The 144,179-nt window shown below is 37.4% G+C and overlaps 1 protein-coding gene across 1 annotated transcript; it reads left to right on the forward strand.

Moving 5' to 3' along the window:
* The first annotated feature begins 961 nt into the window (after nt 1–961).
* COG6 (component of oligomeric golgi complex 6) lies at nt 962–88,989 on the forward strand. The gene is made up of 19 exons (XM_045978229.1): nt 962–1,159; nt 4,176–4,319; nt 8,527–8,598; nt 12,569–12,627; nt 17,681–17,792; nt 18,686–18,768; nt 19,136–19,206; nt 22,293–22,386; nt 27,745–27,873; nt 27,954–28,045; nt 29,564–29,628; nt 34,141–34,232; nt 39,252–39,369; nt 64,438–64,569; nt 64,911–65,078; nt 67,762–67,869; nt 68,975–69,028; nt 71,859–71,938; nt 83,953–88,989. The coding sequence occupies exons 1-19, from the start codon at nt 1,007–1,009 to the stop codon at nt 84,098–84,100; spliced, it is 1,974 nt and encodes a 657-aa protein (XP_045834185.1). The 5' UTR covers nt 962–1,006; the 3' UTR covers nt 84,101–88,989.
* Nucleotides 88,990–144,179: the final 55,190 nt, after the last annotated feature.

Below are 144,179 nucleotides of genomic sequence, written 5' to 3' on the forward strand. Positions count from 1 at the left end.
ATCTATATATCTCTATCTATATTTACACATACACATATGGCAAAAGGTAAATTAAGGACAAAAGCTAAATGGTTAGTGTTTCAGAAAAATACTAAACAAGAAGTTCGGAAATTTTACTCTGATCCAGATTTTTAAAAGTAAGAAAAGAAATTTTAAAAATCATGATATTTGTTATCTAGACTCTCCCGAGATTTCATTTTTCATCTTACTATTCACTTCGTCCTCCGTTACTCTACAACTACAGTGGCTTTGGCCAATTCTTGGAAAACCCAAGTTTCTTCTTGTCTTTTCAGACCTTTGCATTTACACTTTCTCCTACCTCAGAATAATTTCACCCCCATGTTTCAGATTTTCCTTCAAATCTCAGTTTAAATGTCAACTCCTTACCAGACTTTCCTGGGTAAAGGAGGACCCTCCCTCCACTACTCTCTTTGACTGCATTTCATCACCTTCAGAGTGCTCATCACAGTCTTTTAACATTTAACTCCTTTGTCTCAGACGTATATTGTAGATCCCCCAATACCCACCTAAGTACCTAGCATGTAATATGCTTCAATAAATACTTGAAAAAAAAAGAATTCAGGTAAAGTGAATTTAATTACTGTAGGATTAACTTTTACTGAATTTATTTGCCAGGAACAGGTGTCAGTGTTCGTTACTCATGCTTAGCTTAGACTTTCATAGATTCAGGATTACGAAATCCTTTCAATCCCATAAATCTTAATCCCCAAACTTTAAATATAATTTAAAATTTCAGACCATTTCGCGAAATCTTCCACCAGTCTCCCCTTCCCACTATAAGGATCCACCCGCTTACCCCTCACTTCTACAGTTCCCCGCCCCTCCCAGCAACCTGGCTGAGCTGGGCTGTCCCGGCAGAGCCTTCCGGGACCCGGGGCGCATGTGCGGCACGCTGCGCACATGCGCAGTATTCGCGCAGCTGGCGTGGGTCCCAGCCTAAGGCTGAGGTGGTCGCCACGGAGCTGGGGGCGGGGCCTGCGACACTATGGCCGAGGGCAGCGGGGAAGTGGTGGCGGTACCCGCGTCCGGGGCTGCCAACGGCCTCAGCAATGGGGCAGGCGGGGTCCCGGCGCAGACCAGCAACCCTCTGTCGCGGAAGCTGAATAAGATTCTGGAGACGCGGCTGGACAACGACAAGGTAACCGGAACTGGCAGGACCTGGGGTCCCGCGTTGCCCGCGGGCTGAGCCTGGCCGGGGGCGGTGTCCGTTCGGCACCCACTCCCTCATCTCTCTGTCTCTCTGTCCCTCCGTCCTTCCGTGGAGGGGACTGCAAACCCGCGGGATTCGAAGTGGGACGGGTAAGAAGGGGGAGGCCGAGGAGCCCCTGGAAAAGCGAAGAGGTGTCTTGGGTGTCACCCCCTATCTGGAAAACCTGTTCCTGGAAGGCTCTGGCTCTGGGAGGCAAACGGTGGAGTCTCCTACCCGGGAGCTGTTCGTGGGTCCGAACAGGGGTAGAGGAGAGCCTAGGGCAGGATTAGAAACCATGCAAGAGTAAATTACAAGACTGGGTAACGTGAATCGGGGTTAGGAGGAGCTGGAGTACCGGGGTAGGCATAATTGAGTATTTCCACCGACGGGGAGAACAACTGAAATAATTTGCAGCGGGGAAGAACTGCTTGCTCGGGGCTCAGATGAAATACTGGGTGCTACTAGGTTTTGTTGTTGTTAGCTAAGCTCCGCCTGTGACATGTGGGCTCATGCTGTATTTCTTTACACGATAAAACCGTCCACATCCTCACCGAAGTACCTCCCGAAACGCATCCTTCCAGCTTCTGTTGTAGCTGTAGCTGGTTATCTCTTCTGTATCATTGAGTCTTTGGGTAAATTGGTCATGCCGTAAAGAAAAAATATAAGTAGAAGTGAGAGAACTTTACGGATAAATCTGTAGGTAACTGAAAATAAGCTGTCAGCAAGAATTTGTGTGTAAGAAATCAGTAAGAAAGACGGGGCTCTGGGGCCACCACTTACCGGATACAACATCAAACTGAAGCATTATGATTTGAGTAAGCCCCTTAATTTCTCTAAGCTTATTTTTCATCATTTCTAAGTGGAGAATACTGCTGTAACTTTTATCTCAGGGTGTTGTGAGGATTCAAAAAGAGAATCTGAAGTGCTCGGCACAGTGCCCTACACTTACCATTTCTTATTACATGTTAATTTTATCATACAGCTTATTGTTTAATGTCACTAATACTGACATTTATTATCTCATTTAATACAGCTGTGATATAGATAATATTAAATCCTTTTTACCCAAGAGAAAAGTAAGGTATCGAGAGAGTGTAACAAGGTTAAATCATATAACCGATAACTGCTGGAGCTGTAATTTGCACCTGTCTATGTGATTTTGTTCATTCGTCCTTTAGGGATTACTTCTTTGAGCCAGGCCTAGGACATTTCAAGGTTATAGTCAAAAGAAATGGCTTCATTTTTTGGTTTTTCTTTTTCTTTCTTTCTTTCCTTTTTTTTTTGGTACATAAATCTTTGTAGTGTTTTCTTAAATATTAAATTGAATTTAAATAGCTTTACTATTTTTGTCAATCCAGCCAATATCGCAAAATAACATTTTAACTGAAACAGAAGGGTAGAAGGGTAAGGCTTTTAGAATATATGTTAGTTCAGGTGTAGGAATTTGTATTTGTAGTTAGATATCCTGGGCTTGGTCTTCTCCCTTCTCTCCTCTAATGCATATTTTCTCTGTAGGAAAAAACTCTCCACTTTCATGGTTTTAAGTAACAAAAAGGGTGATGATTCTCAAATTTATAACCCTGTTCTTGACATCTCTACTGAGCTCCAGATGCGTCTAGTCCATTGCTTATATGACACTTCCAATGTCAATACCTGATCAACATCATAAAAACTTAACATAGCCAGACTCTTGTTTTTCTCCAAACTGGTTCTGCTTTCCCCTGTTAGGAAAGAACATCACTTACCCAGACAAGCAAAAAAATACATATAAATAATTTTTGATTCTTGTCCCTTTTTTCACCTCATGCATTCAATTCATTAACAAATCCTATAGGCTTTACCTTGAAAAAAATAGTTTTGGAATATCTCCTTTTCATCTGCACTGCTGCTTGTTCTAAGTCACTATCAAATCTTTGCTTGGATTATTTTAGTTTCTTCCTTTCTTGCCCTGCCCCTCATCTGCTTTCCTCACAAAGTTAGAATAAACTTTTGAACCTACAGAACACATTACATTACTCCTTTCCCTAAAGCCTTTAGTAGTGTCCCACCACTTTAGTCATACGGCGTTTCTGCTGCTTTCAGGTCTTTGTACTCACGGCTTTTTTTTTGTCTGTGAACGGCTTTATCTCCATGGATGCCTTTCCTATTACTTAGGCCTCATTTCAGAAGTCACCTCAGAGAGGCCTTCCTCTAAGTTCTGCTCCCAGTTACTCAGTTCCTAGCCTGGAGGCTACAGGTGGTACTTACTTCTTCTTTTTTTTTTTTTTTAAAGGACTTTGGTTTCTTTTTTTTTTTTTTTTAATTTATTTATTTGACACACAGAGAGATCACAAGTAGGCAGAGAGGCAGGCAGAAAGAGAGAGGAGGAAGCAGGCTTCCTGCTGAGCAGAGAGCCCAATGCAGGGCTCAATCCCAGGACCCTGAGATCATGACCTGAGCCGAAGGCAGTGGCTTAACCCACTGAGCCACCCAGGCACCCCGATACTTACTTCTTATATATATCCTTCCAGAGATAGTTTATACATTCACCAGTAAGTATGTATGTATATAGTCCTCTTTCTTTTTTAACAGTTGGTATTATAACTGTTTCTATACTTTGCTATTTCACTTGCTGTGTCTTGAAGTTTGTATTATGGAAGTACTTAAAGAATTTTCATCTTTGTTAAAATGGTTATGTCATAATTTCTTTAACCAGTCTGCTTTAGGTGGACATTAAGGGCATTTCTAACTTTACAATTCCAAACTATTCTGCAGTGAGTGGTCTTGTATACATGCTGCAGTGTACAAGTAAGTAGCTTATAATATTTTGGAAATACGTTTAATATTCAGTAATGTGAAGCTGGCCTGGTATTTTTTGATTATTTAATGGAAACATTCAAAAATGATTTCATTAAAATTTGACTTAAGAATAGGAAAACGTATGAAAATCGGTCCCAGTAATTGTCTTTTATTATCAATTATGTAGGAGATGTTGGAAGCGCTCAAGGCACTTTCAACCTTTTTTGTTGAAAACAGTTTGCGGACTCGAAGAAATTTACGTGGAGATATTGAACGCAGAAGTTTAGCCATCAATGAAGAATTTGTCAGCATTTTCAAGGAGGTGAAGGAAGTACGTAAATTCTTTTCCTTTAACATTTACTGAGGACTTACTGTCTGTGTCCTAAGTATTTTTATGAATTAGGTTGATATGTTTGCAGTTCACATGTCATGTTCAAATAGAAAACTTAACTACTTATGCCAGAAGCATCCAGATCCTTCAGTTAGTGGGATTTCTAAATCTGTGACCTCCACTAATGCTGCTTCTTAGAACGTTCAAACATTTTTCCAGGATATTCTCATAGAAATTTTTATTTTTTTTAACAATAAGAAAAAACAATTCTTTAAATGTTTTCCAGTAGAAATTTTTCCTTACTGAATAAACCTCCTTTGGATAACTACTTCTCCATTGAAGATTAATTAGAATTGAGTTACTTTAGTGCACCATAAATTATGAAATTTTCAGATTAATTAAGATCAGTTACTTTCAACATAAGTAATATTTTTATCATACTTGAGTGAGCAGACTATTCTCCATAGGGTAAAAATGAATTTTATTTATTATGTTGTTATATTTTACTTATGCAATATTTTGTTAATTTTATTAATATCACATATTCTGTATGTGTTGTATGAAAGTGTATATAGAGTTTCAGTGACTAATAAACGGGATGTTTAAATGTTTAGAAAGATTTCATTGACTGAGGCTAAAAATCTGGAAGGTTGGAAGGACAGTTTGGTAGTGTTCATAAGAATAGAAAGGGTCTCCAAGAGCACATGCAGATTGTGGTCTCTGAATACTGTTTCCCTCTGAAAGGAACAATCTTACAAATATCAGAAAGCAGGGAAGCTACCTGAGACCTTTGGGAAAGTGGCAGAAGAACTCTAGAGCTAATTTGATGAGCTTCTGTTGGCCAGGGGTAGAATGATTAGAGCCTCAATAAGAATAACTCAGGGGACAAAACTCATTAAACATATTTAAACCCACAAATTCATATGGATCTAAGAACCAAACAGAACCCTCATTGGTTATATTTGATGGATATAAAGGAACCAGCTTCTTTTGAAAAGTGCTAAATAAAAGGAAGGAGTCAAGCATTTATCCTGTCTTTTGTGCCAACTACATAATGGTTGTCGAGGGGAGGCTTCTCTTTATAGCTTTATTCTAGTAAATGAAGGAAGAGTGATAGAAGATGAGAAGATTTTTGCCACTACTGTTAAATTTATGGATCTAGCTCAAGACTTCTCAGCTTGGCAGTATTTTACATTTTGGAGCAGACAAGTGGGGACTGCCCTCTGCTGTTTGGGTTGTTGAGCAGCATCCCTGGCTTCCATCCGCTAAATGCCAGTAGTACCACTTTTCCTTCAGTCGTTCCTCCCAAAAATGTCTACAAACACTGCCGAATGCCCCATCGGGGGACAGAATTGCCTAGTTGATCACCATCGATGTAGCCATTGGTCGTCACTAGCAGCTAACCTCACAAAAAGCAGTTAACCTTGTATCTGTCACTCCTACTAAAGGTATACAACACCACCTGTGAAAAATTCTTGCCGGAAAACTGAACCAGAATATAATCAAGCTTCTAGATCTAACTGCCTGTTTATAGGAATTACTGGGGTCAGAGGACTATGTTAACACTACAAATATGCAGTCAGCAAATACAGATTGTGGGAACTGTAGAGACAAATGGGTTAGTTTCTCTCTCTCTCTTTTTTTTTTTTTTAAAGATTTTACTTATTTATTTGACAGTGATCACAAGTAGGCAGAGAGGCAGGCAGAGAGGAGGAAACAGGCTGCTTGCGGAGCAGAGAGCCCGATGCGGGGCTCAATCCCAGGACCCCGGGATCATGACCTGAGCCGAAGTCAGAGGCTTTAACCCACTGAGCCACCCAGGTGCCCCTGAGCTGGTTTCTTCAACAAATAAATTGTAAGAAAAAAAAAAAGAAAAATAGGGAGAAGTGAGACTGTATAGCTTTAAAAAAAAAAGGAGAAATAGCAACCAGTTGCTATTTGTGAATCTTAGTTGGTTCCTGACTTGCAGTAATTATTTAAAGATTGGAACAGCTGGGGAGATTGGAACGATACTTGATATTGAGAGATTATTGTTAAATATTTAGATGTGAAAATGGCATTATGTTTTTTGAGTCTTCTTAGAAGCATATACTGATGTTTATGAATGAAATAAAATATCATGAATATAAAATAATTCAGTTTGTGGAGGAGGGAGAAAGGGATGGAGGAGAGGTAGAAAGTGGGTAGAGAAATAGATGAAACGAGTGGTCGAAGCTGGGTGATAGGTACGTGGGCATTCATATTCTTGTAACTTTAGGATGTTTTTGAAAATATTCCATAATAAAAAGTTTTAAAGAAGTTTATCATACACTAGTTGTACTTCCCAGCCTATAATTTTATTTGGGGGGCGGGGAGAGATACTTTGTCCTAAGTTCAAATAAAGACTTTTTAAGTAACATACAGGCCATTGAATTACAGTCATCAAAACTCTGCATTGAAGTCATATATTCAGAGATGTAGTTTTTATTATTTGACAAATCAGGTCCATTTGGTGTATTATGGTGGCTAAAGTATTAGGAGTAGTTATTCTTGACCTAGCTGGCTGATAATATCATAGTGCTATTCATATTAGGTTACACAATGAGATTTAAGGGAATAGTGAGATTAGTTTACTCAGGCTTCTGCTATTGCTAATATTAATTGATGTTTTGAAATCGTGCTTTTTTTTTTTTTTTTTTACTGTTCACCTGAAAGCAATTTAGCACTTTCTTTAATGATTTGGTGTATATGCTATTTGTAATGAAGTATAGAAAGTAATATTTGAAAATACTGGGTGCTATGATACTTATAATTCAAAGTACTTTATAGAAAGAAGGGATAAAAATCTTGCATCTAGAACTTAGATTTATGTTCATATTCTGATAAGTGATTTTCCATCTGGTTTATCCTCACATTTTGTTTATAGCCTCACTGGGCAGCTTTTTTATCTCTTACCCTCTGATTGGCCCATCCCTTCATAAGACTGTCATGTTTCTATTTGAAGGTCTGGGTGTTGTGTTGAAAGGGATTGTCCATTTTCTACCACTGAAACTTCTTTGTGTATCATTCTGTTGTGTGACACCAAATTGTGTGACACCAAATTGAAATTAAATTGGGAAAAAGAAGACAGTAGTGCAGTACGAAGCTAGATGTGATTTTATGATATCATTTTCTCATATAATATTTTTCATTGCTTCAATAAGGACTAGAGAATGGTTTCATGAAAAGTATAGAGCCTGGGAGACCTGTTGGAAAACTTTTTTTTTTTAAATCACTTCACATAAGAAATACTAATTGATGTGAACTGAAGTAGTAGTTATTAGAGTAGTAGAAAAGAAATGGATAAGATACATACAGTAACAGTATAAATGATAGATCTTAAGGACCAGTTACATTCCCATGTACCTGGAGGAAGCTAGAGGAGGAAGTACACGGGGAGAGAATGTTACTGAGAAAATTGCAAGCTTTCTGGCATGATGTACTATGTGATAAGCTTCCACAAGGTAGAGGAGGCACGATTTTTAGTTTATTGGGTTTTCATATTTGCTTATTTTTATTAATTAAAAGTTAAAAAATAATTCATTACAGAAGAGTTAGATAAAATCAGAAGTCAAAACAATTGCTTATAATCCTATCACCCAGAAATAACTTTTGCCAGTATTGTCTGGCTTTTCCTGTGTACTTCCCTGTGTGTGTGTGTGTGTATACACATACATATATATATAGTTTCATAATGCTTTTTTAAAAATCTTGCCTAGACATCTTTCTATCCATGTATACACACACACATGCATGCGCATGCGCACGCATACACACATATATAGTCATTGTTGATATACACACAGAGTTCCATTGTATAGAAAATGTTTCACATTTTCCTTTTGTTTTGGGCAACTCTGTGTTGATCATCTTCTTACATATATTGTTGCACACTTATCTGATTAATTCTGTAGGATAAATCTCTGTGTTAGTACACCTGAATGAAGAGGTATTAATATTAACCATTTGCCATTTCCTATTGTCACCCCTTTTAAAAAGCTTATACTAATTTCTTTACATCTTTTCTAACACTAGATGTTATTCTTTTAAATTATTTCCAATTTTAAATATAATATCTTTTGTCATGCTTTGACAAAAATATTCATGAGATGAAAATAGTATTTGGCTAAGAGAAGAGAATTTCTTTAACAACGTAGGTAATGTTTGCTGGTACTTTTTTCCTTTTCAGGAACTTGAAAGCATAAATGAAGATGTTCAAGCAATGAGCAGTTGTTGTCAAGACATGACAAGTCGCCTACAGGTACTGTGTAATAGCTGGATTTTACTGTAGTTCCTGGTTCAAAGTAAGCTTTCAAAAATTGTGAGCTAGATCTACAAGATGTATGGATATCTGAAATATCATGTCTTATAGGACGTTCCAATGTAAATATTATGCTTGTTTTTTTTTAACTAAAAATGAGTATTTTGGGGTGATGGTTTACTGATATTGTTCAGTTAACTCCATATGCCTTTATATTTTGATCTTGTCAGTGTAGAGCTAACTGCATAGAATTTTGATAAACCTTTCAATCCCATAATATCCCCCAAATCCAGCAGAAATGATTGCCTTAGTAGAAGGTCTTAGGAATAAGTCCAGGCTAAAGCTATGCCTAATACAGACCAACCTTAATTATGTTTTGTGCTCAGCCTCCCCACAAAAGAAAAGAAAAAAATCTCAGGAAAATATCTGTAATTCTACATTGGTTTATTAAAGCAGTTTGAAATTCTAGTTTGATTGCAGAGTTAAGATTTAGCCTAGTTATCCTCATTTATGTAATTTTGGAATAGTGAAGAGAATAGGATTCCTCCTAAGAGTCAGTCATGATTATGTTTACCACCTTCACATTTATTTCAAACTTACACCTTTAAGATTCTCCTGGAACTATAGAGTTACAGTGATTCTAGGAAGAATCCTTAATCTTTGCATATTCCACAGATCAGTCCTAAGCTACTTCCATGACCTATCTCTAGAACCAGTTTCCCGTTTCTCTAAAATTTTAGCTCTCCTAGTCTTAACTAAATTTCAGTACTCTTACTAATGTATCAGATATTATTGGCATATCTGTTGTTCAACCTTAGGTCTCTATGAATTACATAATACTTAAATAGCCATGAAATCTTTGCTTATTATTGTCATTTTATATTTATTGCAATATTACTTTTGTTGCTTAGTAATTTTGTTTGACTGTTCTGTTCCTTTTTTTCTTTACTTCCTTTTCTCATTTTCTGGCTTCCATGATTTTTAATACCTTTTCTCAAATTATACTCTATAAGGTTTTCTGTATTATATACTCCTGCATTTATTTTGTAGTATTATTTTTATAATTTGGTTTATGGGATTACTCAAGTTCTTCTTTTGGGGGACAGTATCTCTTGTTTTCAAATTTTTATCTTTAATTGTATTTTTATCCTTTTATCATATCCATTTGTAGATGTCAAAAGATCAAAGTATTTTTATTCTTCATGCTGTTTTCAAAACAGATTATAAGTATTTTAAATCACAAAGTATCCTTTTTAGTTTTGTCCTTTGTATTTTCTTTGCACCCCCCAATCCTATTTTTTCCATATAATGGCATGAGCCCTTCTTTCTTTTTTTAATCAATTTTATTGGGGGAAAATGATGTACAATAATAAACTGCATCCACTTGATGTATACAAAACAATGCATTTTGACAATTCTATACCCATGAAACAGCTACCATAATGAAGATGCATATTTTCATCACTTGCAAAAGATTGTTTCATAGCTTTTTAAACTGAATATTTAAAAATATTTTATATTACTTGTTTACATTCAATTTTGAATCTCAGGTTAGTAGGGATTAGATCTGTGATTTTGAAAGTTTTGTTCATCCATTGGCACTGATTTATTGCATATAGTGTTTTTGGAATCTTGGTAGTATCCACTCAGACTGTCAACTCTAGAATAAAAGATTTTTAATTTATTCATTTATAGAAAAAAGTATTATTTTTCATTTTAGGATGTTATACACAGGACTAATTAAATTAGCTCATATTTTTCAAAGTACTTTAGATTTAGGACATTTTAAAAATTATTATTACAAGATACTTTTAGAAATGCAATCAATAATTATTTATATGCCATGGTTTATCCCTTTGTGGACTTGCTTGGATAAATAACATTTAGAGGCATAGGTTTATTATTTAATGAGAAACAATGATTCTTAACATTTAAGATAAATTGGAAATTGCTTTAGGATAATGTTCTTCACTGCTATTACTAAACTGAATTTTTGAATCATTACTGCAATTTATAAATGAAAAGTCAGGAAATATGCGTAATTCTTATTGTATACCATTGTAAGCAAGTATCATAGCTAAGTGATTAATAGATGGTGTTTTTTTAAGATCTACCTTCAATTTAATAATGACTCAGACTAAACAAAGAAGCTAGTAAGCATATTTGATATAATTGATTTTATGAAGCATTCTTTTTTCACAAATACTAAAATGTAAATATATTTTAGAATTGAGAGAATACTACATTTTAAACAATTATATTAGTCAAGAATAAGGTGACAGTGATCTTGAAAGCAAAGCAACATTAGGAAAGATAAAGAAGAATTTGAATAAATTAGTAGGTTTAAAGAGTAATAATTTTGGAATAGTACCATGGGAGCCATTGTGTTTAACTCCATTCCTTAAAAGTTATTGATCTGCTGAATTACGTAGGTTCAAATCTATTTTTTTTTTTTTAAATTACTATTTGCTAGGTACATAGTTTGGTTGCAAGGAACACAGACTCAACTGGAGTTGGGGGTGGAACTGGATGCCCATTTGAAGCAATGAGGCAGAAAATTTCATTGACAATTGGAAGGACTATAGGAGGATTAGGCCTCTAAGAACCCAGAAGTTACCATAGTGTAGGGATTTCTTTGTAGATCTAATGCAGCTCTAGAAACATTAGCAGCAGAAGCTTTGCTCTTTATGGTAGTGTTCCAGCAGGAAAATGAACTATATATTCACATATTTGCTCTGGTATCCTATCTTTAACGACTGATCCTCCACAGTATGTGTGGTCTACTTTATACCATTGACCCTTGAACAATGCCAGAGGTTAGGGGCATTGACCCACACACAGGCAAAAATCTGCATATAACTTTTTCTCCCCAATATTTAACTACTAGCCTGCTCTTGTCTAGAAGCTGTTAACATGAATAGCCAGTTAACACATATTTTATATGTTATTTGTGTTATATACTGTATTCTAACAATAAAGTAAGCTAGAGACAAGAAAATGTTATTAAGAAAATCATTAAGGAAAAGAGATTTATAGAACTGTAGTTCTTGTGTAGGTAGACCACATAGTTAAAATATTTCAACTGTAATTTCCACTTACTAATAATGGCTTTATTTGTACATAATTCTGGCTCACTCCGTGTCCCTTCAGGACATGGACCCCATGTCTCTAGCTGCCGTACACCCATTTGTTTCTCTTCTCTTTTCTAACTGCCTTATGTTTAGTTCTTTGAGAATCTGAGTAGCTACATTTGTCTTTTGTTTCAATCCATTTTAAAATACTTGCCTTATCGTAGGATAGAATAGCTTTTCATCAGGTTTGATTCCTGATCCTTTTAGCTGTGGCTTGGGGGAGGAAAGATTACTTAATAGAAAACTTTGTCAGGAACTTGACCTTTAGTTAGGGCTGTCTCTGATCTTCCCCAAACCCTGTATAAGGGGTAATTTGTATATTCTGACTCTCAAATGCTTATCTCCATCTTGGCCATTTCTGTTGAGTTCCACACTAGCATTTTAGTGACTTACCTTACAACTCCATTTAGAGGTCTCATGGTATCTCAAGTCACATGTGCATAACAGAAGTCACGTTTTTCATTCTTAGGCTGCATTTCCAGTACTTCTGCTTCGCTAAAAACATCACAGACGGTTAAATCCCTTAGCGCCGTGATACCTTTTTCCTTGTAAGCCTTAGCATTATGTGTGTATTGAGAACTCTGCATGGGTTCCTCTTAGTAAAGGTAATATATGAGCCTTGAAACATCTGTGTCAATTACTTGGCCTTTTAAATTTTTATTTATTTATTTATATTTTATTTATTTTTGGCCTTTTTTACACTTCTGAGTTCTGGATCTCTCACGCTGTGAGCTTGAACTTCAGTAAGTGGTACTATTAATTTTCTGAAGTATAAAAATATTAAAGATATATTTATTGAAGTTATAAAATACTGAATTTAGATGTATTTATAATTTTAGGCAGCAAAAGAACAGACGCAAGATTTAATAGTAAAAACCACTAAGCTTCAAGCTGAAAGGTAAGTTTTACTTTAACTACCTCTTCATTAACTTGGAGATTAAGTAGAAAGAAAATTATAGGTAACTCTAAATCAGACTTAAAATAATAAAAAACGTAACTCAAAATTCATATAACATATAAGATTCTGAGCTATTATCCAAGAGGAAAATAAACATAAAATGATAATTTAAGAGTATCAAACTTATGTTGGGGTTGAGGGATTATTCATTCTCAGAGGTGACAGTGTGTTGTTTATTGTTTGCTGTGGAATTAAAAGAGATTGCTTTTTAAAATGGAGATGATTTTGGAGTTTTAATAATTTTATCTTTTTCAACACTCATTATCTCTTATTTTTTTAGCTATGATTAATCCTCTCTGATACAATTAAGAGTTCACCATATACATTTTTCTTGTGGTAGTTTACAGATAGGTATGTTAATATTTGTTCACGGAATAAATGGGTAAATGAAAGTGAGTAGAATATGGATTCAGGTATTTTAGTGTGTATTACAATCTTTCGTAATTAGTTTTTGGTTCGATTGTCTCTTTTCCTATGAAACTGTGGGCTCATTGAGAACGATGACAATTTCTTACCCTCTTTTTGTGTCTCCAGTGCCTAATACATTGTAGATTCAATAATTTTTGAGTAAATAAAAATAAAAACTGAAAAAGAAGCATTATATTGGAGCTTGTAGCATATATGGGATCCTGAATAATGTCTACAGGAGGCAACATGAGAACCTTGTGTTTTTATCTGTATATTCTCAAAACTAAGGATTATTCATGTTTATTATTTTAGTAAATTAATGGAAGTGTTTGGCCTCGTATGCTTTTGGGAGTGAAAATTTCTGACATTCTAGTATCCCAGGAGCTGTAGATATGATGTGCCAAGTGAACATTTGCAGAAGGTATTTTAGGAAAATTACATAGCAGAAATTATAACAGATTCCTGGGAGCGGGCCGAGAGTTGTTTTTCCATTTTTAAATATTACCTTTTCTTTTAGCAAGAAACCTTGTTAAGTGATTAGCTTTAGAAATAGAAATTCTGTAGGCTTATTTGGATAATGTGACATTCTTATTGAGACAGATACATAAAGGATATGAATATTTTCCCAACTGGGTTAGAAGAAGTTCAGTCATTGTGACAGGTGATGCTCTAATAAAGCTGCATGTAAAATTGTCTTCATAGAACTGCGACTAACATTTCTTTATGATATTTAGTTGATGGAAGGTGGATTTCAGTGATAGTCAGGAAATGATATCCACATAAATATACTTCTGGTTTTTTTTTTAATGCTATTGAAGTCACTATTTATTATACATTTTATTGTCTCTTGTGAAGGCCCAGCGGCCAGATTTCTTTTTGGACTCAGAAAAATAATCTTTGGTGAATATATATTTCTTTTTGAGGTATAGTTTGTTAAAGTGGAAAGAATGTAACCTTTGAAGACAAAACACTGAATTTTAATCTGAATCTTGGGTAAGAGTTCATTAGATTTTTGATTTTGTAGAAGTTACTTCTTAACCTTCAGCCTCAGTTTTCACATCTGAAAAAAGGGACTAGCATCTGTGTCACAGGGTTGTCGCGCTGATTCAATGATATACACAGGTGCCGAACACACTACCTGACGGCCATCAAGGAACATTACCCTCCCATCCTCCTCCAAAGCCTTTATTAGATAAACCTGTCAGCACATCTTCTTTCTGCATTGGCTTTCCTCAGCTGTTACTTACTTTTTTATCCTTTCTTACTATTTTAATGTTTAATAGTTGTAATTTTGTTATTTGTTATGAACTAATTCAGGTTTTGAAGTTTGTAAAAAAATATAAAGCTGTTTTGCACAAACATACATTAAAAATATATTCCAGAAGCATATATGTTCAGGCAAGAGAGTGTAGACTTTATCTTCTTCCTCTCATTTATATATGTAAAATTTAAAGGAAGAAAATTAAAGTCAGCTGTAACTTCACTACACAGACATAACTACTAGTAACATTTTGGTATATTTCTTCCTAGTATGAATATATGTGTGTAGTTCATTTTACTTTGTTACCTAATATTTTATGTTTCATTTTTCTGTCTTTTATTTAGAAAAAAATGTATTTTAATGGTGACATTTTATTTCGTCTTGTGAATGAACCAACATGTATTTAAGCATTCTTAAATTATTGGATATTATTTCCATTACTAAAAATGATGACTGGACAAATGTTTTTAAATCATTATGGGCATTTTAGATTATTTCCTTGGGAAATATTCTTAGAATTGTAATTCATGAATCAAATGGTAGAAACTTTTTATTTTATTTTAATTTTTTTAAAGATTTATGTATTTATTTGAGAGAGAGAGTGCTCATGAGCGTGCAAAAGGGAGGGGCAGAGGGAGAGGGAGAGAGAGAATCCCAAGCAGACTGCCCGGGAGCTCTGAGCCTCATCTTGTGGGGCTCAATCCCAGGACCCTGAGATCATGACTTGAGCAGAAATCAGGAGTCAGATGCTTAATCAAGTGAGCCACCCAGGTGCCCAAATGGTAGAAACTTCTTAAAATATCCTGTATATCGCCTAAAATTCCTCTCTTAAAAGGTTATACTGATTTACACTTCTATCAGCAATCTATGAGAATGTCTCCTTTGTCAGTACTAGGTATTGTCATTAAAAATTTTGCCAATTTTATAGATGAACAATAGCATCATAATTCTAATTTACATTTTATAGAATGTTGATGAATCAATATTTTTTTCATTTTGTCATGCCACTTATATTTCCTAATCTTTTTTGTTTTCTTTTATATATTTTGCCCAATTTTAAATTCTTTTTCTTATTATTTTGAAATTATTTGGTAGAGGGGAGTCTAAAAGGTGGAGTTAAAAGACGACAGAGGCATATTTTCAGGGAAAAAAAGAAGCACCATAAGATTTGTAAATCATGTTCTGGGAATGCTTGAAAGAATCATTATAAGGATTAATTAGACAGTTTATTTTAAATACTTAATATATGAATACATGTTCTGAAAATTAATTTATGGGTGTATTATATGTATTTTAAAAAAGTTCGTTTATATATTTTTGGGGACTTGCTTTTTGTATCTATAAAATGTCTTGTAGATCATTTTATGTTAATACATACAGTTCTTTATCATATTTATCTGCTGCATATTTTTTCACAGTATGTATTTGCTATATTTGTTTATATATTATATATAATATGCAGTGATTGCATGAACACATCAAAGAAGTTCTAATTTATAATAGCCATTTGTATGCTTTATATGAACATTAATTTCATATGATTTTATTTAGATACTTAAAACTCTCCAAAATATACTGTGTTTCAGTTATGATATAAGTTGAGAGAGAAGTCTGTATCATATATATCTTTTGTCACACCAGACTCTGACTTAGGGCTCTTACGCAGCCCTACATTAATGTTATTAGATTGCACAGAAGCTACCAAACCAAATGATTGGGTTATCTTACAGTAGCTTTCTGTCAGAATGATTGTGCACTAAAGAGTAATATGATTTAAAAAATATATTAGAATTTATTTCATCACTACTTTAAAAAAAGTTCTCATCTTGAGATACCAAATCCTTGTTTTAGCAGTATGGCAATTGTTCAACATATTTTTGGACCAGTCTTTTGTAGATATAGATCAGGCTCTGGTTCAAAATCTTTATTTCATGAAATTTTTTTTTTTTTTTAAGAATAGTCAACAATATTATTTGCAGTGAAATTTAATGATTAAGAAGTAATATCAAGATGGGTAATACTAGCTTTGATTTTTAAAAAAGTAAATTATAAACTAAAGAAATTTATTTCCTTTGTGTATGATAAATTGACTCAAAACATACATCCAAAAGAAGCATCAAAAACCCTTTAGTCAAATTGATCTGTATAATCTCCAGGAATTTTATGAATTCTTATAATTACCTTAATCCTGTATGATAATGGTTGGAGCTTTAAGAGTATAAAACAAAACCTGTTGAGATAACTTTTTGATATCCATAATAAGATGATTAAGGACATAGGTCATTTATCTAATGTAGATTTCATTGGGTGATTTACATTATTATTTGAGATAAACAGAATGTTACTGCCACCTAGAGGACTTTTACTTTCTAACTTGCTGTACTATTGCAGAGCATTTGAGTGAATTTAATACCTCACAACCCGACCATACTACAAAACAAAGATGGCAGATGCAGTGTACTCTCTAAACATAAAATGTTCATGTTTATTTTGTTCACTCTCATTTGAATATTATTAAATTGTGGAATATTACTGCCTTGTGAATACTGCTAGTGAAAGACAATTTTATTACTCTTTAAATCTAAGATAGAGAAGCCAGGAATGTTGAAATTCATTCAGGAAGTTTGTACTCTCAACTTGCTTTTAGATGGTGACTCGACTCAGTCCTTCAGGTCCTTGCAGACAAGATTCCAGATGAGAGCATGCCTTTTCTTAATTATCAACCTAGTCTAGACATGTTGCCTCCAGATAATGTAATTTAAAAGGCTTGTTATCACCGTATCATGCAGAAAAAGTGGGGAAGACAAAAGTGAAGTGCTTTTATGAATTTATGAAGAATTGGTAAATAAGTTCTTGTTTCTAATCTAAAGTTAAAAAATAATAGACCTGATTTTTTGGTTGCTATGTACTTCATGTGCGAACCTCAGAAGCAAAGGACTTTTCACTGAGAAGAAAATCAGTTGCAGATTGGCGTATTTCTCTTCTGTAGGATAACCTTGTTTATTACAAGATGAATAATTCAAGTACATGTCAGTGACTGAGAATTTGCTGTGCAGGGATCATTTGTGAACTTATTTCTTCTCTTTTGCATAATGATTAATTCCTTTTATTGTCTTCAGGTATCTGAGGTAGAACAAGTTCAGCTCATTTTATTACCTACATGCCTACTGAGCTTCCAATGTTTGAGGCAGAAATGAGGCTTTCAAAGATGTTGAGCATCTTTCACACTTGTTTTAAGAAGTTATGTCAGAGGTGTAACTTGTTTTAGGTGACACAAATTCACAGCATGCTTGATTTTTTTTTATTGCTTTTTTAAAATTATAGTCAAAGATTAGAAATAAGAGCGCAAGTCGCAGATGCCTTCTTATCCAAGTTCCAGCTGACTTCTGATGAAATGGGTCTCCTCCGGGGTACTAGAGAAGGACCTATTACTGAGGTATCTCGCTCTCTGTTACAATGATTTAAAGCATAGCAGATATTGATTTATAGAGAAATCACTTTTTTTAAGGCTTTATTTTATCATCTTAAAAGTTTGATTTAAAAATTTTTTTAAGTTTAGAAACTAAGATGCATTTTAAATTACCTTAATTTGGCTTTTTTTGTTTGTTGTTTATTCAAAGCAGTATCTAAGCTTTTTTTTTTTTAAAGAAATCAAAGAGTATCAAGTTTATAAAGAAAACTCCTCCTCATCTCTAAGTCCTTTTCAACCATTTTCAGTCTTGTTAATTGCTTCTTTTCTAAATTCTGTATCCTGGATCTGTTGATTTAAAAAAAAAAAAAAGGCTTTGGTTATCTATGTTACCTTTTTCTAAACGAAAAAAAAAAAATCTTGGAGTTCACAATCAGTCAGTTCCTATATATTTATGAGCGACCTCTATGCCTCCAACTTTACATTCTACTCTGGATTAGGGGGCAAGAACAGGTATGTAAAGATACCTAAAACATCATCTTCAATGATAAAGCTATGGTTAAGTCATAAGGTGTGTAATACATGGCATGTTTTTCTTTATATAGTAATTTTTAGGTTTGTATTCTCTCTCACTAGACTATATATTTCTTGAGGGCAGAGATTTTTGTCTTTATAAATTTTGTGTTCCCAGCAACTAGCATACTACTTGGTGCTAGCAGACGTTGAATTAATGTATGTTTTAAAATTTAAATAAATATGTTAAATTTTGTATAAAAATTTAGAGAAAGTCGAGGTCAGTTACAGGAAGGTTTCTTTAGAGTAAGTGAAAGGTTTTTTTCCCCCTTGTAGAGATATTTCAATTTAGAGTAATGTAATTTCACCTGGAAATATGGACATTTTAAAGTTGCATTCTTTTAAAGGATTTTTTCAAGGCATTGGGAAGAGTAAAACGGATTCATAATGATGTCAAAGTTCTCTTACGTACAAACCAGCAAACGGCAGGGTGAGTAGTAACCTTTTCAATTCGTAATTGCATTACTAACCTTATATTTGTAAAAATTTTTAAAGTGTCCTAGGTTCTTTTTAAAATATGACATTTTGTGAATAGGAATTTAATCTTTATGTGTCTTTGGATAAGGAGGGAGTTGGTTATACCCTGATATTTACAGAGCGAAACAATACTTGACTATCTAAGTGATAGTATTAAAATTTGACAGCATTTATTTAGTCATAAAAATGTTATTGCGAAATCATTCCATAAATGATAAAACGTTAATATGCTATAACCAGATCACTCTGTAATTAAACAAAACAGATTCTTTGGTGTGGCTATTGTCTAAAACTTTAATATAAATCTTTAATTTTCTTAGGTTAGAAATTATGGAACAGATGGCCTTGCTTCAAGAAACAGCTTATGAAAGGCTTTATCGGTGGGCTCAAAGTAAGTGATTTCTTTCATACAATCTAGATTCATGAATATTAGTTTTCAATTTGGTTATTTTACCTGACCTTTAATACCATATTTTGATCTTAGTAACCAAAAAGTATTCTTAAAAAGAAAAACGAACTTTACTTTTGAACATACTGTGTATCATGAGCATCTTCTATCATTGAAGCTCTATGTATGATTAAGAATGAGAATAAAAAAATAAAGTCAATATTTCTGCCCTACTTTATCTTAGAGTTGATTAGGCATTTTTTATTATTTAAGTAACTGTTTTACACATGGCGAATTGGTTTCTCTCTTGCTGCTGTAACAAATCACCACAAACTTAATGACCTTAAACACACAAATTTGTTATCCCATGGTTCTGTAGGTCAGAAATCAGACAGGGTGTCACCATACTAACAGTGTTGGCAGGGCTGCATTCATTTCTGGAGGCTCTAAGAAGAATCTGTTTTCTTGCTCATTGAGTTTGTTGGCATAATTTAATAACTTGAGTCTGTCGGGTGGACTGAGGTGTGAGTTTCTTGCTGGCTGTCACTCAGAGCTTTTCCCAGTTCTAGAGGCTTCCAACATTCTTTGGCTTATGGCCTCTTCCTCTGTCTTTAGAGCCAGCAATAATGGATTGAGTCGCTCACTTTGAATCTCTCCTGCCTCTTCATCCATATCGTATCTCTGATTGACTCTTTTGCCAGCCTCTTCTATTTTTAAGACCTGCGTCATTGAATTTTCTTGGATAATCCAGGATCGTGTCCCTATTTTAAGATCTGTTACCGTAATTTTGTCTGTAAAGTCCCTTTTGCTATGTATTATAACATATTCACATGTTCCAGGAATTAGTGATCCTTGGAGGGCCATTATTTTGCTGCCACAAGTGGTTTATTTATTTTAGTTTTAAAATGTTTCAGTAATCTGTTCACAAAATTGCCTGTCAAAACCAAGAAGACAGTTAAGACAGAAGGATAGGATAGAAGTACCTGACATTTTAATAGGTGTTACCAACTGACTGTTGGAAGGAGTTAGGCATACAAGCAGTAAACTAATAATATCTGTATTAGACTGTGGAAAACTTAATTATTGCTTGATCATTTTACTCTTTATGTCCAAAACCCATTTCTTTTTCTACCTCTCTTGTTTGCACTGTTTACTCCTATTTGGAGTGTTTTCTGGCTTTCTGTCTTTCAATTCAATTCCTACTTCAGTATTCAAAGCTGAACTTAGGTTCTGCATCTTTCCGGAACTCTCCATGCCTACATTAAATCACCGTGACTTTTCGCATCTCTAAACACTAATTGTTGGAAATATTTGACATTCGGTACATTGCTACTTAATTTTTAATATATGTATATGTTAGCCTCTCCAGTTAGATTTCTACTTTCTCAAAGACAAGGACATTGCCTCACTTTTCTTTTTGTGCTTCCACAACACCTAACGTAGTGGTTCTAAACTATGGCCTTCTGACTCCTAAGGACTTTGGAGTCATCTTAAGATACCTAATTCCTGTAAAGGAGACCATCAACAAAACAAAAGACAGCCTGCTGCATAGGATAAGATATTTGCAAATGATATATCTGATAAGGGATTGATATCCAAAATATATGAAGAATTCATGCAACTCAACATCAGAAAAACAATTTGATTAAAAAGTGGACAGAGGAACTAAACAGACATTTTTCCAAAGAAAATCTATAGATGACCAACAAGCACATGAAAAGATACTCAACATTACTAATCATCAGAGAAATGCAAATCAACATCACAGTGAGATATCATCACATCACTCAGAATGACTAGTATCATAAAGACAAGAAATAGCAGATGTTGGTGAGGATGTGGAGCAAAAGAAGCCCTCGTACAGTATGTATGGGAATGTAAATTGGTGCAACCATTGTGGAAAACAGTATAAAGGTTCCTCAGAAAATTACAATCAAATATCATATAATCCAGTGATTCCACTACTACATACTTACCCAAAGAAAATGAAAACAGTAATTCAGGAAGATATATACACCCTTATGTTTATTGCAGTATTATTTACAATAGACAAGATATGGAACCAACTCAAGGTCAGCTGAATGGATAAAGAAGATGTGTACATAGATATAATCAGCTATTACTCAGCCATAAAAGCAACTGAAAGTTACCAGTTTTTACAATACTGATAGACCTAGAGGGAATTATTATGCTAAGTGAAGTAAGTCAGAAAGAGAAAGACAAAAATTATATGATTTCATTTATATGGGAATCTAAAAACAAACAAACAGACAAATACAGAGAACAAACTGCCAGAGGAGAGGTAGATGGTGGTGGGAGAGGGGTGGGCAAACTAGGTGTAGGGGATTAAGAGATACAAACTTCCAGTCATAAAATAAGTCATGCAGGTGAAAAGTACAGCATAGGGAATATAGTCAACAGTATTCTTAAAAAAAAAAAAAAAAAAGATTTCATTTTTTTCATTTCTAAAACACGCATTCTTAGTGCTTGCTAGAAAATATAATGCTAGTGTGAGGTCCACAGATACCAGATATTTGGGAATTTCTGAACAAGTTCTGAGTTTTTTGAACATAGTAGACATTTAGTTAGCATTTTATGGGTAAAATGAAGATGTTGGTGTAGAGATTTTTAAAAGTTTAGGATCTAAACTACTTTGAAATTATTATCTTATTACCATATATTATTTATAGAACATTTTTAGCAAACTGCTTAAATTTGCTCCCAAGGGAAGGGATTGGTAATATATTTTTTATATTCTTCTTCTTCCCTCTTGAACATTGCCATGTGTGTAGCAGTGACTCAGTGAATATTTGTTCATTGATTGGTTTCTTTGGAACTGTAGTCTCTAAATAATAATAAAATTGAGGTTTGGGGTGTACTGGATAGCATGTGTGGTCATATAAAGTTACACAAATACTTAAGCTTACATTTTTAGTGTGGTTGACAGCATAAAATAGTTTTTGATTGGCATATTCTCTAAGTTCTTCTGAGCATTTTTTCATGTAATATTTCTTAAGACCTTAGACTCTAGGTGTACGACCTAATTTTAATTTAACAAGGGCTATAATTATATGTTAACTGTTTTTCAGGTGAATGCAGAACATTGACCCAAGAATCATGTGACATATCTCCAGTATTAACTCAGGCTATGGAAGCCCTGCAGGATAGACCTGTCTTATATAAGTTGGTGACTTTTTCCTAATTAAAAAAAAAAAAATCTACTTTTTCTTTGATGAGTTATGAGGGCTTTCAGTATTATTAAATTTATATACAGTAGTTTGAGTAATATAATTTACAGTGATATTTTCATATGTGTACAATTGGAGCATCAGCTTATTTGCTCTTTGTGTATTATAGAATGCCATATGGAGGAGAAAAGCAGGATGTCCCTATATCTAGACTACCCTTTATTTATGTAGAGGTTAAGGGGCTTTTCCTCAGTCTGTCATCTCATTAACTACCTTAGAATTGCATGAAACTAAAACTCCTTTGTCAACCCTTCCCTAGAGAGGAGGAGGTCAGATAGGGAACTGAGATGTATAATTTCCCAGAAATGAAAAAAAGAAAATTTAAAGTCAGGATTCCATTAATAAGATTCAAGAAAAGAAGGAGTTCAGGTGTTTGATTCAGTAATTTATGCCGGCCAAGAGATGTATGATGGTGATTTGTATAAGAACTCCATGCATTATTAATTGTTCACATATTTTTATTCTATATTTTAATTTTTTTCTTTATATAAAATAGAAGTAAATTTTAATTTTTAATCTCTGCAGTAATATGGAAATAGGGAGATCAAGTGGGGAGTTACAATACGGGAAACAGAAAACTAGGAGACTCCACATAGGCATTCAGTCTTACTCCGATTCATGTCTTTCAGAGGCTTGTAGTAGTTTTAGAGTATCTCCCCATTATTCTTTCTGATTGGAACATTGCTTAGCCTATAAGTTTTCAGAACACAAATGCTGGGACAGCTGTGTAAAATAATAACATTTCAGGAGTACTTACTGAGTACTTACTGTATGTTAAGCACAGTTCTATGTGCTAGAGACATAACATCAATAAAACTCTGCGCTCAGCTTGCTTTATTTTATGGGAGCAGGTACAAACACATCCATTTTAATGACTACAGTGATTGCTGTTTTAGAGTCCCTGTGTCTGGTGCTGTGTGGCTCAAGTGTTCTGTGCTGGGGAAAAGGAATGAACATTAGGGAAGGTTTCCTCTGGGAAACAGGTTTCACGTGAGTTCTCAAGGTTGGATAGGCATTTGTCAGGAAGATAAGGGAATTGACAACATCCCAAGTTGAGGGAACAGCAGGTGCAGAGATGTAGATTGAGAAACAACATGTATTTTTGTGAAATTGATTGTAAAAACTTGCATTGGCTGCTGGGTTGGCAGCAGGAACTGCATCGCTATAGCCCTGATCGTGTTGCATGGATATGTGATAAACCTTGTTCACGGTGGCTCACCAGCTCAGCAGATTTTATCTACCTTGGAATTTTTTTCCCAGCCTTTTTACTTTAAGGTGTTGGTGTTTAATTATAAGAGTCTTTTAGTGTTGAAAATATTTGGTGTTTGATTTTAGTCAAGTGTTACATTGTCCACAAATTCATATTTGTTCACAAGGTTAGTCTTTGTTTAAAAAAATGCCTTTCTGTGTTTTGGTCAACTGACTCCTACCATATAAACATATTTTTACTAAATTTTGATTCTCGATAAACACTTGGAAAGGAGCAATATTGCATAATAGTTTAGAAGGTGAGCTCTGAATTCGATTTTTTGGCAAGCCCCTCTACTTTCATAAACCCCAGTTTCCTTAAATGAGGATAAAAATAGTGCCTATCTTACAGGGTCTTTGCGAATATTAAATTAAATTGTTCACATCAGATATTTAGCATAATGCTTTGCTCACCACTAAATATTAGCTATTATTTTTATTTTGGAAGGAGATAAACTGGAAAGTTGTCAACCACAGAGGGGTATTTAGAGTCTGTTATGACTGCCAGGAAAAGCTTGAAAGACATGGAATAGAACTATAATGGGCAAAAAAGATTTATATTGAAGGGACACATGCCAGGGAATAAGGAAGGCAGCGGTGCAGTTGGGAAGATTGTAAGAGGCATTTGAAAGTTAACTTGGAAAGAAGGAGGATTTTTAAGACCAATTGATTCCCATAAGATGGATGTTAAAAAAGAAAATTGACCTTTCATTAAGTAATCATTTATCTCCAAAGTGGTAGTGTCTTTAAATTTAGGAAAAATTTAACAATGTATCATGTTAACCACCAGATGGCACTATATTAACTTTATTTAAGAAACGTGTAAAAGCTTCGCTGACCTTAGTCTTTCTCAAAAGGGAAGGTATCCTGTGCAAGAAAAATGGTAATTATTGAAGTCCTTGAGAGGAGTTTCCACCCGTTTTTATTAGGCAATATGTAGCTGTGGAGTGCTAATGCATTATTAATTTTTAATAAGTCAAGTATAGAAATTTCTTCATAGGAGTGCCTGGGTGGCTCAGATGGTTAAGTGGCTGCCTTCAGCTCAGGTCAGGTCATGATCTCTGGGTCCTGGGATCGCTGGGTCCTGGGATTGAGCCCGCCTCAGGCTCCTAACTCACTGGGGATTCTGCTTCTTCCTCTCACTCTGCCTCTCCCTGCTGCCCGTGTTCTCTCTCTCAAGTGAATAAATTTTTTAAAAAAATTTCAAAAGAAGAAAAAATCTTTTTTAAATAAATAAATTTATTATAAGTAGATTGATGTCTTCCTTCCTTTGGTCCACCTTCAGAATATAAAGTGTTAAAGAATGTAGTAATTTGCTGATTTCTTCATTCTTTATATTTTTGTTACATTTCTTGGAGGTTTTTACACTATTCTTTAATTTGGTTTTGACCAATATTTTTCATATTTTAATTGCTTTTTGACCAGGTTTTTTCTTTTTTTGCTATAGACACTAAAAATTAGGAGTTTAATTTTTAATTTTAGCTAGAGACATTTTAAAATTTTTATATAACTGTAACACTCACCTTTGTAAAACTCATTTTGAATTTTTGACCTTTGTTGGGAAATAATCTCTTTTTAGTCAAAGTATTCTTTCTCTGGGAAAAAGTATTTCACATATATGGATGTCATTGAAGATTCATTGTAGTGCGTGCTGGTTTTGCTTCGAATTATATCTATTGTTGCAGGGAGATTAACATTCATATTAATGTATATGTGTATTTCATATAATTATACAGATCAGAGTCCAGCGTTTGTCAGGCTTGATAATTCAGCCCTACCCCGATTTAAAATGCCAGTGAATTCACCAGTTTCTAACACAGCTTGTGGTCAATCAGAGTAAATAGACCTAGAAACAGAATTTACATTGCTTCTATTTGTTGTGGGTTCTGAGGATGAGTTTTATGTATTTGAGAAGTTAAAAGTTGTGAATTTTATGCTGTCAGTAATCATCGGATTAGAAGTCATTTCATAGAGTTGGTGATCATTTAAAGGAATGCATCCTTTACATGAAACATACAAATTTAAGAGCACAAGGGGAAAAAGAAAAGCAAAGCATTTTGGTTCTAATTTGTTTTAAAAAATAGAAAGTGCTTACCAGGTCACTGCGTGCTTAGAGCTTGGTGGGATGGTACATTTCATCTTGACATACTGCTAGTATGTCACTACGCAGAATTTCAGAGCTGTTTCCTTTTTTTTTTTTTTTAAGATTTTATTTATTTATTTGACAGACAGATCACAAGTAGGCAGAGGCAGGCAGAGAGAGAGGAGGAAGCAGGCTCCCTGCTGAGCAGAGAGCCCGATGCGGGGCTTGATCCGAGGACCCTGGGATCATGACCTGAGCTGAAGGCAGAGGCTTTAACCCACTGAGCCACCCAAGTGTCCCGAGCCGTTTCCTTTTAACTGAAGCCAAACACAAAAACCATGATCTGGTTTCTAGTGAACAGCCCTTTAAAAAGGTTCAGATTCCTACAAATTTGTAGATATTGACCACTTTACTATACTTTCCCTTTTATTTAAAAATATTCCCTCTTCCGGGGCGCCTGGTGGCTCAGTGGATTGAGCCGCTGCCTTCGGCTCAGGTCATGATCTCAGGGTCCTGGGATCGAGCCCCGCATCGGGCTCTCTGCTCCTCGGGGAGCCTGCTTCCTCCTCTCTCTCTGCCTGCCTCTCTGCCTACTTGTGCTCTCTCTCTCTCTCTCTCTCTCTGTATCCAAAAAAAAAAAAAATTCCCTCTTCCAACTTTCTTATGTTTAAAAAATATGGATTTTATTTTTTAAGATATTTCAAAAGTTTAATTATTTTATTTATTGAGAGAGAGAGTGTGCGCGTGAGCAGGGGAAGGGGCAGAGGGAGCAAGAGAATCTCAAGCAGACTCCCTGCTGCGCATGGAACCAACATAGGGCTCAGTCTCATAACTCTGAGATCATGACCTGTGCTGAAATCAAGAGTAAGTCACTTACCTGACTGAGCCACCCAGGCATCCCTGAAAAAAATGTGCATTTTTTTGTTCAATCAGTAGCATATTAAAGAAAGCAGTATAGCTTTTACAGTAGTGGAAGAAATTAATTCTTTTGGAAACCCAAATCCCAAATTTTGGTAATTTGGTTTACATGTAAGGTATGAAATAATTCTTAATGTGAAGTCTGTTGTCTGTTAGAAACTCTAGAGATTTAAAAGTTCATGGGTCTGGAATCCACTGACATTGGATTGTGATAAAAATTTCTTCTTTTCCTGTGTACTTTTAAAATGGCAAGAACTTTGAATGGTGGGTGGGTGTAAGGAATGGTGGTAATATTGGGAAACCAAGGGTGATTCTAGTCAGAGAAATGTGCACTCTTGGCAACTCTAGGCCATCCCGTGATTTCACCCTGAATTGATCTCCTAGTTTAAAGTTCCCTTTCCTGTAAACTCCTTCACTTTAGGAAGTCTTTTTTCTTTTTTTCTCTTTTAACCACAATAGGTCACTTCTAAATATACATTAAAAAGTTTTTACTCTGTATGCTTCATTGGTCAGCAAATTTAAAGAACATATGTCTAGTATTAGAGTCAAAATAAGCTTTTAGGTATGCATAATATGTTCAGGAAAGTTTTGATGGTGGAAGAAAAAAATATTGTTTTTTGGATTGCAGAGTTCTAACTGTAAGCAGTCTTCTGAGAACTAGATATTATGGCCTTTGTGAACACTAGAACATCATGTTTTGGGCTCCGAGGTTACCAAAACCTAAAGAATCACAGATTTTCACCTTTCCTTGATTTTTACTTTTACCAGACCCACTGCTCTGTCCCTTATTGCCATTGCCCCTGTTATCAATCCCAAATTCCAACATTCTTTCTGAGGATTAGTAAAAATAGGGAACTTTAGACTGACTTTTCATTATGATAAATTTATTTCACAAACATTTTTTGTTGTTTAAAAACAGAATTGCTTGAGAGAGTTGTGTAAAGAAGCTGTAGATGTCTTGCTTATCTCAGAAATTGCATGAATAATTGGATATACCCATTAAAAAGAAACACATCTGTTTTTCAAATAACTTGTTTCTTCTAGGTATACCTTAGATGAATTTGGAACAGCCAGAAGAAGCACTGTTGTTCGTGGATTTATTGATGCTCTTACAAGAGGGGGCCCAGGAGGCACACCAAGACCCATTGAAATGCACTCCCATGACCCTTTGAGGTATAGTAATCAGACAGTGTTGTATTGTATTTGATGTTTTTCCGAAGGAACTCTTCACTAACATTTAGTTTTTGCACTAGATATGTAGGAGATATGTTGGCTTGGCTCCATCAAGCTACTGCTTCTGAAAAAGAACACCTTGAAGCTCTCTTAAAGCATGTAACTATACAAGGTGGGTCCTCTGTTGTTATTCCTAATGTCTAAGTATAGAAAAGAACCCAGGGCTTCTCTGTTTCTATTCTTACTGCTGTCAGCTTCACAGAGATAAACTCTTCACACCTAGGTGCCACATTAAGCACCCTACCTAATTTTCCTCTCTGGTTTCACTTTTTTGCTAATAGGCTTCTCTCAGCATCGCTTTTCTGTCACACAGCCGTTCACACTCGTGTACTGGTCCCTTGTAGCCTTCCCATTGCAGGCCTAGACTCCCCTGCCTCACTTTCAAGGCACTTCTGGATCATGTAGCATCCACTGTCTCAGGTCTTCCACGCCCCACTTTAAAGGCGAGAGGTGGTATTATCTTCCTCTTCTTGATAATGAGTAATCAGACTGAGTTTGAGGCTATTAAGCTATACTACTTCTTTTCTACTACCCAACCACTTTATTCATTCTCATGTGACTGTTTTAAAGTTTTTGAATAATTAGTCATGTAGTACTAATTGTACTTAAAGTTTTGGTCTTGCTTTCAAGGAAGACAAAAATGGATGATTTTGAGTCACTATGTCTGTTACTTACAGAATTTCAGATCTTAATATTGTGACTACAATACTGAGGGGTAAATGGAAAATGAAGATGCTCTATTTTTGATAGGAATTAAAGGGAAATACTGTGACTGGTATCACTTGACTGTGTTGCATTTGCCCAGCCCCACATCCTTTTGGCTCACATCGTGATCTCCAGGAGAGGCTAGTGTATAGATGGGGAGGATCCTTACTCACCCTTCCTCATTTTTTTCACTCTTTGATATACAAATTAGACTCAGCAGGTATGTTTGATTGGCACAAGGTCTGAACTTTTTAAAGTTGTTTTCTGTTATCCTAATTAACCTAGTTTAAAAGAATGAATTTCTTAAAAGATTTTTAGTGAAGTACAGATGAGAGGCAGTGTGAAGAGGTCAGAAGAATATAGATCGGAGGTGGATGAAATGGGTTATTCTTTGGGAATGGCTTCATTCTTCCAAGCCTCAGCTTCTCTGTGTAACAAAGAAGGCGGTTGCAGGCAGTAAGTGCCAAGTACACAGGAGCTTGGTAAATTGTCAGTATTTAGTAAATGCCAGTTTTTCTGTTAGATTACAAGGTGTGCTTTCCATCTTTAAAAGCTCAGCTTCTGTGTTCAGCACTCCTGCCCAGATTAAGACGTTTGTAGAACAAATACTAACACATCTTCACATCACTTCCTTCAGTTAATATGTTTCCTAGTCATTTTTTCCTATGACTCATACATTTACTCTTTTTCACAAAGAAGTAATGTTCATTTTATTAGTCAGCAGTGTAATAAATTAACAAGGCTCTAGACCCAGATATTAATGTAATAATGTCCTAACAGATACTGAACTTAATAAAATACTATTAATGTTATTTTAAATGTTTGTAATTAGTGCCATTAATCATATGCATTATTGTTTCTTAGTTTTTTGAATGTATGTGTAATATGGAAAAAAAATTTTCAGTTATGTTGTAATTAATTGTAGGTGTTGAAGAAAATATCCAGGAGGTTGTTGGGCACATTACCGAGGGTGTGTGTAGGCCTCTAAAGGTAACTATTTTGTTTTTTATATATGTTATATGGCATCTGGCTAAATATTCCTATGAGTTAAAAAAAAAAACAAAAAGTGTTAACAGCTTGAAGTCAAGCTATAATTTTCTCAAGTTAACTCATTAGTGTAAGATAATAAAATACATTTTAAAGTAATCATTGACAGTTTTCTAAGGATGAAAATTTGAAATATTCTTAGTATGCATATATTCACTTATTTTTCTTACCATATTATGTTTTCCATGGTAATTTATGTTAATAAATTGAGAAAAAGTCCCTTGAAATAACTAATCTGTGAACTTTTTTTTTTTTTTTTAAGATTTTATTTATTTATTTGACACAGAGGGAGAGGCCACAAGTAGGCACAGAGGCAGGCACAGAGAGAGGGGGAAGCAGGCTCCCTGCCGAGCAGAGAGCCCGATGTAGGGCTCAATCCCAGGACCCTGAGATCATGACCTGAGCCAAAGGCAGGGGCTTAACCCACTGAACCACCCAGGCGCCCCAAATCTATGAACTCTTAACAGAAATTCTTTTTTTTTTTTTAACAGAAATTTTCTAAGAATGTGTTCCATTTTCTATGTTTCAAGCATTGTACATTTTTGTCTATTATAGCAATAAATGATGATAAATATGAGGATAAAATAACATAAGTTTTATTATCAATACATTTATAGTACAAGGAACAGAATTTGAAGTCAAACTTGGGTTAGAATTTCCACTTTGCCACTTAATTGTGTTCACTTGTTCGAGTTGCCTCGTCTGTTGAACCTGTATATAAAGACCTACCATGTGGTTCCTGGCTGGTTCAGTCTGTTAAGCATCTGCCTTTGGCTCACGTCATGATCCCAGGGTCCTGGAATCCAACCTCTTGTCGCATTGGGCTCCCTGATCAGTGGGGAGCCTACTTCTCCCTCTCCTTCTGCCCCTCACTGCCCTGCTCCTGCTCTCTTTTTTTCTTTCTCAAATAAATTAAAAAAAAAAAAAAAAGGAAAAGCTACCATTAGGGGTGGTTGTGAATCAAATGAGAAAACTGTGCAGATGAAGTACATAGTTTCTGACATCTACTAGGCCTGCAGAAGATGCTATTTTTCTCTATTAGTATTTATGGAATACTTTGTATTCCATACAAATTCCATGTACCATAAATTCCATGGTTTACTTTCCTTGTTGATTGACTTCAGTTTAGTATGCAGAAATTGAAATCCAGAAGGTTTATGATTTATTTTTACCAATAACTAATTTTAAAACTAATTTTTTGTTTGTTTCTGAGATTTTCTTTGGTATCTTATTGTTTATTGTAGGCAAGAAAATATCAGACTGCACACCTTTGTAATAATTGATTTACAGATTTAATTGTTACTATAATTTGATCATCTTAGGATTCAGTTGCATATTCAGTAAATAAATAGCAAAACATTTTAAAATTATTTTACTTAGTTCTCTCAAATGAAATATTAATTTGCCATAATTTGATTTTCAGACATTTATACTCACGTAAATGTTGCTTGTTTTGTATACTAGCAGTTATTGGAAAGATTAAAAAAAGAAAGGAGAGAATAAAAATATTTCTCTTTCTACACTTTGCATATTTTTTTCCTAACTACATAGAGTTAGAGGGAACTCGGAGTCATAACAATGAATAAATTGTGTTGGTAAATAAATTATATTTTATCTGCCTTATTTCCCTCTACCCCCTTCCTTAGTTAGGATATTATGTTCCTTTTATTACTGATAACTTTTTGTTGTTGTTAAAGTGATTGTATACAATATAATTCTAGAATCTGAGGGTTGGAATGGACTTCAGTGTTTCTTGTTCTGGTCTGAGTAAGAACTGTTATTATGATGTTAAAAATATTAAATTAATAATCTTGCTTATATGAAGAAATTTATACCTTTGGGGTTTTTTTTTTTGTTTTTTTTTTTTAATATTTTATTTATTTACCTGACAGACAGAGATCTCAGTAGGCAGAGAGGCAGGCAGAGAGAGAGAGGAGGAAGCAGGCTCCCCGAGGAGCAGAGAGCCTGATGTGGGGCTTGATCCCAGGACCCTGGGATCATGACCTGAGCCGAAGGCAGAGGCTTTAACCCACTGAGCCACCCAGGCGCTCCTATGCCTTTGTTTTAAAATGTACTTCATTTCATCTTTCTAAATATTTATGTCCCAAAAGGTGTTTATAACAATTGTAGGGCATTATTGTGACTGCCTGTGAAATTTTAATGTCAGATATCAAAAGGTGAAGAAAAAACTAGTAAGCAAGCAAAAATATTTCTACTGTAACATTAAGAAAGAATCCTTTTAGTGTCTGAAGTGACAGAAACCTTAGATCTTTTCATATGATAGTAAATTAAATGCATACTCCAGAGAATATGTAACAGATGTTTATAGAAGTTGCGTGTCAAATTAGCTTGATAGTGATACATTATATGATCCAGCAATTCTTCTCTTCCTTTATATACTTATGACAATTTACATTAGTTTCACAATTTTCTTCCTATATAACCTCATTTGGGTATCCAGTACTCAGTTGATATACTGTAGTTGTCAGCTGAGAAAACAAACGAAAACTTACTTTAACATTTTCTTTTGCAATTATAATCTGAAAATTTTTTATTGACATTTTATATTCCAGTAATATAAAAATTTTTACATTCCATTAATAGAAATTTTTTTTTGTCTTGAGAAGCCACTGAACTTTTCATAATGGCATATGCTGTTGAATCTGTTGGTTAAGTATCTCTCATTCGGTCTTGTTTCTTTGTAAGAGTGAATCCTTTTTAGGAAAGGGGAGATAGTGATTTTTAGAAGCATAAGGAAAAGGTTGTAATGGTAATGAGGGATACCCTTACAAAACTGTGGATTTGGTTTACTCTACCCTGTAATTATCCTTTACTGTGTGAGTTACTAAAGCAGAGCTTCCTAGGTAGTAAACTATATATTTGTAAATGTGTGCATAAGTTATTATTATTTCTAGTTTTTAAAATTTGTGTTTAAGCTTAAAATTGCGTATACTGTGGAGAAGGTGCTGTGGCTCATCAGTGTCAAGCCTGTTACTTTACAGGTATCTTCATTTCAGAGTTGTGGCTGGACTTACCAGAATTAATGTGTTAAATCTTTGTTTTTCAAGTCCATAGGTGGTAAAATGATATTTCTTTTATGTGAATGTTCTGGATTGCAGAATGATCACCAGCTAACATTTGAATTCTCTCTCTTTTAATAAAAACTCAGTGTACTGTATGCTCCGAGCCTCATAAATTATGATGGGTTCTCTGCTGTTATAAATATACTAGAGCTGTCTGTCTACAATTAATATCTTTTATATTTTGTCCTAATAATTACATTAAAATTCAGAAGGGGTCACTTTTATTGATATAATATATAATTTAAATCACTGTTGATCCAGGCCTTGGACCTAGAAAGAAATTGTAATATGAAAAATCATGTTTTTTCATGATTAATAACGTGTGTCATTTAGCTCACTAGTACTTTATGCCAAAAGATGTATGAATTTCATAAACATATTCATGTAAGGGTTATTTAATTTCTGTAGTCTAGGAGTGTTTTATATGCTCATATACATACATTTATAAAATCTGTCTTAGCAAATCACATATGTTAGCATTATGACATATTCCAAAATCTAAGTATAGAGAAACTTCAGTTTTAAAAAGGGTGTATTAAGCATCTGTTGTGTATGTACTGTTCTACCAGATGCTGTAGAGATGTAAAAGAAGCAGAAAACACAATGTCTCTGTTTAGAATCTCATTAGGAAACAAGATGACACAATGTAAGCAGCAGCTCAGAACAGACACAATACGTAAATAAGCGCATTATCAGTGTGATTTAGATGGTATCCATTAATTAGGGAAAAGTAAGGGCAAGATCAGTAAGGAATGGAATCTAATTAAGATTCCTAGTAGTTAATCTTAAGAGAGATCAAGTTAACTTGGAAGTAGATCTGATTATTGCCCTGATAGCCGTAATTAGACATATATGTTGGTGCTCATTTAAGCTTTGTCTGTATTGTCTAATAAAAAAGGAAATTTGGTGTAATAGTTTGACGATAAGAATTCTTTCATTTTTTCTTTTTCCTGTGTATTTGGTGGTAGAGCAGCATTTGCAGTGATAACCTGTTTTTAGGGTTGTAACAGCTGCTTTGCAAATAGTGCTGAGCTAAATTCCTTTATAATCTGGTGAAGAACCTCACAGTGACCTCATCTTTGTATTATTTCTGGTAGCAACTGCCTTGAGTCAAATTCTGTAGGTACTGGATCTGGGTTTTGTTGTTTGTTGTTTGTTTGTTTGTTTTTTGCTTTGTAGAGTATGTCTGTGTCAAAATGTTTATTTTACTATCCCCTATAATTTAATATTCAGAAATTACTTAGAGGGAATTTTGTGATTTCTATAAAAATTAAATTTTATCTTTTTAAATGCTGTTTATACCACCTCTGATTATTGAAGGAAAGTTATGCCTTTAAGAAATTTTGATTTTTTTTTTCACATGTTTTAATAGGTTCGAATTGAGCAAGTGATAGTTGCTGAACCTGGGGCAGTTTTATTATATAAAATTTCTAACCTCCTCAAATTTTACCATCATACAATCAGGTAAGGGAAATGGTTAAATGTGCTTTATTAAATCCTGTGTGATACATCATTTCAGTTAAAGCATAGTATAAGGGTTTTTGTTTTCTGTTTTTTTGTTTTGTTTTGTTTTCACCATTTGTACAACTAAATATAACCAGAAGAACCTCCACACCGTATGAATCATTATATATATATATATTATTTGTGGTATATTTTGAGGTCTGTTATTTCCTTTTCCTCTCTAAACATAAACGTACACACCCTCACACACATGGACGTGCACACATACAGCTTATAACAGTGTAAGTTTATAGGGTAAGTACATATTTAAACCTCTTGCATTAGTAAAAGACATACGTGGCACCTAATATAACTATACATTATATTCAAAACAGGGCACAATAAGTGGCGTGTCCTATCCCCGATGCAGATAATGTAAATTCTTTATCATTTAGCTTTAAATAAAAGCTGCTTTATCTTCTTTAAATAAAAGCTACTTTATTTTATTAGGAACCATTTATTTTCTCTATAATATGATCTTTGACTCTAAAGGGTGCATTTATTTTTACTTTGTAGTGATGGTATACACTTGAGCTTTATTATGTCACTGTAATACATTATTCCATGCATAGTTGTGTTAAAACACTGTCCTTTCAAGCTGTGTGTTGTGTAGTTTCCATATTAATCCATTAAAAATGATTTAATAGTTACTTTTCATTTAGTATGCTAGAATCAAGAACAGAAATCCAATTGTTAAAATCCAAGAGGGGTTATCATAACTAGTAGATCCAGGAGAGGTACATCACTAGTTCAAGAAGCACCAAAAGACTATGGCATTGATGTTACCTACCTTCTAATAGCTGAGGTTAGCCACCCAAGACTTCACAGCTAAGAGATGAGTTTGACATTTTTAAGCAAAACCAACAAGCCACAGGCTATAAAACTAATCAGAGATAGGATTTGGGTAGTCCTCTAACATTTTAGATACAAATTTATTACCACCACTTGCTGTGACTCAAAAGCAATAAATTAGTTTCAATTGTGATGTTAGAGGCTTCCTAAAATAAGAGAATGGTCTGTACTGAGGAAACACAAGAGCAGCTAAAAGTAGTGAACACTGTAACTAATGCTGTATTAGGCAAAAAATCATTTTTACATTATGTAGTAATACCCATGATGGTACTGCATGAAATTTATTATTTGAAGGTAATGATAACTCAGTTTCTAAAGCAAATAATGCTAAGAAAAAAATCATTTGGATTCTGAAGGTAATAGGTTGCTTAGCCTCTGAGAATTATAATTTTTCTGTCTTTGAAGATGATGATTTTGAGGATGACAATTGGATCTTTTGATACATTTTTTTCCAAGTACTTTTTTACTTGTTCTCATATTTCTTCCTTTAGTTAATTAAAAAACATTATAAATGTCACTCTTGTAGATGCTAAAGGAATAGCAGTGAACAGAATAGCTTAAACATATACTCTAATGGGAGAGGGGAGAAGTAGAGAATAATAATTTTAACATGATAAGAGTACTGAAGAGAAATAAAGCAGGAGAAAGTAAAAAAGCATAGAGAGTGACCACATGTGATGAGCAGGTGTGTGCACATGCAGCTGTTTCAAAGGCCTTTTGGTGGAGGGGATGTTTGAGTATAGACCTGAAGAGCGTGAAGGAGTTGGGCATGTAAAGATCTCAGAGAAGAATGTACTTCAGAGGGTACGGTCTGGCCCTGAGGCCAGAAAAAGCTTCCATTTTAGGGGACCAGAAGGAAGGCCAGTGGTTGGAGTAGAGTGAATGGCAGGAGTAGGGATGGATGAAATCAGAAAGGTAGGCAGAGGCCAGATCATGTAGGACTTTATAGGCTATGGTGAGGATTTAGGTTTTATACTGAGTGGGTCAAAGAAGATGTGTGTGTGGGGGGAGATGGTTGTTTCAGTGACTTGAGCTGATTGGTGATATAAGGTGACTCTGGGCATGTATGGATATGGATGCAAGTATGGATAATGTAGTGTAGTGGAGTAAAGGGGAACAAGGATGGTATTTAGGAAGCTGTGTTTTGAGCAGAGACAGTTGAATCAGAGGAGGGTGATAGTCTTGGAGGGGGTGAAAAGTAGTTGTTTCCAGAGATAAGAGGATATATGGACTAGAAAGGGTGAGATGTGAGGAGTCAGGGATGACTTCTTGGCTTTTGATTTGAAGTTAGATGAGTGGTATTGTCATTTGCTGGGAGGGAGGGAGGGTTCTAGAGAGGACAGTTTGATGGGAGTGGATGGGTAATGAAGAGCCCAGCCCACTTTTGACTATGTTGGGTATAGCATCCCTATGAACATTCAGTGGGAGATGTTGAGTGAGCAGATATTAGAGATATCAGGACTGAACCTATAAATCTCATAGTTTGCGGTATGTAAATGGTATTTGAAGCATTTAGGCTAGGTAAGATCACTTCGCATGCGTGTAGATAAAGAAGAGGCCTAGGACTGAGTCTTGGGAAACTCTAGTATTGAGGTTAGAAGAAAAGAAACCCACAAAGGAAATTGAAAAGGAATAGCCAATGATGTTGGGGAAAAGTTGGTGACACAATTTTCAAAAATATTTTGCATCCTATACCACTAAAACTCCGAATGGATGGATTCCATTAGAAGGCCATAGTAAACCAAGAAAAGGAAGATGTAGAATCCATAAAAACAGGGAATATAGCATACTTTGATTACATTTCCTTTCCTGTAAAACTTTTTCTCTCTATAGTTAATAACGCTTTGTTTTTGTACTTCTTTACTTTCCTATGTCCTTATCACTATTTCAGCCCCAAACTCTTAAGTAGACTACATTTTCTCACCATATAGTCAAGCACATCAACCAGTCCTTCCCAACTTCTCTCTCCTCTCCCCTTCTCACATTCGTCTTGAAGACCCCTTTCTCTTTCTTCAGTCTGAATTGGTTGCTCTTTAGGCCTAGTACAAGACTGTGACACAGGGTTTTGTCTTTTTTATCAGCCTGTTCACTCCTTATGTTGAAATCCCTGATGCCTTGGACTGTTCTGAATAGTATTTACATGCTTGTAATAATGTAAACATTGAGTATTTATTCACCAGAACCCTATGACATAACTATTAGGGAGCCTGGGAAAGATGGAGCTTGGGTATGTTGTCGTGGGGGATGAGAATTATGTAAGAGAATTTAACTCTCATCTTCTGTAGCGGAGCTTTTCTATATAATACCTAAAATTGAAAGATGTAATGGGAAGATAAGCATATTGGGTAGAAATATGGAGTGAAATACAAAAGGCATCTACAAGTATCTAGCCCAGTGACTGGTACCTAATGAGTACTTAGTAAACACTAGTAAATTCTAGATCTGACTAATTGCCAAATATGGCTGATAACTCCATTTTTAAAAAAAATGAATGTACATGTATCTTGGTATCTTAATTTTCATTAAAATGCCAGTTTCTGCAGTGCCTGGGTGGCTCAGTCAGTTAAGTGTCCAACTCTTGGTTTCAGTTCAGGTCATGATATTAGGGTTGTAAGATCGAGCCCTGTGTTGGGGGCTACACGCTCAGGGGAGAGTCTGCTTGAGATTTTCTTTCTTCCTTTGCCCATCTTCCTGCTTTCGCTCCCACTCCTTCCCTCTCAAAATAAATAAAATCTTTAAAAAATACAAAAAATAAAAATAAAAGATCAGTTTCTGTATGTATCCATTTATTGTTTACCCCCATTGCTTGGGATGGTATACTTTTATTCAGAAGCATACTTACTTTTATTGTATGTGTAGGTATGTATGAGAATTTCTTTCAGTTTAGTTTGGTGTTTTGCTTATAATATTTTTAACCAAAATGCTTTTTTTTTAAGATGTAGGAATTATGGCTGCCTCTTTAGGAATTTGCCTTTAATTAGCTATTTGCTTTATATATATATATATTTTTAACTATTAATTTGCTTTGTTTGTGTTAAATATATAAGAATTCATTCCAGTTTGTTTCAGTTTCAGAATGTATTGAAATATGTAGATTTAGTATTTGCTTTTATAATATATCATATGTAGCATATCAGTTTTCTCTAAATTTGCTGATTTTCTTTTTGCTTAGTATCATCTGGTATTTATCAGTGCCATTATATTTATTTTGAGACATCTTTCACATTAACAAAAACTTTATCCCCTAACATCACATTTTTAAATGACTTTCAGTACATGAATTTGGAGAATAAAATTGGGAATTGTTTTATATACATGCTTGTCTTACATTTTGGCAAAAATGAGAAACTCCTTGGATAGGTTTAAGAAATTTCATAGCAAATTAAGGAGTACAGAATGTGCTAATAATTAAATATTTTAAAATACTGCCAGATTGTTCATAATTAGTCTAAATACACTGCTATTTAGGCAGCTGTATAAAAATTGAGAAACTATAAATTGGATATGGTGTAAGAGTTTTAATTGAAAGAATAACTCAGTGTTAATAAAATTTAAATATTTTATGAATAGAGCTACTGATGGAATGGCTTCCTTCAAATTAAAATTAGGTCTTGGATAATCAAGAGATGAATTTACTGTCATAGAGAAAGAGAGTTGGATTTGTGTATTGAGTGTCTGTTTTTCTAAAAGAGATTGTGCAACATTGAAACCATTTGTTCATCACCTAACTCTTAAAAAAAAAAACAACCAAACCTTTATGAAGCTAGAGTAGTTGTTAATTCACAGTTTATATTCTATATACACACTTTAACTTATACCTAGATTTTTTATTTATTTAATTTTTTTGTTTTGTGTTTTGTTTTTAGAGCAAGAGAGCATGGGTGGGGGGTGCAGAAGGGGCAGAGAGGGAGAGAGAATCTCAAGCAGGCTCCATGCCCAGCACAGAGCCTGACGTGGGGCTCAGTCTCACAACCCTGAGATCAGGACCTGAGCTGAAATCAGGAGTCGGTTGCTTAACCGACTAAACTACTCAGGTGCCCCTAAATCTAGATCTTTTAAAGGAATTGTACTCAGTTAAAGAATTGTTTTAGCTGCTGTTTTGCAACCTGAAATATTCTTTGCTTTTAGTGGCATTGTTGGAAATAGTGCAACTACATTATTGACTACCATTGAAGAAATGCATTTGCTAAGCAAAAAAATATTCTTCAATAGCTTGAGTCTTCATGCAAGTAAACTAATGGACAAGGTATGTTTGAAAAATTCGGTTCTTAAACATGTGAGGTGAATCTTTCACATTTTAAAAAATGTTTTTACAGTTTTTACATTGGTGACAAAATTTTCCCATTCCATACAATGTTCTCTTGAGTTCTTCCTGTGAACGACAAAATTTATTTTGAGATGGCTTTACTGGATCTAGGTTTATAGGCTGCGTTCCTGGAACAGTATAACATTGAGTCATAATTGGAAGTAAAATCTCAAGCCTTAGTTTCACTACCAGTTTTCTATAACAAAAATTTGTAATTAAAGCAAACTTACTATGTTTAGGTCAGGACTAAGATGACATACAGATTGGAAAACTGGAACTCTCACTAAATGTTTTTTTCTAAACAGCTTGCTTTATATATTTACTCTCCAGTGATCCAGTTTTGTCCTAAAGAAATTTATGCTCCTTTGAGTATATACTACAATTAATTATGAAATTAATTATGAAATTATGAAAATAAGATAACAAAAAACTTCCCACAAAAAATAAATAACCACATCAAAAATCTGAAAGAGTCCTGAGAGCTAATATTTTTCACTTGGTCAGTGCGTTGTGGCAAGACCTTAATGAATGGGTTTACAGTAGCAAATCCTTCTTTATTTTTGTTTCATTAAGGACTTTAGTCTTTTAAAGATGGATCACAATCACTGTGTGTTTTTTTTTTTCTTTTAATCATACCATTCTCTCTGAGCACAGATTTGTAATATAATGTAGAATAGTGAGTAGCACTCTAATCCATAGTTCCCTGGTCAATTTTTATATTCATAAGCTCAGAGATGCCCTAATAGGAATCTGCTTTCTGACCCCCATGCACAACTCAAATTCTTTTGGAAAAGCAACATGAATTTATAGACCTGGCCCTATTTAAATTTTTTCCTGCCTTATGTATTTTTATTTACACCACAAGTTTACTAACAGTCAGTGCTGGTTATGGATGTGTTTATATGAGTTCCTATTTAAACAAAAATTTTGAAAAATCATTCATGCCTACTTTGAACATGAATAAACGTGCTGGCTGATGAGAGTACAGTGGCAAACAAGGATGGTTAGCCTCATGTTGCTTCCTCTTTAGTGGAGAATAATTAAATTAATCAGTGATTGCTGTGGAATCATATATTTTAGGAAAGATGTGCCAAGGGTGATGTGCCAGCACAAAAGAAGGAGCTTTCTAGAGAGGGAGACAGAAGAGTTGAACTTAGAAAGATGTGGAATTTAAATAGGTAGAAAAGGAGGTGGACAGAGGTCATCCTAAATAGAGGAAACAAAAAGAATACACAAGAACACATGCTGTGAGTCACCGGTAAACACATTTTTCATTTATTAAAAAAATAAATCACGTGAAAAGTGGTATAGCATGTAGATAGGAGAGAGGTTGCAGGTTGTAGACAGAATAGGAAAGTGTCAAGGTATTTTTTTATGAAAATACAAGATCTAAAGTAGAGATTCTAGGAAGATCCATGAAGGAACACATTTTTAAGGTGTAAAGGTAAACCTTCAAAATTTGGTGACTGATTGAATATGGGTACCTGAGAGGCAGGAACCTAAAATAATTTCTACGTTACCAGCCTGGGAATTTCAGTAGTAATCACAGCTATATAAAATAGAGAAAGAGGGTAAAATTTACGGAATAAAGATGATATTGCCCATGTTTGGTAGACAGGATACCTTGAAATATCCCATTGTTATTTGTCTAATCTAGTTGAGAGCTGTACATTTGGGTATAGAGAGTTTTACATGTGAAAGACAGTTGAATTCATGGATTAGGATGAGATCACTAGAAGTCATGTTTAATAAGAGTAGAGTTCACAGTACACACAGTCTTGGGAAACCCTAACATTTAAGAGAAGAAAAGAAGCCCACCCATGGTAGAACGCTGAGGGAGGTTGACCGGAGAGGCAAGTGAAAAGTGAGGAAAACGTTTTACCAGAAGAGCCAAAAGAATAGAATTTTAAGGAGGACGTTGTTAATGACAGATACTGTATAAAGAGTTGCAGTAAAACAAGGATAGCATATTTGTTATCCTGAACAACATATAGATGATCCATAACTTAATGAGAACAATTTTAGTAGTTTGGTGAAGGCAGGAGCAAGAGTGCAGTATGTGGGAAAGTACATGGATGTGCATGTTACCCAAAACTTTACCAGTCAGAAAACATTTGTACTAAAGACTGAAAATATAATATGGTAGGCATTCATATTATGAAATTTGAAAGAGAACAAAATGCTATGGTAAAAGGAAAGATGAACTTAAATTTCTGTGATCCATTAGAAGACAGGAAAAAATTGATTTTTTGAGAGATCAACAAAATTGACAACCTTTTAGCAATTTTTTAACCAAAGAAAAAATTAAAAATTAGAGTATCAGAAATAATCCGAGATAAGAATTAACATTTATTAGGAAATACTATATTAATATACAGCAATTTTATCCTAAAATAATCAAAATCTGAATTGAAGACTGATTTCAAGACAATATATATTGACAAGAAGAATGAAAAAGAAGTGGAAAAGTTGAATACACCTTGCAAGGGAAGAAAAACTATTAACATGCTGCTAGGCCTAGTTCAGGTTATACAGATAGCTTTATTCACACCTACAAACAGATAGTTCTCCAGAATTTAGGAGAATATAGAATACTTCCCAATTCATTTTAGGTGTTTTAATGCTGACATAAAAGTCTTTTAAATACAGTTCAGAAGTGAAAAATCAGTCACTTGAAGTTAAAAAAATATATATATAAACTACCTGTCAAGTTGAATTCAGCATTTTATTAAAACCAATATGGGTTATTCTCAGAAATATAAGAATGTTTCAATGTTAGAAATACATTAAATGTTTCAGTGTTAAATACAAAAGTGTTACATTAAATTGTCGGGGGGAATCTTAGTAAATAAGAAAGTAAAAATACTTCCTTAACCATATAAAGGTAAATAAAATTAATAGCCCACATCATAATTAATACAGAAATACTACCAATATATTCTCTTTAAGTCAAGAAGGAACAAGACAAGAATGTTTGCCAGTAACATTTTTAAATAATAGAAACACCAGATTAAAGAAATGAGAGCTATAAGTATTTCAAAGGAAACATTATTTATGGATGCTATGATTGTCTACTTTAGAAACCACAGAGAATTAATTGAGAAGTTGTAAAAAAAAGTAAATGGATTTAGAAAGTTATTTGGTGACAAAGTCAATGTACGAAAATAAATTTTCAGGGAAAGTGACAAAGTTGAAAACACCTGTAATCTATCTCCCAACCTAGACAAAAATTGCCCTGACAGAATTTGGCTAATATCATTATTTTTGAACTCTGGTGTCTAATGGAAGCTTGCAATGTTTAAGGGAAAGCTTGGTCAGTAAATGGTGATCAATTTTGGTCAATTTCTACTTAGCACAGTAGCAATTACCTACCTTCCACCTTCTGGTGCCATGCGGCAGGCAGCTGTGTGCTTGTTCCTGGACCACCTTGCCACACAGCTTATTGAGCCAGGGCTGGCAAAAAAGAGACTTTCCTCCAAACCTCAAGGGGATCTGTGCTCTGATCACACAGGTGCAAAGAGGAGGGCCATTGTTTTTACACTTCCCCCATTGTTGCTAACACCTCCTGAGCCTAGAGTGACTTCCTGGGAATTTCAATTTTTCCCACTCCCTTAGTTTTTCTTTCTTTCTTTTTTTTTTTTTTCCCTCCCCTTTTTGGGCTAGACATTAAAGAGTAGGAATTCAAAAGCAACTCCATACACAAGGATAATTAGAAAGTAACCACACATGTCCAGGGAATGGAGCAGCTCAGAAGAAAACAGAAGATCTTAAGGTTACATCTCAGGCTGATCCTTGGTACAGTGATAAGAGTTTTACAAAACCAAAACAAGGGATGCTTGGGTGGCTCAGTTGGTTGGACGACTGCCTTCGGCTCAGGTCATGATCCTGGAGTTCCTGGATCAAGTCCCGCATCCGGCTCCCACCTCCATGGGGAGTCTGCTTCTCCCTCTGACCTTCTCCTCGCTCATGCTGTCTCTCAAATAAATAAATAAAATCTTTAAAAAAAAATAACAAAATGGGACACCCTGAGAAATGGGGAGAACCTGCTTTTCAGAGTTAGCAAATTTTTACATTGAAATGTTCAGTTTTCAACAACAAAAAAAATTTTTTTTGTTGTTGAAAGGTATACAAAGAAAGGTATACAAGGTATACAAAGAAAGGAAAGTATAGCCCATTCAGAGGAAAAAAATACAAATAACAGAAACTGTTTTGAAAAAAAAAATGGTGGATCTGCTAGACAGAGGCTTTAAAACAATTATGTTACAGATGCTCAAAGAATTAAAGGAAGGTGTGGACAAAAATCAAGAGAACAATATGTGGACAAAATGAAAATATTAATAAAGAGTTGGAAAACCTAAAAAGACACCACAAAGAAATTCTGGAGTTGAAAAGTACATTAACTGAAATGAAGATTTCACTATAAGAATTCAAAGGGAGATTTTAGCAGGCAGAAGAAGGAATCAATAAACTTGAAAATACGACTTTGGAAATTACTGAATCTGAGGAATTAATGAAAAAAAAAAGATAGGAAAAGTGAACAAAACCTAGGAAATCTGTGGAATACCATCAAGCAAACCAACATATGCATTGCGGGAGTCACAGGAGGTAAGGAGCTGAGAGAATATTTGATGAAATGGCTGAAAAATTCCCAAATTTGATAATAAATATGTGTGTAACCGTACTCCAAAAGGTCAGCAAACTGCAGGAAGATGAACTCAGAGATCCATATAAAGACCCATTGTAATTATAGTCACATTATAATTTGAAAACCAAAAATAAAGGATCTTGAATAATACCAAGAGAAAAGCACTTGTCACATAAAATTGTCTGCAGATTTATCATCAGAAACTTTGGAGGCCAGAAAGCAGTGGCAGATATAGTAGAAGTGCTCAAAGGAGGAAAAAAGTCAACTAAGAGTACTTTATCTGGCAAAACTCTTTAAAAAGTGAGGGTATTCTCTCACAAAAGTAAGACATTCCCAAATAAACTAAAGCTGAGAGAATTAATTACCAGTAGACCTGCCCTGTAAGAAATGGTCAAGGGAGTACTGTGGAGTGAAATGAAGGGACAGTAGAAAGTAGGCTTTATGAAAAAATAAAGATCTCAATAAAAGTAAGTACATAAGCAGTTAAAAGCTAGTATTGGGGCACCCGGGTGGCTCAGTCGGTTAAACATCGGACTCCGGCTCAGGTCATGATCTCAGAATGCTGGGATGAAGCCCCACATCAGGTTCCCTGCTCAGTGGGATGTCTGCTTTTTCTTCTCCCTCTGCCCCTCCCCCTACTTGTGCTCTCTTTCCTCTCTCTCAAATAAATAAAATTAAAAAAAAACAAAAAAACAAAAAAACAACAACAACCTAGTATTGTGACAAAAGGTTTGAACTCTGTTTTGTTTTCTCCATGATTTAAGAGACTAATGCCTTTTTAAATTATTTACTCTAAAAGCTAGTACTGTAACTTTAATTTGTAATTTCATATTTTTTCTACATAATTTAAGAGGCTAATGCATTTAAAATTATTATTTATATTTTGTGACATCAACTGACAGAGGATGGAGCTATAAAGAAGCAGAGTTTTTTTAATGTTACTGAAGTTAGCTGGTATAAATTCAAGTTAAAGTGTTAAATAATTTTCAGACCTTAAATGTAATCCTCATGGTAACCACAAGGGAAATAGCTAAATATACACAAAAAGAAATGAGAAAAAAACTTAACTGATTCACTACAAAATCACTTAAAAGAAGATAGTAATACAGGAAATGAGGGACAAAAAAATGACTATAAAGTATATAGAAAATAATAACAAAACAATGGGAGTAAGTTTCTTACCAATATTTACTTTAAATGTAAATGGATTAAACTCTCCAATCAAAGGATAGAAATTGGCAGAATGGATAAAAATCACAAGATGCAACTGTTTGCTGTCTACAAGAGACTTATTTTAGGTACAAGACACCTAATAAAAGTGAAAGGAAGGAAAAAGATACTCCATGCAAATACTAACCAAAAGAGAGCAAATGTGCTATAATAATATCAGACAAAATAAACTTTTGAGTTAAAAAGGGTTACAGGAGAAGTGCGCCTGGGTGGCTCAGTGGGTTGAGCCTCTGCCTTCGGCTCAGGTCATGATCTCAGGGTCCTGGGATCAAGCCCTGCATCGGACTCTCTGCGCAGCAGGGAGCCTGCTTCTCCCTCTCTCTCTGCCTGCCTCTCTGCCTACTTGTGATCTCTCTGTCGAATAAATGAATAAAATCTTAAAAAAAAAATGGTTACAGGAGATAAAGGACAATTAAGTATTAATAAAAGTTTCACTACATCAAGGAGATACAATAATTATTTACATAACTGAAGACAGACAAGCAAAATATATGAAGCCCAAACTAACAGTATTGAAGGAAGAAATAGATCTACATTAATAATTGGAGAATTAAGTAGCCTATTTGCATTAATGAATAGAACAACCAAGCAGAAGGCAACACAGTAAACCAACCAGACCTAACAGACATGTACAGCCATGTGGCTCATTTTCCAGGGTAGACCATATATTAGGCCACAAATTAATCTCAGTAGATTTTAAAAGATATATAAGATAACAAATTATCTTCTCTGAACAAAATAAAGCTACAAATTAGTAACAAAAGGAAAACTTGGAATTTTGGCTCCTGGATGGCTCAGCTGGTTAAGTGTTTGCCTTCTGCTCACAACATGGACCCAGGAGATGGAGCTCCACATCAGGCTTCCTGCTTCTTGGGAAGCCTGCTTTTTCCTCTCCTTGTGCCTGCTGCTCCCCCTGCTTGCGCGTTCTCTCTGTGTCGAATAAAATCTTTAAAAAATAAAAGGAAAACTCAGAATTTTATCACAAATATGTAGAAATTTAACAACCAGTGGATTGGATAAGAAATCACAAGGGAATTAGAAACCACTTAGAAACAAATGAAAATGAAAACACAACATGACAAAACTTATGGGATGCAGTGTAAGTGGTATCAAGGGGAAACTTTATAGCTATGAACAGTTACATTAAAAAATAAGAAAAATATCAGCTCCACAACTAACTTTACAACTTAAGGAATGAGAAAAGAATACACTAAGCCCAATCTAACAGAAAGGAAATAGTAAAGATCAGAGCACTGATAAATGGAGATTAGAAAAACGATAAGAGAAAATCCGTCAAACCACAATATAGTTCTCTGAAAATGTCAACAAAATGAACAAACCTTTAGTTAGATGGACTAAGTGAAAAAGAGAGAAGACTCAAATTAGTAAAATCAGCAATTAAAGTGGGACATTATTATCAATTCTATGGAAACAAAAAAGATTTTAAGAGTATTATTGAAGAACAGTATGCCAACAAATTGGATAATCAGATAAAATGGACAAGTTCCTAGAAATACAAAAGCTACCAACACTCATGAAGAATTACGTTGAATAGATCTGTAACTAGGCAAGAGATTGAAGCAGTAATCAAAACTTGCCCCCCCCAAACAAAACCCCTAGATTCGATGATGTCACTGGTGAGTTCTTCCAAACATTTAAATAAGAACTAATCCCAGTCTTTCTCAAGCTTTTTAAAAAGAGGAACATTTCTTAACTCATTCTATGAGACCAGCCTTACACTAATACCAAAGCCAGAAAAAAGACACTGTAAGAAAAGGAAACTACAGACCAATATCCCTTATGAATATTGATGCAAAATTTTTCCATAAAATACTAGCAAACCAAATTAAGAAGCACTCAAATTAAGAAGCACTTGGCAGACCAAGTTCATACTTGTAGAGCCCAAGCAGTGGTTTTGCCCATCTGTAGAACCAAATCAGAGGTGCCCTCTGACCAGTGACCTCATCAAGGTTCAGGTCTGCCTGATTTGGATCCTGAATTGAAGAGCTTTGATGGCATTAGATCTTGCTTTACCCACACCTATGAAAGGAGTCGTCATTTCTGCTCCACAGCGTGACTTTTGGTCCCATCTGATTGGAAGAGCTGGTAGGAACACTTGATAATGCGTAACCTAGCAACACGCAAGCCTAGAAATGGATAAGCAAAGCTGCTTGTTTCAGGAGGAAAGCCAGTACCAGGCATGGACTATTCACCTGTTATATCCATGTAGGGGAATTAATCGATGGCTTCACCTAAGGCTAGTGGTAGCTCTCAACTTGGAAGCCTGTTTGGGAAAATTGGGAGTTGCTTAGAGGGTCCCCTCCCTACCTTCTCCCTAAGCAGAGAGCTAAGCCCCAGCCCCATCTCCTGTGAAGCCTGGTGCCTAGCACCACCTGCAAAAACGACAACTAAAAGCTGTGTAACCCAGCAAAGCTTGAGCCAAGAGACAAGCTGGAAAGCTGATAGTTTGCAGAACAAAGCCAGTGGCCCTGTTTGGCCAGGGAACTTGAGGCATAGGTTGGCTTGAGTTAAGACCACAGAAAGTTTTACTAGCTTTAGAGCTGCTTTCCTTCTGCTCCTGGCCAGGGAAATTAGTTTGTAGCCCTGTTCATTGCAGAATATAACCTTCAGCCTTCTGTACCAGGGAAGCTAAGCATATGGGAAGCTGCATAGCCCATCCACTAGCCATACATACAGTGGCACTTGAAGAAAGCAGAGCTCATGGCTTCTGCTAACTGTAGAGCAAGTCTCATGGCCTCACCTAACCAGGGAGTTCAGTATGTACTCTTATCTGATTTTGATACCCAAACAAAGAGCAGTATAGGCCCTGGGTCTTGTCTTGCTGCCCTGCCAGTCAGGGTAACTAATTCATAGTCTTACCTACTGCTAGGTATAGTATCCAACCATGGCTGTCTAATAAGCCTGATGAGGGAACCCAGACAACAACGGAGCTCCTCCTTCAGTCTCACTTGGGCCGAGAATCAAGCCAGCAATCATGTCCCCCTGTTCTCAGCCAGCGGCATACCCTCACACCTCTATCCTCAGAGCTCAAGCGGTTGCCTTGTCTAAAAGTAAACTCTAAAAGGAAGTCCCACCTGCTCAAGGATGGCCTTTATTAGCAGACATGCCCAGAAACCCCAAACCAAGCTGACTAGTGAAGAACTGTCTCTGCCAAAGCAAATCTGCAAAGTTGGGAAAAGAAGCCTGCTTACTCAAATGCACATACACCAATGCAAGGAATCAAGGATCACAAAAAAAAAATCAGGTAAATATAACACCACCAAAGGACATTAATAAAGCTTCAGTAACTGCTCCTAAAGTAATGTAGCTCTGCTGTCAGACAAAGAATTGAGCATAACCCATGTGAAGAATAAGAATAAGAGCACACAGACAACTAAATTAGGAAAACAATGCATGAACAAAATGAGAAGTTTAAAGACATAGATGTCTTAAAAAAAATCCTACAGTTGAAAAACGCAATGATTAAATGGAAGAGTTCAATAAAGGAAGGATTAATGACCTGGAAAATAGAATACTTGACATTGTTCAGTCAGAGAAGAATAAAAGGAAAGAAAGGGAGAGAAAGAAAAAAAATAAAAGACAACCTAAGGACTTATGGAATACAATGTAAAGAAACAATATTCATATCATGGGTGTTCCAGGAAGAAAAGAGAAAGGGATAGAAAGTATATTTAGAGCAATAATGGCTGAAAACTTCCCAAATCAGGGGAATAGAAATAAATATCCAGATCCATGAGGCCTTAAGGACCCCAAATAGCCAGACCCCAAATAGGACTACACCAAGACACATAATTGAAAAGTCAAAGACAGTGAATAGAAGTAGCAAGAGGAAAAGAAATGTAACATACAAGGGAACTTCTCTAAGATTATGGACAGAATTCTCAACAGAAAATTTGCAGGCCAGGAAAGAATGGGGTGACCAGTATTTAAAATATCAAAAGAAAATAACTGTCACAATAATTACTTTAAATGTAAACAGATGAAATTTTCCAGTCAAAAGACATAGAATGGCTGAATGGGTAAAACAGGAAAAAGAACCAATGATACAAGACTCACAAGAGAGCCACTTTAGCCTTAAAGACATAAATAGACTGAAAGTGAAGGGATGGAAGATTACTTTCTGAATAAGTGGTAATCAAAACAAAACAAAAAAGCTGGGGTACATATACTTATTTCAGACAAAGTAGATTTTAAACTAAAAACTGTAAAAAGAGGCAAAAGTTAGTATATAATGATGAAGAAGTCAACCCATCAAGAAGAGATAACAATTGTAAATACATATGTGCCCAACATTGGAGCACTAAAATTAAAGCAAATACTGACAGAGCTAAAAGAAAATGTAAATAGCAATACAGTAATAGTTGGGGACTTTAATCCCCACTGTCAACAATGGATACATCCAGCAAAGAATCTAAATTTAGATTTGATTTAGTTCAAATTTAGTTCAAATCTAAAGAGTAGATTTGAACACTATACCCAAAAGGACTTAACAAGTAGCTGCAGAACATTCTGTCTCAAAATAGTATACAAGTTCTTCTCAAGCACACAAGGAACATTTTCTAGGATAGAAATAAGGGTACAAAACAAATCTTAGCAAATTCAAGAAGACTGAAATCATACCAACTATCTTCCCTGACCACAATGATATGAAACTGAAATCAATAACGAAAAACTAGAAAATTCAACATGGAAATTAAACAACACACTCCTGATCAACCAAAGGATCAAAGAAGTTAAAGGGGAAATTAAAAAGTTTGAGACAAATGAAAGTGGAAATATAATATACCAGAGCTTATGGGATGCATCAAAACCAGTTTTAAGAGGGAAGTTCATAGCAATAAACACCTATATTAAGAAACAAGAAAAATCTCAAACAACCTAACTCTACATCATAAGGAACTATAAAAAGAGTGGACTGAGCCCCAAATTAGCAGAAGAAGGAAATTAGAGCAGAAATAAATGAAATACAGAGTAGGAAACAATAGAAAAGATTAACCAAAATAAGACTTGGTTCTTTGTAAAGATAAAATTGACAAACCATTTGCTGGACTAAGCAAGTGAAAAAGAAGACCAAAATCTATAAAATTACAAATAAAAAGGGAAACATTATAACTGATACCACAGAATACAAAGGATCAAAAGATACTACTATGTATAACTGTATACCAACAAACTGATCAACCTAAAAGGAATGCAATGTATAAAAATTGAATTAGAAAGAAATAGAAAAATCTGAATAGACCAGTTACTAGTAAAGAAATTGAGTCAGTAATCAAAAATCTTTCAACAAAGAAAGGCCCAAGACTAGATGATTTCACGGGTATATTTTACCAAACATTTAAAGAATTTACACCAATCCTTCTCAAACTCTTCTAAAAAACTGAAGAGGAGGGAATGCTTCCAAACTCCATTTGTGGTACCAGCTCTACACTGATATGAAACCCAGAATATAACACTAATAGAAATGAAAACTACGGGCCAATATTCCTCATGAATATAGGTGAAATTGAAAGGATCATTCATCGTGATCAAGTAGCATTTATCCCTGGGATGCAAGGATGGTTTGACATACCCAGATCTATCTAATACATCACAAATAGGATGAAAGAAGAGAAACATGATCATTTCAATAGATGCAGAAAGAATATTTGACAAAATTCAACATATTTGTGATTAAAAAAAAAACAATTTCAAATTAAGTATGAAGTAATGTATGTCAACAATAAAGTCCATAAATTATGAGCCCACCACTAACACCATATTCAACAGATAAAGCTTTTCCTCTAAAATCAGGAAAAAGACAGGACTGTCCACCCTCACCACATCTATTCAGTATAGTACTGGAAGTCTTAGCCAGAAAAAAGAGGCAGGAAAAATAAATAAAAGGTATCAGAATTGGAAAGGAAGAGGGGGGTGCCTGGCTGGCTCAGTCAGTGGAGCGTGTGGCTCTTGATCTTGGGGTTGTAAGTTCAAGCCCCACGTTAGGTGTAGACATTACTTTAAAGAAAAAAAGAATTGGAAAGGAAAAAGTAAAATTTGTCTTTATTTTCAGATGACATGATTGTATGTATAGAAAAGACTAAACTAAAAACATCTAATCAATAAATTCAGTAAAGTTTCAGGATACAAAAGCAACAAATAAAAATCAGTATTTTCTGGGGTGCCTGGGTGGCTCAGTCAGTTAGGCATCCAATTTTTTTTTTGGTTCAGGTCATGGTCTCAGGGTCATGAGGTTGAGCCCCAGGTTGGTCTCTGAGCTCAGTGCAAAGTCTGCTTGGAATTCTTCCCATCTGCCCCTCCTCCTGCTTAAGGATGCTCTCTCTCTCTCTTTCTTTCTCTCTAACAAATAAATAAAATCTTTAAAAATATCAGTTATGCAACCACTCTGGAAAATGGTATACAGGTTCCTCAAAAAGTTTAAAATATAGCTACCCTACGACCCAGCAATTGCACTACTGGGTATTTACCCTAAGGATACAAATGTAGTGATTCAGAAGGGGCAGGTGCACCCGAATGTTTATGGTAGTAATGTCCACAATAGCCAAACTATGGAAAGAGCCTAGATGGCCCTCAACAGATGAATGAATAAAGAAGATGTGGTAATTATACAATGGAATACTATGCAGCCATCAAAAAATCTAAAATCTTGCCATTTGTGATGACATGGATGGAACTAGAGGGTGTTATGCTAAGTGAAATAAGTCAAACAGAGAAAGACAATTACCATACTATCTCACTGATATGAATTTGAGAAACAAGACAGAGGATCATGGGGGAAGGGAAGGAAAAATGAAACAAGATGAAACCAGAGGGAGAGACAAACCATAAGAGACTCTTAATCTCAGGAAACAAACTGAGGGTTGCTGGAGGGGAGGGGAAGTGGGAGGGATGGAGTGGCTGAGTGATGAACATTGGGGAGGACTTGTGCTGTGGTGAGGACATGTGCTGTGAATTGTATAAGAACCAAGAAAAGAACTAAGAAGGGAAATGATCTCTGAAAACTTTAAGACTTCAGTGAGAGAAATTGAAGAAGGCAGAAATAAATATAAAGGTACTTTGTGTTCATGGACTGGAAGAATTAATATTGTTAAAATGTAAATACTACCAAAAGCCATCTATGGACTCAACACAATCCCTAACAAAATTCCAAAGACATTTTTTACTGAAGTTTAAAAAAAAAAATTCTAAAATTTGTATGAAGCCACAGAAGACCTCCAAAAGCCAAAGTTATCCTGAGAAAGAAGAACAAAGCAGGAGACTTCACACCTCCTGATTTCAAGCTATAGTATAAAGTAACAATAATTAAAGCAGTATGATATTGGCCTGAAACCAGAGAAATAAAGCAATGAAACAGAATCAAGATCCCAGAAATAAACCCAAGTATATATGTTCAATTAATTTTTGACAAGGGAGCTAATACTACTCAATTGAGAGAAGAGAGTATCTTAAAAAAATGGTGCTGGGAAAATTGAATACTCATGTTTAAAAGAATGAAACTTCACCTCAGTCTTATACCATTCACAAAAATTTAACTCAAAGTGGAATTTAAAGACTTAAATGTAAAACCTGAAACCATGAACCTCTTAGAAGAAGATACAGGAGAAGAGTTCCTTGACATGGGTCTCAGCAGTGACTTTTTTGGATAAAGCACAAGTCATAAAATCAAAATTGAACACGTGCGATTACATCAAACTAAGAAGTTCTGCACAGCTAAAGAAACGATCAACAAAGTGAAAAGACAATCTACTGAATGGGAAAAAGTATTTGCAAACCATATACCTAATGAGGGCTTATTATTCAAAACATTTTCAAAAAAACTCATACAACTCAATAGGAAGAAGCAATCAATGTAATTAGCAAATGGTCAAAGAACATGAATATGTATTTTTCCAAAAAAAGATATATGAAAGGCCAGTAGGTACATGAAAAGATGCTCAACATCACTAGTCATGGGGAAATGCAACTCAGACCACAATGAGATATTACCTTAGACCTGTTAGAATGGCCTCCATCAAAAAGACAAGAAATAACAAATGCTGGTGAGGATGTAGAGAAATGGGAACACTTATGTTCTTGTTGGTGGGATCATAAATTGGTACAGCTGCTATGGAAAACAGTATGGAGGATCCGCAAAAAAATTAAAACTAGAACTACCATATGCTCCAGCAATTCCACTTCTGGGAATATATCCAAAGGAAATGAAAACACTAACTCAGAAATCACCCCCTTCATAGCAGCGTTATTTACAATAGCCAAGACATGGAAACAAGTGTTCATCAACAGATAAAGAAGTGGTATGTGTATGTCTGTGTGTATACACACACACACAGTAATATTATTCAGCCATAAATAAGGAAATTCTGCCATTTGTGACAGTATGGATGGATCTTGAGGGCATTATGCTAAATGAAGTATGTCAAACAGGGAAAGACAAATACTGTATATGATCTTAAATGTGGAATCCAAAAAGCAAAACAGAAACCAAACTCAGAAAAAGAGGTCTGACTTGTGGTTATAGAGGCAGGGATTGCAGGGAGCAGGAATTAGAGAAAGATGATCAAAAGGTACAAAGTTGGAGTTATAAGAAAAATAAGTACTAGGGATGTAATATACAACATGATGACTGTAGTTATTGCTGCAGTAGGATATGTGGGAAAGTTGTTATGAGTAAATCCCATGAGTTCTCATTACAAGAATTTTTTTTCAAGTCTTTTTATTGAATCTAAATGAGATGGTAGATGTTAACTAGTTTTATTATAATCATTTCACAAAATATATGTCAGATCTTTATGCTGTACACATAAAATGAATAATCATGATATATGTTAATTATATTTCAATAAAATGAGAAAAAAAGTGTATTATACTTCAGTTAACGAATGACTGATCAGAATGATGCCTTTTACAAATCATAACCAACATTTAGTGAGCACTTAATATTGGACACACAGACATCCACACAAGTGGTTAAGATGGTTACATAGGGAAAGAAAGAAAGAAGGAAAAAATAATTTTTCTGTATGCAGATCATATGGAACTTAAAAAATACTAGTTATAAGAATGACTCCTTCCCTTCATTTTCTGCTAGTCCGTGATCTCTTGCACCCTTTTCATTTTACCTTGCTTCCTTTGCAAAAACACCCTGATTTCAGCTTTTCAATTTCTCTTTTGTATACCCTGACTGCTGAGCACTGCTAAAGAAAGTCATGTAACCACGTAGACTGGATTCACTAAAATTAACCATTTCCAGCATCATTGAAATCTTCCATAATGGCAGTCCTACATGTCCTTAAGCAGCCACTCCTATTTACCTTTCTTTTACCTATTTCCTCAAATCTGCCATACTTCCTCATACTTAACTCCCAGCACTTGCTGACATTGGATAATAGGTGTTTTAAAATATCTTTGCCAGTATGAGCAAAAAGTGCTATCATTGTTTTTATTTGGATTTCAGTGATTCTGCTGAGAATGAATATTTAAAATATGTTTATTGAATGTTTGTGAATTGCTTGTTCATGTCCTCTGCAATTTTTCTACTAGGTTTGGTCTTACTATTTCCTATTCTTTATACATAAAGAATACTAACTGTCATTTTTATTACAAATATTTTCTCCAGGTTATCATTTGCCATTTAATTTACCTGTAGTATTTTCTAACAAATTTACTTTTAATTTTTACGTAGTAAAGTGTCAAGTTTTTTTAATGTATGGTTTCTTCCTTGGGAGTATGTGGTACTTAAAAACTCTGGACAATCAGAAAATACACTTAGAATTTAATATATGATAAAGTTAGCATCTGACAATGGGAAAATGTTAGATTACTTAATAAAATTATTTAGATTCATGTTCTTAGATGTTTTGTGGTTTCATTTTTACATCAAATTTTTAATCTACCTGAAGTTTATTTTTGTCCATGCTGGGGAGGAAGGATCTTACTTATTTTTCCTGAATGGTTACCCATTTATTGTATTTTATTTTTACTCAAAAAATACTAAGTTCGTCTGTGTTTTATTTCTCTTATAAAGTTAAAATGAGAGTTACAAGAAAATAGTAAAATAAAATGGATAATAAAATAGAAAAATAAAATGGATGACAAGGCATCTTTCAATTAAAACCTAGAACAGGATAGGAGATAAACAGGGAAAGAAAGTAATTGTAATTTGAATATTTTAAGTACAAGTTATGTGAGTTTATTACACTGTTACTGGTTTTTGTTGCCATTATTACTAATTGTGCCCTGAAATGTTTTTCTCAGATATAAATTAGGCTATACTTAGGGATATTTTAATGTTAAATTGAGGTTAGAATATGATACTGTTTACAGCTTGCATGTTGCATCTGTAGCCATTTCAGGTTTCTTTCAAGAATTATCTTTCTTTCATTAAATTTTAATGTTCCATATTTTATATTTCTCTTATTCTTCATCTTATAAATCACTCAATTCTTCTAAAAATATTCTAGCCTTATAAAGAAAACACTGCTTACTCAGAATGGTCTTCATCAGCAAAGCACCCAAGTAGAAATTTTTGTTAATAAAATTTTAAGTGGCTAGTAAAATTGTTGGGAAGAATGGCCTTCAAAATGAAGGCATAGCCAGAAATGAGCTCTTCATATGATTCCTTCTGTGCTTTTAAAAAGACATATCTGGGAACTACCTTTATTCACCAAGAAAAAAAGAAAATTCAAGGACATCATTTTATTGACAGTTGTACCTTTTCCCTAACAAAGCAGTTTGAAGCGCTTAAGTATTCAAGTATGTATATTCCCTTCCTTATCAGGCTCTCTTGAAACTTTTGTAACTGCAAACCTAGAAATACCTAAAGGTAATAAAGTCTTCCTTGACTTATGATAGGTTTATGTCCCCAAAGTATTATAAGTTGAAAATGCATTTAATACACCTAACCTACAGAACATCATAGCTTAGCCTAACCTGTCTTAAACATGTGCAGAACATCTGTATTGGCCTGCAGTTGGGCAAAATCATCCAACACTAAACCTATTTCATAATGAAAGTGTGAAATATCTCATGCATTTTATTGACTGTTGTACTGAAAGTGAAAAACAGAATGGTTTTAAGGGCACGGAATGGTTATCAGTTGTTTCCCCTTGTGGTTGTGTGGCTGCCTGGGAACTGCAGCTTGCTGCTCCTGCCCAGCATCAGGGGACAGTATTGCACTCCATCTTGCTAGCCTGGGGGAAAAAGAATACAAAATTCAAAATTTGAAGTGCAGTTTCTGCCAAATGTGCATTGCTTTTATTCCCATTGCAAGGTCAAAAAATTCTAAGTTGAACCATCATTAGTCAGGAACTGCCTGTATCTATCTACGCTGCAAAATACACAATGCCATATCAATTTAAGCTAGACAGACATTTGTTATATTCACTAGTTTGCTGTATTCCACTATAGTGATATGACAATTCTGATGTAAAAGTATATGAGATGTCATAAATGAAACCCAAATCAGAGGCACCTGGGTGACTCAGCCAGTTAAGCGTCCAGCTGTTAGTTTTGGGTCAGGTCATGATCTCAAGGTCCTGGATCTAGCCTAACTCCTGGTTTCCCCTCTCCCTCCTGGGCTGCCCCTCCCTGCACTCACTGATGTGTGCCTGGGCACCCTCTATCTCTCTCTCTCAAATAAATAAACCTTTAAAAAAAATGAAACCCAAATCAAATTAATAGGGTTAATTTGCCTAGACCTGTGGAGGGGTTGGGAGCTAAATGGTCCTTTAAATAAATTCTTACTTAAATTCTAGTATTTAGTTAGTGTTTGGAATCTTCTTTTACTGTTCAAAGTTTAGTATATGGACCAGCAGGTTAGAAATCACTGTTCTTAGACATTCAGAAATCTTGGGCATGCTAGATCTACTGAATCTTCTTAGACATTCAGAAATCTTAGGCATGCTAGATCTACTGAATCAGAATATGCATTTTTTAAAAAAATTTTATTTATTTGACAGACAGAGATCACAAGTAGACAGAGAGGCAGGCAGAGAGAGGAAGGGAAGCAGGCTCCCCGCTGAGCAGAGAGCCCGATGTGATGCGGGGCTCAATACCAGGACCCCGGGATCATGACCTGAGCCGAAGGCTGAGGCTTTAACCCACTGAGCCACTCAGGCGCCCCCAGAATATGCATTTTAACAAGATTCCCTGCTCATTCATATGCATGTTAAGTATGAGAAATGCTGTTCTAGATGAATAGTTTGAGTTTTACATTATTTCTTACAGATTGTTCCGTTGGGAAAAACAAAAACAGTATTTTCAGCTGAAATGCTTTTTAAATTTTAAATAAAGTTATGTGAAATAAAAGGTCATCATTATTTGAAGTTATTTCAAACAAATGTTAGTTTGCATTTTAAGATTCATTGTGGATATTTTTATCGGCTTAAAAACTTTAATTCCATAAGTAAAAACATAAAACAAGAGGAAGTGTTTGGAGGTGATGGATATGTTTTATGGCATAGAATTTGGTGATGGTTTCATGGTATACGGATCTCCAAGCTCATCAAATTATATACATTAAATAAGTACACCTGTTTCTTATGTCATCATACCTCAATAAAGTGATTTAAAAAACAGTTCTGTTTATTGCCAGTTGCTAGAACATACATGTATATAGATAGGACAAAAAGAGTCTATATATAAGATGAAGAAATGAGTTTAAAAATAGGTTGGTTTTTGTTTGTTTGTTTTTTGGTTTGCTAGTTTTGTTTTTATTTTTGAAAGAGGATGGATGACTGGCTTTCTAAGAAAATACAGAACAGAAAATCAGAAGACCTTAAGTGGAAGGTATTTGAAAGAATAGAACTAAAGTTAACAGTGGAATGGGAATGATGTCTTAAGAGCTTTTAGAATTTTTTACGGTGCAGCCTTTTTTTTTTTTTCTTCTAAAACAGAGCACCTGTCTATGCAAAGGATGAAAAGTATCATGGTGAACAGTCACAGGAGGAGTAACTGTTTCATTTATAGCGCTGTATATTTTTTTTAAAGAGAGGTTCTAACATATGGAATGTGAATTTTCAGACTAAATGTTTTAAGTGTGAATTTTTTATTGTTCAGCTTTATCAATTGGAAAATGTACATAAAGTTATGAATGTGTACTTCCTAAAGCGCTTTTGTACATTAATGAGTATTAATGGTAACTTTATTTATGAATCTTGGATATTTTTATAAAACATTGATTCTCAGTGTTTACATAATATAAACAAAAACATCAAATAAATTTTTTAAGTGGAGATGTAACTGACAGTACACAAATCTTAAGTGTATAGTTAGTTGAATTTTTTATTTGTATATGCTCATTAATCTCCACCCAGATCAACACATAAAACATATCTAGCACCTCAGAAGGCTTCTTTATGCCTTTTCTCAGTACTGACTTCTATTTCCTGTTTTTGTGGGCTATTGAAATTCACATAAATAGATTGATACAGTTGAACTTTTTGGATCTGACTCCTTTCATTTAACATATCTGTAAAATTCATCCATGTTGTCTACGGTAGTTCATCTTTAAATTATTATGTAATAATTCAATTGTATAAATACACCACAGTATATTGATATATACTTGGATTGTTTCCAGTTCGTAGGTATTGTCAATAAGGATCCTGTGAATATTGTTGTCCGTGTCTTTTGATGGTTGTAAGTTTTCATTTCTCTCGTGTGTATATACAGGAATGGACTATCAGGGTGTTGGGATTGATAGCTTTAGTAGGTACTGCCACTCATTTTTTTAAAATGCTTGCATCAATTTACTCCATCAGACATGTGTGAGAATTTCAGTTGTTCCACATCCTGTCCAGTACTCGATATGGCTAATCTTCTTAATCTTAGCCATTATGGAAATTGTGTGGTAGTGTTTTCATTTGTGATTTGTACTTTTCTGAAGACCAGTGATGTTTAGCAGTTTTTCATATGTTTATTGGTTGCTGTATTGCCCTTTTGCGAAGTGTCTTTTGAAGTTTATTACCAATTTTTCTATTGGATTATCTGTATTTTTCTTACTGATTTGGGAGGGGGTTTAAAAAATGTATTCTGGATTCAAATAAGCATTACAAATATTTTCTCCCAATTTTGACTTGTCTTTTTACTCTCTTGATGGTGTATTCATTTTAATTTTTCTTCATTTTAATTTTGTCCTATATCCTAACTTTTATTCATTTAATCTTTTCCTACCCCTAGGTCATTAAGTTATCCTTACATGTATTTTCTAAGAAGCTTGGTGCCTTAGCTTCTACATTTAGGTCTTTGGTCCATCTCAAATTAATTTTTGAGTATACTGTAAGGTAGGGGTCAAGGTTAAAGTCTTTCCCATTTGACTCTCTAGTAGATCAAGCACTGTTTATCATAAAGTCAATCCTTTCCCACTGAACTGCAGTGGAAACGTTGTCAAAAATCACAAGACCATATATGTGTGGATTTGTTTTATAAATGTTTATCCTACTCCCATTGGTTTATTTGTCTGTCCTTGCAGCAATACCACACTATCTTGTATAAAGTTTAACCATTAGAAATACATTTCACTTAGATGAAATTTAAATTGAAGCGAAAGGAGGGTATTAATTAGATATTTTTCTTCTTTTAATTTTCTGACCATTATTTTTTACTACATTATTAGTAAAATTGTAAATCGTGTTTATGCAACAACTGCCATAATTTTCACTTTGCCTTTGAAGTGTGATTCTGAGCTATTGCTAATCTGATAGATGTGTGTAAAAGTGCTTCATAGAATACAGTTTATTGAATGAAGTGAGTTCAAGTAGTACTTGTATCATTTATCATTGACTCTGCTGACAGAGGCATGACTTTTGTTTTAAATTTGCACAGCTTTTAAAGACCTTAATTCAAGAGGGTAAAAAGAAGTTTCTCATCAGCTGCTATTGGTGCATAAGATTTCTGTCATTGGCCTTCTGTTTTGATTGGCAACTGACAAACTATGAATTTTTGAAAGATATTCTATAAGGTTCTTTGTTGTTGTTGTTATACTATACTATAGTTTATAACTTAGAAGAAGAAATTACACATTAAAAATTAGGGTCTTAATCACACAGTGTATATAGCTATACTGAAGCATCCCTGGAGGATTTGTTAAATTCTTGATTATTATTTTTGTGTGTGTGGAAGGTTTTGGGAAACTGAGATACACACACACACACACACACACATTTCCTCTAGTTTATACAGCTGCCTATTTCTGTATTAAAGCTGTTAGAGTGCTGGCAAATCTTACTGATTTATACTTATCTAAAGATCCCCCTGAGTCATTTTTCTATGACTAGCTTCTGTGCATTTTATATTACTTTATATTTTTTAAGATTTTATTTATTTATTTGACAGAGAGAGAGCACATGGAGGGGTACTGGTAGAGGGAGAAACAGGCTCCCCACTGAGCAGGCAGGCACATGTGGTGCTCTCTCCAGCACCCTGGGATCATGACCTGAGCTGAAGGCAGATGCTTAACGAATTGAGCCACCCAGGCACCCCTCATTGCCATCTGTTTAACAACATTTTAGATATATTTTTTAATCGGGTGAATGAATAGAAAATACTTTTATAAAGATGACTTCGTATTCTAGAGTCTTTCAATTTGAATTTGAATTTAATACAAAAAAGGAAACAAAACTGAAAGAGGTGTGAAACTTGAAATAAATATTTTCCATGGGAGATACTTTTTCTTCAATTTTGGCTTCAGCCTTGGCTTCATGTATTTTGGGGCTCTGTTATATGCCCACGTTTCTAATTCTCATGTCTTCTTAATAATAAACACAAAATATCCTTCTTTATTTCTAGTAGCAGTTTTTGTTTGAAGACTTTATTTTGTCTGAAATTAGTATAGCTACTGTAGCTCTCTTTTGGTTTTTGCATGCAAGGTTTATCATTTCCCATCCTTTTTGACTTTCAACCCTTTTTTTTTTTTTCAAAGATGTTATTTATTTATTTGACAGAGAGATAGATCACACGTAGGCAGAGAAGCAGGCAGAAAGAGGAGAAGCAAGCTCCCTGCTGAGGAGAGAGCGTGATGTGGGGCTCGATCCCAGGACCCTGAGATCATGACCTGAGCTGAAGGCAGAGGCTTAACCCACTGAGCCACCCAGGCACCCCTGACTTTCAATCTTTTTGTGTCTTTAAATCGAAAGTGTTTCTTGAAGACAACATATAGATGGTTGGATCATTCTTTTTAAAAAATCCATTGCCAGTCTGCTTTTTGGATGGCATGTTTAATAAATTTACATTTAACTTAATTGCTGATAAGGTAGTGCCATTTTGCTATTCTTGTATGTCTTAACTGTTTTTGTTCCTCTGTTCCTCTATAACTGCCTTTTTTTGTGTTAATACTTTTTGGTATGCTACTTTAATTCCTTCTAGTAATTTAAATAATTACTATTTATTTAAATAAATGTGTGTGAGAGTTTGTGAGTGTAGTTAGTTTCTTAGTGGTGCCCTGGGATTTACAATTAACATCTTAAGTTGTAGCAGTTCAGGTTAATACCAACTTACTTTCAATAGCATGTTAAAGCTTTACTCCGACATAGCCCAGTTTTCCTCTTCCTTTACACTGTTATTGTTACAAATATATCTTTTGACATTGTGTGCTCAGTAACATGGAATTATAATTATTGCTTCATGTAGTTGTCTTTTAAATCGGAATAAATAATTACAAATGGAAAGTACATTACTACTGTCTTGTATTCATCTATGTCAGAACCTTTATTGCTGTCCTTTATTTCTTCATAAGAGTTTAAGTTACTGGGGCGCCTGGGTGGCTCAGTGGTTTAGGCCGCTGCCTTCCGCTCAGGTCATGATCTCAGGGTCCTGGGATCGAGCCCCACATCGGGCTCTCTGCTCAGCGGGGAGCCTGCTTCCCCCTCTCTCACTGTCTGCCTCTCTGCCTACTTGTGATCTCTCTCTGTCAAATAAATAAATAAAATCTTAAAAAAATTAAAAAAAAAAAAGTTTAAGTTACTCTCTAGTGTCCCTGTGCTTTAGCCTGAAGGATTTCTCATATTTCTTGTGGAACAGGTTTATTAGTGAACAGTTTTTGGTTTTGATTATTGGGAGTGTCAATTTCTCCATTCTTGAAGGATAGTTTTACTGAATATAGAAATCTTTTGTTGACAGTCTTTTAGCCCTTGAATATGCCATCCAGTGGCTTTTAGTCTCCATGTTTTCTGATGAGAAATCAGCTATTAATCTTAGAATCCTTTGTCATAATCAGTTACTTCTCTCTTCTACTTTCAAATTCTCTGTCTTTTGACAGTTTGATTGTGATGTGTCTTAGTGTGGATCTATTTAAGTTTGTTCTTTGTGGAGTTTGTGAACTTCTTAAATGTTTAAATTAATGTTTTGTTTTAATCACATTTGTGAAGTCTTTGTCATTATTCCTTCAGATGTTCTTCCTGCCTTCCCCTCTTCTTCTAAGATCCCCATGTACTTAGGTTGCTGGTGTTCCATAGGTATCTGAAACTCTGTGAATTTTCTTTCAGTTTTTGTCTTCTGATTCCACAGACTGGATAACTTTAATTGATCTGTCTTCAAGTTCACTGATCATTTATTCTGCCTACTCAGATGTGCCATTGAATCCCTATAGTGAATTTTTCATTTTAGTAATTTTCAACTACAAAATTTGTATTTGGTTATTTTTTTAAAATCATTTCTATCTGTTGATGTTCTCTATTTGATGAGACATTGTTCTCAAACTGTAGTTCATTAACATGGTTTCCTTTAGTTTTTTTGACCATATTTAAAATAGCCGATTTAAAACTTTTGAGTAGTAACTCCAGGGTTTGGGCTTCCTCAGGGAAAGTTCCTATTGACTTTTTTTTCTGTGCACAAATCATATTTTTTTTGTTTCTTTGCATGTCTTATATTTTTTGGTTTTGTTGCTTTTATGAAGGAGGGGGGATTTTCAGAGGTCCATACTTTACCATTCCTGCTGATGTCACCTATATATTAACTTTTCTATATAAAACATTCTTAATATAAATCCAGATATTTAAAAATTCTTACACCTTTCTATCTGACACAAGGCTATTGACTCTTCCATGGACTTTTGAGATTTTACAAATAAAACAATATCTGTCTAGGGGTGCCTGGGTAGGTTAGTGGGTTAAGCCTCTGCCTTCAGCTCAGGTCATGGTTTCTCAGTCCTGGGATCGAGCCCTGCATTGGGCTCTCTGCCGAGCAGGGACCCTGCTCCGCTCTCTCTTGTGATCCCTCTCTCTCTCTGTCAAATATATAAATAAAATCTTTTTAAAATATCTGTCTCTATTAGTATTCTAATTACTCAGAAAAGTGAAAAATGTGTTTCAAAAAATTCAGAGAGATGTCTTCTTGGATATTGTGATGCTGGCAAGTAGGGTTAGTGAACTTGGCATACCTTTCACTAAGTGCCTGGTACTCTGCCAGTATTTTAGATGCAACAGTCCTACTTAGTTCTTACAGAATATCTCTGACGCTCTGAGAAGTTAAAGAGCTTACCCGGGACCACACAACTAGTAAATGGTAATCTGAAATGTAAAACTAATCTTTAACTTGAGTACTTAAGATTTTGGTGGCAGTGCTACACTGTATAGAATACAGTATGTACTATATTTTTGTGAAGTGTGTAGCCCATTGGCCAATGCCCTGAAAAATTCCCTATGGGCTTATTGAAAGGAAGATTCCTCGGCCACAATCCTATGCATACTGAACCAAAATCTCTGAGTTTTGAGCCGGGGTGGATGATGATTCTCAGTTATGTTACTGTTGGGGGAATGCTGGTTTCTGGGTTGCCTTTTTCTTATGACTTGGGCTAAAAAAACAAAACAGTAGGCCATTTCAAGTTTGTGTAAAAATATAATTCTACAGTTCAAAGACCACTAAGTTTTCTTATAACTTTTTGAATTTTAGAAGTACAAATTCTGCACTGCTGTGAGAAGACTATATTCTGTAATAATATAATAAAAAACTTTTGTGTCACTTTGTGTGCTTATTAGTATAAGCTACGGATAAAGATTTTGTAATATGTCAAAGGTTTACATCTTTTATATGTATTATTTAACTATGAGTTACATTTATTCATGCATTAAATTTCAGTGGAAAAATATAAGCAGTGGATGAGCTACCCTTTATTTTAGGTTGAACTCCCACCACCTGATCTTGGACCAAGTTCGGCATTAAATCAGACACTCACGTTGTTGCGTGAAGTTTTGGCCTCTCACGATTCTTCAGTTGTACCATTAGATGCCCGTCAAGCTGACTTTGTGCAAGTATGTTATAAGTCATTTTTAATAATTACTTATTGCTCGTCTATTATACATTCTGTTGAAATTCTGGCATTTTTATAACCCATACATTTTAACAATCCTTCTCATTGATTCTTCCTTCAAATATTGAACCAGGTCTCTTTATTTTTGAAAAGCATTTTATTCAGTGATGCTCGTTGTAAAAAACATTATGATTACTGTAACATTTAATCTTTTTAAAACATACTTCTGTAAGTTGGCCCCCTTCCAATTAATCTGACTTTCATTCTGAAGTACTGTTAACCCAGGCCTGTATCACTGATTGGGGAATAAAAAATAAATTTCATTTTGTTTTTCGTTTATAGGTTTTATCATGTGTCTTGGATCCTCTCCTCCAAATGTGTACTGTATCTGCCAGCAATTTAGGCACAGCTGACATGGCCACTTTCATGGTCAATTCACTGTATATGATGAAAACAACCCTAGCTCTGTTTGAGTTCACTGACAGACGTCTAGAAATGCTGCAGTTTCAGGTAAATTTTACTATACGATAACAGCTCACTGTGATGGGGCCTTTTTTCTGTATATGATCTCAGTTACTGGGCTTAATCCAATTTCAGTGACCTACTTTTTATAAATCCTTTGGTATAGTCTGATAGAAGTCCACACATACACACACAAACACATACTCTTGGTATTTTGGATTTGTTTGGGGGAAGCTAGAATATATAATAAATATGATATTTTATTCAAACCATAGTTTGTAATGATGGAATGAAGCTTTTCTTATTGATTGGAACAGTTATTCTGTATGCAGATTTCAGTTTCTGAACTGTGAATAATATGCTATATTTTTCAAGCTTTCTAGCTAGTGCAGAAGGTGTTACAGAGGACAGATATATTTTTATCTATGTGTAAACCAGTGTTAGGCAAAACATTACAGTTTGTTATACCAATGACTCTAGTCCTGTAAGCCAAATGGTATCACTTAAGAGTTTGTAAAGTGGCTAAAACAAAGCATTTTGTAAAATTTACCAGATACCTGGCTTCTGATGTTAAAATAGTGAGTTTTGGTAAATATAATGTTTTTAAGAAAAAACTCAAGAGTGTTCTGTGTTATTACAAGTATGTAAGTAATTTGGCAGTGGCTATGATAAAAATTCATTTGTAAAGTTTTAGGGGTTTCTAAGGAATAAGCTTTGGTATATCTAACCTTGTGATATTTTCTAATTTCTAATTCCTTTTAAAAGAAATATAATGAAGTATGATTAATTTTTCTTTCTTATATAACTTTTTTTGTGGAATTAATAAAATTCTTTTTTTAAAAAAAATTTCATTGGTTTTGACTATATTTATCACTAACTCAACCCCCAAACTCTACCATTTGTCTCAATCTTAAGAAGTTCAGATATATCAGGTATTCATGGATCTGTTTTATCCCGTTATCTGTGTTTCTTAACTATTGTGTGGTCATGTTTTGCATTCCAAGGGGACAAGCCCCAGTGTGTAAGTACGTGTGAAGCCTGTGCTTATTCCATCTTGCTGATCGGCTGTTGGCCAATGCTGGTTGTGTGGGTCAGCCCCAGAGTCAGTGGTAGAGAGGCCTGCACAATGATGCAGATATGGAAGATGTGGTGTGTTTAGGCCCTCCAAAGAAAGTTCACCTTGTGGAGTAAAGGATTCTTGATTTTCAGAGCTTTCCTATCAATTGTCTTAATTTTCTTCCACTCTTACTTGCCTTCTTCCAGTGTTTCAAGAAAGGAGTTCAGGCTAGTCTGGTTCTTTCTTTGTGGTAACTTAATCTGTCCATCTGGAAGCTTGTAAGGATTTTCCTTTGAGTTGAGATATCCTCAGGATATTTTTTGGCATGTCTCTTTTTCTGTTATTTCCATTTGGATTTTGCAGAGCCATTTCAGTCTGAAGATTCAACCCTTTCTTTTGCTCAATAAAGTTTTTTACTATCTAATTAATTATCACTTTTCCATCTGTTACTTTTTATATTCTGAAGCTCTTGCCCCTTAGTTGGTTCTGTCTCCGGAATCTCTCTTCTAATTTCTTTTTATACTCTAATTTAATCTTTCTTTGATGTTACTGTATTATTTTTCTTCTGTTCTTCTTCAGATACTCATTTGGTTCTTAGCAGTAACTTTTTCATCAAATGTTTATATTTGCATATCTTGTTTTTCTTTGATTTCCAGTAAGTCTAATGACTAAGGGCTCTAATTGTAGTTTCTTGGACATTCACTTAAAAAAACGTTAAAGAACTCAGTGTCTTTTAGTAGAGTTGCCTCTGGAAAAGGTATTTTCTAATTATTCAGATGAGTTTTCTTTTAGAATATAGTCACCTTTTTTAAGTTAGTTGTAAGTTTTTTAAGGGGAGAGGTGCTCAGCTATTGGCAAGCATCCAGATATTAATAGTACCGTTAGTAGTAAACTGCGCCATGGACAAACAAACTGGTAAAACTGAGGGAACTCCCTGGTCAAGAAAAGATGGAAGACCCCCAAACTCTTGGGCCTCTACTGGTAAAAGTAAGGGAGCAGCAGACTTCTTCCCACTAAGGGATATTTCAGCCCATCAGGGTAGTCTAGCTTGTGTGGATTCTGCCCCCATTAGCATTAGATGGGTTCCACAAAGATAATACGAAGCAGATGAGCACATACAGCTCACATCTGCTAGCTTGAGCTGCTCCTAACCTTAAATCTTTGACCACCCTTCTGCTGGTCCTCAACTCTCCCCTGGTTCTAACAAACCTGCTTCTCCAGATGGCATATTGGATTGGTTGAGTTGGTCCAAGAGGTTGGAAGGGTAAGGGAAATGGAGAGGTCAGGAACATCAGGCCTGCATCTTCCCAGAAGTCTTTCTAAATATTTTATTTTACACTGTTGTTATTTTTTACTGTTTATTGTTTTTTGTGTTTTGCTTAGTGCCATCTTTTAAAAGAACTGACAAACTACTCAGATTTTTTGACTAGTGACTAGTCCTAGAGTCCTCTTCAGTTATTTTTAAAGTGAGACTTTCTCTCCCTTTTGTAGGAGGACTTCCTCTTTGGGGAAGGAAAAGCTTTGTCACAGAAGCAGCCCATGTGGCTCATGGTCTTGCCTCATAGCCACCGCAAGGAGCACATCCCTGATGAAGAGCTGACTCCACGGTGGTCTACTTCTACTCTCATCAGTCTTATTCCCCCTTTATTTTCTTTCTGTTGTGTTTTATTTTAGATTGAAGCACATTTGGACACACTTATAAATGAGCAAGCTTCTTATGTTTTAACTAGAGCAGGCTTGAGTTCTATCTATAACACCGTACAGCAACATAAGCCTGAACAGGTAAGCACATGGGTGTTCCTAACTGGAGAAATGCCCATTTAGCATTTAGAGCATGGGTTCTAGAGCTATACTGTAGCTTGAATCTTAGCTCTGCCACTTAATAGTTTGCTTTGTTTTAAACTGGGAAAGTGACTTATCCCTGTGTCTCTCATCTGTGGAATTAGGATAATAATAGTATTTGTATTACAGGGTTGTTCTGAAAATAAAGTGAGAAAATACACGTACAATTCCTAGATGACTACCTGAGATGTAGCAGAGTGCCCCCAAATATTAACTGTCCTTTTTACCATGGTAATTTTGGTTAAAAATACGGGAAAAAGCTTAGTAATAAAATGTATGAAGGATATTCATACTGGTAAATTTTCTAGCTTCCTATATCACTATCAGTTAATTGAATGCATAGGTTACTGTGTAAATGCAGTCATCCCCTTTCTCACTTGGTGAGTCTTGGTCTATCATTTTGGAAAGGTAAATACTTTGAGGCCAGCATAAGATCTTGTAAAGTTATAGAACTCCAGTGGAAGTAGAAAAGGGAGTGGGGGAACCCGAGAAAGCTAAGTAAGGATCTTTCTTTAAAAAGCAGAGAACTCATTTAAATGGCATTAACATGAAGAATATTTTACAGTCCAGGAACTTCTAAATGAAGCTCTCAAAAATTACCAGTTCCAAATTTTTTATTCTGATAAAGCAGCAAGCAAATTTCTATCAAAGAGAAATCAATTCTGCTGCTATTGTATACTACTGAAAATTGTCAGAGTGCAAGTTCAGGCCTCCATGGTTTACTGACATTTTCTAAGTGCTTCCCTGCGTTTTTGCCTTGCTTATGTGTAAATCTGAAATATCCTGGTATTCCCATTGTTAATAAACTTGTGCTTGTCACTCCCTCCAACAAATATGATGGCTTCAGTGCGTTCATGCTAGTTAACACAAAAATGATCAAGTCATAGTCCCTGCTCTAGTGGAGGTTGAAGAGATGACACTTGAGTTCTTTGGAAAGGGGACGAATTTCCAAATTTGGGATGTCTATTAATTTCGTAATTGAACTGAAGCTATAGCACCTTTTTTTTATATCTTATTTTTGCTGTTCTGTTTTTGGTTTTTTTAGGGCTCTTTAGCTAATTTGCCCAGCCTAGATTCTGTGGCACTGAAGGCTGCAATGGTAAGTGAATAGTAAAACATTTCAACATAGGTTTCATTATTAATTTTTTCCTGTGTGATAATTTTGTCCTGGATGGTAGTTTTATCTCTTGATATACTGCATTCACATTGGGTGCAATAATAATGATTGTACACGTTTCCTTTAACTAAGGTCTGACCAAGACATACATCTGTGGTAATATCCTACTCTACCCTAACACCCCATCATTCCTTTTTGGGTTTTCTTCGTTTTCAGAGTTTTATTTCTAACATAATAGAGAAACAGGAATGACAGATGCAAAGAAGTTGGGCTGTTTATCATTGAAGACTTCTCACTGTTAGTCATCTTTGGCTTATAGTTCTTGATTTCTTCCTGAGATGGTAGCTGAAATTGGATTCCAGTCTTAAAATAACATATTACTCTTGAGTGTGAGATTCCTCGAACCTCTACTTTATTTCCTTCTTTTCAAGTGAAGACCTTGCCTGCACGTCTGCATGAGTGTGTTTCCACATCTTACATATATACTTGGCATGCATGTGTACCCACCGTTGGATGACACTCGTTCAGCCAACGTAGGGTGATCTTGTTTGGAAGCTTTAAGTAATACACAGGCAGCAGTGATAACAATAGTGTCTTTAGCATAGTTTTTTATTGAGTATGCTAGTGTTTTTCATGTGTGAACTCTAATCCTCTGAACAACCTATTCAATCCCATTCAACCTAGTACTGACACTCTCAACTACTGTACTGCCTATCGCATCCCAAGTATTTAAATACTCACATATGCTCACTACCGTGATGGCTTGACCTCAGCACATAGTTCTCCTGGATGACTTTTAATGCCAGGGCTTTGTTACCTATCATCTTACAGAGCTAAATTAAATGAAAGGCATAAGCCCACAAGATACCTAACAAGGCAAAGAGTACAGAGCCAACAGTATTAATATTAGATAAAGTAGATTTTAAAAACACTAAATAAGATAAATAAGGAACATTATGTCATAATAAAAGATAATATATATTTATATACATAGAAGTAATAGTTACAATTTCTGTTCATCAAACATCACAGCAAACATTTTAAAAATATGAAGATTCTAGTCTAAAAAGTTTAAAAATAAATGAAAATGAATAAATTTTAGATTAATTTAAAAAAATAAGTTTCTTAGAAAGTTAAATATACACTCACCATACCACCCAGTATCCCACTTCAAGGTGTTCCACCTCCCCCACCTCCAAAATGACATAAGTCTATACAAAGGATCAGTAACTGTAGTACTCAATAAATTTGTTTTCCTCCCCTTCTCTCTCTCCCCCACCAACATATATCTAGTCCATGAGGTAAAACCACAAAATATATTTAAACCCCATTACAAATTATTTTGTGCTTGGTCTTAAACTTTAATAGCAATTAAGTTGAATATCTGTTTCTCTAAAGAATCCCTCTAAACTTATTTCGTGTGTGGTCCATCATTTTATATATAACTGTCTGTTGCTGTCACTTGAATGCTTCAGGGCACGTTGAGTTCAGCATATCCTAGACTTGAACTCTTCTAAGTCTCTCCTGTCCCCCACCCCCAGGTCCTCTTCCAAATTTCCCAACTCAGAAAGTGGTAAGAGCATCTGTCCATTATCATTTCAGTGTTATCTGCTATTTCTTAGGCATCATGCTAAGAATTGGGATGAAAATAGACGTGATCTAGTAAGCGGTATAGCTATTACACAACTAAATAAATGTGAAAGTAGACAGTTATGAATTATGATAATGCTGTGAGTTTAATTATACAGATCCAGATCTGGGAGTCAGCACCTGCATCTTGTCACTAACCAAATGCTGATAATTTTATGTCTAGTTCTGTCAAATATCTTTTCTGTCTACCGTGTTTTTGTCCTTGTAGTTGAAGATGCATCAGTAGCTACCTATTTGGTGTCCTTGCGATCTACCATTATAACCTTCGCTTCTTGCTGTAGCCAGACATAACTTCTTAAAACTTAAATCAGATTATTCCTCCCCTTCAGTGGTTTCCTAAATGCTTTTGCCAGTAAGAATTAAAATCCTTTAAAGAATAGTAGAAGACCTACCTGAACTGATCTCTGTTAGCCATTCTCTTTCTCACCTCAAGCCATCATCCGTGCTGTCACATCCATGCTACCCCCCGGCCCCCCACTACACCCACTCTTACTTAATCTCTGTTCATCTCTTAAGATCTCACTTCAAATATCCTTTCCTCAGATTCTTTTGCCAAACGCAGAAACTAGGTCCATCCTCCTGATTTACACTTTTATAGCGCTTTGGTGTTTTCTTTCATAGCATCCATAACACAATTTGTAATTTTATATTTATTTCCATTATTATTTGTTTATGATCTTTCTCAGTAGATCATAAGGTCTTTGAAGCTAGGGACTGTCCTCTTTTGCTCATCATTATTTACACTTTACCTAATATAGTACCTTCCTAATAATAGGTACTCAATAAATATTAGTTGAATGATTAGGTAAATTAACAATTAACAAATACAGTGGATTTAAGAAAGTAAGGTAGACTCGAACTCTGATGACTTTTCTTGTTAATACTGTTACTCAAAAGTTTAGTGAAGGAGGTTAAGACGAGTGACTTGGATTCAGAATTTTAAAAGTATATATTGCTTATACTGACTACATTAAGAAGTTGACACTGTTAGGGAATTTTAGTTAGAATTTTAAAGCAATAACTCGTTTTGATCACAAAGAACTCATTATTTGTACCATGGTATGTTTGCTAAGTTTTAACCCTTAGAAGTGATGGTTGTGTTTGAGATGTCTACTAGCAGATACATACACTTTATGTTTTGCTCTTTCTCTACTTCATGTAGGTTCAGTTTGATCGTTACCTGTCAGCCCCAGACAGCTTGCTGATGCCACAGCTGAACTTTCTTCTAAGTGCCACAGTGAAGTAAGTATTTTTTTTTTTGTTTCAACTAGTTGGTAAAGATTCATATATTTTTAAAAATACCAAGCACATTTCTTGGAAAAAATTTACGTTGAATAGTAGATTCACCATTGAAGATCTATAGTAACCAACCTTGTTTTATGTCTGAGCACCCCTAAGATATCTGACCTGACCCTGTTCATACTTACTCTTTGCATGTATACAGCTCCAAAATCTCTATTCAGTGAATGGTTTATAAAATGAATGTGAATATAGTTGGATGTGTATAGCCATAATAAAAAATTCCCTTGTATTAACAAAGATGTCAGAATGACATTTAAAATGTTATGGAAGATGAATAATATATTAATTGTGCAGTGCAGATGAACTACTTTATAGATTATTTTGGATCTGGAAATATATTTTTAATTGTTCAGTATCATGTATTTATCAGGAATGTGTTTGAGACAAAGAATTGTACATTAAAATCTTAGAATGTTACAGTTAGAAGAAACAGAGTTGATATTGTCTGACTTTCTTGATTATAAGGAAGATTTTGACAAATTGACACCCGGTTGTGTATTAAATGCTTCCTATATAACAGGCAAGAACTAAGATCCAAAAGACATTTGCCCTGTCTGCATGGAGATTATAGTCTGTTGGGTCAATTAGACATGCAAACAGGTATTTATATTAAAAAGAAGGAAAGAATCAAACTTGAAGAACATATTTCAATTATCTGCAAGGATGCAGTGGTACAGAGTGGTGGGTGGTACATTTGTTTTCTCTTGTTCCGGAGAGTAGGTCTATAGCAGTAAATAAAGCAAGGAGACAGCTTTTGGCTCAACATGCAGAAAAATTTGGTATCAAATAGAATTGGCTGGAAATGGGATGGACCATTTTTTTCTCAGGCATAGAGTTAGGGAATTTTCCCATATTAGGTGTAGTTAGAATGAATGATTTTAATTTTTTAAATTTCATATTTTATTATCCTTTATAGTATAAAGATCTTATACTGTCCACATAACTGGAATTCTTTTTTTTTTTTTAAGATTTTATTTATTTATTTGACAGAGAGAGCACAAGTAAGCAGAGAGGCAGGCAGAGAGAGAGGGGAAGCAGGCTGCTTGCTGAGCAAAGAGCCTGATGCGGGGCTCGATCCCAGGACCCAGAGATTATGACCTGAGCTGAAGGCTTAACCCACTGAGCCAACCAGGCACCCCTACAAAGCTGGAATTCTAAAGACCTGAGAGACTATAAAAGGAACTCCATTATGCCATGGTTCAAATTGTGTGTGTTTCTTGAATTATTATTATTATTATTTTTTTAAGATTTTATTTATTTATTTGACAGAGATCACAAGTAGGCAGAGAGGCAGGCAGAGAGAGAAGAAGCAGGCTCCATGCTGAGCAGAGAGCCCGATGCGGGGCTCGATCCCAGGACCCTGGGATCATGACCTGAGCCGAAGGCAGAGGCTTTAACCCACTGAGCCACCCAGGCACCCTGAATTATTTTTTTAAATGAATACCTATAGGTCTTTTAGATTTAACCACACGTTTCAGTCTTAGTATTTTAGTATTGAGTTGTTTGGGGCATCAGTAAATATGAAACATACCGTTATTCTTTTCATAATATGCCAGTTGAGGGGAAATTTTAATGTGTTTTATAAAGGATGGCATGTAGCCCAGATGCCATAAAAGAGAAAATGGACAGATTTGGCTATAAAACACTTAAAGTTTTTGATTTTCTTTTTTCACAGAAAGCAACAATATAAACTAAGTTAAAATACAAACAGTAATGTGGAACAATATTTGCAAGTTATGTAACACACAAGTTATCCTTGATGCATTATCCTTAATATAGAACAAAATCCCACAAATCAGGACAAAACAGAAAAACAGGCACTGTATGTTTGGACAGTTCACAGAAGAAATGCAAATGGCGAGTAAATATATGAGAACATATTAGTGATCAAAAATGCAAATTAAACAGCATTGAGAATTTCTGCCTATTAGATTACTGACAATAAAAAGTTTGTTATGTGTTAATGGAAAGGGTCTGGGAAAATGGAGATTATTTCATATGCTGTTGATGAGAATATAAAATAGTACAATCCTTTTAGAGGGTAATTTGACAGCATTCATCAAAATTTTAAAAACTTATGTCCTTAAACTCAGGAATACTTCTCAATAGATTTTTACCCCCCCTTTCAAATCAGATGTTTGTCTTCTATTACTGCAGGATTTCAGTTTTCCATTTACTTTTATTGTTTTATTGATTAACAGTAATAATATAAATTTTGTTGTTAACAGCCAAATGAACATAGGTTTTGGAATATTGTCTTAAAATCTAAATTTTTAAATAGTATTTTGTTTTTATAGTATGTACCTAACATCCTGTTACAAATTCTAATATAGTGACATTTAAGAATTGAGAAATGCATGTAAGTAATAATAGGACAACTAAGAGAAATTGGTTATTACCTATAACTGTCACTTTTTTCATTCAGAAAATTTCTAAGATGTTATTTGCAAAGTATTCTAAAATTAAAGTATAACCTGTGAATGTATTTTCAGAAGAAAAAAATGTATCAATTTGGTTACTTATTTTAAAAATCAGGCTTTCTTTGAAAAAGAGGACATTTTACACAATGAAATTAGATTCACCATGAAAGCAGACTTTTTAACTGCTTTTCCTCCTTTCTTTGATTGATTTTCTTATTTTCAAAATTAACTTTTATCCTTATTTCTGCTACTGTATAGGCACAGTATTTATTTGATCTTATTTCTGAAGCATTTGAGACAATAGGACAGAACTTTTATTCGTTAAATTTTGAACCTTTTCAAAATGATAATTCACTTTTAACCAAAATTTACTTCATATTTTTATGTCACCAATTTCTTTTCTATTCATATTTTCTTTAAAATGTCTGTTGTTTCTTTGAAGTAGCTCTTTCAAATGTAAAATGCTTTTTTAAAATCGTATTAAAATTTTGTTAATATTCTGCTCTCCTGCACTTTACTATGGCTGCCGTACCTTTGGGACACCTATCACTCTTGTCTCCCTTCTCTTTGTCTTAGAGTTTGACTGCTTTTCAAGAGAGATTTTTATTAAATGCCTCAGCCTTGAAATAAACTATTGAATAAATTTAAGTAGCCAGGAAGCAAAGTTGTATAGAAAATGAAGAAAAGGGAAAGAAAATAGTTTTAAGGAATTCTTCCTTACTTTCTTCCTTGGGGTGAATTAGAAGGGTGTGTTCTTTTTTCAGTGCCAAACTCCAATATTCACCTTTCAGTGGTGTAAATACAGAGATTGGATTACAGAAACCACAGTTAAAAAATACATAAGTTGTTCTTAACGGCTTTTCTTGATGATTCAGAATTATGTATATGAGGAGTTTAAGAAATAAAGGAAATTATAGATGCTTCCTAACATGAGCATAGTAGAAATTGGATATGATTTGAGAACTGTTTTTCAGGAATCTTCCTCTATTATATATACTAGGAAAATAATGTAATGATTAAGAAATAATGTCTTTAAAGGAAATTTTTTTTAAAGAGGTAGACAGAATAATTTTTCTTTTTCCTCTTCTCTTAACTGCTTCTTTTTAAGCCACCCATATTAACCATTAGCAGTGCCTGTATCAATAAAAATAAAGTACATTTGGGGGGAAAATAGGACTGCTAGGGAAAGAACAGCTACTGGAAACCTGTGAGCTGAAAAATAACTGGAGCTTGCACAATGCTTTACAGACTTCAGAAAGTCCAAGCCTTAAAAGCAGGGTTATTTTAGTCCTACAGTAAAGACTACTTTAGACTCAAAGAAGCTCAAAAACAAACTCTAAAAGATCATGCTGATCTTTAACTAAATTAAGTGCCTTCCAGAACAAAACTTAGTGCCCTTAAGGATGACAACAAATACAATCAACAGTGTAGCGTTTATAATGCAATAAAAAATTACTTAGGTGAAGTAGTAGGAAAATATGAACCACAACTAGAAAAAAAAAAATCTATCAGTAAAGAGCAGACTGACAAAAGACAGTTTATAGAACTAGCAGGTAAAGTCTTCGAGATAGCTGTTAAACAAAATGAGAATTCTATACCCAAAAAGTATCCTATCTAAAATGAAAAATTAACAGAGCTAGGCATAACTGTCAGTTTGAACACCTAGAGAGAAAGGTCAGCCTGAAAAAGTATAGAAGAAACCATCCAAACTGAAGCACAGATAGAAAAAAATTAAATACTAGAAAGAGTTGGAGAGTCTTAGTGAATTGTGAGATAATATTAAGCAATCTCAAGTAGGTATAACTGGAGTGTCATAGTGAGATTGAGTCAAAAAAGATTTGAAGAAATAAAACAGCTTTTCCCAAATGTGATAGAAAACATGAACCCACAGACCCAAGGAATTAAATAACCCAACAGAGAAGACCATACCTAGGTACACCATAATCCAATTACTGAAAACCAACGATAAAGAGAAAAATCTTGAAAGTAGCCAGAGAGAAAAAGACATATTATTTGCAGGGAATAATGGTAGGCATATTACTGACTTCTTGTTATAGGTAGTACAAACCAGAAGACAATAGAATATCATCTTTCTTTAAATATCTACTTTGATAGTGTATTCATCAAAAATACCTTTCAAACTGAAAGAGCAATAAATAAATTCTGAGGTTAAAAAAAGCAGAGAGGATTTATCACTAGTATAGTGCACTGTAAGAAAGGATAAAAGAAGTCCTTCAGGCTGAAGGAAAAGAATACCAGAAGAAAACTCACAGAGAAATAATGAGCACAGGAAATACTAAATGTAAAAGATAGTTGACCATTTAAAACAAAAATACAGTGAATTTTGGGATTTTAACACATAGAAATAAAATTTATGACAACAAATGCACAAAAGATGGAGTGGGAGGAAAGTAGAAATGTACATTTGTGATGTTATAACATTATTATATAATATTTTTGAAGGTACATTATGAACCTTGCAGCCAGCTCTTGAACAAAAATCATCTAACATGTCCATGGATAAGATAGAATGCTAAAAAACAATCATATCAAAACAAAGCAGAAAAGGAAAAAGAACAGATGGGACAAATATAAAAAAAATAGCAGGATGACAGATTTAAATTCAGCCTTATAAATAACTGTATTAAATGTAAAAGACTTACACACTCCAGATAAAAGGCAGAGCTTCTTAGATTAGATGAAGAAGCATGGCCCAACTGTTTGCTATCTGTAAGAAATCCGCTTTATATGTAAGGATATAAATACTTAAGAGTAAAAGGATAGTAACAGATACACCATGCAAATGCTAATCTGAATAAAGCTAAAGTAACTATATTAATATCAGAAAAATTAGACTGCAGGACAGATACCAAAGATGAGGTATATTTTATAATAATAATAGAATCAGTTTATGAAGAAGATACAATTACTTTAGATATGTGCAACTAATAGCATAGCTTCAAAAACCAAGCAGTATAAGCTCAAAGAATTGAGGAAGAATAGATCCACTGACAATTGTTAAGTAGATATTTCAACACTGCTCTCTTAGTTGGTAGAAAAAGTAGACAAAAACCGAGTATGGTGTAGAAGAACTGAACAATGCCACTAATCAGCTCAGCCTAATAGAAGGATATAGAATACCACGCACAACTATAGAAGGTAACATTCTTTTCAACTGCATTTGAAACACTCACCAAGCTAATGTAAGAATGAGCAAAAAGGAACTAAAAAAAATATAATCCCCTAGTGAATATTTCCATCTGTGAACATAGTATGCTTATTTATTCAGATCTTATAGAATTTTCAATACAGTTTTGTAATTTCCTCATATAATCTTCTCTGTTATCATGTTTATTCCTAGGAAATAATTCTGTGACAATTATGATAAGATCATTTATTTTCCGTTACCTGTTCTAATTAGGTATTGCTGGTATATAGGAAACATACTAAATTTTTGTATGGTAATTTTGAGTCTGGCCAAGCAACTAAACTCTATTTTAGTTGTTTTTTTTTTTTAAGATTTTATTTACTTATTTGACAGACAGAGATCACAATTAGGCAGAGATGCAGGCAGAGAGAGAGGAAGGGAAGAAGGCTCCTCGCCCAGCAGAGAGCCCGATGCTGGGCTCGATCCCAGGACCCTGAGATCATGACCTGAGCCGAAGGTAGAGGCTTTAACCCACTGAGCCACCCAGGAACCCCTAAAGATTTTATTTTATTTTATTTTTAATATTTTATTTATTTATTTGACAGAGAGAGAGGTCACAAGTAGGCAGAGAGGCAGGCAGAGGGAGAAACAGGCTCCCCACTGAGCAGAGAGCCCGATGCGGGGCTCGATCCCAGGACCCTGAGATCATGACCTGAGCCGAAGGCAGAGGCTTAAACCACTGAGCCACCCAGGCGCCCCAAGATTTTATTTTTTTAAATAATCTCTACACCCATTGTGAGGCTTGAACTCTCACAACCCCAAGACCAGGAGTCGCACACTCTTCCGACTGAGCCAACCATGTGCCCCTAAGATATATTTTACAGCGAGTGACAGAAAACTGACCTGAGATGGAAAATTGACTTGATCCATTGTGACGTTTTTGATGTTTGTGTTAATGTTAAAAGAAAAAAATCAAAATTCTTTAACCGATCTTATATTTATAAATATATTACCATCTTTTCTTTTTAGTTTTTCAGGCTTAAATTGTTAATGACTTCTTCTCTTCTGTGATGCATTTGATTGCACTCTTAACTATGGTTCTGTAATAAAGCTCAATTTTAGTGATCACAGAGCCTGAATGTTGAAATAAGCTATTTTTAGAAATGCTGGGTTTATGGTAATGATGAAAGTTGTGTCATGTTGTTATGGCAACCAAAATCTTAAAGTACTGATTAATGACAAGCTCACTGATTCTGTAAGTAAGCAGTTCATTTCTTATCACAGCTAAATGCTTTAAATAATTATTTAAAATGTTTCTTGAACTTATTTTAAACTGGGTGATATCTCCATTTAGTTATATATTAGTCTTTATTAGTATTTTTGAGATTTATAATACTAAATTTTTAGGACATTGTGATGTTTGTAACAGGAAAAATCGAATTTCTTAATGCATGGTATTCTGATCCATAAGAAAACTATTGCCCTTCTGTACAATTTTATAACATCCTCATCTTCTCCTTCTTCAATTTCTTTTTTCTTTTTTCCAGCAGTTAATTTACTACATGACTGTTATCCTTGATACATGATACACTGGTATAGCAAACTCCTTTCTAAATGTGAGAAAGACTTTCTGAAACTTGGAAATAGGGCAAATTGGTCTGGGAGAGCAGTGTGTCCTTTCTGTGTCACACTGAAGCATTGTTAACAGGCCCCTCGAGAATTATTTAATTACTTGGGGGGATGTTTCATAGTTTGATGCTCTGTTTATTGTTGATCAAAGGCCCCATGCTTCCTAATGTCCTGTGTATTTTTTTGCTCCGTAGGACATTAACCCATTCTGTGTCTAACCTATTTTTATTCTAACCTTCCTTTCCAAATGCCTATAAATGACCAGTTCCTCAAAATGTTCTGTGAACCATCTTTACATCTTAATAGTTTCCCATGAAAGAGTTATTAAATTTTTGACATTCTTTCATTCTTTGTTTGTATGAATCATGTTTTTATTTTTTAAAAGTTCTGTTTGCACTATGATGATTATTAAATTGTCCAGAGGCCAATAGAGCACCACCTAATAAATTACTACTTATGAGATTTTCATGGTAGTAAAGAGACCAAGAAAGTTAATGGTCTAACTTTATAGATACCATAGCTTACTTCAAATTTTTTTTCCCTTTCAGCTGGCCTTTTTGCATATTCTTTGGTCATGTGAAAAACAGGACCTATCTTTAGATTTTAACCTCCAGAAATAATTCTAAGCAATGTCTACCGTAGCCAGACTATGGAAAGAGCCCAGATGTCCATCAACAGAAGAATGGATAAAGAAGATGTACACACACACATACATGCACACACACACACACGCACACCACACGAATATTACTCAGCCAGAAAAAAAAAATTTACCATTTGCAATGTTGTACATAGAACTAGAGGATATTGTGCTAAGCAAAATAAGTCAGTCAGAGAAAGACAATTATCATATGATTTCACTCATATGTGGAATTTAAGAAACAAAATAGAGGAGCATAGAGGAAGGGAGGGAAAAAAGATAAGAGGAAATCAGAGAGGGAGACAAACCATAGGAGACTTAACTCTAGGAAACGAACTGAAGGGTGTTGGGACAGGGGGTTTGGATGGAGTGATGGGGTAACGATGCATTAAGGAGGGCACTTGATGTAATGAGCACTGGGTGTTATATACAACTGATGAATCATTGAACTCTATCTCTGAAACTAATAATATATGATATGTTAATTAATTGAATTCAAATTGAAAAAAATAATAATTTTAAAAGTACTGTCCATCCAGCAGCTCTGGACTTGGCCGTGACTGATCAAAATACAGAGTGTAGATGTGAGGTGGATGCCCATGCTAGCACCGGTGTTCAGCATAGACCACTAGGAAACAATACTGCTTTTATCCCTGTCTGTACACGAGTTGATCAGTGGATGAGCATGTTCCAGGTTTTCAGAAGCACATGACTGACATGATTTGTTAGTGATTTTAAATGTAGTTAGAGAATACCTGAAACTTCCATTTTGAACATTGATTATTTGTCACTATAATGATTCATCGTTATTCGAGACTCTGTATTTCTTAAATGATACAAGTGAATAATTTGGGCCGAGATACCAGACAGGCAGGCAGACAGATAGATATACAGATACACGCATATACTTTTTAAGATAAAAGCTACGTACTAATTGCATAGTAATTAGCACAATAAATAAAGAGGAGATAGTAAAATGACAAGAAAGCAAAACTTTTAACATCTCAGATTTGTATATAAATGTAAAATATTTATATACAAATAACTGGTATGCTCACTATAAATCATTATTTAAGGAACCCAGTTCCCCCAAATAACATGTGTGTATACAAATGTGTGTGTGTGTATATGTGATGTATGCATATTGTATGTGTATAAATAGATAGGCACATAGAGGGTTTTTTTTTTTTTTAATTAGCAGGTCATTAAAACACTTTCAATCCAGTGGAGTAATTTAAGAGCTAGAAGTACCCTGTGAATATTATCAAGCTCAATATTTTGCCTTATGATAGTGAAGTTAGTCCTAGAAAGGTTAAATAACTTGTTCAAGGCAACAGTAATTAAGTGGCAGAGCTTCAGCTAGGGTCAAGGTCTTCTGACAGTGATGTCACTCACTGTTCCATTTGATCTCTACTATATATAGTTCATTAGAAAAAAATTACTGAATATGAGTGTGTGGACCTATACCTGGCTTTGGTAGTGATAGTGAACTCTTAAATTTGTTCAGAAATGTAGAAAATCATTATCAGTCACAGTTCGTGCTCTTTACAGTTTGGATTTGACTCCGATTCACTTTGGAGAATCTCTCTTCCCATTGCCTTTCTATCCTGGTTGGCTTTAGCAGCTAGCTGACAGGCCAGGAGGAACAGTCGTTTTGCCTTTCTTTATTCACCCCACTACATGAAAGACTTCTTTTCTCCATGAGCTTTGGTATGTCTTATCTTGTTCTGCACAACCATGTTCATTTTTTAATCCCTTCCCTCCCTATCTTGATAGCTTCCTAAACTGAGGAACAGAATGAGAAACCTTGTACTATCGAACACCAAATTTGAAAATAAATTGTAAACTCTTATTTGGTCTTATTGGCTTGATTTTATTTATTTATGTCTTAGCAGTATTGCTTTATTCTGATTTTCTCCATTGCAGATTTATAATGAATTTTCTGTTGCATTGTGAGTTGTAAACATTTGCAAGCTAGTTTAGCTTATAAACAGAAACGTGCCCTGGGTTACAACTAAACTGCAATAAATTTAAAATTTTGCATCATTGAGACTTAGGAATAAAATTTAAAATTTACTTAGATTTTTCAACAATCCTTTCTACATTTACCAGTTACTGTGGACTTTTTAAAATTATATTTAACATTCATTATTGTACCATATTCTGATTTTAAACTTCTTGTGGGAGGGAATAACCTTGTTCTCTTTGTATTCTTTATGTAGTATAAATAACACACTACATTTAGATTGAATATAGATCTTAGAATAAGAGGTGTAAGTAATGGATGCTTTATACCCCTCCCCCAAAATCTGTCTTACTGCTTTGAGTAAAGAACGAAAAACGCTGTGTCTAAAATTCATAATTTGACTAGTTGCAAAATGGGCATCAAATGTGTACTTAACAGATTTTTAGAATATTAGTTTATAGTATTTTTCATCGATTTCATGTATGGAAAGTAATTTTGCATCATACTGATGCATTTATTATTATGCTCAGTTAATTTTAGAATTGATCAGTAATAGATGACAAATATCTTGAGGGCTCATCTGGTTAAGTAGATTTCCAAACCAGTTTCTACCATCCTCCCTTCCAGTGAAAAGGTGGTATGGCCAGTAGCATTACTCCACTCTCGTCAGAGAATTTACTCAGTGTAACTTCCTTCTATCCACTCTCATTCTGAAAGCTTTAGCAATTTGGGGGAAATGTCGAGTCATTTCACCTCACCAAGAGTTTGAGACCCTGTCAGAACAGGGTGCTGATGATCCTAGATCATAAGTTTACTTTTCTCCTCATTCTGTCCAATTAATTTTAGTCTTTCTTAGACCACAGATACACAGTCTTCCAAATATCATTTTAGTCATGCACATTCCAAAATGGGATAATTATTTCTAGCTCTGAGGATCAGGGAATGAGACAGTACATTTTTTACTGAGAATTAAAGGGTATTTGAATGTGAAAGAGAAAGAAAAGCATCCTGGGCCAATGGAGGAATAGAGCAGAGGAATTCAGGTGAACAAGAGCAGGGGAGAGAGAACAGAAATTGTGTCAGACTTCAGGATCAGAGTTGTGATATGAAGATGCTATAAAGGATTCTCACGACAGCATGAGGGATTTCGACTTCTCAGAAACCAGAGAAACTCCTTGAAGGAAGGCCCTGGGTGAGGGAGAGACAACATAATAGGTATGTTTAGAAAGATTAACAGCAGTGCTTATAATAGATCGAATGTGAAAAGACTAGAAGAGGGAAGATCAGATGGGGGCTTTTTTCTATTCTGCATATAAGAGTTCGTTAGGGTCTGAACTGAGGTGATGCAGCATGGTTATGCCACTGACAGAAATGAGAAACAACAACAAAGTAGGTTTGGGAGTAAAGCTTGAAAGACGCATTTAAATTTAGTTGTAAAAATCAGAACAGATAGTGTTTTTGTCACTAGGCATAGTGATACATGAATAGAAGTAGCTGAGGATGGCAAGAAGTAAAGGTCATTGAGAACATAGAGTTGATGCAGATTTTATGAACCCCATGCTGTTTTTTTCCAGCCAGATCTTTAAAAATTGGCTTCAATTCATTTAAAACTTTTTATTCTCTTATGTGCATATTAGAAACACTTTTTGTGGAAAATGCTGACTTGTTGGAGGCAAGTGTCACTTTATTTTAACCCAGTAATATAAACAGATGAGAAATCTAAAATGTGGTTACTAGTGTAGGAGCTATAACTGAAAGGAGAGTTTACTGTAAGTTATTCTGAGATTTGAAGATTTGATAAGTATGAATGATGATAAGCCTCTTTCGTTAAGGTTAATGTGTTACCAGTCACGTTTGCAAAATCAGGACAATAATGGCAGGTCAGTTTCTGTTGCTTATCTAGTAACCCTAAAGATACAGCTGTGAACAAAACACAGTCCCTCCCTTTTGCATTAATAAATAATGAATATAAAAAAGTATGTTGGATCCCCAAACCAAAATAAGTAACTTGTGTAGTTGTACAATGATTTTTTATAATATGTACGTGGTAATTATGAAAATGAAATGTATTGGTTCAAATATGAAGCTTCTTGTAATTCTTAGTATTTTATTTTTGGATCATGTGTTCACATATTGTTTGTTTCGCCATAGAGAGCAGATCATAAAACAGTCTACAGAATTAGTCTGCAGAGCCTACAGTGAAGTGTATGCTGCTGTCATGGATCCAGTCAATGAATACAAAGACCCAGAGAGCATCCTCCACCGATCGCCACAGCAAGTGCAGACACTTCTCTCCTGATAATCTTATTTGAATATGTTAGCATAATGGTGCATCCCTGAAACTCTAAAGGTTTTCTTGTTCTTTAGTCTGTTAATCTCCTCTTCGAAATTGGATGGGTATGATTTTCTTTGTATCGTAACATTGTAGGTCCCAGTAATTTCTTTTCTTTGATCTCAGTCCCCTGGAAGTAAGTAATATAATCTTGACCTGAGTCAGGGTTGCTCTGTATCTGCTCCTTCTGTAGAGATGGTGTGTTCTCTGTGAGCTACCTCCCCAGCTCTATAACTTTCTGGAATATAAATGTATGGGGGAAAATTGTATGAAAGGTTTGAGGGATTTTTATTTTACAGCATTAGTTCCAAATGAATAATACATAAAAAAAAAACTTGTCTAAACTTAAGAATTAATATGAAGATGGGACAGAACATCTCCTTACTTAAGTGGCTCCTTATTAAGTGGCTTGCTTATTATTCATGTGAGGAGACATATTTAAACCGAGGAGCAGAAATACACACTTAGCAAAAAGTGGGAAAGAAAGAAGTAATTTAAGCAAGGTGGATTTTACTCTGTGTATACCTGGACTGAATTCAAGGTGACGTTCAGCAGTTCAAAAGGATTTTAGGTAGGGAGGCACCCTGTGCTGCATGTAAGTCTAGTGTCTAATTATAGGTATTTGTTGTATAGTCTGAACTCTAAATCCAACCATCTACAGATTTTATCTGGTGTTCAAACCAAAGAATAAGGATCTACTCTCACACCAGAGGAAAAATACGGAGTAGCAGTTGCTCACTGACAGTGTATCTATCCTCCTTGTGGCCCCTCACAAGAATGATTTGGGCTCTGACTTTAGAACTTTACCTATGAGTAAGATTCAGAATCACTGTGTTTTTCAAAAAAACAGATCTCAGTGTGTTTGATGTGACTTTACTCTGTTGGTAAGATTTCAAGGATGATTCTTATTAGCAAAATATTTTAATTTCTGGTACAACTATAAAAAGAGATGAGTCCCTAAGTCAGAGAAAACTGAGGCATGGGGAAAAAATGGACAAGGCTAAAATATTTTGTAAATTAGTAAAACTAATATTTATCTGACATATAATATTTAACACATTATTTACAGAACATGGCTTATTCATGTATATGAAATTTTAATTGTTTATATTAATATGATTCTTTTGGAGTAAGAGCAGTTATTTATCACTTCTTTTGGTATAAATCTGTGCTTTTAGTCTTTTTCCTTCAATAAGTATATATGGTATATAAAAGATAGAAAATAAAGTATGATATAAATCAAGAACTTAAATTTTATATAATTTATTTCTACCATGAAAAAAGATTGCTGCCTTATTGATGAATCCCTTTGTTTTCTAGGAAAAAATTGTATTGGGCTTTTTACACACAGTTTTCTCAAAATATTAAAATTATTTCAAGAACAGTGATAATTGAAGTACATTTTTATACATCTCATTAGTGTGTTTTTAGAAAATGTACTAACAGAAAAGGAAGTACAGTGTAGGACCAAATTGAGTTAACCAGTGTAAGACTGTTGAGCAGAATGTGTTATGAATATTATCTTGAGTACTACGTCAAAATAAAAGATTTTAAGTGCTAATTCATGGACACAACGCTTATATTTGCTAGATACTTCCTGGTTTGTGTTTTGAGCTGTTTTAATGTGGCATAAATACAACCTTAGCTAGAGAATACATGTGAGCCTTTTCTCAAAGAAAGGTATTTGCCTCGCAAAAACCTCTTGCTGAATTCTTCTCTTTCTTTGCACCTGAACTTGAACAGGTGACTATTACCTGAGAAAAATCACGTAAGTGGACTGAATGACTTTTTAAATTCATGATCACGGTCTTCAAATGGCACTCAGTATTGCTTTGTAGTTCACTTTGTCTCTTTGCTAAACTCACCTCTCTACTTTTCAAGAAGACTTTTCTGCCCTCACTCTTAGTTAATGACCCTCATAATTTATAGAGAAAATAGAAGCTGTTAGATTAATCTCCCTTACTTCCCCACCTTCAAATACTGCACTCATCTTCTCCATCTTTCCTATAGAAATTGCAAAAGTGATTTTTTATGAAGTTACAAACATAAAAATTATCATTTAAAGTCATAATTTTATAAAAATTATAAGTATCTTTTCTGGAGTTGAAAATTATAACTGAATTTTAAAAATTCACTGTAGGAATTGAACAGATTTGAACAGTTGATAAAAAGAATCTGCAAATTTGAAGTTAGTCCAGTGGAGATTATCCAGTCAGAGGAACAGAAAGAAAAAAAAGGATGGTGGAAAAAAAGAAAAAGAAAAAAAGGATGAAGATGAATAGGGCCTCAGAGACCTGGGTTATCAGCAATATTCACTCAGTGGGTGTTTCAGAAGGAAAAGGGGGCCTAAACAGTATTTGAAGAACTATTTGTAGGAAACTTTGCAAGTTTGTTGGGAAGTTTAATATATACACACTTAAGAAGTTAACCAAGCCCATGCTGAGATACACACCAAGACATATCACAATCAAATTATCAAAAGCCAAAGTCTAAGAGGGGAACTTTAAAGCAGCAGGAAAGATAACTGATCATGTATATGTGATTTACAATCATGATTCTCATCAGAAACCAGAGAGGCCAGAAAGCATTAGATAATATATTCAAAGTGCTGGAAGAACAAAACCATTAACTTAGAATTCTATAGCCAGCAAAACTGCCTGTGAAAATATAGACAAAAATGAGACATTTCAGAATACACGAAAACTATCACACCTGCCTTGAAGGAATGTTAAAGGTAGTCCTTGTGGCTGAGGGCCACCTGGGTGGCTCAGTTGGTAAGCATCTGCCTTCAGGATCGAGCCCCGCATTGGGCTCCCTGCTCCATGGGGAGCCTACTTCTCCCTCTCCCTCTCCTCCTCCCCCTGCTCATACACTATCCCCCCAATAAATAAATAAAAATCTTTTTAAAAAAATAAAGGTAGTTCTTGTGGCTGAAATGAAAGGATACTGGACAGTCACTGGAATTGACACAGAAGTAAAGAATACCAAGGAAATAGAGGACTTGGCCAACACTGTAAACCAGCTAGACCTAACAGACATCTACGGAACACCACCCAGCAGCAGAGTACACATTCCTTTCAAGTCCGTGTGCTGCATTCTCCAAGGCAGACCGAGTGTTAGGCCACAATTCAAGTCTCGGTTAATTTAAAAAGACTGAAATCATACAAAGTAACTTTTCCAACTACAGTGGCACAAAATTAGAAACCAATGACCGAGGGAAAATAAATATGGAAATTAAACAATATATATATATACTCTTAAATAACCAGTGGGTTAAAAAGGAAGTAACAAAGGAAATTAGAGAAGACTTTGAGATGAATGAAAGTTTGGTATAAAGCAGCATACCAATACTTAGGGTATGCAACAAAAACAGTGCTCAGAAGAAAATAGCCTGCATTAAGAAATAAACTAACCTAACCTTACATCTTTAAAAAACTAGGAATAAAGCAAACTAAACTGAAAGCAAGAAGAAGGAAATAATAAATATTATGGGAAAATACAGATAATATAGAATAGAAAAATAGCATTTCAGTGAATGGATGTGTTAGCCATTCTGTAATGCATGTAGAGATGTGTTTGAATACACATGTCAAAAAGTGAAAAATAACATCTGTTAATTGGTATGATAAAGCCAGAAAAGGCAACATCAGAAAATCATAGTCCAGTATCCCTTATGATTATGAATGCAAAATCCTCAACAAAATACTAACAAGAATATCCAGCAACATATTAAAGGATTATATGCTAGGACTAAGTAAGTTTGACCCAGCAATGCAAGAACAGTTTAACGTCTGAAAATCAATCAATGTACTATACCATATTAATAGAATAAATAATAAACATGATTACCTCAAAAGATGAAGGGAAAGCTTTTGATAAAACAAAAACACTCAACAGATTAGGAATAGAAGGGAAGGAACTTCCCCGAATTGACAAAGGACACTTAGAAAAATTCACATCTAACATTGTCTGAAAGCTTTTCCCCCTAAAATCATGAATGAGATAAGGTCTTACGCTCTTGCCACTTCTATTCCATGTTGTACTAGAAATTATACTCAGAGAAATCAGATAAGACAAATAAAAGACAGATGGAAAAGGAAGAAGTAGAACTATGGCCTGTTGAAGACAGTATGAGTGTGTATATCTATCATATATTTATGTTTATCTACCTATCTATATGGTCATACATGTATTAGAACCAATAAACAAGTGAAGCGACATTGCAGTATATAGACCAGTATGCAAAAATCTGTTGTATTGCTGTACACTAGTAATGAACAATCTGAAGAAGTAAGAAAACAGTCCCATTTACAGTAGCACCACAAAGAGTAAAATACTTAGGAATAGATTTAACCAAGCAAGTGATATACTTATCCACAGCAAACTACAAAACATGGTTGAAAGAAATTAAAGGTGGTCTAAGTAGATGGAAAGACATTTCATGTTCATAGCAAGGAAATAGAGGACTTGGACAACTCATATACATCCATTGTCAAGTGAGTTTTTTACAAAGCTGCCAAGTCCTGTCAATGGGGAAAGAATAATCTTTTTAGCAAATGACACCAGAACAACTTGAAATCCACAAGGAATAAGACTGAAGTTGGGTGTGCCTGGCTGGCTCACTCAGTTTGTGCAACTCTTGATCTCAGGGCTGTGGAATTGAGCCCCACGTTGGTTGCCGAGATTACTTTTGTTTTGTTTGATCTACAGTCATCTTTTTTTTTTATTATGTTGTCACCATACAGTTCGTTACTTTTTGAAGTAGTGTTCCATGATTCATTGTTTGTGTAGTCACCCAGTGTTCCATGTAATAACGTGCCCTCCTTAATACCCATACCAGGCTGACCCATCCCCTCACCCCCATCCCCTCTGAAACCCTTAATTTGTTTCTTGGAGTCCATAGTCCTGTGGTTTGTCTCCCCTTCCCAATTCCTCCCTCCTTCATTTTTCCCTTCCTTCTTCTAGTATCCTTGATGCTATTCCTTATGTTCCACAAATAAGTGAAACCATATGATAATTGACTTCTCTGCTTGACTTATTTCACTCAGCATAATCTCCTCCAGTTCTGTCCTTGTTGATGCAAAAGTTGAGTGTTCCTCCTTCCTGATGGCTGAGTAATATTCCATTGTATATATGGACCACATCTTCTTTATACATTCATCTGCTAAAGGGCATCTCAGCTCTTTCCACAGTTTGACTGTTGTGGATATGCTGCTATGAACATTGGGGTGCACGTGCCCCTTCTTTTCAGTACATCTGTATCTTTGGGGTAGATACCCCAGTAGTGCAATTGCTGAGTCGTAGGGTAGCTCTATTTTAAATTTTTGAGGACCCTCCACAGTTTTCCAAAGTAGCTGTACGAACTTGCAGTCACACCAACCGTGTAAGAGGATTCCCTTCTCCACAACCTCTCCAACATTTGTTGTTTCTTGCATTGTTAATTTTTGCCATTCTAACTGGTATAAGGTGGTATCTCCCTGTGGTTTTGATTTGAATGTCCCTGATGGCTAATGATGACAAACATTTTTTCATGTGTGTTAGCCATTTGTATGACTTCTTTGGAGAAGTGTCTGTTTATGTCTTCTGCCCATTGTTTGACTTGATTATTTGTTTTTTGGGTGTTGAGGGTGCAGAGATTACTTAAAAATAAAATCTTAAAAAAAAGATTGAAGTTGGAGCCCGTTCGTGACATATACAAAAGTTAACTCCGAATGGGTCAAAGTTCTCAATGTAGAAGTTAAAAACTGTAAAACTCTCGGAAGGAAACAGGTATAAATCTTTGTGACCTTGTATTAGGCAACAAGTTTTCACCTTTTATATAATACGGATTTTTAATCAGAGTCACATAATATTGTTGAGTACTTGGAGGTCAGCTTATTTTTCCTATTTAGTTAAATATACTGTTTAGATAATATTATAAATAACTAGGTCTACATATGGTTACTTTAGGGCTATAATCGTACTTAAGCACAATTATCTTGAAAATATGTATTTATTTCCCCTTAGAAAGTGCTTTTGGAGATAGATGATGTAATTATGTATTTTCACATCCACACATGAAATGACTATAAATTGGCTAAGAAATGAATATAAAAATCATTTAATAATAGCATGCTCATCTATCAAATCCAACTAACATTAATGTTAAAAACTTTCTTAGCACTTACAATTTAATAAGTAAAAATAAATGGTACTAAGCTTATGAAAATAAGGGAAATTGCTGGGGACGAAAAATGTCATATAAAATATTTGCTTGCTTCGAGAGGATATATCATTGTTTGACAAAGTGTTTTTTCATTGTATATTTTATTTTATTTTTAAAGATTTTTATTTATTTATTTGACAGACAGATCACAGGCAGGCAGAGAGAGAGGAGGAAGCAAGCTCCCCGCTGAGCAGAGCGCCTGATGCGGGGCTTGGTCCTAGGACCCCGAGACCGTGACCCGAGCCAGAGGCAGAGGCCCCAACCCACTGAGCCACACAGGCGCCCCCATTATATATTTTAAACAGTTAAAGTCCCAGTCAATCTAGGAGTTTCAAAGCTAATAGCTTTGCCACCAGGATATTAATTTACTTGAATATTCTCTTTATTTCTTTCAATGTCAAGTTCTGAAATTCCACTGGAGCGAGCATTATTTTTTGCCTACTAAAAGCAAAATGACAAGAAACAAGAGTGGTTTTTCTTGTGCAAGCTAGCATCAAAAGTTAGGTCTCGTGTGTTGAAATGCCACGAACCCTCGTAAGGGGTATCAAATATATGAGCCTACTTTGGAGAATTCAGACAAGAGCTGACTGCTGTTTGCTATCCAGGCCTCAGACGGAATATAAAATGGTAATGAGCAGAGCACTGTGGTTGAAAATGCATTTGCCTGAGAAGCCAAATCTTAAAAAGGAATTCAAAGATTTGGTTAGTATTCCACAGCCTTGCAATATGCACTTAATAGAAGACCAGGAATTTTTCTTGCTTGAAAACTGTATTAGCTCCTTTTCACAAAGATGTAGCAAAGCAAGCATTCAGAAGTCAGAAGGCTGCTGTTGCTGCCGTTAAAAACAACGAAAACAAAAACAGCATGTCAAGTTACCCTGCCTTTATTCTGAATCCTACCTACAAAGAGGAAATCACTTAGCCACTGAGTATTAACAGGTTAATGTAATGAATCATACAATAATAAATTATAATAGAGTTTGCAGAAACCCAGAAATGTGCAAATACACTCCTGTGGTTAACCTGTGATTCTGCTTGCACGTGGTAAATTGTTAGCCATGGTGTTGCTCTTGGTAACCACAGGTTATCAGGGGCTGATGGAGAATTCCTATTGCTTCCTACTTTGTATGTGGTAAGAGTGGGATGAGGCTAGAGTTTACTCTGTCATAAATTTTTATGTATGTGGGCACATTTCTGGATCTTGTTTGTATTCTTTTCATAGGTTTCCTTATTCCTGCACCAATAACATATGTTTTAATATCATAACTTTATAATCTTAGCATGTGGTAGGATGGTCCATTTTGTCTTTATCATCTAGAATGTCTCAGGCATTCTTGGCTTTTTGCTCTTCCACTTCTCGGTTTTAGAATCAGTTATTTCTCAGGCAGTAGTCAAGCGTATGGTTGGGATTACTTTGTATCTATATATCAAGTTACGTACAATTAATATCTTTATGATGTTAAATAATCCAAATCATGAACATGTTAAATTTTCGCTATGTAATGAGAGTAGTTCTAGTGTCCTTCAAAAAAAAAATTTATATTTCTTCATATGAATTCATTCCTAACACAGTTCTTGTTCAGAGTGTAAATGGTATCTTTTTTTTTTTTTAAGATTTTATTTATTTGACAGAGATCACAAGTAGGCAGAGAGGCAGGCAGAGAGAAAGGAGGAAACAGACTCCCTGCTGAGCAGAGAGCCCGATGCGGGGCTCAATCCCAGGACCCTGGGATCATGACTGAGCCGAAGGCAGAGGCTTTAACCCACTGAGCCACCCAGGTGCCCTGGTATCTGTTTTTTAATTACATTTTAAAATCTGTTGCTGTATATAAAAACAGAATTGATTTTTATATGTTGATTATATGAGATCTAAGCAATTAACTCAATGTATCTAATATAATTTCTATGCTTTGAGTTTTCTGTATAGACATTTATATTACTTGAGACTAGATGACAGTGTTGTTTCTTTCTTTGCAATCTATATGCCCTCCATTTCTTTTGTTGTCTTAACATGATAACCTAGGACTGCCAGCACAGTGTTAACCAAGAGCAATGATAATGGACATGTTTCATAATTCAGATTTTAAAGATGACATTCCCAGTATCTCACCATTAAGAATTACGTTTGCTGTAGGTTTTCTGTAGATTCATCAGAGGGCATCATATGATCATCAGAACACATTTAATATTAATGTGGTCAATGACATTTATTGTTTTTCTGATCATAAACCACTCTTGCATTGCTGGGATAATCCTATATTGATTGCATTATTTTCTCTTCCTGTACAAACCACTGGATTTAGTTTTGTTTTATATAGTGACTAGTGACCTTGCTAAATTTGTGAGTTAATTCGAAACTTTATTTGCAGATTTTTTGGTAAACTTTATAAATTAAATCACATAGTCAGTGATTAATGACAGTTTTATTTCTTGTTCTTAGTCTTGCTGGCTTTATGACACTGTGCAGTGTTCAGCAGTACATTACAGTGTTGAATAGAAGTGGTAATCATCACCACTCCTGTCTTTTTCCAAAATGTGAGGAGGGAGGGAGAGCTTTTATTTGACTGATATTTTGTAGAAAAGCTTTATCAAATTAAGAAAGCTCCCTTCTGGGATGCTTGGGTGGCTCAGTTGGTTAAGTGGCTGCTTAGATTCGGCTCAGGTCATGATCCCAGCATCCTGAGATCAAGTCTCACATTGGGCTCCTTGCTCAGCGGGGAGCCTGCTTCTTCCTCTGCCTCTGCCTGTCACTCTGTCTGCCTGTGCTCACTCTGTCTGACAAATAAATAAATAAAATCTTTAAAAAAAAAAAAAAAAAGAAAGCAAGCTCCCTTCTGTTCCTGGTTTGTTATGATTACTTTAAATCATGAATGAGTTTTGAATTTTATCAAATGTGGGGTTTTTTTCTGTATCTATTTAGTTGACTGTATAGGCTTTCTCCGCCCTTATTTGCTTAATGTGGAGAATTTCAAATGTCAAAACGACTTTGCATTCCTGGAATAAACCCAATGGTCGTAATGTACAATCTTTTTTATATACCTCTTGATTTATTTATATTTTATTTAGAATTTTTGTTTTTATGTTCATGGCCTGTAGATTACCTTGTGATTTTCCTTTCTTTTAATATCTTTGGTCTGATTTGGCTAACAAGACTGTGCTGACCTCATAAAACAGATTAGCATGTAAGATCTTCTTCTCTTATCTGAAATAGTTTGAGTAAGATTGTTGTTATTTCTTCCATAAATACTTGAATGAATTCCAAGTGCAGCCAACTACGTAGAGATGTCTCTGTGGAAAGGTTATTTTAAATTTCCAATTCAATTTTTAAAACATATGCAGGAGTATTCATGTGGTTCATTTCTTCTTGTGTCAGTTTTGATGAATTCTGTTTTTCAAGACATATGCCCCTTCTCCTAAATTTGTCATTCCATCACTCTCCTTACTGTCCTCTTAACCTTTTTTAATGTGTGTGGACATGATATTAATAATTTATGTTTTCTTTTTTGATTAGTCTTGCTAGGAGTTACGAATTTTGTGTCTTTTCAAAGAGTCTGTTATCGATGTGGCTGATTATCTCTATTTTATGTTTCATTGATTTTTTTTTGCTCTATTTTTATTATTTCCTTCCCTCTACTTTCTTGGTATTTATTTGCTTTTCTTTTTCTACCCTCTTGAGGTGGGAGCTTATAGAGATGGTCCCCGACGTACTATGTAGTTCAACGTATGATATTTTGACTTTACAGTGGTGCAAAAGCAATATGAATTCAGTTGGAACTGTACTTCACATTGTGTATTTTGATCTTTTTATCTTTTCCTGGGCCGGTAATATGCAGGAAGATCCTCTCCTGACGCTGGGCAGCAGCAGGGAGTCTCAGCTTCCATTTGCCTCCGCAATCACAAGGGTAGACAACTGATACACTGGCAGCCATTCTGTACCCATAAAACCATTCTGTTTTTCATTTTCAGTGCAGTAGTTAATAAATTAAAGGAGATATTCAACACATTATTCTAAAGAAGGTTTGTGTTAGATGATTCCCTGTAGGCTAATGTAAGTGTTCTGAGCACATTTAAGGTAGGCTAGTGAGGCTAAGCTATTATGTTCAGTAGGTTGGGTACATTAAATGCATTTTCAGCTTATTTCATCTTACCATGGGCTTCATGGGACATGACCCTATTGTGAGTCAAGGAAGATCGGTATCATCAATCTTCAAACTTTTTTTTGTAATATATTCATTTAAATATCTATATTTCCATGTAAACAGAAACTTTGTTGTATCCATGTTTTTATGTGTCATATTTTGTTTATTTTTCACTGCAAAGTATTTTCTGATTCCCACTGTGATTTCTTTGACTCATGGATTATTTAAAAAATGTATTTCCAAACATAACAAGATTTCCTAGTTATCTTTTTTCATTATTTATTTCAAAGTAAGTTCCATTGTAGCCAACCAATAGGTTGTATTTCAATCCTTATATATTTGTTCATAGTTATACTATTTTAGTGAGGGATGTCCCCCTAATATTTGAAATAATATGTTCTATAGTTATTGGGTGCAGTGTTCTATACATGTTAAGAGAATAAATTTTGTCAATCTCGTTCCAATTATCTATAGTCCTTTGGATTTTTTTTTTAATATTTCATTTATTTGACAGAGAGAAATCACAACCAGGCAGAGAGGCAGGCAGAGAGAGAGGAGGAAGCAGGCTCCCCGCAGAGCAGAGAGCCCGATGTGGGGCTCGATCCCAGGACCCCAAGATCATGACCCGAGCCGAAGGCAGAGGCTTTAACCCACTGAGCCACCCAGGCGCCTCGTCCTTTGGATTTTTATCTGCATGTTGTATCAGCTGCTGCAAGATACTTGTTAAAAATTTCAATTAAGATGGTATTTGCTCTTTTTTTTTTTTAGTTTTTTCAGGTTTTGCTTTATGTTTTGAGGCTATGTCTAGATTTAAATTTCATCCATTATGATTTTTTTTCTTTGAACCTTTATTTACTTAGAAGTATGTTATTTGCATTTCTGCTGTCAAAGTTTTTAACAAAAGAGTGAGGCAATAAAATTTGTTTTTTAAAAAGAACAATTGATGATGACAATAGGTTTCCTTCTGTCATGGTCCTTTTATGTCCCTGTCTCTGTGTCCTGCTTTGTAGTTACAAAAATAAACTGGAGACTTACCAGTCAAGCCAGTTATCAATATATGAACTACTGGCAGCACCAGTCACTTTGGTAAATTAAGCCAAATTTGCAGTGCTTATTGACTTGTGATTCATGGTGTTCACTTCTGTTCTGTCAAACCCTGAGGTGGGTGACTGGGATTCTGTTGGCTCTGACTGTTTTTTGAATACTTGAATCTAACTTGAATCTCCAAGAGATCAATCTGATAAGGTAATCTGATTTCATTAACCAAATGACCTTATCTCAGAATGAGTAAGGTGTATAATCACGTTAACAAGCATAAGCAAGTATGTCAGCTTCTACTCTTTTGAGATAGTATATATAATGTGACTCCTTTTTATCACTGAATGTAGCAACATTCCTTGTACATGGTTTCTTGAACAAAATGAGGCAATTTTCTTGCCTGGTGGGCATTGTGAGGCTTATACAACTCTCCATAATCTGAAGCATAAACATGATGTAAGATGCAGTTTGGTTTATACCTAATAGCTTCTGAGAAATTTTTCATAGAATTCTGGTGGTCGGCAAAGGAATTACTGGAATAAAAATATCGCAGCTTCTGTGCTGTGTGCAGATACTTACTGAGTGTGATGAAGGAATTACTGTCTAACCATGCACATATTCTGAGCAATTAGGCCAAGGGCCAAAACCATTAAGGCTCAAATGCCAAGTGCCCATAGGGAGGGTTCTGTTACAGGATTTAGCAACCAACCCCTGGCTCAGTTACCAGAGGGTGGCACTCCAGGCTTCCTGATAGCAGTGCCAGGCCCACTGAGACTCAGCAGCTGCCACCCGGCTTTTGCTGGCTTCCAGAGACTCTCCTCAATGCTGCCTCTGTCCCCACCCTTCTTGCCCATCTACCCTCCATCTGCCTGCCACCTGAGTGGTGGAGGCCCAGTTGGGGGCACCTTACGAGTTGACACATTGCATTCACCTTCCCTGTGCCTCCACGGCTCTTTCTCCAGTTTGGCAGCTTTAAAGGAAAGCGTTGCCAACTCCTGTTTCATAACATTTCAGGGGCTCCATTCTTTTTTTTTTTTTTTTAGATTTTTTAAAATTTATTTGACAGAGATCACAATTAGGCAGAGAAGCAGGCAGAGAGAGAAGGAAGCAGACTCTCCTCTGAACAGAGAGCCTGATGCGGGGCTCGATCCCAGCACCCTGGGATCATGACCTGAGCCGAAGGCAGAGGCTTTAACCCACTGAGCCACCCAGGTGCCAGGGGCTCCATTCTGAGGCTTCTAGAGTATCATGGTGCTCAAGGAAACTGGGCATGGGGGTGGGATAGGGAGATCCATTCAGGGATTGGGGACATCCAGGCACCCCTGGCCTACACCCCAAAAAGACCTGAGGAGACAAGAGTAGCCTTTGTAACTCCACAATATCATCAAGATGAGCTGAAATCTGGTTCTGCCATTTCCCCGTCTCGTCCTCCCATCCACCCATCCCTCCCCAACACACAAAAAAGCAAAAACAGAGCTCTGCAGTATCTTCACAATTTGACTTTTATCCAGAACTGAGGCTCTTTATTTGTTAGAGCTAAGTGTTTGGTCCAAGATTTTCTAATTCTTTCTGTGGGAACTTGAATCAGCACCCCCTCCCCGGTTCCCCATGGAAGCAGATGGGGATCTTGGCGAGGTTTAGAAGTCCGGGACTTGGCAGGTTGAGATTTCTATTTGCCAGGCTGAATTGCTTGTAATTAAAAAGCTCATCCTCCTCCTTTTTGCACTTCTGAACTTATCTGAGGAATCAAGAGAGTATTTAATCATGCACAGAAACAAATCTGTTCATATAAGTGAAAATCTGCAGTTGAAGTCGGGCTTAGCAGTAGCAGTGAGTCACGCAGGCTGGTGGGGGTGACAGGGCACAGTCCGTGTCCTGTGCCCAGGTCAGGGCTGGTGTGCAGCCCTCCTCTCTGTCCCCTTCTCCCGCTATCTCCTGTCCCTGTCCCCTTGCCTCACTTGTGGCTCCAGGCGACACTCCTGGACTGGGGGATTCTGAGGCAGTTTTGGGGTTTTGTTAGTGACACTCACTGACACCAGATTGGTAATGTTTATCTGCTTTCTAATACTGAAAAGAAAATAACTCATTAGTGTTGACATTTTAACGTTCAAGCGTTCTGAGACAAAACTTTGCTCCTTCCAGACTGAGCTGTGCTAATTGCCAGATTGAGCGCACGTTGGAAACTTGGGAACAAAGTGAGGCGTGACCATTTGTGGCTCTTGGGGTAATAAGCGCTCAGAGTTAATTTTAGAAGTAACTGTTTCAGAGAAAAAAATCCAAAGGGTGAGTAGCGGGACTTTTCTCCCATGGAGGAGCTCTCCTATGGGGCATGGGTGGTTTGGGTGGCAGATGCAGAGCCAACAGTGGCAGGCAGCCTTGACGCGCCACCAGAGAAGGAGCAGAGCATTCTCTCTATGTTCATGACCGTGACCGCTGGGAGCGTTTGTGGAGTCTCCCTGGAGTTGGGTGGCCCGCATGCTTCCAGCGGAGGCCGGGGAAAGTGGCCCTTGTGTGGGCTCCCTTCCAGGTTGGCAAGGGCTCGTGCTGCCGCATGGGAGCCTTTCTCTGTGCAGTCGTTCTCCGCTCCTACACATACCTGTCACACAGGCGGACAGCTGGCTCCAGTTCTAGCCTTGAAGTCTGCCACGAGGGGGGAGCAGGCAGGGAGAGTGCCGAAGGCACAGCTCGCTGGGCAAGCCATGCCAGGATGACCTCTGGAGATGATGGGGGAGGACAGAACCCATCCCTGCTACACCAGACTGGAGCTGGAGCTTCCAAACTGGAGACTCCCTGGCGAGGCCGAGGACCCGGCAACTGTGAGTTGGGCCCACCCCTGAGCTGTTACCATTGTGCCCAAGCAGCCCCCAGTGATGCATTTCCCGAGTCATTCAGAGGCTCCACAAGGCACCAAGGTCTCCTTCCATGGAGGTGGCCCAATCAGGCACTCTGATTGCTCTCGTTCACATTCATTTATGCTATTTTGTTTTCTTGCCGTTTAACACACGTGTCTCTGTCTATCTCTTTCACACTCACACACAATGAGATTTAGTAACCCATTTTAATGAGGCAATTATATTTTAACTCCATTATGTGCAATTATCCACTTACATAAATTGCCCCAGCTGGAGCGCCTGGTGTTGATGTCTCACTGGCACTGGCTTGCCGGCCCCTGGGGGCAGCTGGGCCTCCAGCCCTGGAACAGGGACGCTCCTGCCTCCCCTGCTGCTCTCCACAGGTGGCTTCGTGCCGCCAAGGGGCAGGGACATTTGCAATTTCTGGCCCACCTGGCACAGCTCCGGATGGCCGCGTGGGTGGTCTAGAACTCTGTCATCTGCTTTGCTGGGCTGGCAGGGCTATCTATCCAGACCCAGAGCCCTAGGTAGCCGCCTAGCACCGAGCGGCCAGAAAAACAGCCTCGGACCATCGGAGCCGTACACCTTGGCGGAATGCTTTTCCTTTCCAGTCATCTAGGCTTGACATGCCTGGGGATGGGATGAAAGGCTGAAGGCCTCATACGCCCATCCCACCAGCAGTAACTTTAAAACAGGCTTTAATGATAGCTGGGTATGTCATTCAAAGTAACAATCTCCTTTATATGGTAACACGAAACAGGACAGGGCAGTCACCCAAGGACTTGCCACCCCGCTCACGAACCAGAAGGTACCCAGTACTTTCACATCGACCTGTAGGTGTTCATTTCACCCTTGCCTATCCCTCCGAGGGCACCATGTGCTCGCATTTTGTCCTTACCTTTCACTTGATTGTTTAAACGTACTGTCACGCACGTATGCATCTGGATTCACTGTGTTCGTTTCACTTGCTTTGAGTTTTACCGAAGTGGCGTCATTCTAGATAGAGGTAGCCCCGTAACCCAGTCTTCTCCAGTGGATGTAATGAGAGAGATTGGCCTCTGCACTGTGTGGAGTTATGGCTCCTTCCTAGTCACTGCTGTAATAGCATCATGTGATGAGTTATTTATATCCAACCACCCAGTCAAATGAACTTCTGGCTTTCTAGATTGTTTCGCATTATGAGCAACGCTTCTGTAATATCCCTGCGTACACAGACTAGTGTGAATACACAAGAATGTCTGTACCCCGGAGTGGCATTTGTGGGTTCTAGAGTACACAAATATTCAAGATTTTCAGAAAGTACCAAATTGCTTTCCAGGTGGTTGAACCAACTCATGGCCCCTCCAGCCAGGCAGTATCTTTTGCAGTTTTCCAGATTACCACAGTGTCCAGTGTTACATACGGTTAAGAGTATCATTTGGATCTGGGGGACCTTGGAAAAACTAGTGGCTCTCTGTAAGCCCCAGCTTTCTCATCTGTGAAGCTGGAGGAAAATACTTGAGTATGGCACCTGAAATATCTAGTGGGTCACCTCGGCAAATTTCCTTGCCTTAGGAAAATGCAATCTTGCCCAGCAACTCAGAACCTTCACGTTGCCAAGGGTAGCCAACCAAAATTCCCTGGGCTGTTACGATGTTGGCTGCTTGGTACCTTTCACAATTTAAGCCTGTCCTACAAAGAAAATGAGAGATCAGCAAGATACCAGAAGGTATGAACATTTTCTGGTTTGCTCCACAGGTGATAATCTGGTCATTTATGTAATCAACACCCACTGCCATTGCTGTCATCTGGTACATGTTAGCTGCGTTTTCTCTACGGGCTGTCAGTGGAATGCCAATGCCCTTGGGACCCCACAAGGCTACAGGAGCTACACCAAGGCTCTAGAGCCCATGCTGATGCTGAAGGCAGTGACAGCAAAGGAGGGCTTTTAGAAAGCATGCCTGTCCCTCGTCTCCCCCACCAAGGTCCTCAAAGTGCGGTGTGACTTCCATTCCCCGCTTTTACAGATAAAGAAACCGAACCTTCAAGACAGTTAAGTGACTTGTCTTATGTAAGTAACAGAAGCTGGACTGCAGCCCAAGTCTTCTGTCACTGAACCCAGCCCTTTTTGTCCTACTGCCTCCCACCTCCCACTACCACCCCCGAATTATGCTCCATTGTGTGTGTATTCATTTTTTCCTCCCCATGTTATTTAGTAATCCACTTGGTTATATTAAAAATAAAAAGAAATTCGTTTGTGTTTCCAGAGGTGGCTGTAGCCATTAGGCAGGCAGACTGTTGAACAAAGTTCACTGTCCAATTTGCTTTCGGAGGAACGGTTTGTGAATTCATTGTAAAAGGCTTATTCATAATGAGTAAGGCTTAGGACCACGGGCTTTAATTTCTCCCAGTCAAGTTTTAATGACTGAAAAGTTTGGTAACAAGTGAAGCGTGCAGCTACCGCGCTCTTTGTTCCTCATTGTCTTCTCCTTGTTTCTGCAAGACCTCACTTGATCATGTTAATCGTCTTTTCCGTGTTCGTTTTCACTAAAAAGAGTTCTGCGTTCTGTGGGGCTCAGGCACAGACTGTTGTTCCTGGTATGGGCGGTGGGCGGGTGGGGGGGGGGGCGGCAGAGGGGCACAGCACAGGTGCGGTCCCGGGCCTACCGCCCCGCCCACAGGCCTGAGCCAAGAAGAAAGTGCTGCCGCCTAGTGGGGGTAGTTCCATCCAAGGCTGAGGGACAAGGACCACCCTGATTCCTAACCACTCTGTCCCCGGAGCACCACTCGGCAGGTAACAGATCCCACAGTCTTTCTGGCTTATTTCCCGCTGAATTCTGAAAGGCACTTGCTCCCCCGCAAGCCCCACTGCGAGACTTTCCAGGCGCTTCTTTGTATATTGTTTTGGGGGAGGACGCCATCGGCCAGGTGTGTTTGGTCCAGAGGCTCCAAGTTGAAGTTACCATGTGGGGTGGGTCTCAGCCTTTCCCCAAACTTCCCAGCGAGATCCTGATTCAGCAGTTTAAAGAGACAGTCATTACTGAAACCTTACTCTGGCTGCTCCCCTGGGGAGTGATTTAACCCCACTGGCCCTTTCTTCCCTTGCAGGTATGGTTTCTGCCCTTGGGCAGCTTGTAGTCTCTGTTCCCCCAGCTCTCCGCTGTTGGACAGCTGCAGCTGGGCCTTACTTTGTGTTCTTTGCGGGGACACAAACCCCTGAATATTAGCCGAAAGATTTGGTCATTGGAAGTCAGAGGAATTCTCCATAAACACCTAAAAGAGAGTTTGCTCAAGTTACTCCCCACTTCTGTGGTGTCACATAATTTATGATCTATTTTCTGGCTCAGAGACTGTCCTTGGACTCCCCTCCCTGGCCCAAGAGCTCAGCCCTTCGTCTCTTACGGATGCTGGAGGTAAACAAGTACTTGACTCACCAAATGGTCTCTTTAGAAACAGGGAAAAACAGCCTTCATCGAGTCGCCTTGTGCTCTCTTGTCCCTGTCAAGGAACCAAAGGGTTTTCCGAAGAAGACGAATACTAGAGGCTCTAGTTTGAGCAGTGGCTGCATTCCTGTCCCTGTCCCAGGCACTACCTCCTTCTGTATGCCTGCCATTTTGGATCTCCAGCTTGGAGCCAAGCATCAACCCCACAAAGCAGACATTGGTATCACTGTTTTCCAGATGAGAATGGGGAAGGTCTGAGGTTGAGGGACTTTGCCCAGGGGCAAAGCATGTACCAAAGCCAGTTCTGTCTACCCCATGCTCTTCTTAACTCTCCAACTCCCCCCCGCCCCCCGCCCCATCCTAACACCAGGAAGGGAAAGAGCAGATCTGTCTCCAAGGCAACCAGAGGAAGGAGGCCAGTCTTCACTGGGTACCGCTCATTTGGGATGTTCATAGCTACTTGATTCTTGGGCAGAGGCTCAGGCCTGGACTGAGGCAGCAGGGAGCGCTTTCCAAATGGACTTTCTTGGCTCTTTGAAGGGAGAGGTTTTCATGTGATCTGGATTTCCCCCTAACAGTGGGAGCTTTGAGCACTGGAGGCTTGTGAGTGAGACTTCTGATAGATAAAGAGGAGGAGATTTGATGCCACCTACCATTTTCTGCTGACAACCAAAAAGGCTAGGACACTATGAGTCTCAGTAACTAGAAGCTGATAATTTTTTTCTACCTCTGCTTTGATTAGAACAGGTGGAAAACAAAACAGAACTTTGATGATTGTCAGGTTCTAAATTGGCAGTGCCCAGTCAGTAACAGAACTGGGCCACTATCACTCATCAGTTATCTATTGAGGAGTCACTGGAATGTAGAAATTCTGCACCAGCCAGACTCCAAGCAGGATTCTTTTATGGCTGGTAGTTTTGTGGAAATGGGTTAATTCTTCCCTGCGACATAAGTTACGTCCACCTAATAATCAGCTGCTTCTTACTTAAACATAAGTGAATTCTTGAAGAAATGCTGTGTTAGCCTGTGTAAACCTGTCAGGCTGAACTCTAATTCGTCCTGATGGATATGGAAATTATGTCTCTATTGACGTTTTTGTTTGCTCCCTGAGCTCTAACTACTGGACAAAATGAACCTAAAAATCAGCCTCACAGGGGAACATGAGGGCTGTGAGAAGTTTGGTGCTTTAGTGTAAAATGGCTGGGCAGAAACCCACAGGCAGTTTTCAAAATGGCCTCCCATTTCACCTAGTGAGGCTATCTCATTGCAGGAAAAGGCCCATCCAACTGCTTCCTTGGCTGTATTATTAACAGGGCAATAATTCTGAGTTCTGCCAAAGGAGATCTTAGCTGTGACTTCCAGAGTCTTCCATATTATCTGTTCTTCCCTAAACTTCATACAATTTTAAAACTTTATAAATGTCACGTACATTTTGAAGGCTTCTTTTTGCTAATAGTCATTTAAAAATAAATTGTTAGGACAATTATTTCTAGTCTTTAGAACAGAATATCAGATACTCATTAAAAATAGAGTTTTAAAAAAATCTGAGAACTGTATTTAGTGTTTCGTACAACTTACGTTATGCTTAAAGGCTCTTCTATTTGATATATCATCTTGGATATTAATAAATGTCACTACTGTAGCTTTTATACTGGTTCCTTTGTAAATCTACTTGATGATAATTATTTTACTTTTGTCAGTGGTTTAGAGCAAACCTTTTAGTTATCTTTATGTCTAGGTAGTTTACAAAGATACAAAATTTGCAAAGTTGGTCTTTTCACATCATTGCGAAATCAGTGTGATTGTATTCAGAAGATTCTAAGGGAGTGAGATTGCAAATTCATTAGTAATGATTATGTAAAATAGGGGTTATCAAAATGCAAAGCCACAATAATGACATTGAAATAGCAATGAAATGTCAACACTCAGTTGTAGAGGCATTTCCATGGCTTCCAGCCGCCAGGGAAGGTCTGGTTTTGCTGAAAGATATCAGGTGTGATGGGTGAGTAGTATTCTCTGAAGCCAAGGCCTTGGAGTCACATCTTATCTCTGTCATCTGTTACCTAAACTAGGTTACCCTGAAAAAAGTAACAGATTTTGTGCCTCAGTTTCCTCATTGGTAAGAAGGGGATAATGGTCTTGTGATTCAAATAAAGACACATTAAATGCAGAGCACAAAATATGCATTCATTGGATGTTAACTGTTCTTGTCTTCATTATGATTATATTGCTGAAATTTAGCTTGGGGTAAAAAGAAAAAAAATGCACACAACTCAGTTGTCTCTACCTGCTTAATCCTTGGTATAATGGGGAAAGTTCTAGAGGAAAAATTAGGACATCTGGGTTCCAGTCTAGGCTTTGACTCCCACTTGCTTTGCAACCCTGTAATACATCTGGATTCTTGCTTCCCTCCTCACTAAAATGAGAGGGTCCTGCCAGAGCCTCCCTCTTCCCACTCGCCCCAGACACTCAGATCTGGCTCAAGTGGCTCAAAAACCCGCTATTACTTATTTTTTAATGTAGTATTACGTTTTAATGCACCAAAGCAAAATAAATTGTCCAGATGCCAGCTAAAGGGAAAGCTGGAAATAATCTACACAATCTTTTCAGAGATACTTTGGAAAGACTTTTTAAGGCAAAATTCTAATCAGTGGAGTCAGAAAAATAAGACCACATTTTAAAAGCGAAAGAAAACAACTGCAAGTGAATAGTAGTATCACCTCTTTTATTCTAGTGTCTGGCTTTGGTTCTAGGACTATCACATGAAAAGAGGGGCAGAAGAACAAGGAGGAGGAAGCAGGAGGGAGGAGGGAGTTGTCCTGTGTGGTTGTTATTTTACGAAAAGGTATTCTGACCAATTTTTTTTTAAAGATATTATTTATTTATTTGACAGACAGAGATTTCAAGTAGATGGAGAGGCAGGCAGAGAGCGAGAGAGGAGGAAGCAGACTCCCCACTGAGCAGAGATCCCGATGCCGGGCTCGATCCCAGGACCCTGAGATCATGACCTGAGCAGAAGGCAGAGGTTTAACCCACGGAGCCATCCAGGTGCCCCTATTCTGACCAATTTTATTCAAAGACTAAATCAACCAACACCCAGCAGTCTGCCCCGATTTTTCCCCCCCAATTCAGACCTAATCAAAACAATCTGGTTGTGTCCAAAAAGTTTCTAGTAAAATGGCCGTCTCTCTCTTTTCCAGTGTTATTATTAAATCTGAGCTCCTGTGGGCTTGCACAGCCCCGTTGCTGGCCAATGTCAGCCAAGGGACTATTCATACTGTACGTGTTTCCCTCGGAAAAATAAAGGTGAACAAATGGGAAAAGATGTAACGAATGTTTTGCAGCCTTATTATAAATACTTTACGAATGAATCAGAGAAATTAAAGATGAAAAAGCCCACTAACTCAGCTGGTTCCCTGATGTCTGCTGCCATATACTTTTAAGTGGTTTGTCTGGTCTAGTTTCTAGTGACTCAGGTTATAGGGAATTTACCACTTCTCTCAAAGCCACCTTCCCAGTGGAGACAATCTGGCCAGCTAGGAAAATTTCTCAAATTCCCCCTGCTTTGTTTAATATCTCACTAATCTCATATTATTTAGCTTATTGAATGGTTTATTTCTGGTGTCTTTAGATTCTTAATTGTTTTCTATGCATATCTTATGTTTCTTTCTTTTCTTTTCATTCAACCTTCCTCTCTTTTTTTGTCAGGAAGAAAGCAAACACTTTTATTTTTTTATTTTTTATTTTTGCTTGTGGATCTGTGAGCAGTAACCATTGGTTTCATTCAACAAATTAACAATAACAGCCACAACCTGATTTGATCACTTAACTATTGTCAAGTGATGTGCTAAATATTTTATATATATTATCTCATTTATTACATCCCTACTATTCAGATACCAGGAGGGCAAAGTTAAATAGGATCTTGCAGTTTTTGTGTAAGACTGATGAATCACAGATCTGAACCCCTGAAATGGATAATGCATTATATATTAATTTAAAAAAAGAAGTTAACATGCATTAAACAAAGTCCTGCAATTGTTGTCGAAGAGGAGAGAAGGAGATGGAAGGAGACAAGCATTCAAACAGATCATGTCAACATGGCACCCCAGAGCCCTGTGGGAATGTGGTGGGTGAGGGGTCCATCCAGCTTTGAAGCAGAAGAAGCTGGGTCCCTCCAGCTTTGATACAGATGAGGCAAACTCCGGGTCGAATTCTCAAACAGAGCATGTGATGTTGGAGAGGATGGTTGCTTCAGAAATGACATAGAGTTCAATGTTACTAAGTTGAAAATTTTGAGGATTGTTGGGAGATAAGCTAGGCCAGGGTCAGATTGTGGAAAGCTCTGGTATTATCTGCTGGGAAATTCGGACTTTGCTCTGGATTTGAAGCAAAGGAGTGACGTGAGTGCCATGAGGAAAACACCCAGGAGTAGAAGCAAAGGGACTGTGGTTGTGACGTCTGTCCTGGAGAGAGACAATGAGTGTCAGGATTCCAGGGGCAGGTTAGTTCTTTCTGGTTGGAACGCCATTGAGGCCTTCTGTCTCCCTTGACTCTAAGTAACTATTAAGGTACTTACCAGTACCTTCTGAATCTCTGAGTGGATCTTCGGGGTATCTTGATACTGAAAAATGGGGGGTGGGGAACCCATGCTAGCTGCAACCAGTGGAGTTATGTCCAAGGATGGTTATTTGCTGACAAGTGTCTAACCATGTCTGTGGAGAGAGACAGGCAATACCACTTAGAAGCATGTAGTTCTGTGCGAAGCCCAGTGCCATGGGCGCTAGCATTCATTCTATCAACAAGGTGGCAGCAGAGAGTCAACTTTTGGACAAGCGGCCCAAATCAACAGAAGGGGAACGAACCACGTGCAGAAGTGATCTGAGAGATGAGTTGTTTCTATTTTCCTCCCCAGCCTAAAATAATAGACGATAAAAGAAGGCTAATGCTTGAGGTCAATAGATTTGATACGTATCTAATTTGGTTAAGGTGATTGTGGTGTATTCATAGGATAGAAATGATACTAAAATAGCCATAATCTGATTAATTGAATTCTAACAAGCTTGTCGGAAGCACAGTGCTGACAGAACGGAAAGGTCTGCTTGGAGTCTAGGAGAAAAACAGGATAGACCGAAAGTCTCACACCGACATTCACTCAGAGCATCGTAGGAAACGAGTGACTGTATGTAGCTAACATGTGTGTTGCCATCATCCAATTTATCAATGTCTAGAAACACATCAGAAGGGGCGCCTGGGTGGCTCAGTGGGTTAAGCCACTGCCTTTGGCTCAGGTCATGATCTCAGGGTCCTGGGATCGAGTCCCACATCGGGCTTTCTGCTCGGCGGCGAGCCTGCTTCCCTCTCTCTCTCTCTGCCTGCCTCTCTGTCTACTTGTGGTCTCTCTCTGTCAAATAAATAAATAAATAAATAAAATCTTTAAAAAAAAAAAAAAGAAAGAAAGAAACACATCAGAATTTCTTACAGCTTGGAGGAAATGGCCTTCCAAATTACTGAACAGTTTTTGTCAGAATCTGAGTTTATCAAATAATCTCCTTTGTATCAACAGAGGCAGAATGGTATAGTAGTAAACTGTGGACTTTGCTTTCAGACCCTCTGGATTGGTGTCTTGGCCCTGACTCTTAGAAGCTGTGTGTATTAGTTTTCTACTGATACATAACAAATTACCCTGAACCTAGCAGTTCAACATTATAACCATTTATTATCTCACAGTGTTGATGGGTCAGATTCAGAAGTGGTTTAGCTGGGCACCTTTGGCTCAGGGTCTATCGTGAGGTTGCTGTCATCAGGCTTGACTGAGGCAGAAAGACTCACCTCCAGGGTGGTTCACTTACATGGGGACCCACTGGTGCTGGTTGTTGCTCCTCCCAGAGGCTCCTCTACAGGCTACTTAGGAATCCTCAAGACATACAACTCAAAAGAGAGAGCCAGGAAGAAGGAGCAATTGGCATCTTTTGTCCTACTGTAGGGGGTACCTCCCATCACTTCTGCCACATTCTGTTCATTAGAATTGGGTCTCTAAGTCTGATTCAAATCAAGGAGAAGGAGATTGATACTCCACTTCTTGAAGAGAAGAGTTTCAAAGAATTTTCACACGATTGTATGCCATCACACTGTGTAAACTTGGGCAATTTATCTAAAATCTCCTTGCTCCAGTTTCCTTATCAGCAAAAGAAAAATAATTTTAGTATCTGCCTATAGAGTTCTTGTCAGAATTGGGACGCCTGGGTGGCTCAGTGGGTTAAACCTCTGTCTTCGGCTTGGGTCATGATCTCAGGGTTCTGGGATCGAGTCCCGCATTGGGCTCTCTGCTCCGCAGGGAGCCTGCTTTCTCCTCTCTCTCTGCCTGTCTCTCTGTCTACTTGTGATCTCTCTCTGTCAAATAAATAAATAAAATCTTAAAAAAAAAAAGAATAAAAGGAATTAGTGGAGAGCTTAAAAGAGTGCGGGATAGATGATGAGAGCTTGATCAGTTGTTATGCTGATCACTAATTGGGTTCCAGACCTCTGTGGCCTGCGACAGAGCTAATCTGGAGGCAAGAACCATATATGCTGGTATCAGCCATAGGCTTCCCCTTGGGTCAATCATTTCTATAAACAACAGAGTTATCTTCACGGGATCTTGTTGGGCTTTGATGAACTTAGATACTGTTTTTGTCTAGGTTGGCGATCTAGGACCAGCAGCGCGCTTTCTTCTCCTTTTTTAAAATAAAGCCTCTTTATTCTTTCCTCACTAGTGGAAGTGGTCTGGAAAGGCACCAGCCAGACTACGTGACTCCTCAGGCTCAATGGAATAGAGATGAGGAAGACCAAATGGCACCTGGGGGTCTTGCTGAACTCAGAGGTACAAATCTCAGCTGAGACATCAAAAGCCATCCAAAAACCCGTGAATGGATCCTTTCAGATTCTTAGGGTGGCATCACTGAGTGAGGGCCTCTCTAGGACTCTGTCCTAAAGTCACCTCACAAAGCTGTGTCTCTAATATTATAGGAAAGGGAGCCAAAGATGAAAATCACTTCAAAATCACCCACCTCCATTCCACCTCCAAGAATTGAACTATCAGGAACAAATATTGCAGGAATGTTCAAGAATCTCAGAGGTATTAGCCTAGATTTTAAATGAAATTAATCAATATTTATTAAGTACCTACTATGAGCAAGTTCACAGAATTTCCTAAATTAAAAGAAACTCTGTGATGGCCAAGGAAGGAATTGAATTTTAACCCATATAGGATCTTAGAGACACTACTTCTATCTGCTACAGTCAAAATTCACAGTGATATTCCAAGAACATGGCTCAGGAAGTTAAATAAGGAGAGTTTTGATTTTTTTACTTAACAAAAGCATTGAATTCAAACCAGAAACCCAGAATCACTTCCTACGCTCACAGTTTCAGCTCTCAAACCAGCAAACTTGCCTTCAAAAAGAGAGAAGAAATTCGATGGGGTGTTCACGGGGTTGGGGGCGGGGGAAGCGAACGAAATGAAAGTTATAAGTTCAGAACTTTGCTTTTGAATAGCTAAGCAGTACAGGGGCTGGTTCCACAGAAGGCCACACCACCAGGGACCATAAATGTCACCCTCCAGCATTCATACCCTGCTGCCTGTCCCGTCCTTGAAAGAAATGTCCCTTCTATTCAAAGGCAGGATTGAGGGTAAAGTAATATATAGATTTTAACACCAACAAATGAAAATGACTATTTCTGGTCAAGTATTCTTATTGATATGGAAGAAATGAGAAAAGAGTCCCCGTCGTTTCTCAAGGGATCACATTTTCAGCTTAACAGGAGACTCAGTTTCAGGATCCCTATTTGGATATTTTCTGTACACTCTATTACTTAGGGAGGTCTGAGGATATTTGGACGTGGACTACTATGATCGAGTCACAGCACATAATTTTCAGGCAAATTGTGCATTTTTAAAGTGGATCACAAACTATCTAATTTCCCTTTGTTTGTTCCTATGAGAGAATGCCACACAAGGAACCAGACAGAGGAACAAAGATGAGTCTTTTCCTTGCACAAAAGTCTGCACGAGGAAGGGCGGACGGCCCTCCGCACTGGGCACAGATGCGTGGCTGTAAACCGCACACCCTTCTTTTCTTCTTGGAAAATGGCCTCCAATTAGGCTAGGACACTAGATGAACTGCGGCTAAGGAAAACGTTCATTACTTTCTGCAACAGTGAATGCCATTGAGTTATATCCACGATTCTGAATTCTTTTTCCTCCAAAGGCCCCATTTGGCCTCTAAATCTCTTTCACAACCCCTCCTCCCCTCTCTTAAAAATGTTTCCTATTCACTGGGAGGCTCTCATCCAAGGAAAATAGATGGCAGTGAAGGACCTGGGGGAGGGGGACAGGGAGGCAGAAGGGAGCTGTTTTAGTGAAAGGGTTGGGACGGTTGTTCCCCACATAATGCTTGGATGCTTATTAAGGGGCCAGAGGGCTCTTTTGGCAAACATCAGGTTAGATTCAAACATTCACCCCAGTCCACTGGAATGTGCAGATTCATTTGACAGGTTAGAAGAGAGAGGTTTTAAAAAATTAATTTTTTCCTAAAAACATGAGGTGACTTTGTGCAGAAGGAAAAAAGTGGTAGCTAATGACAGCTAATGAGGAGGACTTTTTTTTTTTTTTTGATGGGCTGAGAAGCTAAATGGATGGAATAGAAGTATTTCATATTTCAGATGCAGCCTGTGATCGCTGAATAACCTTCTTATTTTGACTCACAGCTTCACACAATGCAGGCTTTCATCACATGAAGAGCCACAGCAGAGAGTTTGGGGCCATTTTCTCTCTTTATTCATTTTCTAAGCCCCATCCCTCCCCCAGCTCCATTCCCCCATTTCCTCTGTCTGGGTTTGAATAGCTGAAGTGTGCCCACAATATGTACTAGACACATTGTTACCTCTTTTTTACCAAAAGCACCTGGCGGGGTCACTAGCCTCCCAAGTCCCGTCCCCCCCCCCCCCCCCCCCGTGGAGTCAGGCTTAGCTCTTTGAGTGACAGCCATCCGAATGTGTTTTTACAGTGATTGAAACAAATATTAGAAAGAGTCTAACAAACTATTTTAACATATACTTTAAAAACTGAAAAAAAAAAAAAACAAACCCTGCAGCTTGTTAAATTGTGCTAAGTTTTCTTATTTCCCTTCCATTCTTCCTCTCATCTTGTCTCCTTTTCCCATGGGTTCTTAACATGAAAATGTGAATTTGTTCTTCTCTAGCTGAATCAGTAGGAGGTGGGATTATTAACTGCTTTTAAATCTGAGCCTGCAGATATCTAGACTTTGTGATCACAAAAACAAGCAACCACACATATGTGGTAAAAGAAAAAAAAATAATTCCCATTATATGGCAGAGCATAAAAATAATAAAAATGCTTTGTATTTCTAGAAACCTTATTCTTCTCCAGAGGCCAGAAGATGGCCAGAATGTGACTTCAGATTTCTGCTTCCAGCCAAGATGGAGTAACAGGGACTGGATTGGTATACTCTCCTGTCAGAAACAACCAAAGGCGGGGGAGGGGGGGCGGAGGGGGGACCACACCTATATATAAAATAATAGTTTAAAAACACTAGACGATAAGCAGCTGGGATAACCTAAATCAGAGGCAGATTTATTTTTGTTAGAAGTTGGACTTTGGCCCATAAGCAAAGGGGTGTGTCCTCTTACTTAGTCTGGGTGTCGAATGTGGAAAGTGCTGATTGAGATAACCTGTGGGCACTTCCACTCTTGTTGGGATCAGACAGGAGTTCTCCCTGAGGACTGCGGGCCAGGGTTCTGCAAGGAGCCCATGAGAGGTGGTGGGTTTTGATGAGGATGAACCTCAGTCTCTGCTTCATTTTTCATATGAGTCTTATGCTGGAATCTTAGCGTAATGAGAACGAGGGCTAGACCTTACCTTGAACAGGGGCATGAGCTGATCGTGTTTGGAGCCCTGTGGGAGACAGGAGCCATAGAAAGTCAGAGACGGCTGCCTCCTCCCCATCACAGCAGGGCAGGCAATGGCCCTCATCCTCTTGTGGGGCAAGTGTCTGTCTGCAGCCTGTGGCTTCCTTCCTCCCTTAGGAATGTACGGATAGATGGGTCAAAGACTAAGGTTTTCAATCCCGCTTTTAAAAAATCAGTGCAGTTTGTGAATTAGCTTCTAGGGCTGCTAATGTCCTATTTCTTGATCTGGGTGATGGTTACCAGTGTGCTTAATTTGTGACAGTTCATCAAGCTCTATGTTGAGGATGGTGAACATTTCTCTATGGATATTATAGTTCAATACAAGGTTACAGAAGTAAGCATAATGGTCTACATTCACTGCGGCTTGTAATTGACTCTGTTTTGATCCAATTACTATTTTATTACAGAAGAATGTGTAGTTAACCCTCGAGTACTGATTATGCCTGATATTTTTAGTGGTAATCCTAGAGGCCTTGCATATTTTCAAATAACTTTAAGAAAGAATTCAGTCTCCTCATTCCTGCAGGTGGAGACAAAGCTGTATCATTCAATCCTGTGCCCTTTGTTAGGAAACCTTTACTTTCCAAACAGAAATAAATATTCTCATTGGCAAGGGCATGGTGGCCACTGGGCTAGTTGGATGGCACTATTTAGAAATTTACCAGAGCTCAGCATCATAAAAGCCTGGCTTTTATAATCGCCGCATGACTATGTTTGTTTGTTTCAGCTTTCCTCTTTCTGTTCTTAATGCCTTAAGCGAACACGGGATCTTACTTTAGAATTGTTTTTACTGTCTTCTGGGTTTCATGTAAAATTCTGGGAGACAGGAACTATCTTTTCTGTTTCACGAGGATGGCAGTTGGCAGTGTTACTCGTCTGCTTATGAGACTGGAAAGGACGATACTTCCCAGAGCCCTGGGAGACCCCGTGCCAATTCAAACTGATGCTAAATGACCACACTGTCAATATTATGAAACACAGTCCCCGATCTGGACTCTGACTCCACACCAGCAAATGATCCCGAATCTGTCTCCGTTAAATCCCAGGACACCCGAACACCATCTTCCCCGTTGACCTGGGTGCCCCTCAAGCAAGGATTAGCAAGTCAATCCATGTTCATAGACAAATTCGACTTCGGGCTTTAGTGAGGTGCATCTTTCATTCCTATCTCGTTGAACATCTTCGGAAATCAGAGTAACCTCAAGCCAAGTGAGGTCATTTTTCACACTCTCCTAGAGGAAGTGGAGGCTGGGCTGGAGGTGGGTGTGTGGCAGGCAGGGAGGCAGGGTGGTTGGGCGGGGGCTTGACTTCGGCCTGGCGCTGCCTGCTCCACTCCGGGCACGACATCTCCCATGAAAGTAGTACGGGCAAAGCTGCCATCACCTGCGTGGTGAGCGGAGAGCTTACGTGTTCACAGCACTCTTGGGAGATCGCTGTGAGCATCAGTCTGCCTAGATCGGAGGACAGCCCACGTGACCTTACTTGCAAAGAGGGACTCGGGGAGGCAGGATCCTCATGGGAGCCTGCATCGAGGGCAAGGGTGCTGCTTAGAATAGCTGTGAGAGGGGAGCAGCCGGCCCCAGAAGTAGGGGCTTGGATTAGCGGGGAGACTGCAACAGGAGCTAGAGGAGACCACAGCCACCAGGCACCAGGTCGGAGCAGCCAGGATTTGCCGGACAAGATCCTGCAGCTGGGGCCGTAAGCATTGGATTCGGAGGGAATTCACAGTCTGGAACACAGGAGGCTGTTCACTGAGTTGCAGTTAGACAACAGTGCCGATTATCAGAGCTTCAAGTGCACCGGGAGAGAGTGAATGATTCATAGAGCCGTTGTCCATACACCCCTCAAGAGGCTTCCTACCGCTTTTCTCTTAGATTCGAAGTTAAGGATACCTGTCTGGGTGAAGACGATGTCCTTCACCGAGGCCCAGGAACAGAGCACAATGGTGGGTCTCCCCAGAAACAGTCCTCGAGAGAACAGAAGAGAGGTCTCCGGTCGACTGCTGAAGCTTCGGAAGCCCCCAGAGAGTGAGTGCTGCAGAGGTCCCCTGGGGGGCAGTCCTGAGGGCCGAGGAAATGCCCGAGAAAATAAGTTTGAGAGAGCTGCTTTGAAGTCGGCTCATCTGGTCCTGGGCACTCCTAGCGGAGCGTTGGACTGGGAAGAGGACAAGGAGCTTGGCAAACCACAAGACTGGTTGGGGGTTGGAGTGGAGGCCTAGGCTCAGGCCCACGGCCTTGGTCAGGACCAACTGCAGAACCCTAGGTCCTGGCCACCGGAGGACCATATGGGGCAGCTTGGTGTCTTTGAAACAGCCCTGGAGGTGTCTCGAGCAGGCATCTGAGTCCCTGCTCCAGGAGTGAGGCTGGAAAGCTGGGAATCACCTTTGGATTCTAGTAAACGCTTGGGAATTCTGCTGTATCAGGTCTCTGGTAAGGAGGCAGGCACCTGGAGGAGGATGTGGCTGGAAGTGAAGGCACTGGTGTTCCTGCTATAGGACCACGTGAGAGATGTATTTTATTTTGCTTCTCCACTGGTAAATGCCACTCTCCCAGACTTACAATGGACCTACCTGTATGTTCGTTTTCTGATGACTCATAGAGGCAATCCATATTGTAAATTGTTGAAAGTCTCTACTTACCCTCCTCCATGAGAAATAAAAAGGATCAGAGAACCAACCCTAATTCAGATATATCTACCAATCCATTTACCTTCAAATGATTCCGTGTTTTCAATATTTAGGATACTCCAGAGAACTTTCAGCAGGGAGGTTCCATCTCCTGCAGCATTTTGCTCTCCTAGCTATTAGCTGATCTTCAATTTTAACTAAGCCCTTCAGCTTAGGGATTAAGGCAGGAATACCACCGTCCAATCTAACCAGGGAGAAGGTAGGGGCTGAAGGGCTTGAGAAAAAAGGTTTTTCCACTTTGCTCAGCTTTGGGGAATGAAGGAAATGATATATCAAAGCAAGGACGACCTCAGCGCCCTGGGATATAAATATAACGTGCTGTACAGAGGACGATGGGCTCTTCGAGGTGTGGTCGGGATAGAGCCCAGCGGTGCCTCCAGCTCTGTGTATATCCCAGCTCCGGAAATCCTGCACTCCGACGGCAGGAAACAGGGAGCAGGCTGAAATCCTAGGGTTTCGAAGACACTCCTTGCCGTCCTCGGAGGAGGGTGAACACGCCAGGCAAGGGGAGCTATGCGAACTGTGAGGAGAGAGGAGGAAATCAGTTACCCAAAACAACTGAGCTCCAAAGCCCTGCTCCAGGGAGAAATTTTCCCTCCGAGATGACAGGAAGCTGGTCCAGACCTCTGCAGCAGCATGAATAGGCAGAGGAAGGAATGTGAAGGCAGATAAAGAGGGTGACTGGAACACAGGCCCTGCCTGTGTTTTCATCTGTCTGAAGCGGAGTAGAAGACGAATGGTGGAAGCCCGGAAAAGGGCCTGCGGCTCTGCTGGTGATAGTGGGAGCCGGTGGTGTTGTCGCCAGTGGCTGGGAACAGGGCCGGGGAGCACAGTGGCTAGCACGGGCCGCTTTATAGGGCACATTTCTAGAACATGATGCCCATCCCCCTCCCCGACCCTGCCCCGGGGTAAGCGATATCACAACAGGTTTGGCAGAGAGAGAAACCGTACTCACACTGGCACTTGTGAGATTCAGCCTGACAGCAGTGACATTTCGGACAATAGGAACCTGAAAAGCGGGGTTTAAAGTGCTCCTAGGAAGAGCCGCTGTGAGATGTCTGTCCCCTTGAGTCCTGCTGAGTTGAGGTCTCCAGATTCTGGAGGTGACGCCGGACTTTCCCCTCAGCAGCACTCTTATTCACTCTGGGGTTTCAAGCAACATTTTTACTTGTTCAGTGATGGCTTGCTTGATTCAGATGTTCCCTTTGAAGATTCTAGCATGCGTGCGAGGACAGCTCAGACCATCCCCCTTTTGTGACTCGATGACTATACGTTCCTAAGATGCTATTCTCCCTGACATTCTAAAGGAGACACTTAACATTATTAATCACTTTAGGAGCCCTCAGAGTTTGCTTACTGGAAAGTAGTTTGAGAAATTTACATATGGGAAATGGAAGGCACCGCAAGTCTGCTGGTTCTATGCCCATTTTTTTTTTTTTTTCAAAGGTAGGAAATGTCCCTTTTCATTGTGAGATTGGCTCACCACGCTGTGAACTGTAGTGAGCAGACTGGGTCAGGGGTCCTGGGAGTGGAGTGAACAAAAGGGCATGCATGGGTGGTTACAGCACAAAGGGCCGCTTCCAGGCAAGACGGTCAAGTTTGGTTTCGGCACAATGCTCTCGCATCGACTGCCAAGAAGACGGGGTTAATTGAGTAGGAAAGTGTAGGAGGAAACTGATGTTAGTGGAACATTTCACTGAGAAGGCTTCAGCATTTAACTGGATTCTGTATCTGGTGGCATGTGTATGTCTGTATGTAATTCTCACAACAACCTTAAGGAATGAGAATTAGTAAACCTATTTCACAGATGAGGAAACTAACTCCAATGAAGTGAGTTTGCCTGACGCCATGGAGTCATTGAAAGGCATAGTGAAGGGATGCCTGGGTGGCTCAGTCAGTTGAGCATCTGCCTTCAGCTCGGGTCACGATCACAGGGTCCTGGGATTGAGCCCCGTGTCGGGCTCCCTACACAGCAGGAAGCCTGTTTCTCCCTCTTCCACTCCTGCGGTGCTCCCTCTCTTGCTGTCTCTCTGTCAAATAAATAAATAAAATCTTAAAAAAAAAAAAAAAAGGCATAAGGAAGTTTAAGGGCACCCGGATGGTGGTTAAGCACCTGACCCTTGATCTCAGCTCAGGTCTTGATCTCAGAGTTGTGAGTTCAAGCCCCACATTGGGCTCCATACTGGCCATGGAGCCTGCTTTTGGGGGGGAAAAAAAAAAGGCACAGGAAACTTCAGAACAAACATCTAAGATTGACTTCCATGCTTTGCACTTTTAAAATAATTCACTTTTATTTAGTGTTTATATATATGTGTGTGTGTGTGTGTGTGTGTGTGTGTGTATTTTTGGATTTCCATCTAAAAAACGGAGTTGGCAGCCAGCAGCCGGCAGACAGCAATGCTTCCTTGTGGAACTTCAGGCACTTTGGACAGAGGTGTGGAGAAAAGATATTACGGAGTGAGATTTTTCTCAAAGTGCCATGCTTTCCGTGTGTGACAACTGTCAGCACTAGGCAATCATCAGCTGTAAGCGTGGTACCCAACTGCCCTCGCCATCTTAGCAAGTCCCCCACCACATGCTACTCAGTATGCCGTCCCAGATAAATCTTTATATTAGCCTTCACTGTGAGTACTCAGGAATGTGGAGCATTCCGAGCAGGAAATTGCTCCATCAGCAACATTGTCTTTGAATGTTGACCCTTGCTCAGGGTCAGGCCACCCCAGGGGCCATCATCATCATCATCTTGTGACCCGCGTAGGACCTTGTGCTTCTGGAGCCGTTCCAGGTGTGGGAGGAGGGGAGGTCTCGGAAAACTCTGCCCAGCGGCCTGGCTTGTCGAAACATGGCCAGATGGTTTTGTCATCTGCCCTTGTCTACACTATACACTCTAATTCTTCATTTGATGGAAACGAACCAAATGGAAACTCGAATTTATTCTTTGGAAAAATGTAGACAATAGTACGCACGTATGACACAAAGGGTGGTAGCGGGGGTTAAACGAGTCAAATATACACAAAGCACTAGCATCTGACGAGCTGGGAGCACCAAGCCAGTGTGAGTCGTTCCTGTGATTTTTATTATCACTGATATCCTTGTCTTAAATGGGTTATTTTCTAAATGACTTCCATTTTTGTCGATTGTTAAAAGAATGACCCGAAGAAAATTCAGCCCTGGAGATCCACTCCCTGAACAACTTTCTCCTCTCTGCCACTCTTTCCTTTTCTCTTAAACCTCATGATTCCCTTTTGTGTTTTCACAAAGGTTATTTGCTTCAATGGGCAGAGGGAGTATCATGCAGGGGGTGATTAAAACATCTGCCCTCTTAGTTGTCGATTTTACATTTTGTTGTTTAGAATAGATAATGTGTAGACTGCAAAATAGTCACAAGGGTCAAGAGGATATACAGTGAAAATTTAGTCTCTCCCCCAAGAACTTCCCCATCCAAATTTTCTTCCCTGAAGGTAATCCCGGCAGGCTTCAGGGAGAATCCACGCATGCCCACTCTGACCACACACACACCCCTCTGAGAACAAGTGACAGCACGCCATACACTGTGTGCTTGTGGTTCTTTCCTTTCTGTACTCAGGATGTATTTTGCTTAATATTCCTTAGATGTATATATAATATGGCCCAATATTCTAAATAATTATATAGTATTCCACAATACAGTGCACTCTAATTTATAATCTAGTCCACAAGAATGGACATCTTGATGTTGTTATTATAGGTAATGTTGTAGTGATACACTCGTTCTTTACTTTTAATGTTTTGTCACTTGAATATGAACTATTTTATCTACCCGGTATTGACTTGCCCAACAGGTAGAGGACAGGGATCCAACAAACTAACTTCCTTCCTTCCTTCCTTTCTTCTTTCTTATTAAGATTTTTAAAAAATTTATTTGTCAGAGAATACAAGTAAGCAGAGAGGCAGGCAGAGAGAGATGGGGGGAAGCAGGTTCCCCGCTGAGCAGAGACCCCGATGTGGGGCTCCATCCCAGGACTCTGAGATCATGACCTGAGCTGAAGGCAGACGCTTAACACACTGAGCCACCCAGGTGCCGTCAACTTTACTTTTTAACCAGATATGATGTGTTAAATAATCTATCTTTCCCCCAATGATCTGAAGTATACTTTTATCATATACTAAATTCTTCCATGTGTTTAGGCAGTAAAACATAACATTTCACTGTGCGCTCAGCAGCCTGTCTGGGTTTGAACCTAAGCTCTTCAAACCGATGGTTTAAACTTAACAATTTAGGCATCTCTTTCCCTCATTTCTTCATCCAATAAATGAGAATGAAAGCAATTTCACAGGATGATGGAAAACATGTGCAAGGCAAATATTGTACAGGGTTTGCAACATTTCCTGGTATATAATAAACTCTAAATAACTATTATTGTTTCTCTACTTATTATTTCTGGCCTTTGTAATATGTTTCCATTTCCTGTTCTTCTCTTCATGAATCATGAATCTAGTGTTCACAGCTCTATGGATTGGTCAATTAATTAATGTAACTTTTTAATATGTCTTAATATCTGCCAGGTTCTCTCCTTCCTCATTACTTTTCTCTTCCAGAATTTTAGGGAAAAAAAAAATTTCTCATGAGCTAAGAATTAGCTTGTATAGTCAAAAATGAATTGTTTGTATTTTTGTTGTGAATAAGTTAAATTCATATGTATTGACTTAGGGAGAATTGGAAGCTTTATAATATTTACTCTTCAGGATGTGACTGTGTGTCCGTACTTAAAGTTTTTATTTATGCTCCTCAGTAGCGTTTTAGGGAATAGGTTTATTTCCATTTGCTTTTTGTTATTAGATCACCTACCTGGTTGTGGTTTATGTATATGAAGACTATTATATTTTTACTCAGTTATTTTACTGAATTTTCTTATTATTGATGATATATTTCTAGTCAAATCTTCTGGGTTTTCCAGAGAAAACAATTGTTTCCAGAGAAGTAGTCACATCAAATGATAATTTTAATAATAATAATAAATAATAAATAATTTTGTCTCCTTAAATTTTAGACCTCTATGATTTCTTTCTTTTTTTTTTTTTAAAGATTTTATTTATTTATTTGACAGAGAGAGATCACAAGTAGGCAGAGAGGGCAGAGAGAGAGAGGAGGAAGCAGGCTCCCCGCCGAGCAAAGAGCCTGATGTGGGACTCGATCATAACCTGAGCCAAAATCAAGGGTCTGACACTTAACGGACAGCCACCCAGGAGCACCTTGCTCCAGATTTTAAAGATAATGTTTCAGCAGAAGGCTGGTATGCATACATGCATACGTACACACACACACACACACACACACACACACACACACACACACACGTACATACATGCATACATACATTCTCCCTTTCTTTTTCTCTTTCTGTCTGTATCTACATATATACTACACCTATATTGAAATAGGTATTAGATACAGAAATGTATATGTGTATGTTATTCATGTTATGAAGTACCTATTTTTAGTATTTAGTATTTAACATTTTTTTAAATCTGGAATGGATATTATATAATATTAAGTATCTGTACAGAGAATAAAATAAATTTTGTCTTTTAACTAATTAATATGATGATCTATGGTAATGTAGTAATGGATTTCCTAATATTGAATTATTGAGACATTACTAGAGGATTCTGTTTGTTTTTATTTTATTAAAGATTTTGCATCAATATTTATAAGTAAATGTGGTCTGTGGTTCCCTTTTTTGGTATGTTATCTTTGTGAAATTTTTGTGGGTTAGTTTTGTAAGAAATTTTTACAGATTTCTAGTTATGAAAATATAGTAGATTATATATCTGAAAATACCTTCTCATTAGAGAGTACAAAAAATGTTGAATAAGAAAATGAGAATGGGCCGCCTGGGTGGCTCAGTGGGTTAAAGCCTCTGCCTTCAGCTTGGGTCGTGGTCTCAGGGTCCTGGGATCGAGCCCCGCATTGGGCTTTCTGCTCTGCGGGGAGCCTGCTTCCTCCTCTCTCTCTGCCTGCCTCTCCGCCTACTTGTGATCTCTGTCTGTCAAGTAAATAGATTAAAAATTAAAAAAAAAAAGAAAATGAGAACATATTTTTAAATTAAGTTTTTCTATCTCTTCTGGTGTCATTTTTGGAAATTTTTATTTTAATAAACAACCATGCATTTCATCCCACTTTCCAAATTGATTTGCGGAGAGTTGAAGTACTCTCTCATGATTCTGTTCAAGTTTTTGTATCTATAATGATTTCTATTACTCAATTCACTAATATTTTATTAAATGTTTTTGCATCTATGTTCATAAGGACTGGGGCACCTGGGTGGTATTTAACCAGTGGGTTAAAGCCTCTGCCTTCTGCCCAGGTCATGATCTCAGGGTCCTGGGATGGGGCCCCGCATCCTGCTCTCTGCTCAGCAGGGAGCCTGCTTCCTCCTCTCTCTCTCTGCCTGCCTCTTTGCCTACTTGTGATCTCTGTGAAATAAATAAATAAAATCTTAAAAAAATAAATAAAAATATGTTCTTAAGAATTATTAAATGACTATTTTAAATTTTCTGCTTTTTAAATTCTACATATTTAAGATCACAAGTGTATTTTACCAGTGAGTAATAGGTTCTCTATTTGGTGTTTTATGTCTTTATTTCCTAAATATTCTGCAACTCACATTTTGATTTTCCCTTTCTATTTGGCAGGTGGCAGAGATTTTTCTATTTTTTAGTTTTTGAATTAATTTCTAGATTTATTTCTTGCATTCAGAGAATGTTATCTGTATTATTTCTACATGTTGGAATTAATGAATTTTCACATCGTGGCCTAATGCACAACATTGTAATAAGCACTGTGAAGTCTTCGAAGTGAAGCCTTTGCCTGGAACTGGGAGGGCTCCTGAGATGTAAGACCAACTGTGCAAGAACTAGGGCTACCCTGAATAAACTAGGATGAGGTCACTCGATCTGAGAATAATATTCTTAGGTTACTTTCTTTCATTGAGGACTTTGTAGGCCTTGCTCACGTCCTTCAGTAGTGACTATTGGAATAAAATCATCTGATGACAACATGAGTTTTTTTCCCCTCTACCATAGGTGATTGAATATTTTATCTTTGAAATCAGTCATTTTACTAGGCTGCCTCAACATTGATTCTTCTATGTCAGTTTTTCCTGGGCCATATATTGCCTTCATTTGTGGAATCAAATCTTCACTTAATTCTGAAAGTTAAAAAAATTATATATCGATAAGTATTTTCCATTTCCCATTAGGTTCCCCCCCTTTTTTTTTAAGATTTTGTTTATTTATTTGACAGAAAGAGATCACAAGTAGTCAGAGAGGCAGACAGAGAGAGAGAGGAGGAAGCAGGCTCCCTGCTGAGCAGAGAGCCCGATGCGGGGCTCAATCCCAGGACCCTGGGATCATGACCTGAGCCGAAGGCAGAGGCTTTAACCAACTGAGCCACCCAGGTGCCCCAGGTTTTCCCTTTTTCAGGGACTTTAGTTATGCCCTTCTGACTTTACTCTGCTGTATATATCTATATCTTATATAGATACAGATTTTCTAATCTGTATAAGCTATTTTCATTTCATTTTACTTGCTTCTCTCCCTTCTCTTCTCTACTCTATAATCCTTACTGTATTTCTCATTTGTTTGCTTCTAGTTTAGCCTTTGTTTTATGGGAGAATTTTAGTTTTTGCTTTCCCTTTTTTCTAAGTTACATCAGCTCATGTTTCTTCTCCTTTTATTGTCCTGTCACAGCTTCTCTGAGCTCTCACATTTCTGCTCTGTGCTCTTGGTTTAGAGAAGTGTTTTTTTCTTAAAGATTTAAAACTTTGTCATGATATATTTAGTTAAAGTTCTCATTTGTCAAATGCATTTTTTTTTCTGATGTAAGCACTTTCTGTATATTTTAAATTTCTAATTAATCCCTTTACCCCATTGTGGTATCTTTGAAGGAGATAAATTCTTTCCGGATGAGCTATTTGTAACAGATTTATGTGAAAGAAGAATCAGTGCCATGTTTCAAGCTACTAGAAATTCTCTTAATATCTGTGGTTGCATGTGTCTGTGAATGAATTACTGAAGCCTGTTATCTCTCCACCAGGTGAACTCAGTTATCTGCTTCCTAGTTTCACTTCCTCAAAGTGTCTTGTCTCTGTGATTCCTCATTCAGTGTTACCTTCCAAGCTTCCCAAAGCTGCCAAGAGTATCTATGCTTCTTGTTTCAAACAAAAGATGGTTGTTTTTGCCCCTCTAAGGAACAAATCTCATAGAACTATACTTGTTGATTACTTGTTGATTCTCAGATCTGTGACCATTAGCATTCCCTGTGGGTATCTATATCTTCACTGCTTTTGTCAGCTTTTCTTATGTACTATATTCATGATTAGATATACTTCCTAGGTTGCCTTAGATGGAGTTTACATCCCTGTTTCTTCTCCTTGTTCTTCTACTCCCCTGTTTTCTCCAACTCCAGTGGTATTTTAAATGATCTATTTTGAAAGGACCCAGTGCATTAACATTAATAATTTTAAAAATTCTTTCTTCCTATCTCAGACATCTTTGCAACAACAACAACAAAAAAAAATGGAGACATTTTTTTGTTGTGGCTAAGTGGTTAGAGTGATCAGAGCAGAGAGCCAGCTGGGATCATTGAAAGTTGAGGTAAAACACCTTGAAGAGTCAATTTTCATGGAGGAGTGGTAGAAAAAGGAGACAAGAGACATTACCTCCCCCATAGCTGATAGTTAGTGGGTAAACACAGGTAGAGATGAAGCACATACTTACAGATGACATCAGATTTGATTGGGCAAGTGTTTGTTCTGATTGTTGAGTTTTCGTACTCTATTGTTTTGTGACGTATTTTGAAAATTACCTTTCTACCTAACACAAAGTAGAGATTTGTTCATTGTTTGAATACTTCAGTCAATGTGAATAGCCAATTTGGAAGAGTTCTTGAATTTTTCCACACTGACTAAATTAACCAGGTAATTGCCATATATCCAAAGTCCTACCTGATGCTGACACCAACTTTTCTATTTATTCTTCTTGTTTCATTTTGACTTTATGGACAGATTAACTCTGTGGTGTCTTCACTTCTTATCCAAATATTTTATTTATGAATAGGACCCTCTGATTCATATTTTCTATATTAATGCCAAAGCAATGTTTATATACTAACAGTAAACTGGACTGTTTATGCCGTATAGCTAGCCTGGCTTGTCATGGTTTCAGGGGAGCCCTTTTTTCAAGACATGAAAGGTCTAGTGTTAGAGATCAATAAACCCTTTCAGAACGCATCAACAGTAGCCAAAACCCTTTCTGTTCAGCCAAATCTACTAGTTTAGGTCCTTTTCTCCATCCAGGAGTAACGAAACAAACACGAGAACAAAAACACTCTATTGACTCACACCCCTCAACTGTGTTAAGCCAATTTCTGTAAGGGCGATAGAGTTGTAATTACCTTCAAATTAATCTTATCTTCCCCCAATATTCGTTTGAAATGTTTCCACCCTACCCCCCACCCTGCAAGACTTGCTTAATTCATACCTTATCTGGTGAGTTTCTGCAGTGCAATTAATAATACTAACATTTAATGAATATTTACCAGGTGCCAGGAGTTGTGTTTTCCATGCCTTACCTCATTTAATCCTCAGAACGGCTCTTTTAAGATGGAACCATTACTATCCCAATGTATGGTAAATAAATTTCCAATTTAAGGAAATTGAGGATGAAAGAGGATAAGCACATTATACAAGATCATATAGATAGTTAACATTAGTACCAAGAATCTAACCTGGCCCATCTGACACTACTAAGCAATAGTGACCTTATGTGCACACTTCTACTTTGGACTTCTGTTATTTATATCCTGCCTTCTTAACCCAGTGGTTTTCGATCCTTTGATGCACATTAAAATCATCTGTTGAACAAATATTTTTGAAATAATATTAATTTCCAGAGATACTAACTTAATTGATTTGGATGGGCCTCAAACTGGTATTTTAAAAAAGTTCCCAGGGTTGACAACCAAAGCCTTAACCACACATTTTTAATGAAAGGGTCTAGACACCTAACATGCTGACTCATATATATATATAAAGGTACCTATACCTATATATATATTAAAGGTACCTATACCTATATATTTATATTAGGTTCCTACACCTGTAGGTTATAAAAAACATACACACACACACACACACACACACACACATATATATATATTTTATAAAAGGTGCATTTTGGATGAATTTGAAGACTAGAGATTGTTGTTTGATTTTTTTTGTAGAGGAAAAAAAGTACATACACAGATCCAGACAGGATACATGTTCAAAAAGATCTGAGAAAGCCTGAAGCTATCACCCTAGACTGATATCAAGGTTCAGGGACCTGCAAATCAGTAGAGGTTTTTCCATGGCACTCTGCAAAGACTGGGAAAGGTAGCTGTTTTTGCAAATGCCCAATTTTCAACAAAAGTTCACAGTCATGCAAAGAAACAGGGAAATGTGACCCACTCAAAAGAATAAAATAAATATCCAGAAACAGTCTTTTAAGAACCACATGGTTTAGACTTTAAGATAACTATAAACATTGAATCTTGGAACACTGAAAAAAAAATTTAAAAAAACCTTAAATATGTTCAGTATGTTTAGTATGAACTAAAGGAAATTAGGAAATTAGGAAAACAGTAAATAGTTGAAATGAGAATAGAAAGAGATAGAAATTATTTTTAAAAAGAATCAAACAGATTCTGGAGTTGAAAAATACAATAACTGATTTGGAAAACTCGGTAGGCAAGTTCAAAGACAAACAAAAGTCTGAAACAACAAATGTGAAGACAGGTCATTTAAAATAATCAAAGCTCAGAAGTAAAAAGAAAAAAGAATGAAGAAAAGTGAACAGAGCCCAAAGGACTTATGGAATACCATCAAAAGATGAATATATACATTAGGGGAACCACAGAAGGAGAGAGAGAGAGAAAGGGACAGGAAGATTATTGGCTAAATTAATCATTAAAAACTTCTAAAATTGGAAGAAAGAAATGGGAATATTAATCCAAGAATCTCAGTGAAATTCATGTAGGATAAACCCAAAGAGATCCAAAAAGAGACATAATCAAACTGTCAAAGCTAGAGACACAGAGTCTTGAAAGCAGTAAGAGAAAAATGAGTCATCATGGAGACCAATTAGACCTGATAAATGTATAGAACACCACCCAATGACAATAGAATACACATCTTTTTTCAATTGCACACTGATTATTTTCCAGGATGGACCATGCTGTGAGCTACAAAACAAGTCTAAAGGAATGTAAAAGATTAAATCATACCATGTATCTTTTCTGCTCATGGTAGAATGAAATTAGAATTCAACAGTAGAAGAGAAACTAAAAAATTCATAAGCATAAGGAAATCTCCAACAACACACCCTTAAACAATGAATGGGTCAAAGAAGAAATTATGAAGGGATTAAGAAAATATATTGAGATGGGGTGCCTGGGTGGCTCAGTGGGTTAAGCCTCCGCCTTTAGCTCGGTTCATAATCCCAGGGTCCTGGGATCGAGTCCCATATCGGGCTCTCTGCTTGGCAGGAGGCCTGCTTCCTCCTCTCTCTCTCTCTGCTTGCCTCTCTGCCTACTTATGATCTCTGTCAAATAAAAAAAAAAGAGAAAATATATTGAGATAGATAAAAATGAAAACACAGCACACCAAAACTTAATGGAATGCAACAAAATCAGTACTAAAGGAAAAATTTATTATCATAAATACATTTAAAAAGAAGAAAAGTCTCAAATCAATAACCTAACTTTATACCTTAAGGAACCAGAAAAGGAAGAGCAAACTAACTACAAAGCTCATAGAAGGAATTCATAGAGATTAAAGCAGAGACAAATAAAATGGAGAACAGGAAAACAGAAGAGAAAAATCAATGAAACTAAGAGTTAGTTCTTCGAAAATACTGACAAAATTGACAGTCCTTTAGCTAGATTGCCAAAGGCGGAAAAATAGAGAAGGCTTAAATAACTAAAATCAGAAATGAAAGGGGACATTACTACAGATTTTAGAAGAGTAAAAAGAATTATAAGAAAGTATTATGAAAAACTGTATGCCAACAAATTGGATAACCTAGATGAAATTGAAAATTACTATAAAAACACAACCTGCCAAGACTGAACTGTGAAGAAATAGAAAATTTGAATAGACCTAAACTAGTAAGTATGTAGAATCAGTAGTCAAAACCTCCCCCAAATGAAATCCTAGGACCAGATGAATTTGCTAACGAATTCTACCAAATATTTAAAGACTTAACATCAATCCTTCTCAAACTCTTTCAAATAATTGTAGAGGAGGGAACATTTCCTAATTCATTTTATGGGGCCATTATTATCTTGATATCAAAACAAGATAGAGACACTACAGGAAAGGAAAACTGAAGGCCAGTATTCCTGATGAATATTGATACAAAAATCCTCATGAATTTAACAGGGCATTAAAAAGATTATACACCATGATCAATTACAATTTATTCCTGGGACATTTGGGTGGTTCAATATTTCAAAGTGAATCAGTATAATACATCACAGTAATAGAATGAAAGATAAAAGTCACGTGATCATCTCAATTGATGCAGAAAAAAACATTTCACAAAATTCAACACCTATTCATGATAAAAATATTCAACCAACTAGGAATAGAAGGAAACTGTCTCAACATAATAATCACCATATTTGAAAAACACAAAACTAATATCATACTCAATTTTAAAAGACTGAAAAGTTTTTAGGGTGCCTGGGTGGCTCCATCCACTCAGCATCCAACTCTTGATTTCAACTCAAGTCATGATATCAGGGTTGTGAGATCAAGCCCCATGTCGGGTTCTGTGCTGAGAGTGGAGCCTGCTTGAGATTCTCTCTCTCCTCCTCCCTCTGCCTCTCCCAGTTTGCAATCAATCAATCAATCAATAAAATCTTTAAAAATAAATAAATTAAATAAATGACTGACAGATTTTACTCTAAGATCAGGGACGAGGCAAGGATGTCTGCTTTTGTAATGTTATTCAACATAGTATTGGAAGGGGTGCCTGGGTGACTTAGTCATTAAGTGTCTGCCTTTGGCTCAGGTCATGATCCCAGGGTTCTGGAATTAAATCCCCCATTGCGCTTCCTGCTCTGCGGGAAGCCTGCTTCTCCCTCTCCCACTCCCCCTACTTGTATTCTCTCTCTCTCTCTCTCAAATAAGTAAATAATATATTTAAAACAAACAAACAAACAAAAACATAGTATTGGAAGTCCTAACCAGAGCAACTGGACAAGAAAAAGAAATAAAATAAATCCAAGTTGGGAAGGAACAAGTAAAATTATCTCTGTTCACAGATGAGATAATCTTATATGTAAAACCCTCAAGAGGCCACAAAAAGTTGTTAGAACTAATAAATTTATCAACGTTTCCAGATACAAAATCAATATATGATAATCAGTAGCATTTCTTCATACTAAGAGTGAACAATCCAAATTGGAAATTGAAAAAAAATTCCATTTACAATAGTATCAAAAAGAGTAAAATACTGGAGAATAAACTTAGTCAAAAGAGGCAAAAGACTTATACTATGAAAACTACAGAACTTTGCTGAGGGAAATTATAGACACCAATAAATAGAAAGGTATCCTGTATTCACAGACTGGAAGATTTGATATTGTTAAGATATTATTACTACCCAAAGCAATCTTCAGACTCATTGCAATCCCTACCAAAATTCCTAGGATTTTTTGGCAAATACAGAAAAATCTATTCTAGAATTTATATGGAATCTCAAGGAACCCCAAATAGTCAAACAATCTTGAAACAGAAGCAAGTTGGAGGTCTCACACTTTTTTATTTCATATGTTACTATCATGTACAGCAATCAAAACATCATGAAACTGTCATAAGTGACAGACCGTAGAGACCAATGGAACAGAATAGAGAGCCCAGAAATAAACTTTCATATGTATAATCAAATGAGTTTCAACAAGGAGACCAAAGTCATTACATAGGAAAAAGATGGTCTTTTCAACAAGTGGTATTGGGAAAACTGTATACCCACATACAAATGAATGAAGTCAGACATTTACCTCATACCATACATAAAAATTAACTCAAAATGGATTTAAATATAAGATCTAAAATCAGGGACGCCTGAGTGGCTCTGTCGTTTACGTGTCAGTTTTCAGCTCGGGTCATGGTCCTAGGATCCTGGGATCGTGTCCTGCATTGGGCTGCCTGCTTAGCAGGGAGTCGCCTTCTACCTGTGCCTACCTCTCGCTGCACTCATGCTCTCTCTCTGTCTCTCTTAAATAAATAAATAAAATCTTTAAAAAAAAAGATCTAAAATCATAAAACTCATGGAAGAAAAAACAGAAGGAAAGCTTCATGTCTTTGGATTTGGCAAGGATTTCTTGGATATCATGCCAAAAAACAGACAATAAAAGAAAAAATAATTAAGTCAGACTTCTTCAAAATAAAATTTTGTACATCAAAAGACTATCAATGAGAAAAGGTAACCCACAGAATAAGAAAAAATATTTGCAAATCATATGTGATAAAGGATTGTTATCCAGAATACATAAAAAACTCTCACAACCCAACAAAAACAAAATAATTAAAAACTGCACAGAGGAGGGGCACCTGGGTGGCTCAATTGGTTAAGCCGTTACCTTTGGCTCAGGTCATGATCCCAGAGTCCTGGGATTAAGCCCTACATCCGGCTCCCTGCTCAGCTGAGAGCCTGCTTCTCCCTCTCCCTCTGCCTGCTGCTCTGCCTACTCGTACTCTCTATCTCTGTGTCAAATAAATTAAAAAACCCTTTAAATCAAAAGAAAACAAAACAAAAACCACAAAAACTGCACAGAGGACTTAAATAGATATCGCCCTAAAAGAAGATATGCAAATGGCCAATAAGCACATAAAAATAGAGTCAACATCGCTAATTATTAGGTAAAGGCAAACCAAAATCACAATGAGATACAACTTCACACCCATTAGCTTGGCTAGTACTGAAAAAACAGAAAATAAGTATTGGCAGGCTTGTAGAGAAATTGGAACCCTTGTGCATTGCCAGTGAGATCTGAAACCATGGGTCCGTGTTGGAAAAAAGTATGGTGATTCTTCAAAAAAATTAAACATAGAATTACCATGTAGGCTATATGCAGAAGAAATGAAATCAGGGACACGAACTGGTATTTGCACACGGATGTTCATAGCAGCATTACTCACAATAGCCACAAGGTGGAAGCAACCCAAGCAGCCATCAATGAGCAAATGGACACACAAAATGTAGGTCCAGACAATGGAGTATTACTCAGCCTTAAAAAGGAAAGAAATTCTGACACGTGCTACAATATGAATGCATCTTGAAGACCTTATGCTTAGTGAAATAAGCCAGACCCAGAAGGATGAATATGATTCTGCTTATATGTGGTAGCTGGACTAGTCAGTCTCAGAGAGACAGAAATTACTTTGGTGGTTACCTTGGGTTGAGGGGAGGGTGCATGGGAAGTTAGTGTTTAAAGGATAGAGAGTCTGAGTTGGAGAAGTTGAAAAAAGTTCTGGGGATGGATGGTAATGGACAGTTGCACAATAATGTGAATGTACTTAACGCCACGAAACCATACACTTAAAAATGGCTAAAATCTTACATTTTGTGTAATGTATGTTTTAACATAAAAAATAAAATTGTCCCCCAAAAGAGTCAAATCTGGGGGGAGGAAAGGTTCTACTAAGTTGGAGGACCCTTCAGCTTCCTTCTGCTCCTGAAAACCTCACTCCTGGTGGCCTCTGTCTTCTCTAATGTGGATTCATTGATCTCCAGGGACCTAGTGGTCATTCGGGGATTTCCCTTCCCAGCTCTGTTGTTGGAGCCCACTGCTTCCATAATCTATGTCTTTATTTATTCCCTTGTTTTGGTGGACAATATTCTCTGTGAAAGGATGCATGGGTATTCAATCTTCTGAGTCCTAGCATGTTCTCCGATGTCTTTATTTTGTGCTTTGCTGAATTGCAATTCAGCCTTCCTCTGAATACTCAAGGCATTTCTCCATTTACTTCTAGCATCCAAGTCAGTGCGTTGTAGTTATTCCACAGCAACCTATGAGCTGTATTTTTTGGTTTTATTGATTCTAATTTCCAACAGAAAGATTGTCTCCCTCAGAGTATTATGCTGAATAAGATAAGTCAATCGGAGAAAGACAATTATATGGTTTCACTCATATGTGGAATATAAGAAACAGTGAAGATGATCATAGGGGAAGGGAGGGAAAAGTGAGTGGAAAGAAATCACAGAGGGATACAAACCATGAGAGACTCCTTACCATAGGAAACAAAGGGTTGCTGGAGGGGAGGCGGTGGAAGGGTGGGGTTAGTGTTTGATGGACATTAAGGAGGGCACGTGATGTGATGAGCACTGGATGTTATACGCAACTGAGAAATTATTGAACACTACATCTGAAACTGATGATGCACTATAAATTGGCTAATTGAATTTAAAGAAATACATTTTAAAAAATAAACGAAAAGGAGAAAAAAGATTGTTTCCCTCTTTTTGTAAAATTAACAAAATAACCGATGTTTTCTCCCCATGTTTACCTACTGGGTTCATTCTTTGCTCCTTGCTGTGCCCAGGAAATTATTGGAACTCCAGAGCTATAACCTGACTGTCTAAAAGGGGTGGAGGAAAGTGTCCATAGTCTTTAGTTTTCCCTGGCACTTTATTTCATAATAGTGTTGGAGTTGGAGTCACTGTTTATTTCTCTAGAAATATAAAAGTAGATCCCCGGCAAAGCAAAACACCAATTAAATAAAAATCCCTATTTGTTCAAAAACTTAATTTGTGAGCTATCGTTTGTTACCTTCATAGTCTCTTTCTCAACTGTTATTATTAACCGAGAATGAGTCATTGCAGAGACTGGGACCTCCCGCCTCATAAGGAATGATGCTGTGGGTTAAGAAAACATATTTCAGATTTCGTTTCACTTTTTTGTTTTGTTTTGTTTACTTTGTGCCTTTGTACGTGTTCCCATCTAAGTGTTTTCAGTTTTTAAATAAATATTTAAGACCCAGATCTATATTTGGACGCATGCATAATCAACATCACCTTCAGTTAAACCTTCTGCATTTTGCAACAAATGGCAGAAATTGACCTTGATATTTTCCAGGAGGACAAATTCACAAATATGAAAACAGAAAAGAAAATCCTGCGCCAAGATAGCAAATGACTCATTGCAGCTTCTGTAGCGAAATAAAGACAATTCACAAGGCCGGCACACTTATGAAAAGTACAATAAATTATATAATACCACAAATCAGCACAGATAATATGAGCCTGTGCCTTTTCCTTAATGCTGGCAATTTTTATGTATCTAAGCCCTCATGCGCTTCTCCTTCAGTGGGTTCTGCTCACAAAAACTAAACATTCTAGAGAGACCCCCCTGGGTGAATCTGTCATTTAAAATGCTACTTTTGCTTTGTTACAGATGCTTTGTGTGGGAAGGAATAAAACTACCCTTTTTGTTTTGTTTTGTTTTGTTTTTCTCATGGAAAGAGAGAGCTCGAGAAAACATTGATGGAGGAAATCTATAAATAACAGTTTTGAAAATGGTCACTGTTGGACCTCGCTGACTCAGTAGACCTTGCTAACCGAGCAGCTAGGCCTCAGACCCAGAGGTGGGCTGCAGTTTCAGCACGTCTTAATCTTTTCTAACTTAGCCTTTGCCACGTGTAGAAAGGGCCCATGGCTAAGCAAAGGGAGATGGAGGGAATGAAGGGAAGAATGAGAGAGTGTGTCCACAGAGACCCAAGGCGTGGCGCCTATGTGTCTGAGGTGTTCCCCAGGAGGTTGAAGGGCTACACTTGAACTTCTCAGAGACAGGCCGACTCTGTACGCTCAGCCTCTTCTCCCTACCTTCCCTGCAGCTCCCAGGCAGATTGAGGTTGTTTCCATCCCCGCGTAGCTGCCTCCAAAACTCACTCCCGCACAGATATCCACCCCGTCCTCCTCGTCCCTCCCCAGGACGTAGTGGAGAGTGGGCCCAGTACCTCCCCTGCCCTGCTACTTGATGCTCCCGAGGACAGGTCCTTTGAAGCCAGGCTTAGTGCATAAACGGAGGATAAACGTGAAGAGCCATGTGGCAAGTCGGTACAAGGGCCGTAGGTTCACTGTCACGTTCTAGCCTTTCAAACAGCTGTCTGAGGCAGGCATTATCATCTGTCAAGGAAGTTAGAGAATTCTGTCCGGGTCACTTCAATGCCCCTGTTTTGATACTACACCTTGGCCTCCTGGTCCCAACTGGACCTACAACACTGTAAGACCAAGGCCAGTGGTTTCTAGCTCCCGACCAGAAGCCCTCTGAGCGCTCTATGGCCTCGGCTTCTTACCCAGCACCTCCTGCCCCCCAGAGGAAGGATGCCTTTTACCTTTTGTTCTTTGAGAAGGTAAGTCGCAAATGACAGGCTCTAGGGAGGCCTTGCGGGTGTTGCTCTGTGCCAGGGGAGAGCATTTCCCTCCACCATACTCTAGGTACGGTCTTATCCCTGCGATGATCCCCGTCTTATCTCCCCATCCCCAGTGACCGATGACCTTGGGGCATGTAAGGTAGTTGGATAAGAGACCCCAACATCAGGATGGGACATGCTCTTTCCATTAAAATGGAAATGCTGATTTTGTGAAAGGAAGGCAAACTAGCAAAAAACCCTTTAACGACAGCTATGAGACCCCAGTAGGCATGCGTTTATATTCTCCAGTAATCTCAGGTCGTGGAACGTGGGCTGGTGGATGTTTGTCTGACAGCTGATTAGGCAGTCACGCACCACAGCACGAAGCCAATCCGTTCCCCACCCACCCCACCCCCAGCCACCAGAGTAATTTTGCCATGAAAGTTTTGCGTGCATGTACCCAAAGGTCACACTTGGGAGAAGAGGCAATTCCCTACTTCTGTGTGGATTCTCTGTGTGGCCTCCATTATTAACCCCAGAAAACACGGCTCGGATGCACCAGTCATACCGGGACAAGAGCAGAAAAAGTGGTGTCTTCGACTGTTCTGGCTGCGGTAACAGAATACCACAGACTGGATGGCCCCATCACAGGTACTTGTTTCTGGGAAGGCCAGACCAAGGTGCGGGCAGATGCAGTTCCTGGTGAGAGCTCTCTTCCTTGCTATGTCCTAACGCGGCAGAGAGGGAGAGGAGAAGCAAGCTCTCTTGGGCCTCTTTTCAGGACACAAATCCCATCATGGGGCTCCGTCCTCATGACCTAATGACCGCCCAGTAGCCTCACCTCCACATGCTATCCCAACAGGGATTAGGGTGTCAACAGAGAAGGAACACAGACATTCAGGCCTGGCAGGTGGGCGGCACGGAAGAGTCTCCTGGGGGGCCGGGTCCAAGCCACGATGCTTGACGGTGGTGGTCACAGCAACGATGCTCAGAGGCACTCAGCAGTGGGAAACAGCTCAACCATGGATTTCCGAGGCAAGGGTGAGAAGGCAAGCATTCCGAGGCAATGCTGCTGTAGGGAATTGAGGCTTGGGTAGTGGATGGTCCTAAAGAAGGCTTGGATGGGGGAGGAAACACAACGGCCAGGAATCCCACAGAGGAGCCCAAAGGAGTGTTGGTGAGAATGAAGGAGCCGTGGGGATCCCCATTTATAATTAAAGGACACGAGGATGTCCTGCTATCATAGCTGTTGACATGAACCAGCAAGAGAAAGATGTAGTTCCCTCACCTCCAGGTCTTCGTGAAAAACTTGCTTGCTGAGCAGACGAGAATTTATTTATGTGCCTGGTATCATACTGGGTTAAAGGCATCAGACATGTGTTCCCCGACATCAAAGACTTAGTAATTGGATTCGGCCAAGAAAACCTAGGTATGTTCTTTTCTCCTGTCTCTTTCCCCTTCTATCCTGGATGTCAGATAGAACATTAACATTTCACTGCAGAGCCTGGGTAATTTCGTAATTTTTCTAGAACTCTCTCATTGTGCTTCCAAAGCTTACTCTTTGTATGACCTTCAACCTGTTTCTTAATCTTGTACCTCCATTGTTTTGATATGTAAAATGGGAGTAATAATAAACATTTTCTTGGAAACTTTTTGTGAGCAATAAATGAAAAAAAATCAATGGGAAGAATTTAGCCCAGTGTTTGATCATTGTCAAATAGTCAATAAATATTAGCTACTGTTTGTAGATTAGAATTATTAGCTGCCATCATCACCACCGTATTTGGCCAGAGAGGGGATTGCCATAGCTCATAGCAGTGTGTGTCATATTTCCAAGTGTATTAATTGGACCAGCGACCAAGTGGTGAAACTCATTGGTGTGGATCCCTTCCTTTCCAGCTGATGACTGCTTGTTTCCGAATCATGAGGGAAGGGAGGACAGAGGTGCCAGTTCCATGGCACAAATTCTCACGGAAGCTGACCAGTTTCAGAGTGATGCCAAATGGCCATTCTTCATCACAGGTACGTCTTGTCCTCTAAACATGAAAGTACTCCAGCCAAAATAATTTCCTTCTAGCAATTTTCATATTAAACATTAAATGACATGTATGTTGCTCTTTGGCATTTTCAAAGCAACTTAACATGACATTACTTACCTTATTGTACAGGTGAGGAAAGTGAGATCCCAAATTAAAGTGGTAGGAAAAATACAGATATTTTGAAAACTCTTCTAGAAAACTCTACCCTGTAATATTGTGACCCTTTCCTTAAGATCAGGTCCCACGGGACATCACTGCCTTCTCATTACTATTTCTCGCCTCACCCCCCTGCCCCACATTTTCTCTTTTTCTTTGGGGCAGGGTTATCTCATTTATTATCGATATTGAATAAGGAAGACTTGGCAGTAACTTCAGAAAGAATGACTTACACTATCTCCTTTTTGTTCTGTGTAACAGAAAAAAAATATATTCTTTTTTTAAGATTTTATTTATTTGTTTGAGAGAAAGAAACAGAGAGAGAATGAGAGGGGCGGATGGGGGCAGGGGCAGAGAAAGAGGGAGAAGCAGACTCCCCGCTGAGCAGGGAGCCCGATGTGAGTCTTCATCCCAGACCCCGGGATCATGACCTGAGCCGAAGGCGGATGCTTCACTGACTGAGCCACCCAGGTGGCCGCAGAAAAAAATATATACTTAAAAAAACAAAATTTTAGTATGAAAATATGTCATGTGCACTGAAAAGAGACTTGTCCCTTTTCAGGTGTGGTGAGCAAAGTTTGGAATGGATTATTCAGCTTCTGACAATATTCAGATCCCTTAGAAGGCGTTCATTGTTCCGATACTCACTACTCTGCACTTTGTTACTATTGTTGACAAGAATATAAATATCAGTTAATAACTGAAGTTTTCAGAGAGAGAGATATGTGTTCTACAGGTGTATGTATACACATGTCCATGTATATTCATGGGCATATAAACATATATTTCTTTTCAAGAAAAATACAAATGACTTCAATACAATGATAAAACACTAATCTCTCTCTCTCTCTCTTTTACTATTTTAGACAAATGTTTGCTTTTTATTGCACTTTTATGGTTGATTTCTTTTATCCTTAGAATGCTTTTACTATGATTTTCTGCTCAGCATAATAATTTCTGTCCGTATGAAATTACTCTGATTGCTACCTGCAAGGCTCTGTGATTTCAGTTGTTTGAGGAAAATGGTGCCATTCAGATAATGTTCAAAAATGCAAATATTCACAGTAGGAATGTCCACAAAAATCAGTTTCCCACATTATATTGAAGAAAAAAAGTCGAAGCAGAAGTATGAGAACAGTGAATGGTATAAAAGAACCAAAACACTTGGGGGCTGTGGCTCAGACTTCAAAGGAGGAAGGCAAGACGGTATTCTAGTTGAAAGTTCTTACAAATCACCACTCTAAACTTGACTGCCTCAAACTCTGACTTTCCTGTAAAATCAAACCGACAAAAGACTTTGTGTCAGATTTTCAGATCCTGCTTGGAACATTTTTAGAATACGCTTCCTGATGTTTATGATTAGAGTGTCTACCTCTTGACACTCTTTGCACCAGGCTATTTTTAAGCCTCTGCACAGATTTTTGCTTTCTTGAGCTTCAGGACGTCTGATTTCTGCATGTCAAAGTCAAGCTTCCAGCTGTTTAAATCATAGACAGGGGCAGAGTCAGTCCAATTACTAGGGGGAGACGGAGCCTCTGGGAGTTGGAGTAGTTAAAGCGACAAAGAGGGAAAAAGAGAGGATCAGAAAGACTGGACTCGGGGTCTCCATGAGAACAACCCCTGGGCAGATGCCTCCCCTGTGGTTGGAGCACCCACCATAGGGATTGTGAAGGCAGTAACTAATGAGTCCGTCCTTGCTCTTGTTGTTGTTCATCTGTGACTAAAGTAGAGCCAGACTGCTCTATCTTGGCACTGTTTGCATTTGGGACCAGATTCATTGGGACCATTCTTGGCTGGGGCGGGCTGTCCTGTGTACTGGACAGCTCTCAGCAGCATTCCTGGCCTCTGCTTGGTAGATGTCAGTAGTCCGCTCTAGTTGTGACAATAAAAAATGTCCCAGACATTGCCAAATTGCCACTTAGGTAAGAGTGTGGAGCAAAATTACTCCTAGAAGAGAAGCACTGAAATAAATGTTGAAATGTTCGATGCATTTACTCATTACGATAAAATTTCCTAAATTCTTGGCTCCCAAACTTTTTTTTTCCTCCTGCCTTCGAAAGGGAATTGATAAAGCTTTACACTTTGAAGACCTCTAATATGTATTATATTTCTCTAATGCTGTTTTTTTTTAATATATAACAGTACTGACTGCCTTAGAAAGACAACTCATTTTTTCTTAAAGGATCAGTTCACAGAGTATCACAGGATACTTGCTCTCATTATTTTTCTCTTGCCTTTCTTCTCCCTACCCCAATTCATCCAGAACCTCTAGACAAAGTAAAGGAAATGAAGGTGGTCCTTGCTGCTATAAGGTTGAAGGTGTAATGTTACATTTGGGGGATATTGCTAAATATAAGAAAAAAGAGGGAAAGTAATATGAGTAAGCCAGAGTAAATTCTAACTCAAAGAGGTGGGGGGGCAGAGAGTTGGTGATATATACTATTAAACATTTTGGAAGAAGGTGCCTATGTCCTCTTTATATATTTATTTGTCCTGTAGAAGAACGCACTGAGAACTTAGGTACTCGCCCTAGACCTCTAAAATTTTAGAGATGGCTATAGAGAGGGGCTCCCATAAGAAATGTGGCTTTGGTGGGAAGGAAGGATCTCAAGTATCATGAAGTAACTTTCAGCGAGGAAACAAGAGGAACCATCCAAACAACCAATGTGACAGAACTAAGGAACCAGAACCCAAGAACCCTGATTTTACATTCCTCCTCATCCTACAACATACCCCTTACCTCTCTCTGTTGTTTATACAATTTTTTTTTAAAAAACACTACTCTTAAGCTGTTAATATCACACAGATTGTGCCTCGATCTTTGAGATAAGATAGACATTACCAAATCTGTTTGGGAAATCCTCAAAAGGAGTAATCCAGTCTAATTCATTTCGGTTTACATTGTGGTTTGGGCCCACAGGTTAGCAGTCATGAGAGTGCCCCTTGACATTGTCTTCCATGGATCTATTTCCCTTGAAATAAAGTGAAAAAGAAGTGACTGGATTTGGGCATTGTTGGTATCGTCTGCATTGATATCTTTTTAATTTCACTGATTATTTTCCTTTTTAACAGGGTTATCTTTGTCTTGTTCCTTAGTTGAATCTTTGTAGCTCCCAAAGCAACAGAGACGTTTTAAGTCTTTATGTATCTTCTCACTTCCTCAAGCTTTTAGACAAGCCAATCACACCTGTGAAACCTTTGGAAATAATCAATTTTGAAACAAGCTTGAAAGTGACAATATTTAATCTTAGACTTTGGCAAGATCTTTATATATTTGAGCAGATTTTACAAACTCCACATGTTTTAGGTGAGTCTATTCATTTCATCCCATCAACATCCTCCCTCAGATCACCCAGAAATTCAGAGTTTAGGTATGTATTTTATAGATTCATGTTCACAATTTATTGCTGAATCAAATTTGGCTCTAGATGACAAATTTCAAAGGAGGGACTTAAATTCCCTTGGTTTTAGCAGAGAAAATTGTCCAAGTGCTTAGACCATATTGGTTTCAAATAAAACAAAAGATGTAGATATTGGCTGAAGATAAAAAATAGAACCAGAATAGATTCTGACAGTAACTCTGTTTTTAATCATATTCTTTAGGAAAAAACACTTCATGATATGCCATATATAACATGGATATATGAAAAGCTGTCTTAGAGTTTCAGGGAGATTTCTCCCTCAAATTGTAACAAAGTATGGTACTTTCCCCTAAGGCCCTTTATTTTAAAAGATAGAGATTTTGAAATATTTTATCACTTTCTAACCTTCAAAATCCAGTACGTAAGTGCTCTCCAGTGTGAACTTGAGACGCTACAGACTCTGAAAACAGAACACGGTGTGCCTGAAATGCTCGGATTCAAGTCCTCACGGAGTTCATAACCCTTTTTGAGAAATTGAACGTCTCCCATACTAGAGGCCAGAAGCTGAAAGGTAAGAAGAATCAAACAGCCTTTAATTCTTTTTAACCAAATAAATTTCCCATCAGAATGGGCTACATCGTTTTCCTAGGTCAGTGTGAAATGAACAAGCAGGAGCCCTTGTTCGAAACTTATGAAGAATTTCAGGATAGTGACAATTAAACCAAGGGAGGAGCTCTTCTAAGCATGGCATTGTTTTTAAAGATTTTTTTTCATTTGAGAGAAAGAAAGAAAGCACCAGTGAGAGCACGTTTGGGGGTGGTCTGAGGGAGAGGGAGAAGCAGACTCCCCACTGAGCAGGGAGCCCAAGGCAGGGCTCCATTCCAGGACCCAGATCATGACCTGAACCGAAGGCAGACACTTAACCAACTGAGTCACCCGGATGCCCCTAAGCATGACATTTTTACAGAGAGACGTATTTTCCTTCTACTTATGGAGTCCTTCCTTTTGGTTCAGCTGGCTACTTTGTAACTCGGTGCATGTCTTTAATTGTTCAGAACAGGTCAGGGAAAGTACTTCTGTGATCCATCTTGTCTGAACGAGAAAATGTGATTTTTGCATAATACCGTACACCTTTTAATCCCAATCACTTTTAAACCAAACTGTATTTTATTAAATGTAGACATCACCAATTGTAAGAAGCACTGTTGTTTTATGTAGCTTTGGTGGGGGGAAAGATGCTACTATTAGGTGTGATGCATCATCCATTGTAAAAATGAACTGTAAGTTCCGAGATTGCAACGTTACAGACCTTAGCGTTGATGAATTCGTGGATCTCCATGGAGAGGTTTGCAAAGCTGTGAGCTCCCTACTATCATCTCCTCACCATGTAATGTGAAAAGGCTCTCTTGTTGATAAGACTGAGACACAGAAGTTAAAAAGAGTTGTGCTGAGGTCACATGCCTCATCCGGGAGAGGGTGGCAGTGTAGCCCACCGGGCTACATCTCATGCTTTCTCCCCTTAGTTTGGCTGCCCTATCTCTTCCGCAGCGTCTTTCTCTGGGTAAGAGAAGGTCAGTTATAAAAAATAGAAGAAAATGACAGAGAACTGGAAAGAAAAGGGGAAATGTGCACACGAATGTTAATGTTTTCTTTTACTACATATATATGTATGAATTTAATATATATGTGCATTTACTACATATACATGTATGTATGTATGTATGTATTTTTCAAAAGATTTTATTTATTCATTTTGAGAGAAAGAGAGAATGAGCAGGGAGAGAGGCGGAGGGAGAGGGGGAAGCAGGCTCCCCACTGAGCCAGGAGCCTGATGTGGGACTCGATCCCAGGACCCCAGGATCATGACCTGAGCCGAAGGCGGGTGTTTAACTGATGGAGCCACCCAGGTGCTCTGTATGTTTGTATCTTAATGTAAGGTCTACACCCAGCGTGGGGCTTGGACTCACAACACTGAGATCCCAAGTCACGTGTTCTACCAGCTGAGCCAACCAGGTGCCCCTCTTGGGAAGCATTGTTTTTTGTGTGAAGTTTAATCAATTTATACTTCTTCATTTTTAATTAGATTTAAGATGTTGATGATTTTGTATCTCCGTCTCATTTCAAGCTGTTGATATGTACGCTTATACACATGCCTCTTCTATTTTGAGGGGTGAGTGATAGAGTCATTTGTGCAACAAACACCATGAAAGTTTAATGTAGACCTCTACATAAACTTACCCATTAAGATGAAAGGCAATTCAGTAGATACACCACAGGGTCAATTACGATTAGGTAAGGGCTGTCATCTCTGTGCTCAAAGTGTCTTGAATGTGAGTGATCTGGAATTGCCAGAGAACTCTTTTCTGAGATGTTTAGCAGAAACTGTTCCTTCCGCCTTCGCCTCCACCCTCCCAGTACACACCCACAGCACGCACCCACGTGCTGTCCCCGCAACCCTCTGCTGCAGTGTTACGATCTCGTAACTAAAGTTCATGGTGCAATGATTGCCACTTAGTTGCTCTCCCTAAGAGATGGGCTGGGACTTCAGGGAACAAAATCTCCTGGCAGCCTTCGTGCCTCACCACCCCCCTCCATCCTCCTTTGGAAGAAGGGGGGCCAGGCTGTGATGAGGAGCCGTGGGAACTGGCTTCCACACACCGGATCCCCTGGGTGGAGGTCGCGCTTCCCCTGAGAGGGCAGCAGGGCCAGGTGGCCCAGAGGCCTCTGGAATTCCAGGGGGACAATGGCAAATGGGCACTGGGGGCCATGTCTGCATGCCAACAACGAAAGCTCAGACATCCAATACAAAGTACTGGTGCCAAACAAAAGCTAATATTAAAGGCGATCTTTGGGAAGAGGAGGGGTAAAAGGAAAAGGGATTTGGAGAAAAGCTGCTAGCACTGTGGCTCTTAAGACTCACATAGCCTAAGACAAATTCCAGTTGCATTCTTCCAAAGACATTCCTCAGACCGAAAGCCACAACTGGTGGAAATCTGCAAATGCCTTGGATAGCAGTGGACTTCGTCAGATTTAGGTGGGAAAAATTAAACAAGGAATGCTGTAGAAAATCAGCTCAAGCTCCTAGCTGCCTCTCTATTCTCTCTCTCTTTTTTTTTTTTTTTTTCATTTTGCTTTGCTCTTGTGTCTTAGAGGGAGGGGAAAAAAAAAGATATCCATTCTATTATTCCTTAATTTTCATCTTGCAGCTCATTATCTCAATCAGCATGTCACAGTTGAGTGCATTGATTTCTGAGGAAAATTCCAGCAGGTCCTTGTAGCTCTTGATGAGCTGTGGCTAATCGCTGTAGTTAAATTTTCTGTCATGACCTGAAACAGATTCTAAGTGTGTGATTGGCAGGAAGGTTAAATAAAGAAATGGCATGAAGAAGGGATCATATGCTTTCTTGGCTCTCGGGGATCTGGAAGGGGAGGAAGGAGGTCAGGGATTGTGAAACAGTAACCATCGAAGACCAATTAAAGAACAATTTTATCTGAACCCAAAGGGGGTCCCAGCATAATCGTGTACATTGATGGAGAGGTTTCAGGTGCCCTTGGATACAGCATCTGTCCCTACAAAAGGTGGAAAGAATCTGGTCGACACAGGGAAGGTTCCTGTCAAGCATGCAATGAGACCTTGTGAGCAGTGAATTCTATTAGTCACTGGAGCTCCACGGAGGACTTGGCAATGAACGACGAGGGCTACCTCTCAGTGAGAGCGGCGAGAAGCAAGGACTGGGCATCTGAATCACTGCTTACCTCAAGCTCCGTGCTCCACACTCAGCCTCTCTCCGCTTTCAGTTTCCCCATTTGTGAAATGAAAGAAATGGAAACTAATTTACAACCCACTGTGTTATCCTAGCATAATGTATCAAAGATACTTGGAAGGGACAAATGGAGCCATCTGAAGAAACTCCAGGCCAGAGTTAAGATCAGTGTAGCTAGAGAATTAAAGTACATGAGGCTTGAAATAAAAGAATGCAAGACCCAAACATGTAGTGTCCCCCCGCCCCCCAAAAGGAAGGGAATATATAAAGCAAGGAAACAAGATTGTGTGGAAGAGGAGCCTGGGGTGCTGGGTGCCTCAGGGGTGCGGGCGGTCAGACAGGGCGTCTGGGAATCTCTGTAAGTCAACCTCGGGTATGCACTGAAAACCTCAAGAGATGGCCATAGATTACAAAGTACGGAATTCACAAGATCAGGAAAAAGCTGGATTGTGGGTGGCAGTGGAAATGGATGAGAGGAGCCGACGAGAAATATATGTCTGTCCGCAAACAAAAGGCGACATAGTCAGAAAGGGTGAGGAAAAGCAAAAGGCACGAGGGGAGTGGAGTATAGGGGATAGATGCAAAGGCAGTCTCAAAAAAAAAACAACAGAAAATGCACTTCGTTAGAGTAAAAAAACGGAACCTAAAACAAGCCAAAAAAAGCCTCGCATCTCCCCTCCCCAGTCAAATAGATTGTTTGAATTGCACAGACAGTTAAGCCCAAATGGAATGGTTATCTGGTTGCTTCTCGCGGTTGCAATCTTAATGAGCAGTTCTTAACGTGGTCTCAGAATACACGGGATGAGATGGGGACGGGGGCGGGGCGGGGGGTGGTGGAGACCAGGTAAAACGCAGTGAGTCATGGCTCAGAACCATCCAGTGTGTCTGCAGGGGACCTCAGAACAAAGCAGGTGTTTCCTTGCTGCTGCTGGAGTGGCGGGCAGAGGTGTGATGGAGGCATTTGGGGAAAGTAGGCAGGGGGTGGTAAGGGACACATGTCTCTGTCGTGTGTTTCCTGTCCCTGGTAGAGTGGGCAGCGGAGTGGGCAGATGATGGGGTCGGGAGAGTGTTGCTCGTACTCTAAAGAAAGGCTCCCCTGCCGCCGTCCTCTGTCTATGTCAGTACCTGTATTTCCAATCCAATGCTGGAGATGGGACGCAGGGCAGTGAGTCGTCATAAATCACTGATTTGGGAACCAACCAAGATCAAACCATATTTTCAAGGCAGTGTGAACAGAAACTAAGTGTTCAGAATTGAGGCTGTCTTATTCCTTCTTTCCACTTCAGCAGCGGCTCAACCCCGGCAAATTCACCAGCATCCTGGTCACATACTGGGAAGCGTGTCAAAGACGTTGTTTTCTCAGTTGCACTCGGATGACTTGTGGCCTCCGGGAAGGCATCGGGCTTGTTCAAAGTACACATGTATTGGATATTGAATCTTTTTCTTCGAAACTCAAGAGGACAGACCTCACAGAGAGCAAAACAGATTTCCCCTCCTCTTCTTGCCACTGTGCCTTTTCGGCACTGAAAATACCACATTCCACAGTAGGCACAACAGGTTGACCTAACCTGGGAAGATGGACACATTCTCCCACATCTTTACATTTTCAACACCTTTTCTTTCTTCGAGTCCCTTTCCGGAAAGAAGAACACTTTCCTAGCAATAAGGCTTTGGATGGGAAGAATTAAAAACAGAGTGTCCTGTCCCCATTGCTAATCTTGTCTCAGATGAAACTGAAGAGCGGTGTGGAGGGGTCCAGTCCCAACACCTGGCGGTACTCACCGCTTAACTGTACCCCACGGGGGTGCATCACCCTTAAATCAAGACCTTAGGCACTGGGCCCTGGAAAAGTAGCTCTTGGACACATCTCAGGATCTTTCACCAAAGGCTCAAAACTTCCATGACATATGGACATTTTAAGATCTGCAAATAAATTATGCTAGGTAATAAAAGGGCTGTCTGTAAGCTCAGAGT

The sequence above is a fragment of the Meles meles genome, chromosome 14, assembly GCF_922984935.1.
Source record: "Meles meles chromosome 14, mMelMel3.1 paternal haplotype, whole genome shotgun sequence".
NCBI classification, from domain to species: Eukaryota; Metazoa; Chordata; class Mammalia; order Carnivora; family Mustelidae; genus Meles; species Meles meles.

What these genes read in the sequence shown, in the direction of transcription:
- COG6 (XM_045978229.1), top strand. Translation starts at nt 1,007, where the DNA reads ATGGCCGAGGGCAGCGGGGAAGTGGTGGCGGTACCCGCGTCCGGGGCT. An exon ending in ACATGACAAGTCGCCTACAG is followed by an intron (nt 8,599 to 12,568) that starts GTACTGTGTAAT and finishes TTATAATTTTAG; the next exon opens with GCAGCAAAAGAACAGACGCA. An exon ending in TGGCACTGAAGGCTGCAATG is followed by an intron (nt 69,029 to 71,858) that starts GTAAGTGAATAG and finishes TACTTCATGTAG; the next exon opens with GTTCAGTTTGATCGTTACCT.